Source organism: Dipodomys spectabilis, unplaced genomic scaffold (assembly GCF_019054845.1).
Source record: "Dipodomys spectabilis isolate Male_0828 unplaced genomic scaffold, ASM1905484v1 ptg000096l, whole genome shotgun sequence".
NCBI lineage: Eukaryota > Metazoa > Chordata > Mammalia > Rodentia > Heteromyidae > Dipodomys > Dipodomys spectabilis.
In genome coordinates this window covers 15,302,900-15,424,795 of record NW_024870773.1, presented here as the reverse complement: position 1 = coordinate 15,424,795, position 121,896 = coordinate 15,302,900, and the positions used below count along the sequence as shown (strand labels likewise).

The 121,896-nt window shown below is 36.4% G+C and overlaps 1 protein-coding gene across 3 annotated transcripts; it reads right to left on the bottom strand.

Moving 5' to 3' along the window:
- Positions 1-4,560: 4,560 nt before the first annotated feature.
- On the bottom strand, positions 4,561-69,478 carry Mindy3 (MINDY lysine 48 deubiquitinase 3). 3 transcript variants are annotated; one of them, XR_006148370.1, is made up of 16 exons: positions 69,176-69,478; positions 60,403-60,482; positions 55,924-55,984; positions 53,778-53,951; positions 50,717-50,768; positions 49,702-49,816; positions 47,374-47,447; positions 46,270-46,349; positions 39,128-39,198; positions 33,024-33,104; positions 22,302-22,374; positions 16,070-16,142; positions 13,165-13,252; positions 8,215-8,286; positions 6,970-7,105; positions 5,381-5,470 (listed from the first exon to the last, which is right to left on the bottom strand). XR_006148370.1 is itself a non-coding variant. In XM_042685980.1 (15 exons), exons 1-15 carry the CDS (start codon positions 69,267-69,269, stop codon positions 5,321-5,323), a joined length of 1,338 nt encoding a protein of 445 aa, XP_042541914.1. In that variant the 5' UTR covers positions 69,270-69,477; the 3' UTR covers positions 4,561-5,320. The 3 variants fall into 3 exon arrangements, 2 of the variants coding, with proteins under 2 accessions (XP_042541914.1, XP_042541915.1); XM_042685980.1 differs by lacking the exon at positions 6,970-7,105 and having other exon boundaries at positions 4,561-5,470; positions 69,176-69,477; XM_042685981.1 differs by lacking the exon at positions 5,381-5,470 and having other exon boundaries at positions 6,966-7,105.
- Positions 69,479-121,896: the final 52,418 nt, after the last annotated feature.

The window sequence follows — 121,896 nt, the reverse complement described above, 5'->3', positions numbered from 1 at the left end:
CATTTAAGAAAGGTTTGGGAACTCTGCCATGTGGGAAAATATAATACTGGCAGTCTTAAAAATCATTAGTGTGTAAGTAAATTAGACTATATCAGAAATACAGTAAATAAAGCAAACAGTATTTTATTTCCTTTTTCCACAGCACTGTGATTGTTGACATGGCATCTTTCTCCCATTAAAATATATGGGTTAGTAGTCAAAATGTTTTAATGCCATGAGACAGCTGGAAACTGCTCACATTTTCTTTTTCCACTCAAAATATTTGTCTGGTATTAGTTGGTTTAATATGGACCATCAGCAAGTGACAAGAAGAGGAGGAAATGACAGGGCAGGAGATGTGTTGATGGCGCTAGCATTCTTCAGTAGAGTTTTAGTGTTACTTTGGACTTGGAAGCAGAAAAAGTATTTATACCCTCAGCCTTATACTCAGATCAAAATACCTTCACGGCAAGAACTCTGTCCAGCTTAGAATACAGAGAGCTATATAACCTGAAATAATGAATACTATCGTATATAGTAACGGGCAATGTATACCTTTCTCTTCAATTAAATCAACACTGTAAACTGCATATTGTAATGGTAAGCTATATTGTGTGGTTACAGTTGAGAACATACTGTAAGGTCAGCAAAGTATATTCAATATCTACATTATACATTTTTCATGGGAATAAAGGAAAAAAACCCAGTTTGTGTACAAAATGACGGAAGACTGGATGACTGTTGTTCAACTCTGGGCTGGTGAATTTGGTGTGGCTGGAAACATATCACCTATGTACGGCAACACTTCCTCTCAGGAAAAGGCAGATGCCTCAATATGTATTTGATTGCTTTGTTTAAAACCTTATTTGATGCAATGTTCTTGTGAATTAAGATGAATACTGCAAGGCACTCATGGGTTCATGCTGTAATCCAAGCTACTCAGGAGACTGAAATCTGAAGATCACTGTTTGAAGTCAGCCTAGGCAGGAAAGTCTGTGATACTGTCATCTCCAATTAACAACCAAGAAAAAGCTGGATGTGGAGCTGTGACTCAAGTGGTGGAGCAGCCTTGCGCAAAACAGCTCAGGGACAGAGGCCAGGCCCTGAGTTCAAGCTCCAAGACTGGCACACACAAAAAAGTTAAGCTTTATTTGCAACTTGGTCATATGTAAGACTTAGTATTTAATTGCTAAGTGCACACTGGGACAAGTGGTCAGTCTGTATTCATTGTGCTGTGTTTTGCTAAGCTGTTGATTATTTTTGCAAGTGGCTAACACTAACTTCTCAGGGCTTGTGGGTACCATAGTTCAGAGGGGTTCAGGGGACAGGTATGAGGGTTGATCCAAGTTTCTTCCCATCTTTAAATTTGGTTGTCTTTTACTTTTGGATAATAGTTCTTGTAAGTTCTAAAGTTGTTTATATATACTATACACACATATATGTGCTTGTTTGTATGACATGTATATATTTAATGCAGATATCTTGTCTCATTCTTAGTACTGCTTTCTCTCCACCCTCCCCTCTCCTCCATATTTTTTTGAGATAGAATCTTGGGGACTTTGTTCCCTAGGCTAGTCTGGAAATGCGATCCACCCAATTTCAGACTTCCACACATTAAGGATGTGGGCGCTGTCACTGAACTCAGCTGTGGTTGAGGAGGGGTCATAAATGTGTCTAGGCTCACCTCAGACCACATTCCTCCTGATTTCTGCCTTCCAAGTAGCTAGAATTACAAGTTGCAAAGGTGTGCAGCCTGTTTTTGGATCAAGTCTTGTTTTTGATTCCACTGCTTTTTCCCACAATCTAGTTTTAGGACATTTCATCACTCCCCCAACAAAACTACACCACTAGCAGCAATTCCCAGTCCTGCTATTCTACTCCAACTCCACCTTAGTTCCTGGTAACTGTTAATCCATTTTCTATGGTTTACCTTATCTGAAAGGTCCACATAAATACAATGATAAATGTAGTCATTCTTTTTTTTTTTTTTTTGTAGGTCATGGGGCTTGAACTCTGAGCCTGTCCACTGTCCCTGAGCTCTTCAACTTAATACAAGTGCTCTACCACTTGAGCCACAGCACCACTTCCAGTTTTCTGATGGTTAATCGAAGAGTCTCATGCATGTTCCTGCTCAGGATGCCTTTGAATCATGAGCCTCAGATCTCAGCCTCCTAAGTAGCTAGGATTATAAGCATGAGCCACTAGTACCCGGATGTAGTCTTTCTCTTTTTATGCCAATCCTGGGGCTTATGCTCAGGGTCTAGGCACTGTCCCTTAGTTTTTTTTTGCTCAAGGCTGGTGTTCTACCACTTGAATCATACCTCCATTTCTGGCTTTTTGGTGGTTAATTGGAGATAAGAGTCTCAGACTTATCTGCTCTGACTAACTTTGAGTAATGATCCTCAGATCTAGCCTCCTGAGTAGCTAGGATTATATGTGTGAGCCATGGGTGAGTATTTGGTCTAAAAGTAGTCTTTTTTGAGTAGCCTCATTCAGCATCATGTTTTCAAGGCTATCTATATTCCAACATCAGCCATTTGTTTTGATAATTAAAATTCAACTATATTTAAATTTGCATTCTATCTGTGGATGAACATCTAGGTTGTTCCCATTGTTTGCTATTATAAATGACAGGTTCTTGTTTCTCTTAGAAAAGCAGGAGTGGGGATGCTGAGTTATCTCTGTGCGTAACTCCCTTCTCAAGTGTTCTGCCACTTTATATCCACACAGCCACGTGTGATGATTCTCACATCTGCACATCTTCCTCCATGCTGTCTGTTATGTTTTTTTTTTCAATGAGCATGAAGTGGTATCTTGGTTTTTATTTCCATAGTTCTACTAAGGCTGACAAACCTTTTCACATATTTATTGCTAGTGTCTGCCACATTTTGGGGCTGGTTCTGAGCCATGATCTTTCACCTATACCTTCCACATGGTTGGGATTAGGGCAATTTGCTACCATGTCAGCTTGTCAGTTGAGATGGAGGTCTTTTCACCAAGTTTGGCCTTAATCCAGGATTTACAGTCCTTGCCTCCCATGTAGCTGAGTTTATAGGCTTGAGATATTATATCAATCTGGCATTTTACCTTCTTTGATTATGTCATTTTAGGCAGTTTTAAATCTTGAGAAAGTCTAATATCCTTTTTGTCTTCCAACCTTTTCTGTTGTGATGTGATTATCTGATGTGGGCAACAATGCCCATCTGATGTTTGTATTTTTAAATCCTATGAAAAACCTGCCCAACCCAAAGTCATGGAAATGTATTCCTGTTGTCTTATGTGAATTTCACCCTTTTAACTCTTAGAAGTATTTAACTCTTAGATTACTCAGTATCTACTTTTTGTAGGTGTGAAAGGTCCAGATGCATCCTTTTGCAGGTGTTTGTCTCAGTATTTTATCTCCTTTTATTTACTTTGGGTTTTGCCATTCTTGAAATGAAAGGCCAGCCTTCAAATTTCCAAAATTCCGAATTGTCTAATGTAGTTAAAGCTATACGTTTCATCTTAAGCAATAAGTATGTTGATTCTCACTGCAATTCCTTTTTGTCGTTTGATTTTTTGAAAGTGCGCTAACTTCCCGACTTTTAGGATGCTCGATCTTCCATCGTACTGCCAGTTCTGTGTGCGATGACTACGGATGACTGTCAGTGGTGGTGGTGGTGGTGGTGGTACATCCACCTGGGAAAACGAGACCACGCTATGTATGTCTTAGTCATGCCTGTCCACTGAAGGTCTCAGCTGAGCTTCCGGAATGGGAAGGAACAAGCTGTCCCGCTGTGGTGCCATTGAACCATTTGAGTGACTACATTTGTGAGAATGTTACCTTCACATAAATAAGCCTGTAAAGACGATTTTATGCCAACAAGCTTTGGGATGGTCTGTTGTTGTACAGCAATAGTAACAGAACTATACATACTATTTTATAGGTAGATGTTTATGAGATCTACCATAAACATCTAAATTCCATAAGAGAATCGCATGAGAATTTACAATTTATGGAGCTAGTTAATTCTGACATAATGCACTTCATGTGCTTTCAGAAGCAGACAAGATTAGGCCAAAAAGACTGACTTTTTTACAGCCTGCATTTCAATAGTATACTCTTGGAACAGAATGTCAGCAAAATTACACATAAAATCTGGCCATTTTTTTGTCCATGCTCCAATCTACTTATGTGTTTGTAAAAGGAAAAAAATAAAGCCCCAAACAAACATTCACACATGAAATATACTTCTCTGAAATGTGCAAGATCACACTGAAGAACTGCTTCCCAAGAGAAGGAAAGCAGGCCCTTCCAGCTCCCCACATTTCAATTGCTTGGCATGAGCAAAGTGCTCTTCAGAGGACAGGGGATGAGGCTTCTATAGCTTAGCTCTTAGCTCACAGTCAACCCAGCTGCCACCCAGGACTTGTGCTGACAGCGCAGAGTTAGCAGAGCTTTAGTGAAGCTTAAAGCTTGGTCTCTCAGGGAAGGTCTTTTCTGAGCCCATGAAGAATTTTTACATACTCTTCTCAGGGTTGCTAGGCAGAAAGGGTTAAAAGCATTTACTTATTTTAAGCTACTAATGTATGAATGCAAAGTTAAAGCTAAACAAAAAAAGTCTTTATTTAGGCTAGTAGCTAGGATCATAATAAATAATGCGATATACTAAGGTAATAACAGATGTTCTCATGCAGTCAGGTATACAAGAGAGCTGGCTTATGGGGCCATTGGAACACAGTGGGAAAAGTGTACTTAGCAATACAGCCAAAGTTAACAGTGTTAAGACTATCAAACATTCTTTTTTTCTATCATTTTAAAAAATACATCCCCTCTCCACCTGTGAGTAAGCGGGAAGTTCCTAGTTTGTAAACATGCCAGGGTTCTATCAGCTGTTCAAGGACCAGGGTTGGTAATTTGGTACTCATCAGTATTTAAAACAGATTTTAGAAAACAAGTAACAAAATCAATTCCTGCGTTTCACTGTGGAGGCTAACAACAGAATGGGCCCAAAGGAAAGAAAACCTAGAACAGAAGGTTATATAAGTAGTGAATTTAATTCTTTTGTGCTATTGTATTATGTTCGTAATTTGAGAGATGACCAATTATCTGTCTGCAAGTAATGAATTCTGATTAAAGCTTAATTTTGCTAACAAATTTCATAGAAAGGGTTAAAATAGGATAACCTTTAACATAAAGCTTTAAAAACGAATAATTTAAACATATTTTAAACACCAAAATGTGTTTTGCTATTTACAGTTAATCAGTGATACCAGTGTTTAGTTTAATTTAGCCATGTGCCGGTCATGAACCCCTCTGTTGTCATCTGTTATCAGTCTTCCTCATAAATATGTAGGCAAATCAGTTTAGGGAAGGCGAGCGATCTGTGGTCCAGAGTAATTCAATGCATGGCCATTTGGTTTGGAGACAGCGCTTGATAGGGGTGTCATCGGTCTGTAGCATCGTATCTTCAAACCCCATGACCACTGCAGTCCCTTCCACATACATTACCTGTGGGGGGAAAGCCACACCAGTCAGGCCACAATCTGAGCAAGTTCTTATGTGGGGTACAAACAATTTTTACAGGCTGTAAGCTATGACATGCTTTTTCATGTACAGCTTCATATCTACATTTGTTTTTAAAGAAATTATAAGCAGGAAATATCTGCAAATTAAGGTGAGAATAAAACTATAAATGATTTAATTGCTAGCTAACCAGTAAGCTTTAGAATTCAAGATCAGGATCCATTACAACGTGCACTCCAGTCACAGAGCATATACAAATTGATTCTGATCAGGAAAGCAGTGTTACACGACTCAATCTACACATCATGCTTTCGTTCTACCTACTGTGGGCACTGGGATACCCCGCTCCCTCAGGAGATGGAAAGCCACAGGGAAATACAGCTACACCCTCTGAAAACAACTATTTTCTCCCGTTGGTTGAAATGGGTATCCAAAGCTGAAGACAATGAAAAAACTGCTATTAAATATTTCTAAAGTTCAGTTCATGATTATACTTTATTCTGCAAATTTTTCATGAAGAAAAATCTTTAAAAAGATGCCAGGATAGAAGCAAAAATCAAGTCAAAGTAATCAGTACTTTACATGGGTTGGCAATTAGATACCAGAAAAAAAATTCTTTTAAGGAAAACAAAGTAAAATACTTGGAAGTAGTTATAACCCTACAACCAACAAACACCCTTACTCATTATGAAGAGCTTCCATGGTATTCATTAAAAACCATAATTGCAACTCTTGGGTACTTTCAAAGGAATGAACAAATAGATCAGTTTCTTGCACAGTATGTATCATTACTGTTATGTATTCAGTATGGCTGACTGAGATGACTGTATCATGTTCCAATAAAAAGGCCATTAAGGTATTTAAGGAGTTCAAAGAATAACTTAATCAGCCTTAAAGAACAGTTTCTTTAACAGCACACTAAATATAGAAATAGAGTGTATTTTTTTTTTATTACTACTAGGTCATATTCTCATTTTTAGGAAGTTTAAGAGATACTCCTTCATGTGAAATACATTTTTTTGCATCTTTGGTTAATGTATTTATTACTTTGGTTAATGTGTTTATTTCTAATGTGGATTAAATATCTATTAAAACTTAGACTCACATTTTTCACTTCTCCATGCAAAAGTGATTCTTGTTGAAAAGCTGTCTCCATGGCCCAGAACTCCAGATGCTCACAGCATTGGAGCAGAAACCTGGGCGCTGCTCTGACTGACCCCTGGTGGCCTCATCTAGCTTTCTCTGCCTGGTGGCTCAGGCTCAGCATCCACTTGCTGCTTCCCTCGATGTTTTCAATAGGTCTTCACCATTAACTCTTAACATATCTAGCTCCTGAACAACTTCATGACATTCTATTTCTGCAAGTTAATGACAAACATGCTTTGCTTTTGAGTTATAGTCATCTGTCATGTTAATTCTATTCGATTTCTGATCTTTGTGTTAGTATGTCAGATGCCTGTGACAAGCATGATTTGGAAACTTACTATCCACAGGTAGCGTGGCCAAGCAGACCAAGGACAGGACTGGGAATCAGGAACTCAGTTCCAATCCCTGCTCTGTCAATGACTTGCTGTGTGACTCTGGGTGAGTCACTTAATCTCCCTGTCTCAGAGGCCTCATCTGTAAAATATGGATAATATTTGACTGACTACCTTGTAGGGACTGTGTAAATGAATAACTGTTGAATGATTACAAAGTACCTATTACAACAGCTCTGTAAAACTTCTAGGTCTAGATGAAGCACTCATTAATACACATTAAGAAACAACATGCAAATGTTCTGACAATTTATATTCTGATAGCAATAAATTGCATTTTTGTGAAAATATGTTGAACATAATAAAACCTCTCAGATTTTCTAATTTGTACTAAAATTGTACTTCTAATTTACATTATAAAGTATTTTCTGTCGCCATTTCCAGTTTAGATATTTAGGAAATCAGCAAGTAGAGTTCAAATTGAAAAGGAATGTTTGGCATTATTCCAATATTAATTGTATATCCACTATGACTGATATCTGATCAAATGCACATAGAACAGACATACCACATGTGTGCACAAGATTGGTATTTAACCTGGTGGTACACTGGAAAGATGCACCCACATGCTTTTGCCTATGGTTTTACAAATGTCAGTAGCATACTGAGTAAAAAGCCTACTGGGCAAGACCATGAGTTTGAACTGGACTTTTAAGTTTCTATTCCAATTCTGCCATTCCGGGCTGCTTGACTTCGGAACATTACTTACCTGTGCTCAGTTCCCTTCTCTGTCCAGTGAGATACACAGGCACAGGCAATATTTACTTGATAAGATGGTATAAAACTTAAGATTAGGGAAAGACTTAATACAATTCTAGGTAGATGCTTAATAAATACTAGCCATTATGATTATTTTAATCCCTTAAAGTATTAAAAAATCTCTCTCTGAATGTAAGTAACAGTGATGGCTTTCACTGGCTAAACCATAAATACTGATTTAGAAATGCACACAAGGCAGGGTAACACTATACATGCACATGTAGTTCTGTCAAGAAACTATTGTTCAAAGCCCACTTCAGAGCCAGATTAGTCAAACTGAATATGGTTAATTCTAGAATATGTTGTGGTATAGAGATTCTTGGAATAATTTCATGGGTAGCAACTGTAGGGGAATGAGACATTGTTAATACTCACTCGTATATGTATTTCATCAACCGAGTTGAAGGCAAATTACTATGTGAATTCTCATACCTTTTCATTATAATTTGATTGCTTCAGTCCATTGTAGTGGTAGACAGTAAATGATTCTGGACCACTGGAGCCCTAATATAAACAAAGTGCTATTAAAACTTTGTTTCAGGCAATGGCTAATTAGCAGTAAAGACAAATGCAAGTTCCTGACATCTTCATTCTTTCACTGGGAATCATTTAAAACAACACAAAACAGAAAACCTAAAAGCAGAGAGGCTGCTTTTAGAAAGAGACTGGGAAGTAGGGGTGTGCTTATTTTCATGACAATCTCTTCTGCATACATTTATGTTTTCTGCTATATGCCTTTTTAAAAATTTTATTTCATTTTTAATTTTTTGTTGGTCATGGGGCTTGAACTCTGGGCTTGGGCGCTGTCCCTCAGCTCTTCAGCTCAAGGCCAGTGCTCTACCTCTTGAGCCACGGCTCTATTTCCAGTTTTCTAGTGGCTTTTTGGAGATAAGAGTCTCATGGACTTTCCTGAGCAGGCTGGCTTTGAACCGTGATTCTCAGATCTCAGCCTCCTGAGTAGCTAGGATTTCAGGTGTGAGTCACCAGTGCCTGGTTGCCTTTAATTTTTTAAAGGATAAACTTCTTTAGAAATCTCCTAAAACACACCTTTGTCTTTTCTCTTTGTAAATAACTTATTCTTCATAAATATATGGTATTTTTATCAAAACAATACTTTTAATCTAGCCCACAATATTGATCGAAGACTTTTCATCACAAGTGCCATTTGGATAGTTAACATTTAATCAGTGCAAGGAGCACTGAGAGATAGTACACAGTGCTGAAAGAGACTTTCAACAAACAGACAACATTCCATGAAGAAATCATATCCTAAAAATCACTACCAGACTAAATTTGCACAACAGATCAAGTTCTTCTCTCTTAACCTAGCATTCAAGTCTGTGGATTTGAACGTGCCTGGCTGCCAGTCATTACCCTCAGGACCTACAGAGTCTTCAGTACCTATCCCCTTTACCTTCTGATGTATGCAGGGACAGACATGTGACCCAAGCAGGGTTAGAGTTCCTCCTTATTATTCCAACTGGAACTAAGGGAAGAGAGCTGTTGGCACCTGTGGCTCTGGCTCCTAGAGAAAGGAAGATGAGAGACCCTGGGCAGTGCTCATGACCTCTGCGCCAGTCTCTGACATTCCACGTTCCTACAGCCACCTTCCCTTAATGGGGCTTGCTTCTTCAATTTCTTTGAGCTGTCTTTCCCATTTAAGGTTGTGTGGTATTATTTACAAGCAAGACTACTAGAATAAAACACAACCTACTTTACCTTTTCAGTCTTATCTCTAACTACTCAACTTTCCGAATTCTGTTTTAGACAAACATGACTCATTTTCCCACGAAAAGATTTTTTTTTGTTGGCCTTCTGCACATTTGTGAGCTTTTTTATTCCTAAAATGAACTCCTCTAGCTCCTCCCCCTCGTTTTTAAAGATCTGCTTCAAGCTAGCATTTTCTGGAAAGCTTTTCCCGAACACACACTAGTTGGATTCTATACTATTTTGGCAGTTCTATAAATAAAAGCTGCCAGAATAATTGGAGAATAGATCATATACTACTTTGTATTATCTTTTCTAATGTTACTGGAAGACTTTAAATTTTTAACTCCTTTAATTTTCCATGTTTTATGTTCCTGACTAAAATCTAAGCCTCCATATTTTTGTACCTTACTCAACATACCAAATAGAAAAACTAGAGTATGTGATCATTTAATTGTATATACATGAGTCAATGCAATTAGTCCCTAGAAGTGTAATTTGGCTGTTGCGTCTCTGAATTTGAATTAAGCATTTTACTATAATTGAATACAATTTATATTTTGTAGCTACAATTATTTACAATGGCATAAAATACAGAAACACTGGCAACAAGGTAGTGTGATATGGAGAAGTGCTTAGACTGGCATTACAAAGAACCCTGTTGGATAGGTTCGCGAATCCTATTCCTTGTTGCCAAATGGGAAAAATAATAGTACTTAATTTATATTAAGGCACAGAGTGCCTGGTGCATATTACATGTCTGATAAATAGGAGCTGCCTCTCGTCCCACTCTAAACAAACTGTCCTGGAAAGTTTACAGCGATTCCCACTTTCCCCCCTGTGTGGGCTTCTACTCACAATGCTCTTCCCATGCAGCTAGCTATAGTATTTATAAAGATTACTGTAGTCTCCTGCTGCCATTCCAGTTTCAGATGTGTGACTTTATTTCATTTGTTTCTGGCTAAGGAGCTGCTTACTGAGTTACCATTATTATGTTAGGTATGAAGTAGAAGTCATATGATTGGTATGGGAAAGACCTGTGACTTGAAGTCTCAGTTCTTTCAAGAAGTGAAGAGGTAGGGATGGAACAAGTCTTCCATTGAAGTAGCTGTTCTCAAACTTCATTTTCTATCAGAATCACCTTCAAAGTTTTTGACTTATTAGTTGTGGGGCATGGCTTGAGAATCTGCATTTGTAACAAGTTTTTTTTTTTTTTTTTTTTTAAGAAAGTTCATTTTAAGAACGTACTGCTCTAAGGGAAGGAGGATCAGGGCCACGTGCTTGGGGTGAGGAAAGTACATGAACTAAATAGGAGTGCTGAGACAGACCAGCTCAGATGGAGAGTATGTCCAAAATAGCAGGGAAATCAGCCCAACTAAACAAACTAAGGGGAACAAATAGTACAACCAAATGAAAATGTCTTGTTTCATGAAAAATTAGGAGGGGAATAGAGCTCTCTTTTATTACCTCAAGGAAGAGTACAATTAAAATGTAAATTCCTTGAGCTAGTAAGTTGTAATGATTATAAGCAGCATTTATTTATACTAAGTTACATATAAATCCATAATTTCAAAAAGAATCCAATCAGAAAGCTCCTTTTAACATCTTACAAAGCTGAATTAAAAACTCAGAAAATTTCATTATAATTAAGAAATCAGTATCTGTAGCAAATATTCAACAGCAGCCTTCTGGAAATACTAAAATATGATTGCTTCTAAGTTTTTAAGTGCAGCCAGGTTGGGGCTGGTTGCTCACACCTGTAATCCTAGCTTCAGAAGGCCGAGATCGAAGGATCATGGTTTGAAACTAGCCAGGGAAGGAAAGTCAGTTCATGAGACTCTTATCTCTAATAAATTACTCAGAAAAGCCAGAAGTAGTGCTGTGGCTCAAGTGGTAGAGTGCTAGCCTTGAGCACAAAAAAGCTCAGGGACAGTGCCTAGGGCCTGAGACAAGCCTGAAGGCCAGCAAAACACTAACAACAAAAACAACAGCCAGGGGCCCGGTGGCATGCCTGTATTCCTAGCTATTCAGGAGGCTGAGATCTGAGGATCACTGTTCAAAGCAGCCCTGACAGAAAGGTCCATGAGACTCTTATCTCCAGTTAACCTCCAGAAAACTGGAAGTGGCGCTGTGGCTCAAGGGTAGAGCACTTGTCCTGAGCTGAAGAGTGCAGGGACAGGGCCTAGGCCCAGAGTTCAAGACCAACGACCGACAAATAAAACAAAAAAATAAACAAAAAAACCTAACAACAACAAAAGTAAATTAAGTGCTATAATTTATAAAGCTTTGTCAAGAAAGCTAAAACATGATTATAGATTCCAGAAAGGAACTAAAAAAAAAAAAAGGAAGAGAACCTTAAGTAGTTGGAATGTAACAGACAAAAATTACAACCCAACAGTGTCTTTCCAATAATTTCAGAACACAAATTATTTTTTCCACTAAACATATACAAGTTTGAAAAGGTCTACTTGGCTTATAGTTTGGTATTCTGAGTGACTTTTTGAACTTTTGTCACTTTATTCACAGTACCCATAACAGGTTTAGAAAATGAGTTCTTGTTAAAGATAATTTAACGGACACATCAAATTAACAATTATATCTCCAAACTAAATAATTATCTTGAAGTATTCCTTCAACTTTAAATAATAAGTTTTCTACTTATCAACATATTTATAACAGTCAGAACAGCATTTCCATTGGAACAAAGAACTTCAATTTAAACTATGCTGATAACCAATGAAATGCCAAAATACAACTAGGATGTATGATTCAGTTCAATAGTAAAATGTTTCACTTAGATAAAAAATGAAGACAAATGAACACAGAAATGGCTGGGTAGTAATACAGATGTAACTAGCATAGGTTCCTAATAATGCCCCGGAAGGAAGTGGTACAGCTCTACGCCAAAACCCAAACCCAAACCCAAGCTTTTCTATCAGGCAGCTGAAATGGTACACAGCTAGGAACTCTTACCACCTATAAATCAATCACCTTTATGTTTTTTCCTACTATTTAAAAACTTTGAAAAATATATATGCAAATCCATTAACAGTTACTGAAAAAATAAAGGGATAGAAGTAAGTAGTAAAAGGGAATCTCTTTTTTTTTTTTCGGTCCTGGGGCTTAAACTCGGGGCCCAGCACTGTCCCTGAGCTTTTTTTTTTCAATGTTAGTGCTCTACCACTTGAGCTACAGCTCCACTTCTGGCTTTTAAGGTAGATAATTGGAGATAAGAGTCTCATGGATTTTCCTTCTTTGAACCACAATCCTCAGATTTCAGCCTCCTGAGTAGCTAGAATTACCTGTGTGAGCCACTGGCACCTGGCATTCTTCCAACTTTTATTCCTATTTCCAACAGTATTTTATACAACTATATACGCTATTCTCTCCTGAATCAATCTCCCTACAAAGCACTGAACAGCTCTACTGATACCTTCAGTACACTGCTGCACCTGTACTAATACCCTCAGAGCACTGCACTACTGTATGGATATACATATAACCTGTGATCTCATTACATGGAAAAGTATACACATGTGTGTATATGTGTGTGTATACATGTATGTATATATGACACCTTCTCAGCGTCATATAGACATGTCAAGACATTTTAAAGGAGCTGAGAAATAGCAAACAATCACAGATAATAATAATGGATTTCCTTGACTATGTTACCTGATCAGGAAAAAATTCTTGAAGAAATGGTCCCAATAATATGATTCCTAATCCTTCTGGATCTAATTTATTCTTCATGAGATTTATACTATGGAGAGAAAAGAAGAAAAACAGTGGATACCTAAATGGAGAAAAACAAACCTTTTTTTCTTTCAGAATTAAATTACTGGTACTGCAACACATTCAACCGCCAACAATTCTAAGAGCTGTTCTTTTTAGAACCTTAATGACAAATACACAGGAATGACATTTAATTTGCCAAAACTTGGTTATTTTTAAACCAGAGTAATCTGTTACTATTTAAAATTTAAATTATGACGATGACTTTGGAATATTGCTCCTTATTAGGTAAAGTCATTTAAAAATCATGGCTTAGAAAACTCAGGCTCGTAACTTCCCAAAGGAACATTCTCTCTGTTTCATAGGTATGCTTGAATTTAACCATCAAATGAGGCATTTAACTTACAACCATGTTTACTTCAGGCCCAAGGAGAAAATAAACATGCCAAAGGGATACATTACATAATCTAAAACACCTCTTATTAAAAACCTGACTTCAGTAACTAAATGAGATAAATACTTCAAATTATTTGACCTTGTAACTTGAAGGTTAAAGAGGAGATACAACTCTGGAGCTTGAGAACAGTGAGTCTCAGTAAGTGGCACATTTTATTGGTGCAGCAGCAGCTACAGTGAGATAGCTCAGTGCAGGGCCCACCATAGGTGTAGCTGAGACTGATCAAAGCATTTTCATGGCAGACAAGTGCGTGGCAGATTGAAATGAAAATGTCTGTTCAGGAAGGTTTTCTTCTCCATGTTATCTTAAACTAAAAAAGCTGAGTTAAATTTGGCTTATGCAACAAGAAAAACATTGTGTCTGGGGACTCTAAGGGGTTCTGGTTAACCAGTTTCCCAAGGGACCTCCTCTCTCTTCTGGCCACTGGAGTCCAAGAGGACTTTAGACACATCCTATGACTCCTAGGACTTACAGTCAGCAGCTCGGAGGACTGCCTGCCCAGGAAGTTTTCCACCTGAAGACCATTCTCCGTGTTAGGGGACAAGTTTCCCGTTATTGCACCTGTATTCAGTTGGGGTCACTTACCAGGTGGTTCTTTCATAAAGGTGTCTAACCCTCCTTGTTAGGGTAAGTGTTCATCTGAGGGTTATAGAAGTTGCACCTGTGCTAAAGCAGCCTCATCTGGAGACCCCAGCTGCATGCACCCAGTATCTGCTCCATGAGAGGCCTGCCTATGGGGGCATATGGCTATCATGGATGACTCCTACATCATGAAATGTCCAGTGTACTACACCAAGGATAGACCCTTTAGTAGGTCTGGGCAAGGCTAGAAGGTTATGTCATAAGACAAAAGAAGGCAAAGCAAATTATATTTCTATACTTAACTCATTTCTTAATATGGCCTAGTTAATGAATCGTATTTTACAAATGCAGACCAAAGCACAATCTTTAAACTACTTTTAGAAAAGTAAGTTGAATCAACTGTACTAACAATATTCTAACACATGTTATGTATTCTGATGGAAGAAGGAAAATCATTAAGGTATACAACTCCTAATAGACAAATATGAAAAACAAACAAAAAAGTAACTTTTTCTTTTTTCCTCACCTAAGAATCATCAGTAACTAAAATTATTTGAGTTTTATTCAATTTGTCAAATTAAAAAAGATGGTCTCTACTTGGAAAAGAAAGTAATTACTATCTTACCACTTACTACACTAATTCAACTCTTTCTGAATTTTTCCTCTTTCAGCTAGAAACAATAAGTATGTCTAACTATGAAAATGGATAAAAATAAAGCTCTAGGAAGACAAAGACATATTAACTCATATATTATAAATATTCTGGACTTCCAAAAGAGTACAGCTGGGTTTCAAAACAGAATAGAACCAGGTTCTAAAGAGTGTATATTAGTGTTCCATGTTGCTTTTGCTGAATCTTTTGCTGAATCTTTATGACACTTTATAAGCTAAAAAAAAGAAAAAAAAACTATGGCAAAAGAAAAAGTTAGCACAGACTAAATGATCTTTTTTTCCATTTCAATACTTAGATTTTTATCAATAAAAGGGATATTTTCTCATAAATAACAACTATCCTAAATCAATGAAGTTAAAAATGTAATAACATATATAATAGTGAAGAATGACAAGACAGTAAGGAAATACTTTAAAGAAGTCCATATACTGTAATATATACATAATCACATATAAACGGTTCCAATCAGTTAACTAGAAATGTTCCATATCTTTAGTGACCTTCATTTAACATGAAAAGTCAGAGGCTTGCTGGTTCAGTAGACAGGACAACCATAATATCTACACTGTACAGAACTGTTGTTATGTTAAAAGAAGCTACACATAATATAGATATGTGTGTAATCATATATATGTTAAATCAGATATCAGATATGTGTGTATATACATGTATACAATGTAAAACATTGTATGTTAGTCTGCAGAGAAATTTAAAATTTACAGGAAAAACTTAATTTCTTAGTATTATTAAAGGCACGACAATGAGTGCAGCTCATATTAAATATGCTTCTCATACTGGATTCCTTTGATTTCTTCTCAAACCTTTGTGTAGGGCCTGAACTCAGCTTCTTGAATGCTTACTTGCTTGTGGCTGGCACTTGAACCATGCCTCTATCTGGCTATTTGCTGGTTCACTGAAGATGAAATCTCACAGACTTTACTGTCTGGGCTGGCTTTTAACCTCAAACCTCTACTGTAGATCGCAGCTTCCTGATTACAGGTGTGAGCCACCAGTGTCTAGCGTATTATTTTGATCATGCAAACTCAGAATTTAAAATAAGGTAGAAATGTATCTTTTTTTACACTTAGTGGAATCTTTTTGTGCTGTAAAAGTAACATTTCCATTTATCTTACTATTCAGGGTCTGAAACGAGGTCCAAAGCCTTCATCACATCTTCTAGAAGTGAATCAGATATGAATCCATTATCTGGAATAAAGAAGAAATTTATTCTAAAATTTCACTTCAAAATGCTGTTCTTAATGACCAGATTCAGAGTTAGGGGTTGGATTCACATAAAAGACTAAATAGATTTACTCTTGCTGTTCTTTTCTAGCTCTCTCTGCTTTCTCTCTGCTCTAGCTCTTTCTTCTCTTTCCCAGCTCTCTCTCATTCCCAGGCCTTTCCCAGCCACGTGGAGTGCCAACCTTGCCTGGTCCCAGCAGGTCTACTGAATAAACCTACCCCTTACCTGAATACTACATGCGTGCTGGTGCTGTTCTTACTCAGCTACCTCTTTTTTAAAAAACCTAACATAAATGGTGCCGTGAAGACTAAATAGATTTAGAGGAATTGTATTACTTTTGGTACAATGTCTATTAACAGATACTCTTAAGTCAGTTTTCTTATGTAATATGCTATGACTGAGAATTTTCACACAATAAAGTTAACCATATAGCTGATAACTCTAATGAACTTTAAAGCCAAATTATCTCTTCCTTAAGCAGTCTTACCAATCTATCAAATAGGTACAAGTTTTTTTAGGTTTTGAGAAGTTATACCAATTTACTAATTAAGTAAATATTTCAATAAATGAAGTGATTCTTTCAATTACCATTAAGAAATGCAGTTTTGAAAACATTTCTCTACCAACAAATTCCATTGTCACAATGTTATTTAGCTTCCTGGAGGAATGTAATTGACAACATGGGGGCAGGAACACACATCCTACAATGGGCCTGTGATTTACGTAAGAGTACAATCCATGCTGATGGAAGCCTTGTGGGAGAAATGAGAGTACTTTTAAGCAAGCAAGTTCTTTATTCCCTTAAATGGATGGTGTCCCCTACCCATTTTCATGTTCCTGAAGATAGGCTCCATTTTAAGGCAACATTCAGCACAATGTCTTTTCCAGTGATTTAGACTATTTTTTAAAATCCTGCCATGGAGAACAAGATGTCCAAAGCTTGGCTCCTATAATCAAACTGCAGAATAAAGTGTGCACTTGTGCATTTAAGCTGAGCAACTGTACACAAGTGGAAAGGAAGTTAGGATTGCACAAAGGTCCCCATCTATTTGTCAACGCTGTAGGTAGTTTTAAAACCGAACACAAGGTTACAAATATAAGGCTACAAATCACTTAAGATAATGTGCAATTTTCTAAAGGAAGAGTTAGGTTAGGCAAATTCTAAAATGCTGAGCTAACTCCAAACTTTTCTTTTTTACTGGTCCTGGGGCTTGAACTCTGGGGCTGGGTGCTGTCCCTGAGGTTTTGTTCATGACTAGTGTTCTACTACTTGAGCCACAGTACCACTTTTTGGCTTTTTCTGTGATGAATTAGAGATCAATTGAGGCTCAAACTGCAATCCTCAGATCTCATCCTCCTGAGTAGCTAGGGGCTTTCAAACTTTACATTTCATTGTTACTTTACAAAAACTACTATGAGATGCATACCTTACTACAAAGCTCAAATTAAAATAAAAAATAAACTATGGACTTTCTCAAAAGCGAATGTGTAATGCTCAGCCTTGGCCTGACTCTCTTTAGGCTCTTAGAACACAGATTAGTTGAATGCCATTTCCTAATTTGGGATTCATTACTAAACTTAATAATTATAAGTGGTATGTCAAAATACCATTCAAATTAAAATTTTAGTTGTATACCAAATGAAAATTAACAGCTCAAAAATTTTTTTTGACTGTGTAAAGTACACTCAACATCAACAGAAATAGCAAGTGCCTACATTCCTGAAGAATCTGAAAAGGCCATTACTCTATTTGCTCAGGTAGAATTAGTGATTACCAAATACAGATTCCATTAAGAACTGCAGTTGAAAATAAACAGCTTTACAAACTAAAAGTGCCTATTTATGGAAGCATCTGTGAAGTAAATTGGTAGTGAAGGTGGGCTTGATTTCCTAGTGGAGTATCTGGAATCTAGACTTTGTTATTACAGTAACTCAAGCTGTCACAAAGTTTTCTTAAAAAGCAATGATGATTGCTTGTCTACCTCCTACATGAGTTCATGGCAAGGTTTTGACAAATTATGTTTTAACAGATTATTTCCATGCATATACCATAATCATTTTTAGACACGTTCTCATTTATAGAAAGGCTTATATTTTGAAAGATCAATAATAAGCCACTTTTTTAGATAGTAGAAGATGAGATAATGTTCTCAGAGGCATATATATGTATATGTATGTGTCTATGTATATACATATATACTATATGTGTGTTCATGTACATATATACATGTACATAAATGTGTGGGTGTATATGTGTGTGTGTGTGTGTGTGTGTGGCCTGCACAAGTTTTAATTTTAATTCATGTGTCCAAGGCATAGAACGAAAAATGCTATCTCATGTCTGCCCAACTGTCAGATTCATGAGTAGCCAATAGTAATGGGAGCTGAAGTGGCATAGGGAAGGAGAAAAAGATTCCAAAAAACCCTGTTTTTTACTTCTCTTTAGATCAATTATCTGCAAGTATTAGGATGAGGGTGACATAGGTTGACTATCCCCACACCAGCCTTTTGCTGAACAGAAACTAGCTACTCAGAAGCTTGTAAGAATCGTTTTACATATTAAAGCTCTGAGAAGACTTGGTTTACTCATATCTCAAAATAAAGGCATGCTATGTTTGTGGGGGGAAAAAATCATACTAGTTAGGTGAGCAAATTAGTTTGTAAGCGACTGAAAAGTAAAAATAAAAAATAAGCTTTCTTGTTCATCCTCATACTTCTTACAGCTATGCCACAAAGTGCTATTCAGATGGGAAATTAAATTTTGTCTTTATGACAATTTTTAAGTCATGTCTATATAGAACTATCTCTTCTGAAATAGATGAACAAGTTTTGTTTGCTTTTCTTTTTCTTTCTTCTGTTCAGGTGCCAGTCCATGGCCTGGGGCTTTAAGTCAGGTCCTGGGCGCTGTCCCTGAGTTTTTGTGTTCAAGGTTAATGCTGGATCACTTGAGCTACAGCTCCACGTCCAGCTTTTCGATGGTTAATCTGAACTAAATCTCATGGACTTTCCTGCCCGGGCTGGCTTTGAACTGCAATCCTCAGAGCACAGCCTGTTGAGTAGCTAGGATAACAAGAGTGAGCCACTGGCACTGGTTTCCTTTGCTTTAAAAATTCATTATATAGTCTTGCTAAGTTGATAGACATAAAAGTTTGTAGATAAAAATTTAGTCAATTTTCTTTCTCTAAAAGAAACACAGCAAGTCTTTTTTCATATTGCATCTCTCAGGATCCAACTCAAATATTGATGATTAGAAACTGATTTAGTACTGGTAATGCAAGACATTCTAATTTTTCTTGGTAAATTAGCAAAATAAAATTGAATAAATCATTGATTTAAGAATTTTCAAAAAGGATATATATTTATACAAGTCTCCTACTTATGACAAATGTCTACTTAAAAGCCTTATTAGTTTCAGTGTCTTCTTTTATTGAGTCCTTCTGAGCATCTCCTTGTATGATCTTTTTGAACAAACTCATTCACTCATAGTTTCCATTTTGGTTCTAGAACTTTCATTAAAAATAGGACTATATAAAAAAAAGCATACAAAGTTCTATTTATGGTTTTGGAATATTTAGGGTTGCTATACTGGGAGTCTTGTGATACCTCTGAATCATTTCAAATCAAAATAAAAAAAGTCTATATTTTGAAAACTTGTCAAAAACTTTGGGAAGATGCCACTTTATCCATCATGCCACTCCATATTGCATGCTATTACTCATTCTATTCTGCAAGGAATTTCTCTCTCATAATGTAACTAATATCAGTAAAGGGAAACATGTCCCCTATATACCCTAAAACAGGTGATAAGTGAATATATATGGCAGTACTCTCTACTGTGATGTGATTTTTTTTTTCAATTTGTGATATTTGTTATTTATAAAATAAAAACTTCTAAAAGGGGGCTGAACGGGGCTACATACAAGCAGAAAACAATGTGTGCCTTAATCTTTCAGTAGGTATGCCATAGGAAACTGTTCAACTCATTCTCTAAAACTGCAAGCCTCATTATTCCCCAAACTCCTGCTTCCTGTTTTTCTACTCAGGCCAAGTGCTTTACGGGCTTTTTCCTGTTATACATTGCCATTTCCAGCTCATGTTCACAGACTCATCACCTTTTTTTCATTTAGTTTCCATTTACCAATGGGATCTTTCTCGAGTTTTCATTACTAAATTCAGTTTATATTTCTTTGAATCTTGTATTGTACTTTGAATTTTATGTTAAATTTTATTTAAAATTATTACTTCTAAAACCATGGTTTGTTAAGTTCGACACTTATCTCAACATATATTAAAAACATTCAGGGTCAATAATTACTCATTTCTTATCTTCCTCAAAGAATTCAAAGTAGTAAGAGAGAGGTTATAGGCTGCCACCTTTCAGAAGTTAATGCAGTATGGGTGCTGGCTTACTCTAAGGCTTTTCTCAGTAGTTTGAAAATGTGAGGATATTAGTCTTTTACTTTCTTTTTTTCCCAGAGCTGAGAACCGAACTCAGGGCCTTGCGCTTGCCAGGCAGGCGCTCTTCCACTGAGCTAACCCCCCAGCCCTAGTCTTTTACTTTCTTATCTAAATAATCAGTAAAACACTACCAATTGTTTAAAGCTATAATTAATTCCAAGAGGAAATAAACTATTATGTTTTGTTAGTTAAGAAAAGATAATGAGGCAAAGATGACAACTCAATCAAACACATCAGTAAGATCAAGAGCAACAGTTAACTTCAGGGATGGAGAGAAGACAACTCAAGATTATAAAGATCTACTCAGACTATAAAATGCCACAGAAAAAAGTGCTTTCTATAACATTAATCATTTAATATGTATGATGACTTTAAGAAATACACTTATTCTCTTTTCACAGCTAAGAAAGCAAATTTATACCAAACTCACTTAAATTGCTAATAAGTGGGGTGACGAAAGATGTAATCCTAGAATCTGCAGGATTCATATTTTCAGGGTAAAGGAGATCCCAATGGTAAAAGGTTTAAAGTAAAGTGAATTCACAAAGAACAATTTACTCAAGAGCTGACAAGGACTTCAGCTATAGTACATAAAACTTAAGTGTGTAGTGTTACCTAAGTGCATGAATACAGGGGTGGTCAAGTTCACCAAGCTTATGGTGACCTAGTGGCCATTTCAATGATTTTTTGTTGTTGGTGGTGGTGGTCATGGGGGTTGAAATCAGGGTCTGGGTGCTGTCCCTGAGTTTTTTTCACTCAAGGTAACTGTTCTACCTCTTTGAGCCATAGTAACACTTCCAATTTTCTGGTAATTAATTGGAAATAAGAGTCTTAGGAACTTTCCTGCCTGGGATGGCACTGAACTGTGATTCTCAGATCTGTCTTCTGAGTAACTAAGACTATAGGTATGAGCTACTGCCACCCAGCTATGTCAATGATCTAAATTAAGTGTGAACTTTGCAAAGCTATAGATAAGCTTGGTTTCAAAGGAGAATAATAAAGCTGATATTCTTTCACATCCTTATCCTGGCCTAATCACAAAGAAATATTCTACATCTCTTTATTATTTAAGATTCACTTGGATGAGTGAAGAAAAAAGAATATTTGACATTTTTTTTAAAAGCAGTGCTGGGCTCAGTGGCCTTGTATGCATGAGGCCCTGGGTTTGATTTCTTAGCTGGAAGCGGCACTGTGGCTCAAGTGGTGACAGCGTGCAAGCCCAGAGTTCAGGCCCAACAACTGACCAAAAAAAAAAGCAGTGCTGGGGTTTGAACTCAGGGTCTCATGACTATTAGTTAGGAACTCTTTCTGAGTCATATTTCCCAATTTGATTCTTGAGCTCTGAAATTTATTATTAAACAGGGAAAATACTACCTTCTGGAGAAAGTCTTTGAAAAGTCACCCTAACTCAAGACCCTAAGAAACAAATACCTTATTAACATGGAAGAACCCTACTAGCACTTAGGTGTTCTTTTTTTTTGGGGGGTGGGGGAGGGACTGAGTTCCATTTCTATTTCTATTATTTCCTTGAAAAATTTTTAAGAAATGCAACCTACATTTTATTCAACAATATAGTTAAACTTTCTGAATAAAACATAGGGGAGCGTCAATATATTTCCAATATATAGATATATAAAACAGAATTAATTAAAAAAATCTTTTACCTTCTGGATCATAAGTTTGAAAAATTCTCCTAGCTTGTTCTGAAGGAGCCTCAGGGGCAACTAAAGCCATGTCCTGGAAAGATAAAATGCATGCTGTCAACAAGCTACAGACAGACGGCTGTAGAAACAAAACACACGAGGATGAATGAAGAAATGATGGCCTGTGGAGACAAGACTGAGCTGCATCTGTATCACAAGACTGTGACCAGGGAAGTCACAAACTCTAGGTCTTAATTTTACATCTGAAAAAATGAGAATACTTCAACTACAAAAAGTCACGGTGAGAATTACAAGTGTTTTATACTGATACTTGAAAAGCTTAACACTGCATAGATAATTGCTATAAAAATGCAATTCCCCCAAAACAAATGGTTTATACGTTCATTTTATATTTCTGGATACATAAAAAGTAATATAGCTTAAAATATATCCTGGCTTTAAAGCAGTTTTCAAAACTTTTGAAAACGGGAGATTTTGTAGGGAGAATGCAGTTATATAGATGAAAACCATCACGTCAGTAGGCACAACTGAGGCATGATCTGAATGGAAATATCTGGGACATTAAGTTTAATTCCTGAAAAACAATGCTCATTTCAGTAAGCATGATTGAGCAATACACCTAACTTCAAGTTCTACGTGTCTAGAATTTTAAGTCTTCTAGACTCAAAAAAAGGTCTGAAGGTGGAATTTCTTTTCCTGATTAAAAAATTCCCTATCATGACTAATTTATCACAGAGACTATTACTTTTCATTCAAATTCTAAAACACAAAAATTCAATGTTTTCTTCTGATTTTTTTTTTTTTAGTAAGGTTTATTTCTCATATCCTATAGTCAATACAAAATCCTGTTTGGAAGTCCTAGGCCTTTTGTATTTGGATGGGCATCTCTGTCTTCAGTTTCTACCATCATTGTTGTTAATTTTTATTGTAAAGGCCTTCAATTCTTAGTTTAGTTTATTCCCAGTTTTAATCTTTTTGAAGCTATTGAAAATGGGACTTTTCTTCATTTCTTTATCAGCTTATTATTATTGGTATACTGACATGCGACTGAATTTTTAATGTTGATTTTGTATCCTGGTACTTGGCCAGGACCTATCAGATGTAAGAGTTTGGGATGGTGGTGTTAAAATTCTTTAAGAATAGGCAATATGCTGAGAAAGACTTACAGACTAGAACATATTTGCAATTCTATCAGTTAAGGGGTTAATGTTCAAAATATGTAAGAGGCTCAAATAGTAAAAAATAAAATCCCAATTTTTAAAAAATGAGCAAGATACCACAGTAGATATTTCTCAAAAACATACAATGGCACAAAGGTACATAAAAAATTCTCAGTATTATAAATCATTTAGGAAAACAAGAAGTAAAGCCACAATCATCTCATACCCATCAGAATTGGTTTTACCAAAAAGACAAGGATTAACAAATGTTGGAAAGGAGGGATAATTAAAGAGAGTCTTTGTATGCTGTTAGGAACAAATATAGGTTAGTCCTACAATGAAAGAAAATGGAAGGGAAGTTCTTTGAAAAGTTAAAAAGAGAATTACAGTAAGATCCAACAATCCCACTTTTGGATACTTAAAAAATTTGGGATCAAGCTAGGCGTCAATGGCTCACACCTGTAATCCTAGTTATTCAAAAGGCTGAAATCTGAGGATTGCAGTTTGAAGCCACCCTGAGTAGGAAAGTTCATGAGACTTATCTCTAATAAACCATTTTTTTCAAAAGAAAACAAAAGCCAGAAGGTGAGTTGTGGCTCAAGTAGAAGAACCTTGAGCAAAAGAAGTTCAGCATCAGCACCAGCACCAGGACTGGCACAAAACAACAACAAAAATTTGGGATCAAAAGATGTCTGAATTCCCATGTTCAATGCAGCACTATTCATGTAGCCAAGTTAGGGACCAAGATAAATATCCTTCTACAGATGAATGGATAAAGAAAATGTGGAATATACAGATAATGGAATACTACTCGGTCTTAGAAATGAAGGAAATCCTGTCACTTGCAACAACATGGATAAAGCTGAAGAACATTATATGCTAAGTGAAGTCAGGCACTGAGAGAAAATATTCTTGTTCTCATTTTATGTGAAATTTAAAACAACCAAAACTTGTAGAGTACAATTATAGTTATAGAGGTCAGGATGGGGTGGATTCTCAATTGAATTCTGAATTTGCTATGCAAATATTAAATAAACTTAACATTAATATTTTATAATCCGAAGGCAAAATATTTCAATGAGAAGTATTGTAACTTCTATTTTTATCTTATTATATGTAAAGGGAACAAATTATAAAAGATGAAGTAAAATAGACATTCTATGAAATAACTAAGTATGAAGAACTGAACAACGGTAGAACTGAACAAGGGATAAAAAGGAGTCTACCCCCCAAAGAGTTTCTATTTCACAGACTACTAGAGAAATTCCATAGTGTAACTGTCTACACACCTATAGTTTATTTCTTTTATCTTATCTTTACCACCACCCCAAGCCTATCAGGTAGTAGAGAAAGGTTTAGATTATGACCTTAAATGCATAAATTGATTAAAGAGGAAAATATATTATTAGTGATTAGCATTAAAACTAAAATGAAGTATAAACATTTCACACTCCCCCACAACTATTAAATTATAATTAAGCAATCAGATGCCAATGACTGATTCTCCTATTCAAGTAAGCAAGATTACTTGTGCTTTCATTATCCTTAGTTGTATCATTTCCAAGAAAATTTCAGCATATGAAACTTTCTTGGGTACCACAGAAGGAAAACATCTTAAACATAAGAGCAAAATATTTAAATACTGCTTAGTAGTTAAGCTCAGACTCACCATCAAATTTATCTATATTCTAAAAGCAATTCTCTACATTAGTCTGACACACTCAGGTGTGCTGGTCACAGGAATATTAAACAATTTATTTTCAGCCAGGTTACAGGGACTGCTGAACAATATAGCTTTAAAAATATCTAACCTCACCCCATCTTCAGTTAATTAGCAAAGTGCTGTAGAAGAGAGGAAATAAAAACCAACAAGCTGCAATGGGACGATCTAATAACCTACATTCATGAATCACGTATCTCTTACATGTACTCTCTGTGTTATCACTATAATCATCCACTAATTACCATAAGCCCTTCAAAATGTTGTAATTGTAGCTAAAAAGTCTAAACATGTTCTGAAATGTAAGGCCTATGTTGGGTAGTCATTAATTCATTACTGAGAAGGTCTTTTATTCATTATACCTTTCATCACTATCAAGATCATCAGCTTTCATGAATAATCAAAGACTTTCCAAGAACCTTACTTAAGTTCAGGAATGATTGCACATATAAGTGTGATTATGGAGTGCTATGAACAGACCCACCCCCTAAAAAAAGACAAAAGTAAACGTTTCTCTGGTCAGATTTCACTTTAAAATCACTTCATCTGTTTTATACTGACTCCGTCCATGAGCTACACTTTACAGATGTTTAGGGAACTATTAATAAATAGACTTTATCAAATGTTCTCAACATATATCATTATATTTAGGGAAGCTCCCTATTTTCTTATTTTTTTCCTATTCTTTTCCAAACAATGTACAAAAGCCTCAGGCTATGTTCCACTATCTCTATAGCAGCTCACTGTTAAAGTAGCACTAATTTGTTTGTCCTGTATAAGCCAAGGTACCAGGAGAGGAAACAATCTTTTAAAGTTCTTGCTTCAAAATAATATAAGCTCAAAATGCACAAATGGAAATACGGTAATAGGATAAAATGCTTTGGATGGATATGAACTACTCTTACCATACGATTAAGAGTGGTTTATTAATGACAAGTCTTTTCATGAATTTGCTTTTCATTCATGCCTTAGATATTCATGTTTAGCCTTCCATATCAAGACAGATACTCATATAGGAAAGATGACTTAGGAATAAATGCAGTTAATTTAAATTGCTGATATCTGACCCCCTCGCCAGTCTTTTCTTCCATTTTACTTTCCTAGCACAATTAGAAATGGTTTATATAGTAAAAACCAGTTACTATGTCCTAAATGTAACTTCTACATATCACATCTTGTTTTTTTGCTTTACCTTTTCCCCAAACTGGTAATATAACTCATGCTTTAAACTTCTGTAAGCTGAATCATGACTTTTCATTCATTTGTCAGTTCTCTTGTGCCAATTTCTCCACTTTCTAGTCTCTACTCTTTAGCAAAATGATTATTTTTTTGTTTTCCTAAGAGAAGGAAGCAGTTGAAATCACAGCGCAGGAATCAAGAGAGTTAGTTTGAACCTGGTCTTTGTATTCATTAGTTTAAAGATGTGAATTGTTATTGGTAACAAACAGTAAAATATAGAAGAAAGTGGTATTTATCTCAAGGAATAATTACAAGTTAAATGGGGAATGAATGTAAGATACTTAACGATGTACACAATGCTCAGTCAATTACTATATTTTAAATTATCAATAAATATTAATGATTAATATACTGTATTTCAATAGTATTTTATTACAATGTCAAATATTTGCTAAATGGGTATTGTAGGTAAACAGATCAATCAGGTACTGTCAATAAGAAGACAAGAACAGTAACAAGATGAAAGTAGAAGAATCAGCAATGCAAAAGATGTCAATTGCAGACCATAGATGCCTACTGGCATTTTTATAAACCATGAGTGCATAATAAGTATTATTTGAGACAGAGCATGCATATGCACACACATACCAACAACCAAACTTAAGACGTACAATGTATGAATACCTCTATGTGCTATCACTGAAAGTTAATTTTCTTTAAACAATGACTTAGATTATACTATAAGGAAAAATGAATGTATCAGGTGCCAGACTTAGGTCTGTAATCCCAGATACTCAGGAGGCTGATCTGAGGATTGTGGTTCAAAGTCAGCCGAGACAGGAAAAGTACAGACTCTTACCTCCAATTAACCACTCAAAAACCAGAAGTAGTGCTGAACCTCAACGTGGTAGAGCACTAGCGCTAAGCAAAAGAAGCTCAGGGACAGAGCCCAGGGCCAAAGTTTAAGCCCAGGACTGGCAAAAAAAAAAGAAAAAGAAATACTAAGGACCGAGGGTTTCTTCTAAGAATCAGAATAACTTCACTGACATGACTAAAAAAATAACTAAAAACAAACAAAAAAACAAACCAAATACCAAAAAACTCAGAGTACAAAATCTAGTTATACAGCTATAGCTGCATGAGCACATATAAGATTGTAAAAAGAATATAAAAAGCAATATATGTTGCCTTTAAAGAGGCAAAAACGTTTACATGTTTTTAAAGATTTTGCTTAAAAATAATGAAGCATGAAAAGTTACAAACATGATCGTAACTCCAAATCATCAAGATTAGCCCAAAGTGTGTTAAGCAGGTAGAAAAATTTGTGTCTAAAAAGACAAACATTTGTATACTGAAATAATTGAAAGTGGATGGTAGAATTGTACTCAAACTTTCTCAGTATTTAACATGACTACCTCGTTTATCATTTTTTTGTTATTCTTATTTTAGAAGACATGTGTGAAGTCACACAAGTTATGATTTATTAAAACTGATTTATTAATCTCTCAAATTTATTACTCCTGCATCGTAAATAAGGCATGAAATCTAAGTGTATACACAAACACTAAAATTAATGTAAGGTAGATGGGGTGACTAAACATTAATATATGAGAGAAAACTGCTGTAAAATGTCTATGAAGTGATTATTTAAATTCCACAAGGTTTGCCAATAATTAAAGATGCAAAAAGATGAATTGTCTTAGTGAAGATAAAAGCTACAGAAGAGCGTTATAATATTCTGAAACACTATTGATAAGTAGAGAAAAGCACAATCATTAAAGCAGAACTGTGCAGTTTTCAAACACATAACTGAAGGCATCTACCATCTAATTGCAGCGGTGTTCCGTGTGTTACGCCAGGTAACACACAAAGCACTTGCTCTACAGAGCTGATTCTGCCCCAGACGCCCAGTAACAGACACCACTGTAAGTTCTTACCCTGTTGGCTCACCCAACAGTGAAATGCCTTGTTTCTTCTTCTCATTAAATTCAATGTCTTTTTGTATTTCATGTTTAGATCATAATGTGTTTTCATGTGTTCTTACAAGAGAGGAAAAGTGCTTTATCATTGAAAAGGTTAAAGGTGATGCTAGGCACACACAGTGTCCTTTATAACCACTGCTAGAGGATAAAAAAGGATGTAAGACTCATCCCTACTTCAAAAGGAAATCTGAAATGGATTACCAAGGAAATTAGTCACTGATATTTAGAAGATGAAACTAGATGCCACATAGACAGGTTCCAATGATTTCTATATGGGGTCAACAGCTGTCACCCCCCACTGAGATTCAAATACATGGTCACAACTAAAGACAAACATGTCTGCTATAATACATAGTTCTATGTATATATTAAATGTTATGAAATTATACATCAATTGTGTATATATACATACATTCATAAATTGTTTCATATAGATTATTTTATAATATATAATTTCTCAAGACCCATGCCCAGAGCATGCTGCTTCTCAATACACCCACCTAAAGGTTTTATTCTGCCATAACTCAGATAAGCTGTCTGGAGATTGCTCCACCCAACCTAAGAAGAATTAAGTTTCCTTCTTTGAAGAGATCTATTTAGTTACTGAATTTCACCTCAATCACAGCTTCTTTTAGAAGGTTCTGTGGGAATTTTGCTGCTTAATGACTTTGGAGTTCCTGTAAGGTTCCTGCAATTAGGTTCTGTTATGTTTTCCCCTTATCGTAACTATGAATTGACAGTGGATACCTTGTGTGCATTTCTCAAGCACCTAAGGTACTATGTGAAAGAATACAATGCAAGTTTTGTTGTTTTACAGTCTGATGTTTAGTTTATAAGATCACTTTGAGGGAGAAAATTCAGATGATGTATAAAAGATGGGATAGGTTAAATTTAAAAACTTCAGAAAATACTTCATAAAAGTTGAAAATGTCTAATAAAAGATCAACCTGAAATTTTACAGCCTACTCATAAAAGAAACTATTAAATTGATTTTCAAATAAATTGATTTTCAAATAAACTGACTTGTGAAAAAAATCTCTTCCACTCTCATGAATGTATTTAGCAATTAAAAAATATCTTAGAAAGAATGTTACAATAAAATTGAAAAGCTAAGCGTGGGCTACCTTTAGACATCTCAAATATGAAGCAATAATGATTAAGGAAATGGTTGAGCACATGAGTGTACTCTTTAAAAAAAATCAACTGTTCATCTCAAAAAAACAAACTCAAAACAGTTAAAAGGTTATTTCACTGAAGAAAAGCCATTTTTTTCTTTATCCATCCTCAAATCATGAAAGTAAATCTTAAATAGAAAATATGACTTTGCCGGGTGCCGGTGACTGTAGCTACTCAGGAGGCTGAGATCTGAGGATCGTGGTTCAAAGCCAGCCTGGGCAGGAAAGTCCATGAGACTCTTATCTCAAATAAACCACTCAGAAAACTGGAAGTGGCACTGTGGCTCAAGTGGTAGAGCACTAGCCTTGAGCTGAAGAGCTTGGGACAGCGCTCAGGCCCAGAGTTCAAGCTCCATGACTGACATTAAAAAAAAGAAAGAAAGAAAGAAAATATGACATGTAGAAAAAATGGACCTATGAAAGCTGTGGGCAGGGAGGGGAGGGACAAACTGGGGGAAAGGAAAAGAAAGGGTGACACTGTCCACAAAAAGAAATGTACTACCACCAGACTTAGAAAAGATGGCCCCTCAGTCAAACACCTTAGTAGTAACAATAAAATTACTTAAAAAAAGAAAATAATTTGACAATGCTCATTTATAAATACTCATCACAGCTGTTTTATAGAATATTGGTGTTAGTGATGAGCTCTTCTATGTTATTATATGCTATAATTGTATTAAGAACTATTTCTTGTAAGCTCCGAGACTACATTAGTTTATGTTCCATTGCTGTAAAATACTCGAGGCTGGGAATTGGTAAACAAAAAGGGTTTGTTTGGCTGACAGTTTTGAACAGAAAGTCCAAGCTTAGATAGCTGTGGTGGGGCTTTTTTTTTTCGTTTGCTTTGCAACATGGTGGAGTGGGAAAAGAAACTGCTGCATACAAACACTTCTGCATCAGCAAGTGATGTGGCCTCAATTTATTATGACCTCTCCTTTCCTTTAAAAGCAGGGTTTGAACACAGGGCCTCATGCATGCTTGCTTGCTGATTCTCCACCATTTGGTGATGGAGTTTGGATAAATGGATTCTGACTGCTCTTGCTAGTGCTATATTTCAATTAAAAAAATAAACAGTAGTTACATGAAGTACCACACAGAGTAACAGATCTTCTCCCTTCATTACTTCTGGAGGGAAATACAAGAAGGAAGCAATGTCAGCGCAGCCACAGTGCAGTTCTACCTGTCTTTCATCTCCAGCTCCACTTTCATGAAAAGTACAAGTAGTGAATAATCTGTTTTAACCATTGGTGAGAAGATTTAACAATGGCAAAACTCCTAAGTACACAACTTTCTATGGCTCTGTGGTAACCATTAGCAGCAAGTACTACAGTAGATATTTCTATACCTCAGCTAACAAGTTCAACACTTCACCAAGTTCTGACATTTTACCTCAGGAATCAGCCTCTCAAATTCATGTACTCTGCTGGACCAAGTTAAACTTCCTGCTTACCTGGCATATGACAAGTCTTACTTAGATGTATTTCATAGATTATCCTGCATATCTGCGTTTGATTTTCACCAAGCTGGTCTCACTCTTCTCAGGATAAAGAGCAACGTAGAGGGCCTACTTTCATAGCCTCACTTCCTACCTCACTCCCTAATTCTGGGGCCTCCCACTCTTTTCTTTCAGTTTCTTCTTACCATATTCCTTACCTGGCCATTTGTTTCTTCCACTTGCCATGGAGCAAATGCTCTCCCCTCACCCTTCCACCAGTTTTATCCTATTGATGCCTCTTCAGTGCTCATTTTAGATACTGACTGTTCAAGGAAACATTCCAAATTTACAAATCTAAGATAAAGTTTTTCTGGCATCCATCACACTTGTAATTTTGTCTGGTAGCCTCCCTCCAAATTGAATGTCTCATCTACCTTTGCTCACCATTGCATTCTCAACATGTGACATAGGCTACTCACAAACTATGTCTTGTCAACATTTCATAAGTGGCTATGAATAAATGAAGTCTTTGGCAACACTTTATCAATACAGTGCATGATTCCATTGCTTTTCACAGGCATTTCACAACACTAAATTATAGGTTGTCTAGAAAAATCTGAACATTGCTTTTTAACTTAACTGTAACCAAAGAAGTCAGCACATGATATACATATCAAGTTTTATGGAATAGTCTTATATTTTTATAGAAACTATAAAAATAGTTTATAGTTTATTTATAAAAAGCTGTCTGTTTCAGTCTATGGAACACATAACCAAGTAAAAACACTCACCAAAACCAACAAAACTCAAAACAGCAACAAAAAAACCCATGGACAAAAGTGTTGTTTAAGTGTAGAAATATTAAAGAATAACCAGAGAATGAGTGGATCTTGTCACAATTCCAAGAACAGCAAAATATCCAGTGGTTTCTACATGGCAAAATACAGCCATACTACTTTATATTTACAAGCATGTAAAGTTAGACCTAATAAATGTTACTATCACTCTAATTTACTATGTACATAATCTTCCAGTTTTGTTTTTATTTTAAAAAGAAAATCTACCTGATCTCAAAGAAAAAAATGATCTGCAAACGAGTTTACTAGTACCATGTTTAAACAATCCAAATCTAGTGTCTGAAAAAGAAATCAACTACGCACTTAAAAGTTTCAGAAAGAGTCATGAGATGTGTTTGAAGAGGATTTCAATATCACTGGGAATCAAATGTGGAAAATTCATGCATAAACTTTATTCATTCAACCAATGAATCCTCTACCCACGGGGCTAGACTATATAGCAAATCCTGAGAACGCAAGGTCTGTATCAACAGAATTGTTAGTAGTATCAAATTAAACCTGTCTAAATATGCAATAACAATACAAAAGATTCCTAAGATTTGTAATAATCTGAAACTTTACCACTAAATCTCTATTAAACACCCTATGAATATATGTATTTCCTGACATGTCTGTCTGTAATTTCAGGGATAGAAATAAAGACAGATTTAATTTCTTGTGTGATTACATGGCATAGACAAAATTTATGTTTTGTCAGGCTTATGCCTGTGTTTATCTCTCATGGACGCTGTCTCTAATAAAACATTTCATTGCATTTGTCTGGAATCTATAAATAAGATGAATGAGACACAGTTCTGTCTGTCCTAGACTAGGCTTTTTTCCTACACTGATGCACGCAAAACAGTATTTTACTATTAGATTTTGAGCTATTTTCTAAGAAGATATAAATAAAAATTTTATATCCTTCTTAGATAAAAACAAGTAAAAACTTAATTCAATTGTTTCTTAAAGCAATAACAAAAGTCATTTCTAAAAAGAGTCAAAAGCAAGAGCTCTAAAGCTGGAAAAGGTAAAGCAGTTATAAATAAATCATAGGAAGTCTTAGTGAAATGAGTCCAAAATTAATATAACAATGTGTTCAGTATTAATTTTTGGAGTAATATATTTATTAGTGGTAACAGATAATCCTTCACAAAAACAAAACTAAAGATGAACTTGTAATATTTATTTGTCCAATGTCATACTCTGTAAGAACAGTCCTGCAACAAGCATACCTTAGCAAAAAATACGGTGAGGTGAGTTTCACTGCCAACAATCCAAATAGGGAATTTTGGAGATTTCAAGTAGGAACCAACCTAGAACAAACATAGCAAAATATAACAAAGGAAACTGTTTAGCACCTGATAAGTGTATGCTCACAATTATTTGAAGTATAACCTATATAGTACAATCTATATACCCTATATATACCTAGTCACATTTAAATGTAATAATGTACTATGAGAATGCTGAGTGTATAAAGGAAGTGTCTCAGGTATATATTTTACCTTTACATCAGAACAATAATAATGAAAGTTCAACACTGCAAGATATAGCTAGCTTAGTCCTAAGGGTCACTCTCAAATTTTCTTGAAGTTCCTACGTGCAATGAGCGCTTCAGAATTTCAACTTAATTCCTCAAACCTAAGCCATACATTTTATAATTTACAAGGAAAATAATTATACATTAACAAGCTTTATGAATACATGAAGGGAAAAAGACATAAGAACATAGTTTTCCTCAAAGAATCTATGATACCATGATGATGTCTCCAAAAAAACAATCTAAAAGCAGTAAGGTTAAAAATTCTACAGCTTAACTCATCATGGTAGGTTATTTCAATGTACAATATAGTCTCTTTAAAATGTTTTAAAAACCATACTTATGTTTGTCTTCAAATGTACATACCCACATGCCACCTTGAAAGGCAATGATGTACTGTGAGAATGCTTCACAGGTAAAAGAGGATATTTTTGAGGGAGGCAGTGCTGGGGTTTGAACTCATGCCCTTATACTTGTTGGGTTGATGCTCTACCATTTGAACCATGCCTCCTGTCCTAGTATTTGCTGAATTTTTTGATATAGTGGCTTTCAGACTTTTCTGTCTGAGCTGGCCTTGAACCACTATTGTTCAGCTCTTAGTCTTCTGAGTAGTTAAGATTACAGATCTAGGCCAACAGCATGTAGGTGGTAAGACTATATACTGAGGAATAAGTAAATGCAAAACTCCAGAAGTATTTTGTAATAATAAAAATAAGTTAAGAGGGCACAAATATTGTAGCCATTTTGAAAAATAGATGTAACAGTTTCTCAAATATTTAAACAAAGTATTACCGTGTGTGTGTGTGTGTGTGTGTGTGTGTGTGTGTGTGTGTGTGTGTGTGTGTGTGTGTGTGTGTGTGTGTGTGTGTGTGTGTGTGTGTGTGTGTGTGTGTGTATTTACTTTAGGGTATGCACTGCTGAGAAGTAGGTAGGACATAAATAAATACAAGAAAATTGGAATAACTTCCTGAATCTAGAAATCAGTAACAAGAGAAACCACAGAAAATATTCTATGACATGGAGATAGAATAATTCACATTAAAATTATCAGTGGATCTGAAGAAACAGGAGAGGAAATAAAGTTGCTAGAAGCAAATATGAATAAAACCACAAATATCAGCACTTTGGGTCACAACACAGACAGTGCTGACAGGAAAGTTTATAGCCATAAAAAGACAACATTAAAAAATAAGAAAAAGGGCTGGGAAGGTGGCTCAGTGTTAGAGCACTTGCCTTGCATGCATGAGGCCCTGGGTTGGATTCCTCAGCACCACATAAGCAGGAAAAAAAAAAAGCCGGAAGTGGCGCTGTGGCTCAAGTGGCAGAGTGCTAGCCTTGAGCTGAAGAGCTGAGGGACAGCGCCCAGGCCCAGAGTTCAGGCCCCACGACCGGACCCAAAAACAAACAAACAAAAAAAAGGAAAATTACAAATAATATGGTGCACCTCAGGCTCTTAGAAAACCATGAACAAACCAAACCTAAAAGCAGTAAATGAAAATAATAAAAAGCACAAAAAACTTAAAACCCCTCAGAATTATAGACTAATTTTCCTGATGGAAATAGACGCAAGAATTCTTGATAAAATACCCAGTATCCATGAACTGAACTCAAGAGGACACTAGAAAGATGACACATCATGATCAAGTTGGGTTCATCCCAGGGATGAAAGGATACAGCAAAATAGGTAAATTAGGTAACATAATACAGCACTTAAACAGAATCAAAGACAAAAAAAAGGTCATATAATCATTTCAGTAGATGTAAAAAAACAAAAACAAAAACCTAGGAAATTCAACACCCTTTCATGATAAAAAGCCCTGAAGTAACAAGGAATATAAAGAATATATCTCAACATATTTAAGCCTAGATACAGTAAATGCATATCATCCTAACCAGAAAAAAAACCTGAAACCATTTCCTTTAAGGTCAGGAACAATAGTATTCTCCTCATTATATTCAATATACTCCCAAGAATTCTTAAAAATAAGGAAAAAGAAGGAAATAATAGGAACAAATACAGGAAGCAGTCAACTCTATTTGCAGATTATATAGTTCTATACTTAAAAGGATCCTAAAAGGCAGTCCTAGGCAAAAAGTCCACAGAGACTCCATCTTCAATTAATCAACAAAAAGCTGGATTGGTGGGATGGCTCAACGAAGCATAGGAATGTAAAATGGATTATGTCTGGGGGTATCAGAAGGAACGAGGGCAAAAAGAGAGGGTATGGATGTGGGTAGATACAGTCTTAAGTATTTTTTTGTTAGTTGTGGGGCTTGAACTCAGGCCTGGGCACTGTCCCTGAGCCTCTTTGTGTTCAAGGTTAGTGACCTACCACTTGAGCCACAATGCCACTTCCAGTTTTTGAATGGTTAATTGGAGATAAGAGTCTCACACTTTTCTGCCTGAGATGGCTTTGAACCATGATCCTCAGATCTCAGCCTCCTGAGTAGCTAGGATTATAGGCATGAGCTACTGGTGCCTGGCATAGTCTTAAATATTTTATACACAAAACTGAACAATGAACTTGTTCTAAGAAGGGAAGGGATACCAGAAGGGATGGTTTAACTTGGATACACTGTATGCATAAATGGAGACATCACAGAGAAATCCCTGTGTACAACAAAGAGATACTAATTAAAGTTACAAAACAGTTTATTTACTTAAAAATATGTTTATAAAAAAGCATGCTTGTCCACAGGAGCATAACTGGATAAATTTATAAGACTGACACATTATATAAAAGAACATCATTTAATTATGAAAAGGAACAAAGTACTAATAAATGTTAAAACAAGGATGAACACTGAAAATATTGCTAAGTTAAAGAAGTCATAAACGCTGGGCATTGGAGTTTCACGCCTGTAATGCTAGCTACTCAGGAAGCTGAAATCTGAGAATCACGTTTCAAAGCCAGCCTGGGCAGGAAAGTCTGTAAGACTCTTATCTCCAATAAACCACCAGAAAAACGGAAGTGGCACTATGGCTCAAGTGGTAGAGTGCTCACCTTGAGCTGAAGAGCTGAGGGACAGCACCCAGGCCCAGAGTTCAAGCCTCACGATCAAAAAAAAAAAAAAAAAAAGTCATATGTATTACATGATTTCATTTACATAAAATATCCAGGAGAGACAAAGCCATAGCAAGAGAAAAAAGAACAGTGGTGGCTGGGGTGGGAACCAGAAGTGAAGTTAAAGGTTACAACTTCTTTATAGCCTGAGACACACTCTGAAACTAGATAGGGATGGTTCCAGCCTGATAGCATACTAACACCTGCTAAAGTAATTATTATTATTATTATTTTTTGGTTGTGTAGGTCATGGAACCTGAACTCTGGGCCTGGGCACTGTCCCTCAGCTCTTCAGCTCAAGGCTAGTGCTCTACCACTTGAGCCACAGCGCCACTTCCAGCCTTTTCTGCTTATGTGGTACTGAGGAATCGAACCCAGGGCCTCATGCATGCAAGGCAAAAACTCTACCACTGAGCCACCATCCCAGCCCTACAGTGCATTCTTTGAAGTGGTGAATTTTATGACATGTGAGTTATGTCTATCTTTGAAAAAAATGCAGTCAAAAGTACCTTAAGTCACATTCTTCTTTGTCAAGCTGTGTGTTGTGGATAAATGGGAATAGAGAGACTTCATCACTGAATATATATGGTTAAAATGATATGTGAATGTTAATTTCATCTTTAAAAAATAACTTGTTAAACTATCAAAAATGGAGAAATGTATAAATGTACAAAATAAACATAAGCATAATTACTTCTGCTAACCCATTTCTCTAAGCATCTAGTGAAAAGTAAAAGCACAGAGATCATGAGAACTCAGATACACATCAACATAACATCGTGTAATGTAATTTCTCTTTTTAAAGTGCCAACTTGGCTTAGAGGTCTTGGCTAGAAACTAGTCAGTTTTCTTTAAAGAAGATACCTGATTAAATTCACAACTCAGTTACCTTCCTTATGAGTCTTTCACACACCAAACCATTAGGGACCCTACCCTTCCATGCCCCAAGGCCACAGACATTATCCAAATTAGACAGTTCACAAGGATCCCCAGAAGCCTTGTTAACCCTATCAAACCTGCCATATATAGGTATGCTGCTCCAGCTTGCTGGCCTCCTGTCCCCCAATGTAGCCCTATACCACCCTGTCAAGAAGCCCTCTATCTTTTACAGTACATTTTGTTGGGCTATTAAAAGAGCTTTTCAGTGTATATTCCTTTAGAGGAAACAGGGTATCACAGTCGTTATTTTTATGAAATAATGTGAAAAAAGAGTAAGCATTCCATATCTAGGCAGACAGAATATCAAGTACCAACACTCAATGATATTTGATGTTATATGTTATATGTTTGGGAAAATGATAGGATACCAGTGTGGCTACAGAACAAAAATAAAGAGAGAAATGAAACTGAAAGATAGGATCAAGATCCTGAGGCTCTAACAAGCTATATGGTATATATTCCAAAACATGCGATCTCTACAACCTAGCCTCCTAGAACACAGGTGGGTGTGTGTGCCTATATGCCCATTTCCCTTCATGACAGATGAATGTGTGTGCTAAGGGAGAGGAAGGATCTGGATCTCTGGTTGCCAACTGTCTTGGGAGTAGCTTTGGGCTGTATAATTAAAATGACTGGAAAAGAAGAAGTTGCTATCATTTACCCAAATTAACCAGTGAGGGCAAGATGAGCCCTATCTGATTATCATACCCACCTCACTCTAAATGCTCTCAGGAAGAGGAATGCCATCTGTCAAACTAACATACATGCACGTGTACAACACAGCAAGAGAACAAGAAACTTAATCTGCTTAAAAATAATCATCACCATTAGAACGAACCACTACTATGGCACCACCATTCTAAAATTTAAAAAAAGAAGTTTAGTCAAGCACCGGTGGCTCATGCCTGTAATCCTAGCTACTCAGAAGGCTGAGATCTGAGGATCGTGGTTCAAAGCCAGCCCAGGCAGGAAAGTCCATGAGACTCTTATCTCCAATAAACCACTCAGAAAACCAGAAGTGGCACAGTGGCTCAAGTGGTAGAGCTCTAGCCTTGAGCTGAAGAGCTGAGGGACAGTGCTCAGGCCCAGAGTTCAAGCCTCATGACTGATCAAAAAAAAAAAAAAAAAAAACCAAAAAAATTAGATCTACTTTTTCCTAAGATTTTTTCTAAGAGTTTGACATCTGAATACAAATAATGTGCATTTAAAATTACTTGAAATACTCAATGTTTATTTCAGATTGCACAGAAAGTCTAAGTATATTGCACTAAATGAAGGCTTCATAGCAGTTCCTAACCCTTGCACATGTGTAAAAAGAGTTTAGTGTTGTAAAATGCTTGGGATTTTATTTTATTTTTTTAGTGTAAAATCATTTTTTTCAGATGGAAAAGATAAAAGTCAGAATTTCAGGCATTTGGAAAATTCTCTTTTGTTGCCTGATAAAGTATTTCCAGTTGTTTTGGTGAGGCATACTCTTCATTAATGAAACAGTATCTCACTTTTCTTCAGCCTACAAAATAATGTATTAATAATTAATCATAGATTGCTTTGATTTATATATGTTCTAGATTCTACTATATTCATCTCACAGGAGAGACAGAATGATCAAGAATAATCAGGCAGTTTAACTCTTTAATAACCCTGTCAGTTTAGGGTAGGAAGTAAGGAAGGAACTGAAGAGATTAGTATTACAATTTTAAGTAAAAATGTGTCATCACAGGAACAAAAATAGCATGCATAACACTGGGTATGTGATTATAAAACATTCAAAGAACCTTAAAAATGGACTCACCTTACAGTATCTTAAAGCTTCCATTAATGTTAAAAACCCTACAGCTGCTTGTTCATGTATACCAAGAAGTTCTGCAAAAAATAAAACAAATGGCAAAGTTAGCATTATGTTACTATATATTAATCTGAAAAGTACATGCAGATGTATAATAATATATACTCAACATACTAATATACTTATACATATATTTGTATCATAAGCAAAATTCCTTTTATTCAAAACTACACTTTAAAATGTACCATATATTAAAAGGTCACATCACTATACTACTCATTACCAAATACCTTTAGTGGCTAGGCATGGGTTTGCATGATTATAATAAAGAATTATTTTTCTGAATCCAAAGATTTATTGGCAAAATAAAGTAGACTTAGATTGATTTGACTCTAAAAAACAAGTGGGTATGTTAATCACAAATAGAAAACATATCCCTGGGTAGCAGTGACCCTGATAGATGGTACTTATTAATGGACATCTCATACTACCCTCTCTGTAAATGAACCCAGACACTATGCTTAGACTGGAGACATAATGATAAATAGTAAACAGTTTCTGCTTATAAAGCTAAGAGTTGACAGAGAAAGAAAAATGAAAAAAATTTGCGTGCTGTCTACAAGTACGTACACACACACACACACACACACACACACACACACACACACACACACACACACACACACACACACACACACACACACACACACACACACACACACACAGAGAGTTAGGATAGGATAGTAGTTGCTAACAGTGTTAGGGAAAGTTTACAGATGTTGTAACTTTTGAGTTCAGTCCTGAAGCATATGCAGTAATTTTCCAAGTCAAAGAAGACAGAATTGAAAGCAAAGGAAACAGCAGAGGTATGGAAATCAATGTACTCAAGATGAAATATTTGCTAAAGCTTCCTGTGCTTTTTCGGTTTTGTTTGGTGCTGTTTCTTGTTTTCTGAGAAGGAGCATACAATATTGCCTTCACTGGACTCAATGAAGACCTAGTAAACAATCCTCTAAACTCAGCCTCTCCAGTACATGGGACTAAAGGTGTGTGACACCATACCTGTTTCCTTAAACACATCTAGCCTGAGGACTCTGATAATAATTAACTTAAAAGTATGGTCTGTAGTTGGATAGACAGAGATCATAACTTTGCTTTTCCAAATTTGGGTATGTTTGTGACTTCTAAATTGTAATAAACGGGAAGGTAGGTTCAGAACACAGGAAAGGCAAGCCGGGGCTGGATATGGATGGGAATCACAGGTAGAGAGCACTCACAGAGGTAGACAAAACAGAACAGTCTGTACAGAGAAAAGGGAAGAGATTATTCCCTATTGGGTTATAACTCACAATATATCTTTTCATAGATGAGAGCCATTACCTAATGTACAGTAAGCAGTCATATGATAATATGTATTTAGGTCCATAAATAAGTCTAAAATTCCTTTTTCCTCATTAAAAACCACATTTACTATAAATATAATATATACATAATTTTGCATCCTTTTAACCACCTGGTCATAACTCATACATTATCTTACCAATCAATACAATAACATGAAACTACATCTCTGTTCTGAACAGATATATACAAAACAATCCAAGTACTGACAGATTAGTGTTTGGGGTTTGCAAATTCAAAATTAATAGAGGAGCAAATGCGGTGGCTTATGCCTGTAATTTCAGCTACTTGGGAGGTGGAGACGGGGGGATTGCAGTTTGAGGCCAGACCTGGCAAAAAAGTGAGACCCTATCTCCAAGAGAAGTAGATTGTTATAGTGTATGCATGTAATTCCAGCTTACAAAGTAGGTAGGATGGCAGTCTAAGCTTAGCCAAGCAAGAAGTGTAAGGTTCCATCTGAAGAATGACAAATGAAAAAGCTTGGGGGGCAAAGCACTTGCCTGGTAAGCAGAAGACTCTGGCTTCAAGCCCCAGAACTACCAAAGAGTGCAAAATAAGCAGAAGGCAAAAAGAAAGAGCTTGTATTGTCACTAGCTTCTTATAGGTAAGGATGAGCGAGACCAATGATCCTTATATTGGGGTTTATTCTTTGGGTCCAGAAGACCCTTTTGGATACTGTCTGAGATCAAGATGCTTCCCTCTTACTCTCTCATAAGTGCAGTTTTACACAGGCCAAATGCATTACACCACAGCAGACTGATTTCATAAACATACAAAATCCAGTAGTCTACTAATAAGCTAGAGATTAAGGAGAACTGAAAAAATGCTAAATAATGTCAATCTCTAATTTTGTTTAGTTTTTCATTTACAATGCTATTTATATTAAAAAGTAAATAGCCATGTAAGTTCCACCTTTTAATTTCTAAAATCAATTATCACCACCTAGTGTTATGATTAGATACTACATCTGTTTCCTTGAATTTTAACTTGTGTAGCATAGTATGTTTGCAAGATATTAAAAACAGCTTATTAGCTTTTCATAAATTTTGGGTTATAAATTATTCAGATTCAGTTAGCAATCACATGCTTAACTGAGATTGGGAGGATCATGGCTCTAGGATGATCTGGGCAAAGAACTTCCATGTGAGCTCTTTCAACAGAAAAAGCTGAATGTGGCAGGGCACACCTGTCATACCAGTATTGCAGGGACACGTGGGTAAACAGGAGGACTACAGTCCAGATTAAACAAGACAAACAAGCAAGACCCTATAAAATAACCATGGCAAAGACAGGCACTTGTAGCTACCACCTACTACTTGGGAGGGTGAAATTAAGAGGATCAGAGTTTGAGGCCTTAAACTCTGATAAGCTCATGAGACACCACTCTCCCCTTCTATTCTCTTAAGCTAGATGGGAGGGTGAGACTAGAAGAACTGTGGTACTAGGGCAGAAAAGTTCTCAAGGTTCTGTCTCCACAGAAGGGAAGCTGGACTTGGTGGTGCATGCCTATGATGCTAATGACCGGAAGGCTAACAGGAGGTATGAATCATGGGCCAGGGTGTGGCCGGGTGAGAAGTGAGGCCCTGTCTTGACTGGGTAGACCTGTCCATCAGAAGACTCATTCAGTTCCTGCTTGACTTTCAGGGCTATGAGATATCAGATAACCAGACAGCATGAGAGAAATTAAAAACTTCTTTGGCCAACTTTAGTATCTAGTTTATCTTTATTGATTCTATTGGTTCTATATATAACACTCCTAGAAACACATGTGTATTAAAGGATGGCTAGATGAAGCTAAACAACAAGTTCACTCACATACTTATTTTAGGGAAAGAGGGCATTTAACATTTACTGTTGGTGATTTTCAAGTGCAGAATACCAATAGACACCATATTTCAAAAGAAAACTCTTAATCCTATTATGTGTGTGTGTGTGTGTGTGTGTGTGTGTGTGTGTGTGTACGCATGCCAGCCAGCACTGGAGCTTGAACTTCGGGCCTGTGCAGAATACCAATAGACACCATATTTCAAAAGAAAACTCTTAATCCTATTATGTGTGTGTGTGTGTGTGTGTGTGTGTGTGTGCGCACGCGCGCGCGCGCGCGCGCACATGCATGCATGCCAGCCAGCACTGGAGCTTGAACTTCGGGCCTGGATACTGGAGCTTGAACTTAGGGCCTGGATACTGTCCTGGAGCTTGAACTTAGGGCCTGGATACTGTCCGTTTTTTGCATATTTCAAAAGAAAACTCTTAATCCTATTATGTGTGTGTGTGTGTGTGTGTGTGTGTGTGTGTGTGTGTGTGTGTGTGCATGCCAGCCAGCACTGGAGCTTGAACTTCGGGTCTGGATACTGGAGCTTGAACTTAGGGCCTGGATACTGTCCTGGAGCTTGAACTTAGGGCCTGGATACTGTCCGTTTTTTGCTCAAAGCTGGAGCTCTACCACTGGAGCCACAGCTCCACTTAGCAGCTATTTGTGGTCAATTACAGATAATAATTTCATGGGCTTTCCTGTACAGGATAGCCCTCCTACTGACACAAACAAAACAAAACAAACAGAAGTACTTAGTATATTTTTTTCAATATTACATAACTTCCGTTATATTGCTAGAACAGCAATCCAATAAATGCTGACAAATGTATAGATTTTTATTTAAGCTTACATAGCTGAAAATACAAGCAAGTTCAAAGTGAATATTGCTAATGACTGAAGGAAAATACAAGAAATATACCTTGTCTGTTTTCTTTCTGTTCCAAGGTAATTATTTGCTTGGTTTTGGTCTTTATACTTAATCCACAGCAAAATACAGTCTTGACAGGCAATATTTCAGAAAACATAAACCATGAATTTGTATATATTAAGAACCTCAAACTTGATAATTGATTGAAATGTTATTTAAAGGAAGTAATACACTGATTGTAAGAAAAAGAACCTATGGGGACTACAAGAGGCTGAAGAGAAGCCTAGATAGAGACAGAAGAATTCTGGCTGGGGAGTAGGATAGGTTGAAATAAAGTATAGAACGTGTAGAAAAATTAACCATAATAACTAGTAGCATGTGCCAGAGAAATGTACAAAAAACCAAGTAGAGTTAGAGCAACAGAACACAGGAGGAAGCAAGGACAGAGGCCAAGTGGGAAGGGGTAGGCCCTTCAACCAGAGTTCAGCAAGGGCCAGCAAGTTCAGCTATTCCTTCTAAATCACCTCAAGTTCTTAATCTCAGGGCCCAGAAGCCATTGGGAGAGGAGAAAGAGGTGGGGTTTGGGGGGAGACCATAAAGCCCACATATTACTGAACAGACTGGGCTACTTTTAGCTTGCAGGTGCAAATGCTTTGAACTATGAATCAGAATAGGTTTCAAAGGAGTAGGATAACCTGAATTATAGGAAGCAAATTAAGGTAACCTGCTAGTTTCTTTCCCCATGAATTTCATTCTTTAAAATTTGAGAGGGAAAGAGGGAATAGGTTACATTTAGCAAAAGGAAAGAAATGTAAGTATCATCTGATGTGAAAGAAAAATTGTATTGTCAAAGCTCTATAGATCATGATAATGACAATTTGCCTTGTGAAGGTTAAAATGTGTTTGTGACTTTAACTAAATATCACTATTCCACAATACTGTGAAATATATGAAATTTATGTAATCACCTAATCTCAATTTTAAAAAAAGAAGAAAAGTGAGAGAAGGGGTATGTTAGGAGCGATGGGTGACAATGTTATTAGACACTTTGTACTCATAACCACTTAAAGATAGTAAAAAATTTAAAAAAAAATGGCTTTTATCCAAAAGTAGCAAAACTAAGCTCTCACCGTCATCAGTACATGAATGTGTTACCTAATGAGAAGGGGAGTAAAAATAGTTCTGACATTTCTGAAACAATAAAATGAAGAAATAGATCATACTAATGTGCTTTTTAAAGTCTGGATTTTCACATAAAAAAAAATATATATATATATAATTTTTCAGGTAATTAAGTATATTGATTTCTAAAGCTTGACAAAATTTTATACTTAAAGTTCAGAGTCATCTAAATGGAATAAAAAAGTACTAGTTTCTCAATCATAATATTTGGTTTTGTTTGATGACTATTTTATCTACTTAAGAATTATTAAAAAATAGAGAGTAAATTTGCCAATGAACTCTGAGAACTGTGGAACTGCATGCATGTCTTTTCTCACACCTAAGTTAAGTTAGCAAATAAATTTAGACAGATTCCAATACAAACTGTGGACAGTTTTGGTCACAGTTAATCAGCTTTTCTTAACAGAATGTGTTTTCATTTGATGCCTCTGACAATGAAAGAAGTTATATGAAAGAAATATAGTAAGACACCTTATTTACAAATTTGTTACAATGTGGTTTTTAACCAACTGTAGTACAGAAAAGGTAATTTAAAAAAATCTCAAAAAGGCCAGGCGCTGGTGGCTCACGCCTGTAATCCTAGCTACTCAGGAGGCTGAGATCTGAGGATCGCGGTTCAAAGCCAGCCCGGGCAGGAGAGACCGTGAGACTCCTATCTCCAATAAACCACCAGAAAACCGGAAGTGGCTCTGTAGCTCAAGTGGTAGAGCGCTCGCCTTGAGCTGAAGAGCTGAGGGACAGCGCCCAGGCCCAGAGTTCAAGCCCCACGACCGACACACACACACAAAAAAATCTCAAAAAGCAAAAATTTTAAAACCCTGCTTGGTTGATGCTGAGTTCTAAGCTTTATGTTTATCATTCATTGTGTTTAAATCATTGTGTCATCTGCTGAGTTGGTTCCCTGAGCTTAATTTTTTGAAAATGATTCTCCAAAAGCAAATGGTATCCAAAAAGTTAATGTGTTTAAGAGATAAAGTGAAAACTTTAGATTTGGTGAAGTCAGTTTGTCTTTAGCTAAAGTTGGGTGGCATTATGGGTAAAGTGAATCAAGCATCTACAGTACAATACTGAACATTCATTCACCGTGTTTCCTCAGTGGAAGTCTCCTTGAATCACTGACATGGATACCCAGAGCAAGAGGGTCTATTGTAATTGAAGCCAGACAGAAAAGTGGCAATGGAAGTCTCAGTAGTTTAGAAGTCTCAGATAAAATCAATGCCAAGCATTTGAAAAAGAAAATATGCTTATTAAAAGTAACATACACGGGCTGGGAAGTTGGCTCAGTGGTAGAGCGCTTGCCTTGCATGCATGAGGCCCTGGGTTCGATTCCTCAGCACCACATAAGCAAAAAGAAAAAAGCCGGAAGTGGCGCTGTGGCTCAAGTGGTAGAGCGCTAGCCTTGAGCTGAAGAGCTGAGGGACAGCGCCCAGGCCCAGAGTTCAGGCCCCACAACTGGACCCCCCCCCCCCCCAAAAAAAAGTAACACAGACAAAAAAATCCTCTAGATTCTCATAGCAAATACTTTAAATTTCAAAGCTTTGTACTTTTTCCTTAATTTTAAGGAACAAATATTGTACCTTGGTAAATACTGAGATTACTTTTTCTAAAGAAGTTAGCCCTACAGTTCCACTATCATACTAGAGAGAACAAAGCCCTGAGAAAGGATATAACTCGACTGAAGTCATGTACTTAGGATGGGAACTCAAGATTATCTGGCTCCAAAATCTATACCCTTATTGTTATGGGGCCTCAGAAACTGTAAAGAGTTCTTCTATGAGAAAGTACTTACCTTCACCCCTAAGTAAGGTAAGAGCCATGAAATGGATGAAAATCAATACATTCCACTGAAAGAGTACTCACATAAGAAATAAAGAATATACTTACGCATTCCTGAGCATTCTCTATCACCATCCCATACATTAGAAACAGCATGTCCTGTTAGTAGGAGGTTAATCAAACTTTGGCTAGAAATAAAATTTAAAAGAAATTAATACATGAATAAAAATAATACCAAAGGAGCAAAGTCCTGGCTTTTTATATTAAATTAAGGAAAACCTTAAATTTCCCATTTTATAAACCCAGCCTTGTTAAAGACATCACAATACATATTATCACATGGTATCTGTTATTAAATACATACAGATACACACTTAACTCTAAGATACCATACTTAAGTGGATAAAAAATGATATATAGAGCCTGGTTCTGGTAGCTCACACCTGTAGTCCTAGCTACTCAGGAGGCTGAGATCTAAGGATCATGGTTCAAAGCTAGCCTGGCCAGAAAGTCAGTGAGAATCTATAATCTCCAATTCACTGTCAGAAAACCAGAAATGGTACTATGGCTCAAATGGAAGCGTATCAGCCTTGAGCACAAAGGAGTTCAGGAATAGCACCCAGGCCCTGAGTTCAAGCCTATACCCAAACAAACAAACAAAAAAATTATATATAGACTGATAATTAATATTCCTATCTTTAACATGTAATTATTAATATATACAGATTTTGATGGAAGATATATGAATTTTAACCACTGACGCAAAGAGGTCTAAAAAAAGGGGTTCATGTGTAAAAGTGGATTAACTGTTACTCTTAGAATAATTTTGGTTAACCTAAGCTAAAAAAGCTAAAAAGCTTAAGAGGTAAAATGGGGATTTGTTTCTCCCAATCAAAAAAAAAATTCTAAGAACACCCTATTTCTAGGCAAAAATGAGATTTAAAAACATCTCATAAATGAGACATAAAATAGAATTTGTGTGAATACCTTCCCACAAACATCTTAAAACAAAATGTTCTGACACTAAATAGTGCATACATTAACCTAAACTGAAAGTTAGCATGGCACACATAAAGCAAGCAATCTGTAAAGCACAAGACTTACAATCCATGGATGTTAAGTGTGAGCAGTCCTGATTAGCAAGATTACCTGACTCAATCATCTACCAGTCAATTGATACAGAAGCCCCCAGGAGGAGATTTAGTTCCTTACCTGCCATGCCCATATACAGGATCTATCAATGGTTCACTCGTATCTTCAATTTCATTTTTTATATTTTCAATGCCCTAAAGAAACCAGTAATTCGTTGACTTAATTTAAAAACTAAAATATGAATTATGGTCAGTTTAGTATGAATTAATAAAGTGCAATCTTTAAAGTAACATTTTTTTCAAAGAATTATCCAGACTTGAAGAGGGAGTGCATTTGAGATGAAAACTGTAATAAGTAGCTTTCTAAGAGTATCTTTTATTTGCTCTCATAGGCTGTATATAAAGAAAATGAATGGACTTGTATGTAACATATCTAATGCTGGTCAAAGGGGAAAAATAAAACTTAACCTTGAAGGGAATGGAGAATATTTAACAAAATGGCAACGTTCATTAAAAATTAGGCTAAATTAAATTAAAACCTAATATAACTATTAAGGCTACTAAGTGATTTTTACATTAGGTCATTTAGACAACTTACTAATACTTATATAGATGCATGGCTTCCAACAGACATAAATTTAAGTATATGAAAGTACAGCTGGGACATAAGAAAATGTAAATCTGTTTGTTTTCTCTCAAATATTGATAATTCAAATGTATACCAACAAAATAAAATGGAAATTAAGAATAAGAAGTTTCTTATTTTCTTGAAAATCAGATTTTTTGATACTTTTTAATCTCTCAAAAAGACAAATGCCAAAATAAAGTTCTAGACACTGGGCAAGGACAAGAAAATTCAGGATTCTAACTTCATCAGCTCCAAGTGATATGAGGTGACATTAATTTGCTATTTACATAATTCTCACCACTACTTCCATCACCTTATAGACCACTTCTAAGAACTAAATAGATAATTAACAGTCAAAATACTCAAAGACAGCAGGGGAAACAAATAGATATGTGATTTTGTGCCTGCCACCCTACAAACAATCAAGGAGGCTACAGTGAAGTCAAAACAAATAACAGAAACAAATGACACAATCCCCTTCAAAGAGCACTCAGAAAAATGACTAACATAATGATGTACTGGTTGAAAAGGAGAACAAGCAAGAAATATCAAATGTGTTGGGCATAAAACACCGGAGAATGAACAATGAAGTGCTCATAAGCAACCAGTCATGTTGGCACCACCTCAGCTACTCCCAACACCTATTCAACTGTTTCTGGTTCTTTCTTTTATTTATCTTTATGTTGTACACCCAGTAATTGTCTAACTTTTCCTATTTAACTTTCTAGATATCTTCCCTTTTTTCACTGTCTTAAATTAGGATTCACCTATAATACTTTTCTAATTTCCCTAAACCTAGACTTATATTTCATACATATATCAAGTCTCTTAATTATAAATTCTGATCCCAATTTAAGGCATCTCGTACCAACAAGATCCTAGCCCTTCCTTGCTGAAAATTTTACTGGTTCCAATTTTGAATAAAAACTTAAGTATTTCTGCATAATACATAAGACCTTTCAAAGAGACATTTTTCCATAGTTGACTAATCTTCCACTATTTTCCTTCTGGAATATTATGCTGCATTTGTACATAATTTATTTCTCAAATATATGTTATACTTCCAATCCCTTATACCTCTAGACTTGCTTCTTCACTGCTTAAAAAAAAATTCCTTATGCAAATTTTGGCTCATCTTTCAAGTCCCCAAATCCATCAAACTGTCCAATAAACATTAAGTGATAAAAGATTGATTTCAGACATGGTATATCTAGTAGAAAATTCAACGGGGACTAATAAGCTACCAGAAGTATGAGACTGGCATTTGAGAGAAAGGCTAGCATACATACTAGAACTAGCCACTCCATATGTGGAGAATGAACTATCCATAAAGCAACTGCACACAGGACCAAGCACATGAAATGTTTGTAATACTAAAATTCAGAAGGGGAGAGTAAAGACAAGAAGATAACTTGTACAGAAAGTATTGAAAAAAAAAAAACAACAAATGACAACAACAAAAAGAATTGTAAGATGTTATAGGAAGAACACTAACACAGTGGTTTATCAGATTAAGTCAAGAAAATATTCCAGAAGCATGTGAACAGGTCAAGTATCAGACATTGCTAAAATTAAAAACAAAATTCAAAAGAACTGACAACATCTCATAATTGGAACATTACCGATTACCTCTTCAGTCCAGAAGAATAGAGGTAAAAGTAAGTCTGAAAATGCTTAGTAAGTGAATGAAGAGGAAATGAGTTAATTTCTTATTAACAGTCTAAGATTTAGAAACAGCAGTGGGAAATGGGCTATTCATCACAGCAGGAAAACAGTACTAAAATAATAAATGGCAGAAAAGAAGCATCTTCTTAAACAAACCTTGGTCAGTAACACAGAATACAGAAAAAGCAATACTCCAAATTTGTTTCCCCACATTGAATACTGATCCAAGACAGCATCTTTTAATTCGGATAAACTTCTAAATGATCTTTTACTGGAGAGGAAAAAGAGAAGTAAGTATTAGTATCATGGTGAGATTTGTGACATTTATAAATGGGAGAAATTTAGATTGTCTCATACATTAAAAACATACAAACAGTACATTTTTATTACATTTCAGGTTTCTGAATACTAATTAAGCCATTCCAAAAACAAAAAAAAGCCACTGCTGACAACTACCACTACATACAATGTATACTACAAAGACAGACAGTTTACTTGACAAGGAATCTCTTCATCTCTTAGGTGCAACACTTCTCATCAATATTATTGAAGAATGTATCTAGAAAATAGAGTGGTCCTCTTTAGAGAGGTATTTAATAACCATGAAAATGCTTCTGAAGCCTGAAGATTATTTGACAAATGTCTAAGCACTAGTCCTATGGTATACATTTGTGGCTTTAAAAATAAAAGTGTTAACTTTCAAAATATGTGCCACCTACACGTTCTATCAATATAACCATCCTTACCTTTTGTTCTGTAATAAAAAATAAAATAAAAACCTGGGCATTTTTGATTAAAATATTATAGAACGCATACTTTGGCAAATAAGTAATTCTAGTATTTACCTCACTAAAATAACTTATGTTCATTCAGGGCAGAAAGACATAAAGCTAAAATAATTTTCTTTCATTGTTAATGATGGAAGGATTTAATGTTTTTTAAAAACTATACTTTTATAGTTAATTTAGGGCATTTCATAATTTAATTTGCATATATAACTCATCTTGTAATTTGAAAGCAAATTAATCCTCAAGCAAGGTATTTAAATTGCACACTTAAGTAGTACAGTAGTCTATAAAATAAAATCTAGGAACCTTTCCATAGAATGAACAAACTTAAAATGGCAATGTGTCCACAAGTTAAGTATTTTAAATGTTCTGATGTTACTTACTGAATTAATGCATGAAATCGCTCAAAGCCAAGCTCTTCGACAGCCAAGGCAGCTATACATAAAAGACACTTTTCAGCACTACACACGGCAAATAAATGACACAAGATACACAGCAGGCTGTAAATACTGTCAAGCAATCAAAATTTCCCTATTTCTTTACTCCTTACAATTCTCAGTGTATTTTAAACTATACAATAACATCAACTTACATTTCAGAATCTTACTGTGGTCATAACTAAAATGGATGTCATACTGAGAATGTGGAAGTCATTACATAAAAGTATTTCCTTTTGATTCAGCTATGCTAGGGAAGTCTGTAAATGAGGGAAACTTAGCACCGTGCTTCACACGTCACTTTCACGTGTCCTGCGCCTTTTTCAACTAATCTAAGTAAAATCATCATCGCCAATCTGCCTCTTACTTCATATAAATTTTTAGGTTTAATGCTTTATTACCAAACAAAGCACTGAAATTAATTACACAGGTTCACCAACAGCTTTAAGTTTGTTTCCTTATTTTTTTTTTTTGGTATAACAATTGAGTTTTCAGTAACTTATTTAGATGTCAATGAAGTATAAGAAAATGAAAGCATTTTAATCAAAAGAATGTTGGTAAGCACTTTACTGAGAGCCAGAACCTTCTGTAAGTGCTGTGACAGTTTGGTATCACTGAATCATCACACCATCTCTCAGATCTCCTTCTCCCAGGACAGGGATGTGAGGCACAGACAGGACCCCTCCTAGCAGCAATAAGCACCAGCACTGACACTCAAATTCGGTCTTTACAAATAGCTGCATCAAAATGTCTGCTTTGTCACAATTTCTTTGAACAATTTCTTACATTTTTATAATGCCAGTCTTACTGCTTTCAAATAAAAAATACCTATTCCTGAATTAAGGAAACGGATTCATTATAGATGCAAAATCCAATTCTCTTAAAATTTAAAATGGTAGCATTAGATTAGCTGTTCAAAGCCTAGTTTTAATTCTCCATTGCTTCAAATTACTTTGTAGTATCTTGGCAAAGTCCAAATAGACTAAATAATCTTCAGATTATATGGGAAACAAACTGAAATTGAACCCGAGTATTCATTACTGCAAACAAGTATGCATTACCGACCAGCCAAAAATATACACACCACATAAGCCAATGAAATTAATGTTTGTACACAATGTACTATTAATGAGAGGAAAACACACTTAAGATTTTAAGATAAAAGTAAAAAGTCTACCTAATCTTTTCCAAATTAAACCCTTTTGTAATTCTTGATTATCCCAATAATTTTATTAGTAATACGATCAAAATAGAGATAAAGAGAGTAATTTAGATAACAGAGGCAAGCAAAAGAAAAAGCTTGGCAGGCAGGAATGGTGGAAAATAAAACACAAGAAAAAGAATGTAGCTAGGAATAAAGGAAAGAACAGGTAAAATAGATTGTTCTATGAAACAAAGATTTTAGTGCATGTTCAGTTCATTTGCCAATATCTGATAAACTCTCAAATTTTTAGTTACCAAAATGTTTAAAGATATGCAAAATTAGAAGCATTTTAAATGTAGTTTTAGTTTGTGCCAACTTTTAAGATGAGGCACAAAATAGAATGGGATATATTTTTTTGTAGAAGAATTCATATATCCATCTAAATTAATCCATCTAAAACATATATCCATCTAAATTAGTTACTGAAGTAGCAGATCAGGCATAATGAGGCTATTCAATCTGAAACAGTGTAACTATCAGTATCTGAATAGCATCTTCCACAATAAGTACTCCATACAGTATTAACATCCTGATAAAAAATATTATATAAAAAGATCATACTATAGTTTTTCACATATTTAATGCTGACTACACACATATATTTTACTGTACCTTTTAAAGAGTTCAGTGATTCTTCTCTCAAAATTTCTATGTCCAAAATGCATCCTTAATGTTTTAAAACCAATCTTAAATAAACTGTTTTATTATCATTTTTGTAAATGCTTTCCACTTAACTTCAAGTGTCATTATCAGCAGTAACAATGTTAAATTCTTTTTGAAAGGCAATTCTTCAAAGGCTTGAAGATAAAACATCACCCAACTGTTTAAATCTTTAAAACTGTTTCTTGCTAATGTGCTCCTAGAACCTGCCCAACTCAAGACATTTTAACTGCAGAAGATTAGAAAGATGACAAGGACAACACAGGACATTTCTACCCTAAGAGGCAAGGGTACCTGGTAAGATAAATCCTATATGGAAAGCAGGGTACATATCAAAAGCAATTGAAATTGGTTTTCTAAATGTCAGGTATCTAATAAAGAAGAAAAATTTCTATACAGATGGTATTAGTGGAATGTACTCATGGCAAAGTAAGTCAGTAAGCACTTGGGATATCTGAAAATCACCTGTGAGCAAGATTACTCATCAGAAGATGAAAAGCAATTCTTAACTAGTCTCTGTAGCACTGAAGTCTCCCTTTCACTTGTTCACTGTGGCCAATCACGTAAGAATTTTTAAAAACTAGAAGCTGCAGCTGTTTCTTCTATGAATGAGAATAGCTATCATTTTAGCTTTTTAAAGAAAAAACTTAAATCAAGATATAGAAAACACAAGTATGATTACCTTAAAATAATCCATATACATAACAATGTCCAAAATTGAGGGTTAAAAAAAAAACGGAATGTCAATAAGAAAAATGTCTCTATCTTTAGAAAGCAACTAAAGGTATTTCAGAAATTTAATGAAGTCATAAGCCCCATTTATTTACAATAACTGGGAAAAAAATAAGACACCTACATAGTATACAGATGTTCTTTAAACTTTCTAAACAACAGTGCCAAATCTGTGGGGAGATGGTTATCAACAAGATGTATTTCTTTTCTCTCTTTTTTTTTTTGAAAAAAAAATTTCAGTACTTAAAATCAATAAAAGGAAAACAGAAAATATTAAGATTTATTAGTTAAGTTTAGGCTTAGTGATACATTATGTATGAAAGTTAAAAATATTTTCTCTTCTAATTTTTCAATACTTAATAAAACAAAAGCACAAGAAAATACTTAGTTCAGGAAAAGAATGTATCTTACAAGAATGTTCCACTTGGCAACTAGACTCTGCAGGAGTCCCAGAAATACTAGCAGTTTCCTCAGCTGTCCTTCCTCTTAACCATGAAACGAAGCAGTATGATCCAGAGTTGTCACAAGAAGCACTTTCTAAAATATCGCATAAGGTATGACAAAGGAGCTCCTTCTGCTCTTCCTCTAAAAACAACCAAAGTACAAGTTATAATGGTTTTCTTTGACAAGAAAAAATAAAAATCCCGTCACAAACAGTATTAAGAACATATTCATTTTATAACAAAAATCAAGCATTTTAAAAATGGAGAATCTATATAATCTACAGACTGCAGACAATACTTTGGAAAAACAATGTGCTGTGTGATACTAAAACAATGTGATTAACTAAAGTATCACCACTATGGGAAAATACATGATGTTTGGAATAGCCTCATGGAGATGATCTCTGTTAGGCTGCACACAGAGCTGTTAAGTTCTGCTGATTGCAGAACTAAGCACCAGATCAAGACCCACTGAGACCCCTTCCCCCCTACTAAATTCTGTCAGACCATCCTGCCCCAATGGAATGAGAATACTGTCAGCACACATGAGACCACATTCATAACATCAGCAGAATCCTCAGGATGTGCTGCAGAACATAAAAGCTGCTGTGAATATATTGCGGTAATCTGAGCATCAAGATTTTGTTGCAAATGGCAGAAAATATATGAGATTCACCTCCCCCCTTTTCTAGCAGTGTTAACTCCCCAGAGGCAATGTCATTTTCAGAAACCTTCAAATACTTTCTATAGGATGTAAATATATTTTCACATTCTCTCTATATCTATTTACATTCTCTAAAAAGCTAAATCATACAACATGGTCTCTATCTCTTCCAATGGATTACAAATTCTTCAAAGGCAGGGTCTGTGCATTTATTAACTTTAACATAGTCAAAGTCAACTATCTTTTGAATAGTTCCATCAATAAATTTTGTATTTAACAAATTATATACAATAACAAGAATACAGCCATAATACTTTAATTCTTTAAATTCAAAATCATTAGGTTCTGTTTGTCATGGTTTGGAAAGCTGCTACAGCCTTAAATAAAAAACTACATTGAATGTATCTAACCTTTTTGGAAATTATTGTGAGGTTCATATGGAATTAAGTAAATGAAAGAAAAGATCTTTGTGCCAGGTTAGAGTAATACAAACATTTGTCATTATCAGGTAGCACACCATATATTCCCAAATAAATCATAATATAGTTTCATTTGAAAACTGATTCAGAATTATTTGTAGTACTTGCATTAAGCAAGATATTATAAGATGTTGAATGCAAAGGTATTTTGATATCTTTGCCAGCACTAAGACAAACATATATATATATATACACACACACACACATATGTATGTATATATCTATATTACTATTCTCTACATGTGACATCATCCAGAAATTTTGAGAACTGTATGTATGCTTTAGCAGAGCACCCAAAGTTTTTTTTCCCTTAGTTTCATTACCTTGACTTATATCTTTTAGTGATCAGGAAAATCAATATGGAAATAAGTATTTAAAAATTTTGAGTCACTATGAAATTTCACATTTAAAAATAAATCTCAGGGGGCTGGGAAGTTGGCTCAGTGGTAGAGCGCTTGCCTTGTATGCCTGAGGCCCTGGGTTCGATTCCTCAGCACCACATAAGCAAAAAGAAAAAAGCCGGAAGTGGCGCTGTGGCTCAAGTGGTAGAGCGCTAGCCTTGAGCTGAAGAGCTGAGGGACAGCACCCAGGCCCAGAGTTCAGGCCCCACGACCGGATTGAAAAAAAAAAAATAAATAAATAAATAAATAAATCTCAGGGGAAAAAAATCCCACAATATTTTTTTTTTCAGTGCTGGGAGCAAACCCAGTCTTGTGATTGTGGGGCAAAAGCCCTATCACTGAGCTATAATATAACCCTTGTTTTATAAGACAGTAACTTACTCAATAGCCCAGACTGGTCTCGAACTTTCAATCCTCCTGCCTCTGCTCCTGAGTGTACAGTACTGCACCACTATGTTTGGCATTCAGTTTACTTTTAGACAGTTAATTTTAATTGAATTATTGACAATGAATGACGCAGAGACATCTTTAAACACAGACGATGAACAAGTTTTAAAAGAGCTGGCATACCTGAGCAATCCCGCCATGATGACTTCTCAGAAGAAAACAGAAGCTTCTTCAAAAGAAATGCCTTTACACAATTAAAGCAATAATGAGAATGCATTATAAACATAATTCATGTAATTGCAAAATGGGAAATACTAACTTGAAACGCCTTTCTGATCTTTTGAATAATTCCATAACATTTCAAATTATTTCTCTTCATAGTCAATAGTTAACTATGCAGTAATTAATTAACTTGGACTTTAAGTTTATGAATTTTATTATATGTCAATAGAGTTATCCATCCCCAATACAAATTTTCTAACAAGTAGAAAAAAAATGATTCAAACTATAGTCACATAAGTAGAAATTACAAATGCTACTACTCTATTTACAAAGTGAATGTCATATAAAACAGGAGTAAGTCTAAATTTCTCAGATTTCTAGGGCTAGTTACACTTAAATACAGAAACAGTTCTTCCCTATTAGCTCTGATCTGTGAAAGAAAATTTTCAATAGTAAGAGTTTAAGGAGTTTATACTTTCCTGGTTTAAAAAACATATGGCCTAAAAGAAAAACAAAATGACTCTAATGTTTCCCTTCTGTAAATAAATTATGTGACATCAGTTACTTGACAGAAAGGAGTTGAGTGCAATATAGTTTTTCCCTTCTCAAAGGGCAATTCATCTGAATTGCTTTGTTTAAAACAGAAGACCTTGGGCTCCACTATTAAAATCTGAATCTGCAGAAGGCATATCCAAGATAAAGAAGTTTGATGACTCTTTAGGTGTATTTGACAACAGAATTTGAGCAGAAAAGGGGGCTACGTTAAGACAAGTAGAAGTAGGTTTAGAACTTGGTTCACTACTTTATTAATGATGGTGCAAACTACAAAGGGTACAGTGTTCAGTATGAGAAAATTTATGTGAGGTACTTTGCATATATCTAGAAACTCATGAGCAATTGAAGATTTCAACAAACTAACTAACTGCTACCAACATAAAATGGAGCAGTGTAACTAAGTACCTAAAAAATTTTTGTGGTAGGACAAGGACACCTAATATTCCAACATGAATACAATCAATATTGGTATTCTGATTTATAGTATAACCTTCTAGTCTTTTATTTTTTATGTGAGAATCATAATGGCTATATTGTTTCTCATGTTTTCCCATAGGAATTCATAATCATAACTGCTATATCAGTATTTGTCTATGAACCTATCAAAATTTATATAATAATTGCACATTTAAATTATGCTACTGGATACCGAGTTGTAATTTTTTTATTACTATAAATATGAGCTTTTTTGAATACAATGCTTTTCACATGAAGGATTTCTTCTGGAAAGATTTACAGAAGTACAATTTTTGCATTGTTATGATTCAACATGTAATGTAAAACTATTTCCCAGAATTAAAGTACAAATGTGTACAAGATAGTATAGCTAGTATCAGCCCACCGGTACATTCTCTGTTAACTATACTTTTATATTTAAATTTTTTTAAAAGAAATAGGATAGTACTTTGCTTACTCTTTGGGAGTTCTAGAGGGAGTGCTTTGATTCGTTTGTTTTCTAGCATCATTCCACCTGTTACATCTGCATAGTTAAACATTTTTCAGTGACAAACTGCCATCTTAAGTGAAGGTGACATTATACTGTAATGTCTTCTATACTTACTTATAATGAACACACAATACTGATTAACCTTTATTTGTATGGTTTTGGTTTTAATAATGTGAGGGATTACTTTATGTTGTCTCTCTACCTACTTTATATTCTCACACAATGAAAATTCAAATTATAAGATTTGTGTGCCTCTTATAAATAAATTATTAGGCTGGGAAGGTGGCTCAGTGGTAGAGCGCTTGCCTTGCATGCCAGAGGCCCTGAGTTCGATTCCTCAGCACCACATAAGCCAAAAAAGCCGGAAGTGGCATTGTGGCTCAAGTGGTAGAGCGCTAGCCTTGAGCTGAAGAGCTGAGGGACAGCTCCCAGGCCCAGAGTTCAGACTCCACGACTGGACCCAAAATAAATAAATAAATAATTATTTCAATGGTCCATGATGATAGGCTTAGGATTTTAAAAATTAATTCATTTTTATTATCTTTAGAAGTAGTTGTACAAAGGAGTTGTCAGTTAACAAGGCAGTTTATGAGAACAATGTATCTTGATCAATGTCACTCCTTTCAACATTATCACCCATCCCTCCCCTACACACCTCTTCCTTCACACCATTTTTAAGTACACTGAATTTTAAACTCTTATGATTTCGTAAGTTCAGATTTAACTATTCATAGGCTTTCATGGAAATCCCTAAGGTATTATCATTGACAAAGAGGGTTTTGTTTCTAAAATCTAATTTATGCATTTTAAAGTATGAGCAAAGAAATAGTTTCAATTAAGCTAAGTTTTATTTTCCAGTTGTAAACATATCTCTCCCTTACCTATGTTTTATTGCAAATCTAGGGAATCTTTTTTGCCACTGCTTCTTTTTGCAAATTAAATTCAGGCATTACAGAATAGGAAGAATGTGTGGCACTTACCAGACAAAAAATTTTAAGTTTACTGAAGTATACATGATATTTTGAGTAAACCTGTCTTTTGAGTGCTTTTTTGTTAAAAATGTCTTAGTAAGCTAGGCACAGGTGGATCATGCTTGTAATCCTTGCTACTGATGTGGATGAAATCTCAGGATTGCAGTTCAAAGCCTACTCAGACAGAAAACTTCCTGGGACTCTTATGTCCAACTAATCACCAAAAAGCCAAAGTCAAGGTATGGCTCAAGTGGTAGAGCAGTAGCACCAAAACAAACAAAAATTTTTAAAAAATGAAGTTAAAAATGAAAGGGTGACATTGTCCAAAAAGAAATTTACTCATTACCTGACTTATGAAACTGTAACCTTTCTCTATCACTTTTAATAACAATAAAAATATTTTTAAATGAAAAAAATAAAAATAAGATCTAACTTATACATAGAGAATCTTCAATTTGGACAAGATTTCCTCTTGATGATCACTTTTTTCCCAGTTTCTCAGTGCAACAGCTACAATTAACTTCTAGTAAATCAGTAATTCTAATGCATACTCCAGACATTCAATTTTTCTTAATTTTACTACTGCAAAAAGTCAACATATTTATTCTTTAAAGAAAGTAATGATCTTGAACATATTTTGGCATTAAGCATTAGAGGAGATTTTGTTTTTGTTTAATAATATTTAAGTCTATGGAGAATAGTATTTGCGGGAAAAATGTGCCTTGTAGCTAGCATTTTAAGACATTCTTTATGCCTAGTTGATAATCACATTAAATATCTCTTTTCTTTTTTTTTGGGTCCGGTCGTGGGGCCTGAACTCTGGGCCTGGGTGCTGTCCCTCAGCTCTTCAGCTCAAGGCTAGCACTCTACCACTTGAGCCACAGAGCCAATTCCGAGTTCTTTTTGTCGCTTATGTGGTGCTGAGGAATCGAACCCAGGGCCTCTTGCATGCAAGGCAAGCGCTCTACCACTGAGCCATCTTCCCAACTCTAAATATCTATTTTCAAAACATGATTAAGACATAAATTGCGTAACTAAAACATATAAATTAGTTTATTTTATAATACTAACATTACACTGCTGTTCAGACTGAAAACATTTACACAATAAACTGAAAATTCTTGATTTTTAAAAATAGTATAATTAACGTAATTTTATAGATCAGTCTGAAATTCAAATATATCTAGATTAAAAATCAAATTAAAAGATTTTTTTTTTTTGTCAATTATTAGGGCTTGAACTCTGGGCCTGAGCCAGGATGTCCCTCAGCTCTTCTGCTCAAGGCTAGTGCTCTACTACTTGAGCCACAACACCACTTCTGGTTTTCTGGTGGTTAAATGGAGATAAGAGTTTCACAGCTTTTCCTGACCAGGCTGGCTTTGAACCTCGATCCTCAGAGCTTAGCCTCCTGAGTAGCTAGGAGTACATGCATGAGCAACCAGCGTCCAGCTAAAAGATGATTTTAAGACATTAAAAAATCAAATTAAAGAATTCGGATAAGCCCCAGCTTCTATGCAAAAAGAAAAAAATAGTTATGAAATTCTGTTTGAAATCAGTTGCTACTCATTTCATCTAGAACGGACAAAACCATTGCCCCAAATAGTATATATTGTCAAATGATTTTAACTCTGAAAAAGTTTCAGGCCATGAAAATACAAACTCATCTTTTAAGAAACATCATTTTTGTGCAAAGAACAAATCAAAATGGTGAAATTACTTTGTATCTATATGGTATATAGTCAATAGGATACATTACAGGCCAAGATGAGTAACTCCTAATCTTACAAAAGTCAGGGAACATTTACTATCTTTTCTCCTAAAAATATAGTTAAAATGCTATTGACTCATAAGCAAAAGTTAAAAGCTCATCAGGTCTTGTATACACAGTATAAAAATTAGAAAACAAAAGCCAAGGATGAATCATTTGACTAAGTCTCTCTAAGGAGCCGATAAAGTAGTCGATGTTACCTGAACGGGTGCAATAACAGCACAGGGGCCACCTTCAAACTGTTCTAATGCAGTTGCCTCTGATTCACTAAACACAAACCCTAAAAATGAAAGCAAGACCAAAGATTAAAAATATAATTCAAATAACAACTAAGACAATTTTTCACTTGTTTTTTCATTTAATTTGCTGATATTTCTCACAACAGTAAATACCTATAAATCATCAGACACAGTGTTTCTTTTGAGATCAACGAATCCTCTGGAAAAGCTATGGAGCCAATGCCCCTCCTCCCGAATATGCATGCACACAATTCTGTACCTAAGAGATCATGGTAGAAAATAAAGTAGACTTGAATGAAAGGACACTAAGTCTATAATTTTTTTTTTTTGGTTGGTCATAGGGTTTGAATTGATCTCAGTCTCCTGAGTAGCTAGGATTACAGGTGTGAGCCACTAGCGCCCAGCTTAAGTCTATAATTTATTTCATAATACTGGTGATTGATATGAAGGCCTCAGGCAATATTAAGCATGTACGCTACACCACTGAAATACATTACCAGTTCCTAAATCTGACTTTCTAATAATTTAGTTTGCTCTAGGGAAGACTAAAGTACTTATAAGACACTTTCCAAACAATTTTTTTTCTTTTTCTTTTTTAATTTTTATTTATTTTTTATTGTGAAAATACTGTACAGAGGGGTTACAATTAGATGGGTAAGATAATGAGTACATTTCCTAACAAGCATTGTAGCCTCCTCCTTTGTTTCCCCTTCCTATCCCTTCCCAGCCTCCCCCTGCCCTCCCAAACAATTTTTTAAATCACCTGGATCTTTAAATCACACTCTGTACATTAAAAAGTAAAGGGCATCAGAGATGGTTAAGAGTGCTCACGATGGCTCTAATTTACTTCAAATACTTCCAACCAGCATTAACTGATAGCAGCTATAAGTTTCTCAGAGGGCCTTGAGGGAGATGTCAGGAGAATCCAGTTTTAATCTAGAAACTTTGGAGCAATCATTTCACCTCATTAGACCTTATGCTTAAAAGTGTCACTTTTTATCTTAGTATGCTAGAAATCTATCGAACTTTATCAAAGGCTAACATCCAGTAAACTCAGACACCAAATATTTAATGAACATCAGATGTTATTCCAATAATCTGGGATAACATTCATGAATGTTGAAATCTTTGGTCTGAGCAAACTGACAGTCCTACCAAAGACAAACAGATAACAAAAACAAATGAATCTAAAAAGAATGAAGAGGGTGCTGTCATTTCAGAAGGCAGTGACTTTTCCTACGTCATAAGGACCTTGAGGCTAATCTTGATGAAATTTAGGTAAAGACAATACTAAAGAGATAATATGTCTATGAGCATGGATTCAGGGAAATTCAATGCAGCTGAAGGGTAGGATGGAAGAGAGGGCAAATGGGAAAGAGAGATGACATTGTCCCTTCCACTTGGGTTCTTCTTGTTCTACCTTTCCCTTCTCAATTTTTCAGTCTCCTCACCAGCTCTATTCAAATCCTGGTGATCTCTACCCAGGTCCCGGCATTAGGATATATAATATTTTTCTTTTGATGTATTTTCTTTGGGTAATTTTGTTTGCTCTGAATTTCCATTATTGATTATAACCAGTTAATTCCCAGATTAGAACCCCAAACACAAAGCACCTAAATTCTTTCTAGTGGTTCTGTATGATCTGGCTTCTGCCTCTCTCTTTGCCATTTTCCTCCTTTAGCTTTCAGTCATGCTGAACTTCTTCAAGGTCTTCAAATATTCCTACCCAGGCCTCACAGTGTAGTTGTGTGCCACCAGGCCTTATTTGTTTCTTAACCTTTATGCATAATGTTCCTTTGGCTTCAACACCTGGCTAACCCTATCTTCAAAAAATAAAAAATTCTGACATCTTTCAGGTTTTACCCTAAGATTAGGTCCTCTTGGTACAAGGCACCGAAAGCTCATAAGCATGTTTGTCTGTATTCCATCTCTTGTCCATCTATTGTTTGAAGGCCTTTATCTCTCACTTAGAGTGCTGTTGCAAGTTTCAACTGTGTCTTCTAATTCTTTACCTCCTGTTTGTTTTTTGGGAGGAGGGGAGGTAGTGGGGTATTGGGGCTGGAACTTAGGGTCTTGTGTTAGCTACTCGGTACTCTACTGTTTGCACCATACACTCAATCCTTTTTTCCTTTATTTTCTGAATAAGGTCTTGAAATTTTGTCCAATCTGCCTGGATTATTATCCTATTTTTTGCTTTCCATGTAGCTGGGATAACAGGTACATGCAACTACACATAGCTTTTACTTGGTTGAGATAGACTCTTGCAAACTTTTTTTTTTTCCTCAGCTAGTCTTGAACCACAATTTGTGAGTCACTGTGCTTAACACCCAGCTTCTTTAATGACTAGCTATTCACAGAATTCCCCAGAAGAATTCTTTAGAAACAGAAATCAGATTTTATCACAACCTGCTCAATATTGTAATGGTCTAATTCAAATAGAATAAGATCCAAACTCCTTTTCTTAGTCTGAAGACACTACAGGATCTTCTGATCCAAATGAACCCTAGTCTATCCATACTTTCATTAGCTCCAATAACCCTATGTCCTTAGAACATCCCAGTCTTTTCCTGGAATGTCTATGCTTGCTCTGGATTGACTATCCTCCTATTCTGTTTACGTGACTAAATCACGATCATTTGTTGGGGTTCAAGTTAAATGTTAAATCATTATGGAGATATTTCCTGACACATCTATGTTAAATCCTTAGATAGCTCCTGACAAGTCTATCAAAGTAGTCATGCCTATCATCTTCCTGTACATCCATACTGTATTATTTACCTCACAGGCAGGCAGGCATCTTGTCTATTTTATTGGCTTCTGTTTACCAGCACTATGTTGCACACTCATTGCTAGATTAATGCTTATTGAAATTTCAGAAGGGAAGACAAGGAGAGTCTTTTGTTTCAAAGAATGCCAAGTTCAGTTTCAAAAATGTAAGACAACCATTTAGCAACATCTACAAGTGGAAGGGAGGTAGGGGCCTAGAGCTTCAGCAGGACTTAGAAGTGAAGAGAGCAACGTGGAGCTAGTGTATCAGTTAAAAATGAATGAGATTGTGCACACTGAAGATAATGAAGTTTGAGTGAGCAGAAGCCGAGTCAGTAACAGACTGGTGGAGATTAGAAAACAATACACAACTTTGAGTTTGACAGCATCTCAATGTTTAAAAATACTTCTGATAAGATCAGTGTTTAGAGTAAGAAATGTGACTTTTGATATTAAATAATAAAATTATTCAATGACAAGATTATGATAAGCCAGTGGGCCAACAATTTGGAAATGACCAGAGCATGTTCTTATAAATTAAAGAATGGGGAGGAGATCCATTTAAGGTACAAGACAGACCAATAAAGGGAAAAGTTCTCTGATGCAGTCTTATATTATTACATACTACAACCAGCTTTACTGGCTGAGCATTGGCATACTATCAAAAGAACACTCAAAGTTGTTTGGATACATATTTCTTTTTTGCAGTACTAAGGTTTTGTGCTTGCTAGACTGGAGATCTACAACTTAGGCCACATTCCAGCCTTTTGTGCTTCAGATGCTTTACAGATAAAGTCTTGTGGTTTTGCCTGTGCCAGTCTCAGACTGCAATTCTACTAATGCCATGAACTCCTTTGCAATTTTCCAATACCTTACTTTCATATGTTACTACTTATATTCATTCTGAAACAGTTTGACAATTATTGCCTCTCTAATATTCAATGTAAACTCACAGCTAAAAAAAGACCTGGCTTGACTTTAAGTCAACTGATCTTGGTGGAGTCAAAAATTGAATTGGGCCCTACTTTCCTCAAGTTAAAAAAAAAATAGGGTAGCTATACCTGTCCTTTGCTATCTTTTAGGGTCACTGTAAGAATTAAGATTTTTTGAACACATAGCATATGTGTGTGTGTGCATGACAGGCATATTTAAGTCTTTGAATTAAAGAAAACCACTAAGGAATTAATTTTGTCAAATGTACTTATAAATTATGAATTAAAAAAACTCATTAGGCCAGTTATAATTTAGGTATGTTAGAAAATAAAAAGAAAAGCTGGGCGCTGGTGGCTCACGCCTGTAATCTTAGCTACTCAGGAGGCTGAGATCTGAGGATCGCGGTTCAAAGCCAGCCCAGGCAGGAGAGACTGTGAGACTCCTATCTCCAATAAACTACCAGAAAACCGGAAGTGGCGCTGTAGCTCAAGTCGTAGAGTGCTCACCTTGAGCTGAAGAGCTGAGGGACAGCGCCCAGGCCCAGAGTTCAAGCCCCACGACCGACAAAAAAAAAAAAAGAAAAGAAAAAGAAACTATACTTAAGAGAAATAAAAAGCTTCTGAGAATAATAAAACTGAAATTATATGACCCACAGTATTATTATCACTTGGAAAGAAGAATGATACTGATAGCATTTTACTTGATATGTTAAACCACACTATAGTAAGTGCCAAAACTTTCAAACTTTGACCCAAATGAATGCATTTTAATGCTTTTTTTTTTTTTTTTTTTGTCAGTCGTGGGGCTTGAACTCTGGGCCTGGGCACTGTCCCTGAGCTCAAGGCTCTACCACTTGAGCTACAGCGACACTTTCAGTTTTCTGGTGGTTTATTGGAGATAAAAGTCTCATAGACTTTCTTGCATGGGCTGGCTTTGAACCGTGATCCTAAGATCTCAGCCTCCTGAGTAGCTAGGATTACATGTGTGAGCCACCAGTGCCCGGCAAATACTTGTTTTTTAATGGACATCACAGTTCCCCTAATTATTACATATCATTTTTTACCTCATTTAAACAAGATTACTCTCATCCTTAATAGTCTTTCCATAATCTCCACCCAAAGAAAACCACCACACTGACCTTCTACATATAGCAAAAATGAGTTTCTCCCTTTCTGAGTAATCTTTAAGTAAGACAAAATAGCTTGAAGGGGAAAAATGGTTTCTGAGTTTCCACGGTACACACCAGGGACAGGCAACCTATGGCCCTCAGATGCTTTCATAAGCAAAGTCCTATAAAAACCACCCTTTATACTTACTTAAATATACATAATTAGAACAATAAGACAAAAGGGGGAAATTAAACCAAAAGAAAAAAAAAAAAACACCAGAATAGAGAGCACTGAGTGCAAAGGCCTCTTTACAGAAAGACTGCCAACCCTCAGCTACACAATCAATACTGAAGAGACTCAATTCCTGGGTAGGTTAGATGCTTCCATTTATAGGCTATATATTACTTCTGTTAGATCTAGAAGACTTCTGTTTTGGTTTTGTTGGGATGTGGTCGATTTAACTACTATCATCTCTACTACTATTACTCTCCTGGTATAAACAACCACTGTTCCCCTGGAATTCTGCAGCTGCAACCATAACATATCTTAGCTCATCTTAGTGTCACTTTATCCACTGCAGTCTATCTTCAAACTTGGCAGCCCAATCTTTTTGTTTGGTGGGTCAGGGGGCCTGAACTCTGGGCCTGGGCGCTGTCACTCAGTTCTTCAGCTCAAGGCGAGCACTCTACTGCTTGAGCCACAGTGCTGCTTCCGGCTTTTTCTACTTATATGGTGTGGAGGAACTGAACCCAGGGCTTCATGCACGCAAGGCAAACACTGTATCAGCCCCCAAATCTATCTTTCAGCAATTTGTGAGATCCTGTGTCTACCTTGCTTCAAACCTTCCTTTTCACTTAGAATAAAAGTCCTGACAATGCCCTAGTACAGCTTAGGCCATATTATTTCCTACATCAAATTCATTATACGCCCCCCCGCCCCCTTCTCTTCCTCCTTTCAAGCCTCACTAGCTTCCTTCCTGCTCTTTCAGCAGCAGAATAGGCTTCTGTCAGATATCTGTTTGACTAGCTTAGTGACTCCAAGTGTTTGTTTAAACCTCATCTTAACACTAGGCCTATCCAGGTGACTCCCATCCCACTCCTTATCCCTTTACCTTCTAACTACTGCCCATGAATAATGTATGCTGCTTGCTATGTTTGTTGTTTGTCTCCCCTCCCATCCTAACAAGCTTCAACTACAAGGATCTGGAACTGGGGTAGTCTGTAGGAAGAGAAAAAAAGTGGTGCTGACAAACCAAAGAAACATAGAAAAAAAAATGTTTTCCTTTAAAAAGTACTGTAGGCAAATGTGAAGGAAAACAGGGAGTAAAGAAAAAAAATCCAAGTTTGTTTTTTTTTTAAAGCCTCCATCCAGCCTTTAAGTGCAGGGTGTCTTCAAATAAAAACTGGCCAAAAATAACGAGCAAAGAACCTACTCCACATTTTTTTAAATAAAAGGGAGAATTATCTAAAAATAGCAAACCAATTAAAACAACTATATGCCATACCTGTAGCTTATTGTTTTAACAGTCGTATCAAAATTATTTAAGCTGGCCAATATAGCTTTCTAAATAGATATATACATTAAACACTTTACACCTGTATCTTGCTTTCAACTGGCCAAGACTGCAGTTGTAAATTCAAAGTACAATTATGGACTACAAAATGAAGCCAGAGTTGATATCACATTACAAAATGACTGCCAGAATAACAATTTAGCAAAGACCTCTAAGAATTAAAGAATACAACAGTAAATAAACCCCAACCTGTAACAGATCATTCAAGGTATCTATCTATCTATCTATCTATCTATCTATCTATCTATCTATCTAATCCATCTGGTTGCTTTAAAATTTTGACCAACGTAAGATCTTGAAGAATTTACACAATAAAACTGCACCTTGTGGAGAGAACAAACTTTTAGGTTGATATGGTCCTCACTGAACTAACCCATAATCTTGTTAAGGAACTTGCACCTGACTAAAAAGTGGTGACAACAAGCAGAGCATTCTAAAGTTCTATTTAGAATAATAGTTAAACATTTTCTTCTAATTGTCCTGGCAAAGCCACAGGACTCTATGGCTAACCTTTACAATTTAAATCCTTTGTAAGTTAGTGTCACAGTAACTATTTGCTGTGTTTATATCAAATATAAAAACAATATTACTTTTTTTACATTGTTACACACTTAATAAAGGTTGACTGATTACAAGGGAAGAAACATTTTTCTTACTCATCTCCAGTTTTGTGTAGTTTACAACTGTTCATTATTAAATAAATCAAAGTGGGCAGTTTTAAAATCTGCAAATGCAGGCATTTAAGATATTAGAAAATAGTTAATTGACATAACTGAATGAGTAAAAACAGCCAAACTAAAGACATGTAAGATTTTAAAGCTCATATAAACTAGGAAATAATGAACACAGAGCTATATTAAGAGTTGGGAGACTCAGAAGTCACTCCTAACAATTTGTGCAAGTTTGGCCCAGTCATTTTTTTAACCTTGACGTCTGGTTTTCATCTGGAAAACAAAGAGTGACCAAATAAGTCACTGTTCTTATTTTACCAGCTTTAAAAGATATGTGTAAAAGGGAAGAAAGGCTTACATCCTAAATGTCTGTAACAATACACCCATTTTGAAATACAGACTTTTACTATGTAAAAAAAAAAGTCACCCAAATCTTTTGGCTCCAGGTGTTTTGTATGTGTATAGCCACTTGGGACTAAACTTTCCTAGTCACCTTAAGTAATACATTGAGTTTTAATATCACAACTTAAGAATTACGGATAGGGCTGGGAATGTGGCTTAGTGGTAGAGTGCTTGCCTCGAATGCATGTAGCCCTGGGTTCGATTCCTCAATACCACATACACTGAAAAAGCCGGAAGTGATGCTTTGGCTCAACTGGTAGAATGTGAGCCTTAAGCAGAAGAAGCTCAGGGTCAGTGCTCAGGCTCAGCCAGGGTAACAGAAGCTCCAGTGGCGCAGTTGGTCAGTGCAGGGTACTCACAAAAATTAAGGATAATTGCTAATAGCCAAGCCCCCAGTGCGGATCCCTGATACACTGCAGGAATGGAATAAATGGTTATCTTCGAGTAATTATTATTTGTATTAGCAATAAACTTCTTATATATACAAAAAAAATACTGTGTAGGTAGCACAGGAAGTGCTGTGATCCATAATATGCCCTTTTTTAACTGTAACAGCTCCAGATACAATCTTTCAACTGAAGATACTTTGGGCCACCAGAATGACCTGTAGCGAGCAAACCGTGGTTTTTTGTTTTGTTTTGACTGAGTACCACGCCCAGCCACATGATCAAGCCACAAACAACAAAACTGCTTTTTGGCATCAGCCAGTCTGATCTTTCCAAAAGGAATTTAAAAAAATAAATAAATAAAATAAAATAAAACCACTCCCTTCTTCTCTCTGCCAGATAACAGCAAACACGGCTCACAGAAAAGCCCCGCTTGGGGTGTGTGTGTGGGGGGGGGGGGAAGTGTTGGGAGGAGGGCGAGGGGGGTGGGGGGGTGTCAAGATCTGGAGGGTCACAGAAGCCGTGGAGAAACTGACACCTGCGCAGGGTGGGCTGGAGGTGGGGGCGTCCCCGCGCGCGCGCGCCGCCGGGCCGGGCCGGGCCGGGGCCCACCACCCTCTTCCCGGCTCCCCAGCTGGAAGGCGGGGCAGCCGCTGGGCGAGAGGCGGAGGTGGGGGTCAACGTCTCCACTGAGGCCAGCTGCAGCCGCGGCCCCCCCTCCGGCGTCCTCCCACCCCCCAACGCCGGGGCGGGCTGGGCGTTCCGAGAGCCTCGGGCTGGCTGGACGCTGCGCCGGGCCCCGGACGGAGCACGGGCGTCACCGGGCGGGGATCCCGGGGACCGCGGCGGGCCGGGGTGGGGGGCGCTGGGCCGGGGGACGGCGGGGCCCGGTACCTTGCGTCCAGCGGCAGAAGATGGTGTCGGCGAGGCCCGGGCTGCCCTTGGTGCCCCACACCAGCTCCAGCAGCTCTTTGGTCAGTTCGGACATGGTGGGGAACCGGCGGGCGGATCTTTGCTTTCAGGACTCCGGCCCCGACACATAAGGAAGGGGGGCCGAACTTCGGAGGCCCAAGCTGCGCGGTGGCGGCGAAGGCGACGGGACGTTAAGACCGAGACCAAGTGCGGAGGGCGCCCCGGGCAGCGACCACGCCTGTCATGCCCGCCCAGGGCCCTGAGAGCTCTTCCCTGCCGGAAGTGAACGTACTTCCGGTTATTCAGCTCCACCCCCTCCCCACATACACACACCGCGGGCCCCGGAATCCCCTCCCCGGAAGCGGAAGTGAGGGGTGGGAAAAGGGCTAGGAGAGGGTTCTGCGGCCTTTTGGGCAGTCTGAGCCCTTTAGTGCTGCTTTTGGATCAGGGGGACGTCCCGGAGGGCAGACAGGTTTGTCTCCCTCTGCTGCACCTCCTTTCCAGAAGGAGCTAAAAGCTCTGAGGCCCGAGCTGCAGTGCCTCAAATACATGCCCATTCCTGAGTCTTTGTAGTATTAATTATGCAGAACTATAAAGCAGTGGTTGGGGCAGCTCAGAGGTAATGTCCTTGTCTGTATGGAGAGCTGTGCATAAATTGGAAGCCATCCTCCGCTGAGCCTTGGTATCAACTCACATGAAGTCAAAGCAACTAGTGCTTGGAAACATGAGGAATATGGCGTCTTCCATTAGCCATCCTTCTACCAGGTATAACACACATTACACACCTATGTGCAGATAGCAACACAAAACAAAGAATCTGTAAGTGAAACAGCATTTTCATTCCCAGTCCTTGAAATGGTAGGGTAGGGTCTGTGGCTGCTAACACCTATTAAGAGAGACTAGGTTTTATTCATGGACTTCACATTTTGTTAAATTTAATTTGTGAAAAGACTTGGTAAAGTTTGAAAAGAAAGGAACTTACTTTGCTTTGTATTTTAAAACGAAAGAGCAAAATCTGTCTTTTTAAGCTTATGTTTTTTTGTTTGGGTAGTGTTTCTTGGAAACTTCTTTACCTTAGGATTCAATATTGCCTAGTTGTTAGAAGGCCATTCCCTGGTTCATACAGATTCTGACTCTTAGCTTCTGCAGGTACTAGCAAATTGTCCACTCTCTACCTTTATTGTTTTCTTGCTAAGATAGGACATACTTTTCACATAGGAATAGAAGGAAATAAAGGAATATAAGGAAAGGTTAATGCATGTAAAGGATTCATGAAAATAGAGGTATTCATTTAACTTGGGAAATTTTGTAGGAATTTGATGGAGTACTAAAATTTTCTGACATTTTAAGTTTTAGGCATTTTAATACAATAGTAGTAAATGAAACAAGATGCAAACCCAGAAATTTCTGATTCAGGATCTAGCATGAAGCAAGGTTTAAAAAGGTAGTTTTAATTCCAGAGCCTATGCCCTTAATATCTATGCTCACTCTCACCTGGTTTTTATTAAGTGTTCCTTTGAGCAAGAAAGGAACTTATGAAACATTTTTGTGTCACATGATAAGATCATATTTCTTTTTTATAATGATAACTGCCAGGAAGAAAAGTGGATACGATGATCTAAGGTATGAGAATCTGGAAATGGCTGGCACAGGAGTTAGCTGTAATAGTCATGAAGAAATGCCTATGGCTTGAATTAAAGCACTAGTACTGGTGATTTCAAGAAGCAGTAATTTCCACACATTTTAGAATTAGAATGGGTTCAACTTGATGAATTACTTGGTAACTATATACATATGTATGTATATATACATACACACACACACACACACACACACACACACACACACACACATAGAGATAGAGAATATTTACACAAAACTAGGATTAAATGCAACTGGCATCTCTTTACACATGAATGAGAATGAGTTGAGCCTGCTCCACTGCAGGTATGGACACAGGACTTTGTGAATAGGAATTTGGCTTCTGAAATCTAACATTCTGAAGCCACCACATAAAAACTGGAGGTTAGAACAGGCTCCCATGCCTCTGAAAGGAAGTCAGAGGGTTGGGGGTGGGGGTGAGGGTATGATCACTATGTGATACAACAGCAATAAAGAAAACATAGAAAAGTATACATGGGAAGAAAATGGGGTGGCAGCTTATTTTCATAATAAATTATCACAAATGTTGTAGCATAAACAACAGAAATTAATCCTACAGTATTATAGGTCTGATGTGTGAGAGGGATCTAACCAGGCTAAAGTCAATAATATATCAGCAGGACTGTAGGCTTTGGGAAGGATCCACTTACTATTCTTTTCCAGCTGTAAAGGGTAACTTGTATTCCTTGATGTATTATACTCATTATTGTAACATTCCTTGTTATTATTACTATTATTATTATTATCAATATTATTGCCAATCCTGGGATTTGACCTGTGGGCCTGGGTACTGTTCCTGAGCTCTTGTGTTCAAGGCTAGCATTCTACCACTTGAGCCCCAGCTTTTAGGCACAATCCCCATATCTCAGCCTCCTGAGTAGCTATGATTACAGACTTGGGAAAATTTATTTACTTACTTATTTGTGTGTGTGTATGTGTGTATGCATGCATGTGTTGGCCCTTGGGCTTGAACTCATGGCATCACTATCCCTGAGCGTTTTCACTCAAGGCTCACACTCTACCAATTGATCCATAGCTCATTCCTGGCTTTTTGGTGATTAGTTAGACATAAGAGTGTCCTGGTCTTTCCTTAGATCTTAACCTCCTGAGTAGATAGGATTACAGGTGTGAGCCATGAGCACCCGATTTCTCCTTGTTCTTTTGACCTAGTTTCATGGACTGAATGTTGGTGTCTCCCCCAAATTTGTAAATTGATATCCTAACTGGCAAGAAAATGGTATTAGGAGATGAGGTCTTTGGAAGGTGATGAGATCAAGAGGTGGAGTCCTCAGATGGGGTTTAGTGCCCTTAGACAAGATGGCTCAGTCTTTCCTTCTACCGAGTGACCATGTAAGAAAGTCCCATTCTTCAGTTTCAAAGGAGCCACTAGCAGCCTACAAAATCTGCCAGTACCTTGATTGTGGACTTTGCAGTCTTGGCAACTATGCAAAATAAGTTTCTGTTGGTTTCTAAGCCACCCAGTTTGTGGTAGTTTGTTACAGAGCCCTAAACTGACTAAGACATCTAGAAAAGTGAATTGAAACCTTCTAACATATTGCTCTGACCTTTCCTTCTCTTTCTGTTTTCAACTTTTAATAATTCATGTGACTACACTGAGTCCACTGGCCTACTCTAGGATGCTCTTATGTTAAGGTCAGCTGATAAGCATTCTGCCCCATTATTATGACAGATATGGGTGTGTCACCTTTAAGAGGAGGGGCCTTATGTGAGTGGGAATCCCAGCCTATATTCACTCTCATTTTTGTTTCTTAGCCACGAGCGGAGCAGTGTTGCTTCATGTTCTTGCAATGATGTGATACCTTACCCAATGCATGAAAGCAAGAGGGCCAGTTGATAATGGTCTGGAAGCTCTCAAATTGTAAACCAAATTACGTACTTTCTCTTTATAAGTTGATTTATCAGCTATATGTTGGGGCAACAAAAAGCTAACACAGAGCAGTCCAAATTGGTTGGCTTGATATTGATGTTGGAATGCTGGCTTTAAAAAAATGAAAATGTGTCTGATCATAACCTCCTAGGTTTGTTCAGTCAGGGTGATGATCACAGGCATGGTGGTTGAATACCAGGAAGACTGAGGGATAAATGACCTTGGCTCCTGGACCTTTTTGTGCCAAACATTTATAGCTTTGAAAAACAGCCTTGGTAGCCAGGTGCCGATGGGTCATCCCTCTAATCCTAGCTACTCAGGAGACTAAGATCTGAGGATTGTGGTTCGAAGCCAGCCCAGGCAGGAAACTCCATGAGACTTTTATCTCCAATAAACTACTCAGAAAAGCCAGAAGTGGCCTGTGACTCAAGTGGTAGAGCTCTAGCCTTGAGCAAAAGAAGTTCAGGGAAAGTGCCTAGGCCCAGAATTCAAGCTCCAGGACTAGCACAAAGAGAGAGAGAGAGAGAGAGAGAGACAGACAGACAGACAGGCAGGCAGGCAGACAGACAGACAGACAGACAGACAGACAGGCAGGCAGGCAGACAGGCAGACAGGCAGACAGAGACAGACATACAGAGACGAGAAAAGGCCTTAGATGAGAGTGAAGCCTTGAAAGACAGACAGACAGACAAGTCTGCCTTACATTTGTGTGCATAAAATTCCAAAGATGCTTCCATTTGCTTCAATTTCTATTTTAGTTTTTAATATGTATTGGTGAATTTTCTGTCATTCTCACAAAATACCTGAGATAAACAAGAGGGGGGAAAATATTTGGGCTCTTCAGAGGTTTTGGTCCATGATTACCTGGCTCCATTGTTTATAGTACTGTGTCATATCATGGCAGGAACACATAGGCAGAGCATGGTAAATAACCACAAAGTTGTGTTGATCATGATGGCCAGGAAGCAGAAGGAGAGAGAGAGGGAGGAAGGGTGAGGACCAAGTATACCATTTAAGGGCAGTCTCCCAATGGCCTGCTTCCTTCATGGAAGTCCTACCTCCTACTTTCAACTACCTTCCAATAGCTCACTATCCATTGAAGGATTAATCCATTCATAAGACCAGAGCACTCACAATTCAAACATTTACCTCACAATCTAGACACGGAGGCCCACTTCTTCAAAACCTGAATCTTTGGGGACATTTAAGATCCAAAACCACTATGATGTTATCGAAATTTTCTAACTATGAAAAAATGAAGAGAATAGTTAAATAAACATGTCACCTGGATTTAATAATTATGTGTTTCATCTATTTTTGGTAAAATACAAAATGCAAATTGTAGATTTCATAACAGCTTAATCTTATTTAAGTATGCATTTCTAAAAACTTAAAACACTTCTTTATAATCACATTCCTTATTAGATCTGAAAAAGCAATAATAATTCTCTACAATAAGTTAATACCTTTCTTCAGTTCCATTTCCATTAGGTCTCAGTACCTTTTAAAGTTAATTTCCTCAGGCCATGATTTTCCTCAGGCCAGACTTGCTGATACCATATGGCAATTTCTCCGTGTCTAGTGGTTTAGACTTTTATCTAAATTTTTGCCTGAGTCTATTATTCCATTGGGAATTACAAAATGGTCATCTTCTGTTTATTGGTCATTCTCTTTTTTCTTGAATTGAATAGTTATGCATTGTTTTTCAAATGTTCAAGTACTTTCTTATATGGTTTTTTTAGTGCTATAAAAGTATCATATAAGATTCATAGCAGTTTTGATATGTAATATTTCATAATCACCATTCAGGTTATATATCTAATAATTCCTATTTTTCTTCTTAACTGCTTACTTTGAAGTAGGTTTTTAACCCTTTAAACATTACAGGGAGGTGTTTACTGTAAGCTTGCAGCTTAATTATGTTTTATTCAGAGAACACAGATAATATTATCTTGATATATGTGTATTTGTGAAGGCTTGCTTTTAGGCTCAGTTCATAGTCTTTGTAAAATTTTCATGTGTGCCTGAGAATATTTCTCTCTAGGTGTACATATTACCAAAATATTGAGTACAATTCACTATTGCCTTCCTACACCACCAGCAATATCATTTGAAAAAAGATATTGCTAAATCACCACTATTAAGATAGATTTATCGACATATTCTTGTGTCAAGCATTGCCTTAAATATTGTTACATTATATATTAGATGTCTGCATGTTTGAGTTGTTACATCGCCAAATCATGCTTTTCATTTGTAAGGTATACTAGAAAAAGTGGTTGTACACCTCCGATATTTGTTCTCCCTGTTTGTATAATTCCCTCCAATCCTCATGTTTAAATAAACCTTAACTATAGATTCATTTTCTATAAACTAATCTTAATTATGTATTTTATTAGGTTCCTACAATGATTAGCCCTTAATTCTGCTGTGCAGAATGCCAAAGAGTCAAAGCAACAATCAATGTAATTGATGTAATCAAATCAAATACCTTGTACCATCTTAGTGTGCCATTCATTCAGTGGTCAATGACCTGTGTCCTAGTCTTTGATTAATTACCACAACACAGAAGGCATCTCTAAAATGTTATTTCTGGTAACCCAGAACTACAAAGAGATTCCATGGCAGACCTATGGCTAAAAGTCATTATATTTAATGGCTTTTGTAAAAGAAGAAACCAGTAGGTACTGAGGACATTCCTTGAGTTTTAATTTCTTGTAAATACTTAATATTGTGTTGTTTTCAGATTTCAGTTCTGCCATTCTATCAACAGGTGGTGCCATTGTATTGTAGTTTGAAATTTGTGAAAGAAGAAAATGCTTCTTTTGCATATAGAAGCATCTCTTTTGTGGAGGCTTCAGTCAATGTTTTTGCACCTTAAGAAAGTTGGATTTTATAGTGTAAAAGTGTATGTGGTACTGGTGGCTCACATCTGTAATCCCAGCTACTCAGGAAGCTGATATGTGAAGATTGTGGTTCCAAGCCAGCCCAGGTAGGAAAGTCTATAAGATTCTTATCTCCCATTAATCAGCAAAAAGCTAGAAGTAGAGCTGTGGTTCAAGTGGTAGGGCAAAAAAGCTCAAGGGCAGTGTCCAGGTTATAAGTTAAAGCCCTAAGAGTGACACCAAAGAAAGTGCATGTGGTAAAATCATATCATAGAATAAATTGAGTGGATACTTCTAATGCATATTCAAAAATCTAGAAATTACAAGACATTTATGTGCTATTTTATCCACAAAGCAATTAACAAACAACATAGTATTTATGATAGACAGGCATGTGTACAGATAGCTATGGAATATTTGCTTTGATTTAATATTTTAGGTCATGAAAATTCTTGTTTTAGAATTTTGAAGACATTATTGCGTATTAGCAAAAACCCAACCAAATCAAACAAACAAAAAATAAAACAAACCAAAATACAATCCTCTTCATTTCTGTTCCAAGAGTATCAAGATAATACCCAATGCCTACTTATGTGTCTTCTTTTACAAATGCTATTAAATGTAACACTGACCATCACTCTGCTAAGAGATGGCTTTGGAGTTAAATGTTACCAGAAATAGCACTGTGGAGATACATCTAATGTCATGTCCAGTTACGTGGGGATAGCTCAGTGTAGGTGTGACCACATACGTCCTGCTGCAAAGAGAATGAAGAGAGAATGATACCAGGCTCTTTGGCTTTCCTCGATCTGCGCTCTGCCTTGGATCCACATGGAAACTGGTTGTCAGGGTCACAGCACGATTACAGGAGATGGTAATAAGAAGTTGGCCCAAGTCACAGACAGAGATTAGTTTGAGGCTTCTTGAGAAGAATTGCAGAAACAGCTGACTCTCCCAAACTGATTATCCCTGTGTTCTTGATGTAAAAGGGCTAAACAAAAACACCGCCAGGTACCGGTAGTTCACACCTGTAATCCTAGCTACTCAGGAGGCTGAGATCTGTGGATGGTAGTTCAAAGCCAGCCCCAGCAGTAGAAGTCCCCATGAGACTCTATAATCTCCAATTAACTTCCAGAACACCAGAAGTGGTGCTGTGTCTTAAGTGGTAGAGCATTAGCCGTGAGCACAAAGAGGCTCAGGGGCAGCACCTGGCCCTGAGCTCAAGCCCCACAATTCACACACACACACACACACACACACACACACACACACACACACACACACACACACTGTAAGTAATACTTTAGCAATACTATAACTGTAAGCAACACTAACACAAAGGAATAAAACATTTAGACATATCACTGTCAATTATGCAAATAATTGGACAGCACATGGAATATTCAACTTCAAAGTAGATGAACAAGTTTTATTGGAAACAGAAACCAGGGTTAGTGCTTATATATGAGACAGGGGTGGTGGAAGTAACAACATACTAGATATACTTTGTTTTTAAGTAAAATTGATGGCATGCTTAAAATTCTTGTTCTCTAATGTAAGTTGAGTTGACAACTCTCATTTAATAGCATATTCCTATGATTCACAGGCAAAATGATTTAATCTCGGATTAATTCTTGTTTACAACTCTGTAAAAAAATAAGATAAATCACGAACAGTAATCCTATTTCCCAACAACCCTATTTCCCAAGTAAGTCTTCAAATGTGTTGAAATTAAATATTATGACCCAGATGAAAAAATCAATTGGCTCTAAGTTATGTGGTCCTTTTGTGGCACAATGTGGACTGACAGATTAAATTTGACTATAATTAACTGTGGTTGCTCCATGGCAGAGAAAGTGAGAGAGAAAGGGCAGTGCATAAAACAGTACAAATGCTAATTGTACTTAAGTATGATAATAGAAGTTGCATTCCTTTCTTGCCCCCTGAATTGCACCCACATATTTTTCTAACTTCCTTAGGGTTAAATTTGGTAGGCGGGAACTCTTTAACTTTCAGGTTCAGCAACTGGGTGAATAGGAGTGGGAAATATACTTTGTTACTATTCATGCTTCTAAAGTTTATCTGTAGTTTCTAAGTCATTCTGTGAGAGACAGTTGAATATATGTTTGTCCACTTACCCTTTCTGTATCTGAAAGTAAATAGTGATTATTTAATGAGGAAAGAGTTTTTACTTTCTTTAAGCAGTTTTTGAGTGAGATTAGGAGAGATCAGGAAGAATGATGGGAGGGGTGACATTGGACTCATAACTTGGCAATTTAAATTTAAAATATTTGGGCCCTGGTGGCTCATGCTTGTAATCCTCGCTACTCAGGAGGCTGAGGTTCGCAGCCCGCTACAGCAGGAAAGTACTTGAGACTCTCATCTCACACACACAAAAAGCCAGAAGTGGAACTGTGGCTCAAGAAGTAGAGTGCTAGGCTTAGGCAAAAATACCCACCGACAGTGCTCAGGCCCTGAGTTCAAGCTCCAGGACCGGCATGTATGAGTGTATGCACACATACACAAATTAATGAGAAAATATTTCTATGTGCTAAATACAGAGAAATTTAAAACCAAACAATTGAAATCCCACCCAAATGCCTAAACATGATATAACATGCCTAGAAATAAAAGAGATGTGCCACAAGCTAAAATACAGACCTTACATATTTGAACTTAAAACAGTCTTTATGATCTTGAGGATAAACTGAATATACTTTAAATGACTTTGAAATAGAAACTTATAAAGTGACTTATGTGAATGAATATTGAGTTGTTCTAATGATCTAGTGCATCTTAGAACAAGATAACTTGTTTCTGTTTCTATTGAACGGTTACATAGTTATGGATGTGTTTTGATAAATGATTGCATAATTTGGAGGCGACTTGGCAACAAAGTCTCAAAAGTCTTGAAAGATGTAACTACTATTTGATCTAGCATATCAAATGCATATCAAGGGCATATCAATGCTTTAAATTTACCTAAATAAATATTTATTAATACATACATTTACTTAATACTTATTTAATAAATATGTAGATATGTATATAAATACATTTATGAGTGTAAGGAATGCACAGACTAGGGATTGCTTACATGAATTAAGGTACATTTATCAAGGTGAAGCTAGTTTTTTTTTTGTTTGTTTGTTTTTTTGGGTCCGGTCATGGGGCCTGAACTCTGGGCCTGGGCGCTGTCCCTCAGCTCTTCAGCTCAAGGCTAGCGCTCTATCACTTGAGCCACAGCGCCACTTCCGGCTTTTTTCTTTTTTTGCTTATGTGGTGCTGAGGAATCGAACCCAGGGCCTCATGCATGCAAGGTAAGCGCTCTACCACTGAGCCACCTTCCCAGCCCCGTGGAGCTAGTTTTTAATGGTAGTTAATGTAAATGAGAAATATTAATATTAAAAGCATTCTTGTATTATTAGCAGTAGTAACAAGGAAAGATAGTGTATGTGTATTCACACGGGTGTATGTGAGTATACGTGCAAAAGCCAACTTGAATTAAACAAAGTGAGAACAAAGGGTATTTACTATAAAAAATGAAGGGATTTCTCAAAGATTCCAAAGCCACTTAGGAGAAATGGCTAAAATGGGTTTAAAAGAGTTGTCAGTGTTTTTTGTCATTTATCTTTTCTTCTGACCTGTTTAATTCCATGATCTATGAGGAGGATTATGGTGATCCCTGATCTCTAACTTCATATGTTACAATCGAGCTGTATAGAAATGACTTGGCACTCTTTAAATTCCAGTTTCAAATTCTTGGAGGGCCTTGGGTTAAGAATATACTAATACACAGTATTTATGCTTAGTGTTTCAAGTACAGCCACTGCTGATGTGCCTGGCAGAGCCTACTCCGGTGACTGCAGAAGTACATCGAGCATGCCCAGGATACAACACACAGGTTCATGTAAACACATTTAAACATATAAAGTGACACAACCTAGCAGTCATCATTTTAAATAAACAGAAAAACAACATCTTCTAAAAACTTGAAAAGCTATTTTGATCTTTAATGTGGTGTATTTGGCCAAGATTTCTTTAACTTCCCTCTTTTCATTCTCCCTTTCTCTTTTCCTCCCACATCCCACCCCATTACTCAAAGCTTGATCCCCTCTCCAGATTATAAACCTTATAGTATATATGCATAATTTACTATATGTATGGGAAAAGTTGAAATACATAAAACAAAGTCTTCATATTGCTTTAGACAAGAAGGTGAGATTGTGCATGATTTAAAAACTTCATTTTCTCATTTGTTTATTTTAGTGTTTAATCTTCTTGATCTTTTGAAATGTCTCATTTTTAAAATAGTCATTGTAAATATTTATGGAGTGCTATGTGATATTTTGCTGCAAGTATACATTGTATAATGTTCCAATCTTAATAAACATATCCATCTCCTCAAACTTTTGTTTCATTCCTTTGTGTGGAGAATATATTCAGAATCCTTTCTTCAAGCTTGTTTGAAATATATGGTTCATTATTGTTATCTACAGTCATTCCGCTGTGCAATTCAACACCAGAACTCAGTTCCCCCAACTTTAAATACGTATGCATTTGCTGTAAAATTGAAAAGATAGACTATGTAGAATAGAAGCACAGAAATACTCATAATGTATAAATGACTCTCATCAGTATTCCTAACATATTATTTTATTTATTTATCCAAAGCACATCAAAGTCTTTAAATCAAAAACTTTGTTTTCTAAGATGCCTTAGCCAACCTGTTTACCTACCCTAGTGATTTCATATATACTTTAAAAAACAAATGAATACACAAATAGAAGATCATTTTGTAGTTTACAAAGCAACTTAAGCAGCACAGCTTGTAAAAATTATGTAACTATGGTTAATATATGTTTTAAGTCCTAGAAAGACTGAGTGTAACTCTCATAATTAAATTGATTTCTAATAAGAATTAACTTCACCATTTTTCAAATTGTGGAAAAAAATATCTTATCTTTAGCAGTAGTTACATGAGTTTTAGTAAAATCCAATGCTGTTATATATAGACACACATGCAGATTATGCTGAGCATGTGCTATGGTATATAATGTATACACTGTGGTATAATGGTGTAATTTTCTGAACTAGAAGATATAGTGGAGTTTTGTTGTTGCTACAGTAAGAAACTTAAATTACCCCCAAAGCTCAGATGTTAAAAGTTTTAGCTCCCAGCTTGATACTCTTGTTAGGTGGAAATGTTAAGAGCTGGGGCCTAGTGCGAGGTCCTCTGGTTATTGGGGACTTGACCTTGGAACTGGAGCTTCTTCCTCTTCCAGGTCGTGAAGGAGGTGGTTTCACTCTGTCTGGAGCTCCTGCTATGCCATGCTACCTCGGCCATAGGTCAAAAAGCAACAAGGACAATCAGCCAGGGACTGAAACTTCCAAATCTGTGTTTCCAAATGAACCTTCTTTTCTTTATAAGATGGAAATCTTGATTGCTTATTACAGTAAGAGAGGGTTGATTGACACACTTGTTAAAAGTTGAATGTAGTCCTTACTTTTTACATGCTTCTTAATATTAAGAGAAACTATGCTGGACTTGGGACTTGAGGTGCTTTGTCTTTGTCCCCAGAAGTTGGCCTTCCCATCTTTCATTTACTTGATGTTAGCTGTTTTGTCTACTCATCTTCCCCAAATCACATTGCCCAAACAATGTTTAAGTAAGATGCAAGAATAATTCTCAGGCAATGCGTGGTTATAATACATACTTGTATTTCTAGCTACCAGGGAGGGAGAAATTTGGGAGGATCACTGTTCGGGGACATTTGTGTCAAAAAGTTAACAATATTTCCATGTCAACCAACAACCTGGCCACGGTGGGATATCTGTCATCTCAGATACATAATTGAAGGATTGTGGTATGAAGACCTTATTAGAAAAATAACATGAACAAAAAGGGGTTGGAGATGAAGCTTACATAGCAGAGCAGGGTCTAGTAATCCTAAGACCCCAAGTTCAAGCCCAAGACTGCAAAATAAATAGATAAATAAACCATTAAATAAAATGAATAATAAATTCTCTAATCTCACCTAGAGCCAATAATAATTTCTTCACTCTAGGCTCTTGACTCTAGCCTTAGAAAACACTCCATCTTCCTCTTGAAAACTTCTGTTGGACATGATTAAAGCCTTTGGCTGAGATTGCTCTGGTAGATTTTCTTCTAAATATGAATCATGACTAATAGAAAATAGAACACTGCTAAAAAGATTTCAGACCCACTAAGAATTCTGATAAAGCCAGGCACCAGTGGGTCATGCCTATAATCCTAGCTACTCAAGAGGTTGAGATCTGAGGATCACAGTTTGAAACCAGCCAGGCAGAAGATCTTATCTCTAATAAAGCACTCAGAAAAAGCTGGAGTGGTGCTGTGGCTTAAGTAGTAGAGCGCCTTGAGCACAAAGAGGCTCAGGGACAGTGTGTAGGCCTGAGTTTCAAGCCCTAGGACTGGCAAAGAAAAAAAAAAACTGAATTATGATGTTACAACAATGAAATGAGATTAACCATAGGAATTAGGTTCTTTTTCAATGTGTGCACACTGCATACAAACTGTAAGATTAAGTCCTTAACACCACAAAATCCCTTATAAGCTAGCTCTCATGACTTGAACTCAGGATATTGTCCCTTAGCTTTTTTTTAAACTAAAGGTTGATACTCTACCAATTGAGCCACAACTTATTTATAGCTTTTGGTGATTAATTGGAGATAAGAATCTCACAGACTTTGCTGCCCAGACTAGCTTCAAACTGCAATCCTCAGATCTCAGCCTCTGGGGTTGCTCAGATTATTGAACTCTTAAGTAGCATGCATAGAAGCTACTTGCCAAGCAAGTGTTCTTATTTGCATGAAATGTGTGTGAATTTGGACTTAGTTGATAGGGTAGAGAAACTGAATTTTATTTGTTAAAACTGTTAGTTAATTTTCCAAAGTTCCAAACTGAATCCTATTTGTTCATTTTTCAAATTCTTCAAAATATCTAACACCTTGGCTGATATATTGGTAAATGAAGATTTAAGTATTCGAATGTATGCTTGACAAAAATGAGCTAGTCACTATATTTTTAAGGTGAGGAGAGGTAATTTTTCAACCTGTAAAATTGTGAAGGGTGTAATTCCATCAAAAATTGCCCAGTCTGCTTTTGGGACTGACTGGCAGGTATTACTAGAATTGCTTAAGACATCTTTTAAATTGTAGAAGATCCATTTTCTAATTACATTAGAAAATAACATATCATTTCTTTGTACAATTCAGTGAGCTTTTGATTTTTTAAGCAGTTTTTCCAAGACTGGAAAAAAGGTAAAGTAATAGATTCCATTGTAACTCCGTGCAAAATAAATTTACAGGAATAGATTCTGTGAGATTCCAAGAAGCTCCTAGGTAGTTGTACTCCTTTGTCATTTGGAATTGTCACCATGTCACTCACTGCATGATGGACAATTGAATGTCATTAACTAAAACCTTTCAGGTGGACAAAGATATTCTTTTCACCTTTGTGCACTGACAGCCGCAGATAAAACAGAACTAGTCTTTGCGTTGTGTTCTTTTGCGTTTCATTAAGGGATATCTTGGGTAGCCTAGGTAGCCTGAACTTGGATTTGCCTAATAGTAATATTAAAGACAAGTTGAAGAAGAATGAGCTCATGATTTCAAGAGAGACAAAAGAGTATAACTGATTCCTCATCTTGATGAAACATTTGCCTAAGAAAATTGCTAAAGTTTCTTGTAGGAGGGAGATATTTGAAGGATGGCAGGGTACAGATTCCAAACAGTCTATGATTAAAACAAAATCAGACATGATGCCTTGTTCACTATTGTTTTGTCTGTGCCAACCATGTTTTCCACACATGAGAGGTGCTCAGAAATACTTTACTTGGATGAACAGAATGATTTGTTTTTGAGAAAAACAAAATATTTTTGCAACAAAACAAAAAAATGGTAAAAATTTACATATGTTGGAAATTGATTTACAGAAGCAATTAAGAAAAAAAACCTGTACCTTAAGGTGCATGGATTTTTAAAATAACATAGATGATAGTATGACCCCTTTAAATTAGTAATATTTTGATTTTCTGCTACATCCTATTAAAAAAGGTTGACTTTTTTTTGGCAATCAGGAAGCTTCTCCACTTTTCTACAGAAAACTCCACATTCTGGGAGAAGATTAGGTGAGTTAAACCTTCAGATAGAGTCTCATGAATCAAACACATGTCTGGTAACAGAAGAAAGAACACAGAGGATGTATGTACACCTGGAGAAAGTAACTGAAAGGGGATTCTTAAATATTTTTGTCTTTTCATTTTAATCAGGAAGTACTCCTACCTTGTCTAGGTTTGGAGATGTTATTTTTTAGACAATCTATTCCACTGACAAGAAATAATGATGATTCATTGTTAGACGGCAGAGATTTGACTTTCTAAATACTTAGTTCTTTGTAGCTAACAGAGATCCAACAGTGACATTTAAAAATTATTCTGTTTCTGAAACTCACCTACTCTTTAAACCAAGAGGACGAAAGTACGTGGAATGGTGAACATCTACATAACTCATGTCAGCCCTGTACCTACTACCAAATCTCAAATGTGTCCCCACATAAATCAGTTCTGAGACCCAAGGAGCTAACTCATTAAAATTTACTTGGTATTCCTGTAACCTTTTCTCAGGAAGCAACAGCAGGTATAAAATGTGCAGGTTTTTTTTAAAGAAATGTGTGTAAGACTTTAATTCTACCTTACAAAAGAAATTTTTCTTTGTGAGTAGCTGGAAAATGGGGCAACAGGAGAGTGAGGAAAACCATGGAATTTTGAAGTGTGACATGGTAGACTATGGTAAATTAGAAATTTGTCCAACTATTGATGGAGGAGCTGCCAGGCTGCGTGAGAATTTTCCAGTGCCTAGGTGATAGTATAGTTTACCAATTTGGCTCCTTGGAAAAATGGCATTAACATTTTTGCTCACTGGGATGGATCAAATTCACCTCTCCCAAATGCAGTATCTACAGTGGTGAATCAGTCTGTAGATGTTTATAATTGGTGTTATACTATTTACAGTTTCAAAATCGAGTATTTCCACAAATCTCATGATATTATCTTGCTTTTTTTTGGCTTGTTTCTTTTTAAAAAAAATTATTGTAGAGTTGATATACAGAGGGTTACAGTTACATGGATCAGAAAATGAGTATAATTCTTTTTGGACCATGTCTCCCCTATGGTCGCTCCCTCCTAGTCTTTTCCTCCCATCCCCACCCATCAGGTATCCAGTTCATTTCCCCACCAATGGCTTCCTAACTACAGAATGAAGTGTCAAACTACTTAGCTTGATGGACATCTGACCAGCTGCACAGAGGTCATTGCTGAATGCTACCACACAGCTAGACCTTATGTCAAGATTTGAATTCTTTCAGGTAAGCCACCACTGCCTTTACAGTCTCCCGATGTTGTACTCACAACCAGGAAGATATCTTTCCTATCTTGAGGGTAGGAGTCATAATTAATCCTTACATGAATATGTAATCTTTCTTATGCACCTGCTACATAGCTGACTGCCATACATATTTGTTAAATTCATAAATATATGCTCAGTTTTATTAAATAGAACATAACTACAAGTTAAGTAGTATACTTGATATGTGCAATTGGCGATCTACAGGAAATATCTCAAAGACAATCTCTTTTCCTTTAGTGTGGTGAAAATTCTACTTTGGGTGAAATGTGACCCCCATTTTGTAGATGATATGTACAATTATTGCTTATTTTATATAAAATATAATATATGGTAAGTGGACATAATATCAGGAGACCTGTAAAAGCCAACTTTTATTTATTTATTTATTTATTTGTCTGTCTGTTGTGGGGCTTGAACTTAGGGCCTTGGGCACTGTCCCTGAGCTCTTTTGTTGAAAGCTAGTGTTCTATCACTTGGAGCCACAACTCTACTTCAGGTTTTTAAGGTGGTTCATTGGAGATAAGAATCTCACAGATTTTCCTTTCTAGACTGGTTTTGAACCTCAACCTCAAGATCTCAACCTCCTGAGTAGCTAGGATTATAAGCATGAGCCAGTAGTCCCCTGGTCAAGCCAACTTTTAGCTGATAAAAAGGAGGAGCCAGAGAAAACCATTTAAATGGAAATTAGATTTTCTTTTGCTACTTTTGAAGACAGACCAGGCATCAAGAAATGTGGGTAGTCTCTAGCAGTCTGAGGTATCTTCTACCAGATCACTCGTAAACAAATGATCACATATCTTAGACTTCGTGTATTCAAATGTTTTTTCTTTCATGCGATTGTTTCTAACATATTTATAAGATTATTTCTTGGTCGCTTTGTATGTCCCTCCCCCACAGTATAACCCCTGCTTTCACTGTATTTCATGTCAGTATAATTTGTGGAGGGGAAGGGGAAAAACAAATCGTTTAAATAGGGATACAGGTGGACCCATTGCAACAATGAGATGTACAAGTCATTATGTTGAAAACTAACTTTACAGCTTTGGTGGGGAGGGGTGGAAGGGTGGGGGAGCGTGGGGAGGATGGGAAGGGATGGGAAGGGGAAACAAAGGAGGAGGCTACAATGCTTAATAAGAAATGTACTCATTACCTTGCCCATGTAATTGTAACCCCTCTGTACAGTATTTTCACAATAAAAAAAAAGAAATGGTCATCTCAGTCCTACACCTGCACGGGAACTGAATTTTGCTAGTAGCTGAGCGAATTTGGACATGGATTCTCCAAGATCTGGCAGACAACAAATAATGCTGCTGTTGATATCTTGATTTCAGTTTCGGGAGATCCAAAGCAGAGAACCCAGTGTCCATATCCTAGACTTCAGACATACCTGATGAACACACAAAATGTGCTCTCTAAAGCCACCAAGTTGAGGGTCACTTGCTTTGCAATAAAAGATAGTACATAGTATGCTATTGCCACAGACAACTGGATATGTTATGTTCTGCTCTGCTTTTGCTTATGTATTTGTTTATTTAAGTTAAAGTTTCTTCCAAATTAAATGTTGTTTGTTAGCTACATTAGGGTGTTTGGTCATTTTTCAAATCAAGTGATGAAAGGTTACTGGATATATTCTACCTCATTCATGATTCTGGGTTCTTGCTGAAATCCAGTCCAGTAGTCAAAGTAGCCTGACCTGACTTACAATAGTAGAGACATCATTGCAACATTTTATGTGTCAAACAGGTGAACATATAGTCTTAAAGTTGGACTATTTCGAGGCCTGTGCAATTAAAAGTACATTTATTTTCTAAAACAGTTTGATTTGATTCTTTCTCAAATATTTATAATTTTTAAAGCTTTTAAAGATTTAAAAATATTTTTGTAATTAAAAAAAACTCTTTCTCTGGGCACCAGTGGCTCATATCTGTAATCCTAAGTACTCAGGAGGCTGGGATCTAAGGATTGTGCTTCAAAGTCAGCCTGGGCAGGAAAGTGAGACTCTTATTTCCAATAAGCTATAAAAAACTGGAAGTGGAGCTGTGGCTCCAGTGATAGAGTGGTTGAGCAATAAAGCTCTGGGACAGCATCCAGGCCTTGAGTTCAAGCCTCAAGACCAGCAGAAAAACAAAACAAAATTTTTCTCTGGTGTATTTAGACAATCTGAAGCACTTAAAGAAATATTTGCTAAATTTTATCTTTTCTAAAGCTTTAATGTTGGTGTGTTTGGATTAACTTATCTGGTAGAAATAAAAACAATGACAACTTTGGTAGTTTTAGAATGGCTATGAGATTTCACATTAATGTAAGGCATGCTTTTATTGAAGCAATAATTTGTGTGTGTGTCGGGGGTGGGGGTGGGGGTCCTGGGGCATGAACTCAGGGCCTGGGCTATTGTGTTCAAGGCTACTGTCTACCACTTCGCCACAACTCCAGCTCAACTTTTCTGGTAGATAACTGGGGAGATAAGGTCTCACAGGCTTTCCAGCCCTCATTGGCTTTGAATCTGCATCCTTAGATCTCAGCTTCTTAAGTAGCTAGACTTACAGGCATTTACTATTGGTGCCTAGCTGGAAGCACTGATATTTTGAAAGGACTCATATACTAGCTCCACTAGCAGCCTGAAAATATAAACATCATTTATCATCAAAACTTTGAATTTAATGACATTTTTTGTTGTTGCTTTTGTTTCTTCAATACTGAGGATTGAACCCTGGACCTTGTACCTGCTAGGCAAGCACACTACCACAGAGCTGCATTCTCCACCCATCTTTAAGACCTTGTATCTTGAGGTATCAGGCAGCAATATAATGGTTACTGTTCATGATTATGGTAAATGAATTGTTTATCAAGAGCTTTAGGATGTGGTGAATTGTGCAAGATCCCATCATACATGGAGTATCTAAATAATTTAGCCAGCAACCCAATCCTACTTCTAACCTAATGACCATGGAGTAGGCTACCAGGCAAATACATGTCTTCAGGCATAAAGAAGGTCAAACTGCAATAGAAAAGCAAGACTGAGAACATTGTATTAGTAAAACTTTCCTAAAGCTATGCACAGTGTGTAGTTGGAATCGACATTTGAGTCGTTTGGGGAACTATACAATGGCAATTTAGCCTTTAGATCTCTTCATACTTTATCCACCTCTCCTTTCCACGGACTAAGTTAGCGATTATGAACAAGAAGACTATCTATTTATTAGCTTTTTACAGCTGCTCATATATTGATAAGAAAGCAGTAAGCACTACACTGCATTGAGGGGCAGGTCTAAATCATGACACCAATGTAGGGTGGAGAATGTTGAGACAAAACCATGGAGGTCACTAAAGCCGGAGGCTTGCCACAGGTAAAGCTCTAGCTCCGTGTGTGGGTGAATTGTCTGCAAAGAGAGGACCAATGGGAGAGAGTAGAGTGGCTCTGGATAGGGATGTGTGCAAATGAGACAAACCCAGCTGGCAGACAGACTCGGCTCTTGCCAGAGAGAGGTTTTAGAGTTGATCTACTAGACAATAGGGAGCTATTCGCTCTTGTTAAACAGGTGGTGCTAATTAATTGAGGGTACTTGGGAGTCAATCAAGTTTTCAGCAACAAGTTGGCGGGGAAGAGTTTTAATTGAATAAGGAGTATTTGCATTGGAGAGCTGTCTCCCAAATGGGGTTAGTAACAGTCACCTGGGGACAATTGTTGGAAGGGAACAAAGCTAAGCGGTTTCTTGGGGGTGCTTATGTTCTCCTCAGTTTGAGATAAAAAGTCTTCCCCCCAGCCACAAGCTCACAGAGTGATCCGTATTGATTTATAACTCTCTTCTAGGGAGTTACAGAGTGTATTTAGTAATGGACATTGTGTTTCTCTCTGGGGAGCTCCAGTTAAATTATTCAGAAAAGCAACCTTGGGGAAGAGAGTAAGAACTTTGGTGAGCTTTATGTAAGCAATTTGGTATCATTTAACAGCCTTAAAAGACTCTCCCAACTTTTTGAGTCTTTTCTTTCAGTAGTTCCTTTCTGAATCATAGTCTCTATAAAAAAGAAACACTTGTACAGGTTAAAATAAAATATACCAAGAAATTATCAAGAAATGTTCGCTCTTTTCCTGTATTATACTTACCTTTCAGATCAATGGTGTCTTTTCCTCCATCTGACCAGTAGAGGGAGCAAAAACTCTTAATATAAATACCTTGTCTTTTGGCAGTCAAAAATAACGTCACCGACTCACCACTCTATTTTTGAATTATTATAGCCGAGAATTTATAAGTAATATACTGGAAATGGGATGCGGTGTGTATTTCTTTCATAATTTATAACTTGGGTCTTATTTCATTGTTTACGATATGCCTTGTTATAAACTGCCCTATGTGACCTTCTTTAACCAGCCCAAATGGACTCCATTTCCAGAATAGGTGTGCCCTTTGCTGGGCTTGTAGTCTTATTTTCATCCTTTTGGTGAACATCAGTGCTTATTATCTGTCTGCATATGACCTGCTTGCTGGAGGCTCAGTTTAGAAACAGCTCTAATGAATCCTTCTCGGATCTTCTGCCTTTCAATTTATGTGGTGTGCGTAGGTTCCTGTTTTACAACCCTTACTACAACTCTTTATTTGAGGTTTATTAGACAAAGAAATGGCTTTCATTATTCTCTTTGTTTATAATGGACCTACCAGATAAAATACAGGCTTCCAGTTAAAAGTTTTAGCTGAACAATAATTTCATATTTTTAGTGTAAGTATATCCCATGAAATATTTGATTCAGACAAGCTTCTACTAAAATGTATCTGGAATTCATAGTTAACTGCACATTTTGTATTTTTGGTTTGCTAAACTTTGAAACTCTGATCATAAACGTGATGATTTCAGAGTCTTTGTCGCTCATGTAGCCATGCTTCAGAGCATCATCTCTGCTCATACATAGTGCTTTCTCTGTTAATTCAAGGGTATCCAAATGTCCTAGGAAACTAAGTTACTATGCGATGTAGGGCTAGGACTTTTGGATGAAATACCTACTTTAAAACATTTGCAATTGTATTACATTACTGTCTAGACAGTGAACTTTTATTAGCTCTAGAAGACAAAATAGTCGTAAGAAGGAACTTTATGCCAAGCAGAAATTCAAGGACTTAAAAATAAAAATTGGAGAGTAAACTGAAAAAATATGTGTCTTAAAATAGGTCTTTGAGTTGTTAAAAAAAATCTCTTGCAAAATGAGTATGAATCCCCCATAAAAAAGAATTTAAAAAGATTTTCAAAAACATACTTTTTTTGAAACAAGATGTGAATTTTATATATATATATATATATATATATATATATATATATATATATATAGTGTCAGTTCTATTCACTATTTAAAACAAATTCATTCTCTTGCCTTGGCCCAAACTTGAAAGAAAAAGTACCATAAAGTACTATTCTATATAAATAAATGCATTTATATGCTTAATTTAAAATGTAAGTATGATTATTGCAAATCAAACCTGGAACATTCAAAGTTGGGTAATACAAAGATCTGAGACCCTACCTGAAGATAAAATAAAGCCAAAAGGGCTGTGGGAGTAGCTCAATTAGTAGCACCCCTGCCCTGCAAGTAAAAGGCACTGGGTTTAAACCCCAGTACTATCAAAAGATCCCAACCAAGCAACAAACACCAACATTTTCAACTATCGCATAACATCTTTAAAAGTAGTGATCCACTCGATGTTGGCAGCACTTCATAAGCTACTGGTGAAAATTGGCACACCAATTCTAGAAAGTACCTTGGTCATGTATACTTTTGGTATATTGTGATGTATGTATCTAATACAGACCTGAAAAAGTTTGTACATGTCACCTACTAGAGTTCTTCCATAATTTCTTGCTAAGAAAATATACAGAAACTCACAGAATGACCTAAATGCAGATCATTTCGTGGAGTTTTGAGAAAAGAAGAGCTCTACATAGTTATTAGTGGCAGCAGTAACCCTCAGAGCTTGCCTTGATGGTGAGCTATATGGGCTCAAGTTTGGCTCTTTTGTTGTTGTTGGTCGTGGGGTTTGAACTAAGTGCCTGGGTGCTGTTTCTGAGCTTTTGTGCTCATGGCTAGCACTCTACCACTTTGAGCCACAGCTTCACTTCCTATTTTCTGGTGGTTAAGTGGGAGATAAGGGTCTCACTGCCTTTCCTGCTTGAGCTGGCTTTGAACCATGATCCTCAGATCTCAACCTCCTGAGTAGTTAAGATTACAGGAATGAGCCACTAGTTCTTGGCTAAGGTTTGCTTTTTTATGTGGGATCATTTTCCTGTGGTTCTGCTATTTGTTTGTTTGTTTTGTTGAATCCTTTGTCCCCTCCCACCTTATCGACCCAGTCCTTCCTTTCTGCAGATGGCTTTATGCGGACTTAATACTTTGTCTCATAGAGCTGCTCTTCTTCTGTTCCTAAGTCCCACTTTCCTCCCCTTTTGCACATGGTTATTAAACAAATGGAAGATTTCAGATTGAGGTCCTATATGTGAATCTAGAATGATTCAGAGGAGGTGAAAAGGACCCATGGGGAAAGTGGACATTTTATTTTAGTGCTTCTACTTGTTCCCCCTCTCCTAGTTCCTTGCGTTCAGGGAGGAAAATAAAAACATGTCTATTTTTTGGTAGCTTACTCTCTGAGAATGAGGTCCACTGCATCCTTTAGTCAACTATCTGTGTCTATCTTATAGATGTTCAAATTTGAAATACATTTCTGTTGTTGGTGATGGTGGTTGGGGTGCTTGAACAAGGGTGCTTCCCTTGTGATCTTTTGCTCAAGGCTAGCACTCTACCACTTTGAGCCACAGCACCACTTCTGGTTTTCTGGCTGTTAATTGGAGATAAGAATCTCATGTACTTTCCTGCCTGGCCTGGCTTCAAACCATGAGCCTCAGATCTCAGCCTTGAGTAGCTAGGATTATAGGTGGAGCCACTGGTGCCCGGCTTAAACACATTTTCAAGAAAAAAAATATTAAAAGCAATCAATCTGTCAATTTAAACAAAATTTGGGACTACTGATAATCTTTTGAACACCCCTTCTCAGAGTCTGACTTGCAAAATTTGGTAATTCTGAAGACCTTAGGTATTCTAACCATTTTTCTTCTAGTTAAATTTATTTAATTATTTCTGCTTCATTGCAACAGGATAATATATTCCTTACAATCATTAAAAATTTAAGGTATCTGGTTTCTACCTGTTCAAAATGAATCCAGATGTTCTCCTATTGAAAAAGTGCCAGCTTTTCTTTTCTTTCTATCATAGATTTAACTTAGGAGAATAAATTTGGAGCAATTCTTCAGGGACTATTGGTCACAGATGGCTGAGTGATGATAAATCCTCAGGTTGGGATGAAGCCCTTCTGGTTTGTAGTGCTTGAACTGATTTTAATAATTTAAAATACTCTGTATCATCCAAGTCAACAAGAGGCATCTCTTAGGTGTTTCTTTGTAAATAAAAATAGACAATCAGTTTATGGCATTGTGGTTTTGTTTTAGTAATGTTATACTATAGCCTTCCCCCCAAAAAATTATTCCTGCCTTCCAAAGTATAAATGGGCTAAATTTCTTCCAGTTGTAAAAACAATCTCTTTACCTGTAGAAAAGTTTTGCTGAGTTTTATGCTGCTTTTCTTATTCATTATTGTCTTTATAACAATAGCATTGTAATTATTAATGTACACATCTGAGCTCCTTAGAGGTGGGATTGCTTATTTTTATATCTCCACTGCTTACCAGAATGGCTCATATTAATAGGTGCTCAATGAAGAATAGAAAAAAGCTTTTTATGGTGGTGCTAGGGATTGAATTTAGGACCTTTCACATGCTAGGCAAGTTCTTTACCAATGAGCTATATAACCAGCCTTGAAGATATCTTTTAAGTTAGGTTTATGTTAAGTAGTATAGATTGTCCTGTAAAGGTCAAAGGCAAGGTTGTGCAAAATTCTTTAGTCATAAAATACTCTTAGATATTTGTCTGATAGGCAAAAGAGATTCAAGCAAAACTTCTGATTCAAGGAAGAATTTGAACATAATTCCTAAGTGTGATTTGTTATATTTGAGAGCTTGAAACATGTTCTTGTTGATTCGTTTTATTAATCAGAGCCCGACCGCATTCTCGATACATTAAATTAGGATAATTCACTGGTCAGTTGGGGGTATTTTATAAAGAGACTAGATAAACAATGAGGCAAGGCATTGGAGACAATCTAAGATGTAGTTCTGTGATTTGGGGTTCAAGTAGAAGGAATGTGACTACTCCAGGAGCATTGGGAAGAGGGGAAATTGGACAGAGATGATTATGTGGGCATTTTCTGGAGAGACAGGAGCACTCTGAGGAGACCCTACTGAACTCCTCTTTATCCCAACAGCCTGGTCTTGCTGTTGGCCAAGGGCAAACCCAAGGAGAGAGCAGAAGAACCTGTCTCTGTTGTCCTTATCGGTTGACCTCCCAAGCCAAAGGGCTGGAGAGTGAATCTGGGAATGGATGAAGAGGGGCACAATATGGTTGCTGATCATAGGGAAGTACTTTCTATGGGGAATGTTCATACTGCTGGACTAGAATCCCAAAGCAGCCAACAAATGCCAACTGTGGCAGGACTTGCCCTCTGTTTCTTTTTCTTCAATTGAAATTAAAGCAATCCTGGCCTTCAGAATCTGCCTTGGATGAATACAATGAGCCCATGAAAACCTTTGATGGCCAGCACAGCATTCGCTCAATTGTGGGCAAACTGGGTATGGCAGATTGCATTGCCTTTGACCCCAGGGCTGCTTTCATATGAGAGTTTGGAACTAAATTGCACTAATGGGATATTTCATCCCATAAGGGAATGTAGTTCTCGATGTGCTGAAATGCTTTTCTCTTGCAACAGTCTTTAAAAAAATAATGTAGAGAGACTTTTTTCCAAGTGGGTGTATTGTGGATTGTCTGCAAAATGCAATTTTTAAAAATGCTATATTATCTTAGTCTACTACCTTCAATTTAAACTTGAGTAAATGGTGCTTTAGTGCTGTAAAAAAATTATGCTCTGCATTGGACTTAAATAGATAACAATTTTCAAATATCTGAATAAAGAGATTATTGATGTCTAAATAAATTTGAAAATAGAAGATTTTATGCACATTGATTTTAGCACACCACAGATAGGAGACATAGATCTGCTACATGAAATTGACACGCTGACAGAGCAAATAAATACCTTTAAAATATGCACAAATAGAAGAGAACACATATGTTTTGTTTCTGACAAACATGCTGAATGGCTTTCAAACAGGAAAAACAATCGATTTAGGCAGCAGTCTCTACATTGAAACTAATAGTTTAAAAATAACTAGATCATGTACAAAAATGATAGAAAGCCAAGGTACCACATCATTACAAATGCCATGTGCCATCCTTGCAAGTATACAAGGTTAAAGTTTGAAAGCTCTGAAGTTCATTGTAAAAAATTAACTGAGTATATCCAGAAAATGAACACATCTTTAAAGGAAAACCTCAGGCAATGAGGGTGAGTGATCATTTTAATAAATCATGTCATAGTTGGGCCAGGTTTTGTTACAGATAGGAATTGTAAGTTTTCCCTAAATGGCAACAAGATAAGGTAAAAATCACACTTGGATTCCATACATAAACAGTCGCATACATTTATAAAAGAGTGAAGAGTTTAACCTTTTAATGAAATCCTTATGGAAACAAATTTTAAAAAAATTAAGATGAGACTTTTGCATATAGGATAATATTCAGAGTCAAGACTCAATTGATCTAATTACATTTTAGAAAGGGAAAATACATTGAAATGGCACATCTGGAGACAGGAAATCTAAGATTGCATCCATAAGGTTTTTCCACTGAGTTGGAGGATGGTTAATAGCTTGGGACCTGTAGCCTGGCTGTCTGCATTTGAATTCCAGCTCTACACCTTTTTAGTAGTCACAAGAGTTGGATAAAATTACCAAGCTTCTCTGAACCTGAGTAATATGGCTATCCTCAAGTAACTACTAAATAGTATCCTACTGGACTTAAAAGTAAATTCTTAGAATAGTCCGTAGTGTATCAGAGTGGCATATAGATATTAGTTATTGCTATTAATTATTGAATTGAGTACCATTCTAGTCATTTACTTTCCTGACTGTATAAGTTACTTAACCTCCATACATTTCATTTTAACCATCACCAAATATGGTGAGTGTCTAACTTAATCTGAAAGCTTTTACGATGATCTTCATGCACCTAACATCGGTTGAGCCTCAACTCAGTACTAAGCACTGTGATAAATGTGAAGAAACACACTGAGTAAAAGAGACATAGCCTCACTGGGTGCTGTTGGTTCATGCCTGCAATCCTCAGAAGGCTGAGATCTTAGGAGAGTGGAATGGTCGTTCAAAGCTCCAGCCTGGGAGACAAATCTGAGAGAATTTTGTTTCTAATTAACCAGCAAGAAGCTGAAAGTGGAGGTGTGGCTCAGAGGTAGAACGCCAACCATGAGCAAAAATGCTAAGGGAGAGCTTGAGGCCCTGAGTTGAAGCTCTAGTACCAACACACACACACACACACACACACACAGAGAGAGAGAGAGAGAGAGAGAGTTTCAGCTATTGTGAAGCTTTAGCCCAAGTGGACACCATGACATTCTTAGGAGTAAAGCTTATGATTCTATATTTGGGTTTGAATGGTGGAAGGGGCCCAATTTCCTAGTTCATGGATGACTCTAGCTCCCAAATGATCTTGGAAATCTTGCATTTCTCCAGGTTGTTATGCACAGCCTGTCTTACTCTTTAAGGCCTGGGGAGCCATACAAAGTTCAAAACTTTAGGTCACCAATCTGGAATCGTGCAGAGAAAAGCCTAAAATGCTAGGATGTCTGAGTGACACATTACCTAGAGAAGGCTATGGGCCGTGTGGTTTCACATATCAATTCTTCCTTCTCCAGTTCTATCCTGGTTCTTAATCAGTGGCACATTGCCATGAATGTACCATACCACGTCCTCCCTGGATGCTCTTGCCAGTGCCTAAGAAAAGGACTTGAAGATGGACAATGCCTACTTCTTTGTCATACTTTCTTTGTAGTCTTGGATCTCTCCTAAGACAACACATTGTGGCTGGTTTGTACGAATGGAAATGCAACTAGCTTGTTTGAGTCATTCTTATTTTTGTCTGTTAACATCAATATCTGGAGCTCTTTGGGGCTGATTATGTTCTGCAACATTCCTGCTCATGTTTCTTTGTGTTATTATGCTACCTTTGATGCTTAGCTATTGTCTAGTTGGTGCTAGATATTGCAGTTACAGAACTGTTTATAGAAATTATTTCAAACATAGGATATCTTCCTCCAGAGAGGGCTTTGCCTGGGCTTTTGCCAGATTCCTTGAGAGCTCTGGCAATCTTTGAGGGTCTCAGAGAAATTTCAGAATCAGAGACTCTCTGAAGCTGGATTTTACTTCCTGGGAGGGGCTGTCGGCTTCCAGTTCTTCCCCAGTTCGGCCTGCAGAGATGCACACATTGAACTCAGCAACATAAAGTGATTTCCCCCTTCCCAGTGTGGATGTCTCATTTTACACTCATTAACAGTCTCTGAAATCAGTATTATTTGTAGCCTTAAAACCAAGGAGGAACTAAAGGGGACAAGTGGGGGGTGGGGGAGGAAATGAAATGTAGACTACTTGAAAAATGTATGCGCCAGGAGCCTGGGACAGGGAAATGCAGGGTAAGATGCCTAGAACCATGAATGAAAGGGAAAGTTTTTAATTCTCTGTTGGTACTCATTAAGTGATGTTAAGAAGCCTTCATCTCTCCAGCCAACTCACTGACCAGTATATACAGAGTATTGCCTCCTAGTATACTTTGTAATCCTGTGGTTGAAAACTTGACATTTCGATCTAGTAATGTGATAGTTATGCCCAGCCCATTTGCTTGCTTTTTTATGCTTGTTTACTTATTATATTTTTAACTGTTATAGTTGTCTGGTACACTCAAAACTTCTTTTATTTTTGGACTGGGAAGGTGGCTCAGTGGTAGAGCGCTTGCCTTGCAAGCCTGAGGCCCTGGGTTCGATTCCTCAGCACCATATAAGCAAAAAAGAAAAAAGCCGGAAAGTGGCGCTGTGGCTCAAGTGGTAGAGTGCTAGCCTTGAGCTGAAGAGCTGAGGGACAGCGCCCAGGCCCAGAGTTCAGGCCCCACAACCAGACCCCCCCCCCCAAAATAAAAAAAAACTTCTTTTATTTTTTTCCCAGTCTGCATCTTTCCATCAATACGTGAGCGTACTTCCTAATTTTCTCCAAATATGTTGTTGTTTGTCCTAGCCCTTAATATACTTTTGCCCCCAAATGAAAACAACAACAACAACAACATAACAACAACAGAGAGAGGGGATATATAGGCACCTACTTTTCAAATCCCCCCTAAGTCAGCCATAAAAAGGGGAAGGGTTCACGACATTGTGCGAAGGTCCAACCACACTGGCCACCTGTATCTGGATTCTCTGTCATCAGAGGTAGTCATTAGTCACACAGATATGTGCTATTGGGAGGATAAGATCTTTTTATGCTTATTTTGGCCTGCTCAATATATGTGCAGGTTACTCTAAAAACACATGGCAGCTAGCTTCCTGCCATGGTGCTTGAGGTGGAGGATGGGTAGCCACTCTTCTGTTCAGAGCTGAAATTATAAAAAATTGGCCACAATCTACTGTCCAAGCCTCTTTCCTGGAAGTTGTAAGTCTTCAGTACACTCTAGAGATTCAAAATTGCCTCATCAGATAGATTCTGCCAGTGCAATTGTTATCAAGAAAAGTTGAAGATTCTTGGTGCTTCCTACTCTTCAATGTTCTCTGAATCCATTGTCTAAGTTTTTTGTTGGTTATAGAGCTCTAGATAAAGGATTGGAAAACTGGCTGGTGGACCAAATCTGGTCAATGACCTGTTTTGGTATAACTTGAAAGCTAAGAATGTTTTGTTGCTGTTTAATGTTTTTACTTCTAAAATGCAAAAAGTCTATTTGTCATGTTTCAAGCCCTACTATAAATTATATAGAGATATATATATGTATATATGTAGTTGTTTAAATAAAAATTAAGTAAAAGTGACTATGCTTTATGTGTCTCCACACATAAAGCACATATTAGTGCCCTATCTGAGTATTAACTTATTTTATTCTTGAAATAAAGTTAGAAGATAGGTATTGATTTTCATACAGGGAACAGTAGACAAAATATGGAAAGTACTGTATAGCATTTGCTATTTATATTTTTTTAGTGAAGTCAAGAAAATTTCTTTTCACCCTAAGTGTATGAAGGATTCTCACAAATCCCTTTTCACTTCCATATAGATCGTTATGGTAAATTATATTAAGGTCTTTGTGCATTTCCCGAACAAATCCTATTAGATTTTGGTATGTTAATTTTATCTTTAAGCCTTTGCAAATTTTAGGAAAGAGTATGTGGAGTTTTGATCAAAATTATACTGATATTAGTGCATATTGAGTGCTGACTTTCTAGTAATACTATTATTATCTTTTCATAGTCACTCTAATTTTGGTAAACATTTTTTTTTTCAGTTAAGAAAAGCATTTTCTTAAGAAAAGCATTCATTTAAAAACTTGATCCAATCCAGCATAGTGTATGGATGTATTTTTCCTTCTCTTGAAGTTCTGTTGGGTACATCTTAGCAATGAGCCATTTCTATCAGAGAATATTATGTTCTTGGAGGGCAAGTACAATATTCATCTTCTTCATATTCCAAGATCCTAGCGTGGTGTCTGTTGGAGTAATTCATTCTATCTACTTGTTGCATAGATGTAGCTAATGTTGCTTAGGGAAGATACATTTTGCTTCTTGTTGACCAGATCTTACCACGAGTGTGTTTCAATATCTCTTCTACCACCAAATGGAAGGATGACAACTAAGCCTGAAAGAAAGGCAAGATTCTGCTTGCAATATGTGATAACCTGGTGAAAACACAGTCATTCTGTTCCAATGTTGGGACCAGTGATGTTTGCTCCCAGTTCTGCCTGTTTTGCTTAAGATTAAGAAACATAGAGCAGCCCATTAGATATGTTGCTATTAGGCCCACCTGTTAGTGGACATATTTGGCAGGTCTTTATTATTTAAGATAATTTCACCATCAGGTCATCAAATTCCAAACATAGGGCCTTATTATTAGTTATCTCTGGAGTCAGGGCACTTTATAGATGACAAAAGTCTGCTACTCGTATTTCTTTTTCTGAGCCAAAGAATCTCTGTAGTCTATGAGTTTAAATCTGATCTTAATATAATATATGCTTCCTGTAGATAGCAAAGATGTTCCTATTCACAGTGGTATCATTACTTTGGATTATGATTTTCAGTGTCACATTTTTAAAAATAAAATGTTTTAATTTTCTTTCATCCGAAGACTGCAAGCTTTATTTTTAGGACTGAAAATTTAATTCCAACAGGATATGTTTAGAACACCCATGTCCTAGCTTTCTGAAAACATTGAGTTTCATCTTATTATGAGAAGTGTAAACAAGTTATAGCTTTGAAACAGGTGCTGGAAGAGTCAGATCTTTGAACTTCCTAGGGATATCTTCCAGCTGCGCACAGCAGATTGCTCACGTGTGATTCCAAATAACACTAAATTAGAACCCAACATCTTTCCACCCCCTCTTGCTCTTTGTTAACTGGCAGGACATTGTGTAAACTCCATTCATGTGCAAAACAAAAAGCCTACCCTTCTCAATTTTGTCAACACAATTCCACAGGAAGCCCTACATGTAAAGAAGCAAACAAAATCTTCAAAAATGTTTGTGGATATAGTAGAACTGTGATTCTAGTCTAATTGTATGTTTAAAAAAAGTTAACATGATTGGAGGATCACGATTAGGATGGCTCCTAACAACTAGCAAAAAGCTAGTGGAGGCATGACTGAAGTGTTAGAGCACCAGCTTTGAGCAAAAAAGCTGAGTGAGTTCATGAGGCTCTGAGTTCAAGCCCCAGTATAGCATGCACATGCACGTGTGTGCACGTGTGTCCCCCCTCCCCCACATATACTCAAACAACAAAAAAAGACACTCTTGTTAAGTCTTGGCTCTAGGGAATAAAGGAATGTGAATCTCTTCTCAAGGTTCAGAATTTGAGATTGTTGTATCCTATTGCAGCTCTATGTCAGTGTTTTGTGTCTAGCATTTTGCATTTCTACCAACAGTGGAGAAATTTTGGCTATTTGGCTAAACTCTTGTTATTACTCATTATATACTTCACTTTATTGTACACATTGATATTGGAGGAGAGGTCCTGTTAACTATTATTACCACAATAAAATTAAATTAAAAAGAAAAAATATCAGGGAGAAGGTGGGTATCCAACACCATGGCCAGAATTACAATTAATATTTGCTTGGTGTAAATCAGTTAAGCATCAGTGTTTCAAATACAGAAATCTGTATGAGTCTTAAATCAATTAAATACAACTTTTGTGTAGCAAGTACATTCCTCCTCCCAATGTGCTGTGTTTGTAAATAATGGAACTGTGAAATGAATACTTAAAGAAATATAGGTCTATTAAAATAATGTACCATTTGCTTAAGTTGACATCATTAGCTGGATCTACTATAAATACAAATCATTCCAAAATTGACTGCAGTGTTCCATAAACTTAATGTGAGGATAATTTGGCAAGAAACCTATTAACAAAATAAAATGGAGGAATACTAAGTAGTTTCATTTATTTTCCCTAAATTAGAATTATAAACCACATAACTTTGCTATGTTTAAGATTTTTTGTAGATATTCTCACATATTTCACATAGGAGTATTTCTATAAATTATATTTGGATGCCATATACATCTTTATGCATGCACACAGGTTTAGATGCCTGAAAATTGGAATATTTTTTAAAAGTTGCTTCTGTACTGAACATAGATTTTTTAAAAATTTCTTTTTTTCTTTTTGTGTTTTCAATTTTATTTAGCTATTAAAAATTCTGTTATCTTTAAGTAGTTGTACAACGGAGATGCCATTTAACAAATCAGTTTATTGAACACAGTGCATTTTTATCAGTGTCACCCCCTCACCATTCCTACTCTCCTACAATTATTCATACAGTACTTGTATTAGGCATTATACATAATCTAGATGTATTTGAAAGTATATTGGAGTATGTGCTTAGGGTGCAAGAAAATACACCTTCTGATAGAAGGCACTAGAATAGCTGCAGACTTTGGTATTCACATGGGTTCCTGGAACCAATTCCCTGTCGATACTGGGAAGTGACTTTTGAAGTTCTTAAATATTTGTGTGTATTTATTGATAGGTATGTAAAAAATTCTTAGTTATATGGAGGCTTTGTTTATTTATTTATTTTTGCTGGAAGTTTATAAGTCTTAAATCTTGGAAACCTTAAGTGGATCATGAGATCTTCTGCTCTGGGACTACAGATTCTGGGTTAGTTCCATTTTGATAAAATTTGTCATTGATAAAAGAGAGTTCAAACTTCTCTAAACCAATTAAAATGTTTTTGCCTGGGGAGGTAAATAAAAACACATGATAGAAGGAACACAGAGTGGAGGGTGGTAATCAGTATACTAGTTCAGTATTGAACAATATTGAACTCAGTAACAATAACACCTAATAAATCATTCTGAAAGGTACATTGGATGTATTTTTTTTTCAAGGACAAATAAAGTATGCCCATGAGTATCAAAAGGATGCTTGTGTTTTTATGGTTTACTTTAGAGAGTATTGGATATTTCTTCTAAAGTAAACTTTAAATTCCTCTAATGTATGAAACATCTACCTCAATACTTGAAGTCTGTCATAATATCTTTTTTTTTTTTTTTTTGGGTCGGTCGTGGGGCTTGAACTCTGGGCCTGGGCGCTGTCCCTCAGCTCTTCAGCTCAAGGCGAGCGCTCTACCACTTGAGCTACAGTGCCACTTCTGGTTTTCTGGTGGTTTATTGGAGATAGGAGTCTCACGGTCTCTCCTGCCCGGGCTGGCTTTGAACCGCGATCCTCAGATCTCAGCCTCCTGAGTAGCTAGGATTACAGGCGTGAGCCACCAGCGCCCGGCTTGTCATAATATCTTTAAGCACAGTAGGAACTGAGTTGTAAAATTGGCTTAGAGACTTATATAAATCTAGTTTGGTTCTTATTTAATTAAAATTCAGTATTAAAATGTATCTATCACAAAAGGCTTTTTAGTGTTTTAAACAAAGTGTAGCTGTTATTAATTTTTATTTTAAAAATATTTGTCCATTCAGTTTTAGACAATGGAACTGTTAAAATACCAGTCTTTACAACAAATTACAAATTAATACTACAGCTTTGTTACTGTCTTTTTTTTTGTCAGCATTTCCCTCATTACCTATAACTTAATGATTATGATACCAGAATTAGAAGATGTGGATTCAGGATATGAGCATAGTAATTTTAAAGAAACTTGTTTGCCTCGCTCACCCCTTAGTCCATCCATTCGTCCATCCATCTATCCATCCATTGATCTATCTATCCATCCGTCCATCCTCATTCTATCTTTCCCTCCAGCATCCATCCATGCATCTATCCTTGCATCCTTGTTCCTTCCTCCCTACCCCCCTCCTTTCCTCCCTTCTTTCCTTCCTCATTTTTTATCCTCTGTGTAGCCATCAACCCATTTATCCATTCATGCTTCCACCAATCTACTACTTTTCCATTCTTTCATCTAACAGTTCATCCACTCATCCAGACACCTACTAACTCAATCATTCACCCCTCTATCAACTCATGTACCCCATCCTTCTGTCTGTCTATTCAATATTTTTAATTTTCTCCCATGTCAGATGATATTGTTATTTTTCCTGGTAAATGACTGTGTTATCAGAAAAGAGAAAACTCCTGAAGATGACCATAATTTTTGGAAGAAAAATACATCAGACAAATGGTTTTAGTTGTTAATTTACTTCCTGTCTGTTGGGAAGCAGACCTATATGAGAATGGGTATTTTCTGTAAGCAAAGACGTAGTATTGTTAAAAGTAACTGATTAAAACTTCGGTAGTATTTTTCTTTAATAAATTTTTGTTACTGTGAAAGTAAGAAAATGTTTGGATACTGTTAAGAATGGAATGTAGAGCATAGCTTTGTAACTTAATTTAGTCATGTCACCACAATACTTTGAATTAGAGATAATGTCTCTTTTTACCAGAGGCAGAGAAAAGGAGAGGCAGAAAGTTTGGCCAACGAGTTCTAAACTATACTTAGGAGAAAACATTATTACTTACTGCATAGTTACATAAATGTCTTGAATCCACACCCTATGTATAAAATTGCAGGTGTACCTCTCATCTTTGACAATAGTGGATATTATAATTTTTAATCTTTTCTAATGTAAATTGAAACTTTTCTCTGTTCACTAATTGAAATTTCTTTTGATTATTTGGTGTTAATTTTTAGTATGTGCTTGGTGGTCACTTGTTTCAATAAACCATGTGTTTGTGCTCTGATATTTGTCGATATCTTATTTGGATATATTAGTTTTTCTTATTGAGTCATATGACTTCATTGTGCTAAAAGAACTCATTTCTGTCATTAATACTGTATAGATATCGAGTTTCTTTATTGCAATTTCACATCTATTTTAACTTAATTCTTAACTTATGTTACTGTATGGTTCCAAAAACCATGTGACCTAAAACTAAAATACTTAATACAAAAAATGCCTTAGTGTAATACCTTGTAGGAACTTGATGTCCATTGGTTTGTCATTAAGATTGCAGAATTCAATGTTAGTCTTTATAGAAACTGCATATATAGAAAAACAAACTGACATGGTGTATTTTATTACAGACACATTAAAACTTATTTGTCAATGTAGTAGGGAACTTAGTTAAATGCTTGCAGAAACAAAGCATTATTTCTTTGTGTCATAACAAGAAGAATCTGAAAGATAGCCAGGAGTTGCTGATTTTCACAAGGAACAATTCCAGTAAAGTGAAAGTGAGATTATTTTGCATTTCATTAATGAGGAGCAAAGGACAGTTAGGTGGTAAAATTCTTTTATGGCATTGAACTTTTGAAAATTTAATAAAATAAATAAAACTGAAAATAAAAGTTCCTTTGTAGCTCTTCCCCTTTGACCTCCTGGAAACGATCAGCTGTGAAGTGAGAGCACATAACTAATGCTGACTTTTGATGATATTTAACAGTGGAATCTTCTTAAGGCATTGCCTTCAATGCCACTTAAATGATAAAGAAGCAAATATGGACAACTCAATATTTTAAGCTCCAGCATTGCCCCCTGTGATTTATCCTCTACATTACATATTATTTGTATTTAGTTTCCTTAGCTGGTCTCCCTAACAGCATTTATTTGAATGTACAAACCTTTCCTTTATTATGTATAGGTGAAAAATTATTTTCTTGGCCAGAGTTGAAGCCACAATTTGGTCTCTTCTGAAAAGTTGAAGAAATGTGTCTAGTCTTGTGAAGTGCTCATAGCACAGCAGAATTCTCTTGCAATGCCACAACAGTTGGTAGATTTGGCTCTGTAATCCCTGGGCCAGGATGTAAGCAAGGACTTAAAGGAAGACACTTAAAGGAACTTAAAGTATCTGAAGAACTTCAGTTAGATTATATCAAGAGAAAATAGTCAATGAGGTTTTTTTAAATTATAGGTTAGCCTACTTCCGCAAACATAGTAGCCCTAAATTAACTTCAAATTACTAAACTCATTCTCCTAGGTGTCTGAGTGCTATTATCTAATAGAGTTCATCATCCAATCCAAGGTATCTTTTTTTTATGTTGTGATAAGTATTGGTTTTTTATGATCAGAGAAGTAGGCATTGGACTTTTGCATTTCTCCTCTATGAGTATCTTTTAGTCTCACTGTGTGTGAATGCCTAGACTGCTGTATAATTTATCATGTCCTAGTGTATGTTAGATCTAGCTTCCCCATATGAGAGAAAACATGCACCATTTGTCTTTATGAGCTTGGCTTACCTCACTTAGCATGATTTGTTCTAGGTCCATTCATTTCCATGCAGATAACCTGGTGTTATTCTTTGTCATGACTATGTGAAATTCCAGTGTGTAGGTACTGCATTGTTTTGATCCAGTCATCTCTTGTTGGGCATCTGGGCTGTTTCAATAACTTGGCTATCGTGATTAGTGCAGTAATGAACATGGATGTGCAATTGTCTGTTAGATATCCTGGTTTGTGATATTCTGGGTAAATGACCATGAGTGGTATGGCTGACTTGTATGTAAGATCTATGTTTAGTTTTTTTTGAGGAATCTCCAGACTGCTATCCAGAGTGATTGTACTAGTTTACATTCCCACTAACAGTATAATAGGATTCCTTTTCTCCATATTCTTGACAACATGTGTTATTGTTTGAATCATGATGTTGGCCAGCTTAACTGGGATGGGATGGAATCTCAGAGTTGTTTTGATTTGTATTTACTTTATGGCCAGAGATAATGGATATTTCCTCGTATGTTTCTTTGCCTTTCTTACTTCTTCTGTGAAGCCTCTCCTTAACTCCTTTGCCCACTTAGTGATTGGTTTAATTGGCGTTGGGAAGGGTTAGTTTCTTGAGCTCTTTGTGAGTAGTTTGGATATTAGGCCTTTGTCTGATGTATCGCTGGTAAAGATCTTCTCCCAGTCTGTTCACTGTCTTTCTAGTTTAGTAACTGTGTCCTTTGCTGTGCAGAAACTTTTTATTTTGATATAATCTTATTTGTCATCTCTCTCTCCTATCTGCTGTGTCCCTGGGACCTTTTCAAAAGAATTTCTGCCTATGCCTATGAGTTGCAGTGTTTCTCCTATTCCTTCTTGCAGTAATTTTAAAGTTTTGGGTCTGATGTTAAGGTCCTTGATACACTTTGAGTTGATATTAGTGCATGGTGATAGAAAGGGATCCACTTTTAGTTTTCTGTATGTGGATGCCCAGTTTTCCAAACTGCCTTTTTTCCACTGTTTATCTTTGATTCCCTTATCAAATACCAGATAATTGTAAGTATATAGTTTTGTTTCTGGGCCTTCTAGTCTGTTCCATTATCTTTGGGTCTATTTTTATGCCAATACCAATCTGTTTTGGTATTACAGCTTTGTAGTAGAACTTGAAGTCTTGGATTGTGATACCACAAGCATTGCTTTTTTTTTTTTTTTTTGCCTGGAAAACTTTGGCTATTGGTCTTTTTGTTGTTCCATGTGAAGTTTTGGATTGTTTTCTCTATCTCTATAAAGAACCTCACTGGAATTTAGATGGGGGTCATGTTAAATTTGTAAGTAATTTTTGGCAATATGGACATTTTTATAATATTGATTCTACCTATCCATGAACATGGAAGGTCTTTCCATTTCCCAGTATCATCTTTGAACTTACCTCTCAACATTGCTTTTTCCAATATGATGTGTTTCATGGAATTGTAAGAAATTTCTGATTTCCTCCTTTATTTCTTCAGTGACCCATGTGTTGTTCAGCAGTATGTTGTTTGGTCTCCACGTGTTTTAAGTGTTATCTGTAGTATCTTTTGTGTTTGAGATCTATTTTAATTCCATAGTGTTCAGATAGAGTGCAAGGAATTATCTAGACTCTTTTGCATTTGTTCAGGCTTGTGAGTGTCCTGGGATATGATTAACTTTGTAGAAGATTCCGTGAACTTCTGAGGAGAATGTGAATCACATGGCTATTGGGTGAAATACTCTGTAGATGTTTATTAAGTCCATTTGGGTTATGGTGTCATGTAATACAGAGGCTTCTTTGCTGATTTTTTTTTCTGTTGATCTGTCCTTTGATGACAGTAGAGTGTTAAAGTCTCACTATTGTTGTGTTGGGGTCTATTATGTTCTGTAAGTCTAAGCATTTGTTGTATTTAAACAATCCATTGTTTGGTGCATGTATATTAACTACTGTGATTTCTTCTTTAGAATCATTCTCTTTATTGATACACAATGATCTTCATTGTCTCTTTGTACTGATTTTATGAGAAGTCTATTTTATCAGAAAATACTCCAGCCTTCTTGCAGGAGCTAGTTACGTGAAAGGTCTTTTTCTATTCCTTCACTCAGAATTTGTGTTTATCTTTGACTGTGAAATGGGTTTCTTGGAGACAGCAAATGGTCGGATCTTATTTTTTGACCCAATCTGCTGATCTGTCTTTTGGTTGGGGTGTTGAGCCCATTGATGTTTAATGTTATTGTGGAGAAATATGTTTCCTGTCACTTCATTTTTCTGTAGTGTGTCTTTCCTTTTCTTGTGTTTACTAAACTAGTCTTCTAGTGATTTTTATTCAATGCTGCATTTCTTTGACTTTGTTTTCTTTAGATAGTATGCTTCCCTTTAGTCTCCTTTGTAGTATTGCTTTAGTGTTTGTGAATTCATTTCATTTTTGTTTGCTGTGAAAGATTTTAGTTTCTCCATCAATTGTGATTATTAGCTTTGCTGAATACCACAGTTTAGGTTGGCAATTGTCATTCAGAAATTGAATTATACCACCCGACATTCTCCATGCATTCAGAGTTTGTGTAGAGAAATCTGTAGTAATTCTAATCTTCTTTCCACTATAATAAAGTTTGTTCTTTGATTTTGCTGCATTTAAAATTAATTCCTTGTTTCTTAAGTCTAAAGTCTTCATAATGATGTGTCTAGAAGTATTTCTTCTTAGATTCTAGCTGCTAGTAATTCTATGTGCCTCTGGAAGGTGAGATTCTCTCTCTCTCAAGATTGGGGAAATACGTTAAAGAGGTTTTCATGCCTTTAATTTTGCATTCTTCTCTCTCTTGTATCCTGAGTATATATAGATTTGATGTTTCGGCTGACTCTACCAATTCTTGAATGTCCCTTTGGTATGTTCTTTTTTTGGAGAATATCAGATTTTATTCATTTATTTATTTATTTTTAAATATAATTTTATTGTCAAGATGATATACAGAGGGTTACAGTTGTATGCATAAGGTCATGAGTACATTTTGTACATTTTTTGTCAAACATTTTACACCATCCCTCATTTTTCTCCCACTTTCCCTCTGCAAATCCCTCCCTCCCCCCAAGTTGTAAAGTTCATTTCCAACATATTGTCTTGTGAGTATTGCTGTTGCAATGATTTACCCTTTGTCCTTTGTCTCACCATTTTGTTGTTTGCCTTCCCTTTCCCAAATCAGATAAATGTATATACAAGGACAGTGTACCCAAATCAAGTACAGTCACAATAGAGGGTAAATCAAAGGAAAAAAATGAAAGAAAAAAGAAATAACTTCACACAGTACATTAAAAACAACAAAGAAAAACTCTCCTTTCCTTATCTTGGAGTTCATTTTGATTAGTATCATTTTAAATGTTCATATGTACATAGCTATTGAGCTATTGTGAGCCTCTACTAGAACTATACTAGACATATACTAATTATTACAAATGAGGAAACCAATGGAACCTATGTTTCTTTGGGTCTGGCTTACTTGATATCATTTCCAAGGTTTTCCATTTCCTTACAAATGGGGCCATGCCATTCTTTCTGATGGAAACAGAATTCTATTGTGAATATATACCACATTTTCTTAACCCATTCATCTACTGAGTGGCATCTGGGTTGGTTCATATCTTAGCTATGGTAAATAATGCTGAAATGAACATGATTGTGCTGGTAGCTTTAATATGGCCTTGTGTGGTTATTTGCCATGTTCTGAGGGTTTTCCCCCCGTGCCTTTGGTTATTTTTGTTCTAATTTCTCTGCTTTATTCTCAACTCCTGATACTGTTTTCTACTTTATTTATTCTATTGTCTATGCTTTCAACTGTGCTTCTCAATAGGGAGATAGAGCCTTTCATATTTCCTAGCTCTTCATTGATGTCAGTTCTCATGGTATCAATTTAGTCTTTCATTTCCTTCAATGAAGCTTGTAAAATTTCTGTCTTCTTGTTAATGTCTTGGATCTTCTGCTTTTTCTTCTTCAAGTCCTCCCTGAATTCTGTTGTTTTCAGATCGGCTCCTTTATTTATTCAGCCAGTTCTCTAATAATTGCTTCAGTGGTTCTTTCAAGTCTTCTCTTCTTTGCTCTCACTAGAGTTCTCTGAGTTGTTGGTTTGTGAGAGTGGCATATTGTCTTGATTGTTCATGAATATTGTCATCTTCTGCTGTGATTCAAGCATTTGGGTTCAGGTTTTGTAAGGGCCATGTAGATTAGGTACTAGATTCACTGATAATGGGCTGTGGTTTTCTTCTGGGTGCTGTGCCATTGGTTTTCCCTGGAGAGGAGAGGCATAGTCAGGCTTTTGAGTCAAGAGTCGAGCTGAGTGCTGTCTCCAGCGCTGTGTCTGAGGGTGTTATACACAGGAACCTACGAAGGCTTTGGTGCTGGTTAGGCCTGAACGATGGCGTTATGTGCTGTTGGATGAATCCCATATAAGGATGTTCAGGTGGGATTTAGCTGGGTGTAGATCTCCAATGCTATGGGTAAAGCATGGTAAAGCACAGATGGGCTTGTGGGGGCCAACTATATGCAGAATGAAGTTGCTACGGGTAGAGGCATTCTATGTAGGGATGCCCCAGAGGGCTTTAGGGGTTGTCTGGGTGCAACACTCGCTGTGCTTGGGGCTTCTCATGTGGAAGTGCCTCATCATTTCTGGGGACTAGCTGAGGCAGATTGCCCTTCCCCGACTTCACTCTGTGATCCTAGTGCTGTAGGCCAGCAGCATCCCTATAGACGTGCAATGGTGCGATTTTGGGCCTGGCTGGGTATAGACTCCTGTGTGTGTCCAGTGGCATCTTTCTCAGGTATGCATGGGAAGGCTCAGTTGGGTGGCAACCTTTGGCGAGCACTGGCAGTGTGACTTTTGGTGGCTAATTGTAGACATAAGTCTAATGGACTTTCCTGCCTTTTTTCCTGCCTTTGAATTGCAATCCCCAGATCTCTGCCTCCTGAGTATCTAGGATTACAGGCATGAATCATTGGCTCTTGATATCACTTGACTTACTCACTCAGAGCTGGTGCTTTACCACGTGAGGCCCATGTGCACTTCAAACTGTTTTTGCTGGCTAATTTGAAATAAGAGCCTCAAAGACTTTTTTTTGCCTCAACTGGCTTCAAACTTTAATCCTCTGATCTCAGCCTCCTGAGTAGCTGGGATTAAAAGCAGGAGACCACAGGGTTGTCAGACTGTATGACTCTTTTAATCAGATATTTTGATTTCTACTTTCTTTCTTTAATTGATCAATACTTTATTTTTATGAGTTGTCTCTTCTTTTTGCTTGTTTCTTATAATTGTTCTTTCTATTATGTTAGTGAAACTACTTATATATAAAGGCCACTTGCTTTTTTTCTGTCATTGATTGCCTTTTGACTTTTATTTATAATCTACCTACCTGCTATACTTTGGTTTAACATATGTGATTAATTGTTTCATATTTTTCTTTGTTTTGTAGGTTGTATACTTTGGAAAGACTTTTTTCACTCCAAGATTATATAAACTTTGCTGTGATTTTTCTTCTACATTATGATCTTTTTTCTTTTTAAATAAAGCTCCTTGTTTACTATCATCCTTGAGATCTTGAATGTTTGAAATTGCCTATTACTTTTTAAAAACAGATTTATTTACATAGGATTCACATTCCATGTAATTAATTCACAGCAATGTACAGACGACTCACTTTAACATATTCAGAGTTGTGGAACAGCACAATCAAGTTTACAACATTTTCCTTATCCTCAAAAGACACCCCAAATCCCTAAGATATGAGCATCAATTCCCTCAGCTAGTCCAACCTCAGGAAATCACTAACCTACTTTGTTTTGCAAGTTTTACTTATTTTATATATTTCATAAATATGCAATCAAACCTACTTGTGTGGTACTTTGTGACTGTTTTTTTCCACTTAGCATAATGCTTTTTGTGTTCCTGCAGATTGTAGAGTGAATTTTTGTTGCCTAAAATCATTCCACTGTCTGGATATACCATACTTAATTTACCCATTCATTGATTGATGGACATTTGGGTTATTTCAGGGATTTAGTTTTGTTTTGTTTTTGAATTTGATGCTATGAATATTTATGTCTAATTTTTTTCTGAATATTTTTGTTTTCCTGGGTAAGTTCCTCAAAGTAGAATTTCTGAGCTTATGATTACTTTGTGCATAGCTTTTTGAGGAAATGCTGAAGTTTTATTTCTTGAATATTTTTATTATCTTTATGTAATTGTACAAAGGAGTTGCCATTCAAACAAAGCAGTTTGTGAATATAATGCATCTTGATCTATGTCAGCCTTTTCACATTCTCATCCACTTTTCCCACCCCATCCCTTTCCTCACTTTTTAAAATTTTTAGGTTATGTTTTGAATTTGTTTTGCCATTTAATAAAGCAGTGTATGTACACAATACATCTTGATCTGTGTCATCCCCTCAACATTTTGACCCACCCATTCCCTTATTTTCCTCAATGAATTATTGACTGCATTCTGATCCCTTTTTCCCTTCATTTGTCTGTTCCCTTCTCCTTGGTTCTAATCCCCTCTTGCAAATACCCATTTCCTGGTATTTATTTTGTTGGGTTTTGACTTAATCTTTCTAAAGAATTATACTATCTGAACTCTCCATAGAGTCTATTATACTTTAGTTAATTCACTTGGAACTGCTTGCATACCACCCAATTTGTTTAGTTACAGATTTACAAGAACATTCTAGCTGCCAAAATGAAGGAAACCATTTGTTTCTTTGGATCTGGGTTACTTCTCTTAATATATATATATATATATATATATATATATATATATTTCCAAGTCTTTCCATTTCCTTATGAATGGTACAATATTATTCTTTCTGATGGATGAGTAGAGTTCTACTGTGCATATATACTACATTTTCTTGATCCATTTATCCATTGAGAGGCATCTGTGGCTGATGCCATATCTTGGTCATGGTAAATAGTGCTACAATGAACATGGTTGTGTTGGTGGCTTTACTGTGGGCTTCTTCCCCTCACCTTAAAAAAAATCTCTATTGGGGTTAGAACTCAGTGTCAGGTTAGCCTGGTGCCAATAATCTACCATTGAGACACTCCTTCAATAATTTTTGTGCTGGCTGTTTTTTGAGATGGGATCTCTCTTTCTATCTAGGTATGAGTCTGGATTGCAATATGTCTATTTAAGTTTTCCTGTTGTAGCTGAAATGATAGCTGCAGATACCAAGCTTCTTTCTCTTGAGATAAAGTTTCATGGACTTTTCTGCCTAATCAAGTCTCAAATCATGATCCTTTTGACCTCAGCCTCCCAGGTAGTTAGGATGAGAGATGCATGCCACTGGGCCTAGCTGTTGGCTGAGAAGCAATCTTGTGAACTTTTCTGTTCTAGCTGTCCTCAGACTGCCATCCTCTCATTGTTTGCTTCCCAGGTAGCTACAATTATAAGCACGAGATACTGATGCTTGGTTTGGGCCGTTTATTGTTTTTAAGTGATTAAATCACTTTGTATTCTGGCGAGCAGTGTACAAGAAGTCTGACTTCTTCACATCCTTTCCACTACTCATCATCTTTATTGAAAATTTGCTATAGCCATCCAGTTGTGCATGAAATGGGATCTCATTATAGGGTTTGATCTAAATTTCTCTTTTGGTTAATAATTTTGGACAGTAGTTCAGACAAGTGATTTCTAAAAAAGTTCAATTTTTAGATTGTCTTTTCAGTATGTTGATTGGATCCTTTGGAATGCAAAAGTTTTAAAATTTAATATGTTATATACCTATTTTTATTTTGATTACTTGTACCTTTGGTGCCACATCAAAGGAAGTTCTGGATACTGATGGCTCATGTCTGGAGTCCCACATATTCAGAAAGTTGAGATCTGAATACTGTAGTTCAAGGCTAGCCTGAGCAGAAAATCTGACAAACTCTTATTACTAATTAACAAGTAAAATGCTATTAGTGAAGGTATGGCCCAAGTAGTAAGGCACCAACTATGAGCAAGCAAGATGTACAAGAATGAGACCCTGATTTCAAACCCATTATTGATATTTGGCAACCACTAAATACCTAACAATCCCTTAATGTACAACATCCTTCAATACATAAGAAATGATCTAATAGTTGAATATCAAGATGTTTCCTGAATATTGAAAATAAATAGAATGGCGTACATTTTCATGACCTTTGGAACATATTTGTGTTTCAGTTTGGCACAAGTTTAAGACTTTTGACTAGTGACTTATTTTTTTTTAATCTAGGCATGTTATTAAAGTTTACCCTAAATATTAGCTAATGTTTTGTATTTCCTAGAGGTTCTGTGATCTTTTTTTAATTGGGAAAGTCTTTACTTTCATGAAGCTTAGCTTAGAACTGAGAAACATTAAATGCCAATATTGAAAATAACACTAAGAAGAAACAAGAGTTTATTGAGCATAGATTGAAGCCCCCTAATAAATTCAAGAAAAACTCATAATTTAATTCAGCATTGAGTTGTAAAAATAAAAGATTAAAATTCTACACATTAAAAAATAATCTTCTCATTAATATTTTAGTTTGTCTTTTAAGGGACTATTTTTCTAAAAAGTAGTACATTTATTCTAGAAAATCTGGGCAATACAAAAATGTATAAAAGAAAGAAAATTAAAATCACACATAATCTTGTCACATAGCAAAAGTGTTTTAACAAATTGTTTCATACATATATAAATCAATGTTTTTATGCATTTGTGAGCATTCTTTTTTAAAAAAAACCTGTTCATATTTATTGTACTTTTATATCTCCACATTGGAGTATACATTGAGACACAATTTTAATAATGTTTAAAAATTTTTATAACCTCAGTCTTTAATTTTCAACAATATCTTGTACAGATAATCTGTATTTTTAACTAATACCTTATTTTGTAGAGAAGAATGGCACAAAGACCTTTGAAATACATATTTCTTTGTAGCTAAATTTATTTTCTTAGGATAATTTCTTAGAAGTTTAATCATTGGGAAAATATGAATACTTTTTCAATTACTAAATTTCTATGGAAAAAGTCATAGATTCATTTATGTTTAACAAAGTCAAAGAAAAGGAGAGAGGAAAAAAAAGTAAGTTTTATTGACATCTTTCAAAATGCAACCTCCTTTTCCCCTTCCAGAAGCCAGCTCAGTTACTGTATTTTTCCATAAATACATTTTGCATTTTGGGAGATTTAAAGCCACAGGAGGTGGAGCCTGGGTGGAGGAAGGTGGTCTTTGATGGCTATATCTTGTCTTTGGTGTCAGTGTCTTGTCTTGGGCCTCTTTAATTCTCTATGTTTCTTGTCCACCGTGAAGACAACAATGCCTTTTCCTGTACATATCCTCACCATTTCCTTTAGCCTCACCACAGGTTCCAAAGTAGTGGGACTACACATTCATGGAATGAAATCTCTGAAGCCATGGGCCATCATAATAATAATAAATGATTTGGGGCAGGTATTTTGTCATAGTGATGATAAGACTGATAACAGAAACTGGCACCAGAAAGGTGGGTTGTTGTTGCTGTAACTTGAAAGGACTGTGTAGTTCTTGAGCCTTTGGAAATGGTATGTGGGAAGAATTTCAAAGTGTTTTTAGATGTGGGCTTAAGAAACCCTGCAGTGATATGAGCATTAGTGGGTAATTCTAGTCAGGGCTCAGAAAACCCGAATTTCAACAGGTACAAGAGCAGTAAACCTTGCTCTCATGAAGTTTCATAGGGAAATAAGGACTCAATTGGCAAGGGGACTAGAGGCTATCATATTTATTACTATCCTGGCCATGAAATTGTCTACATTTTATCCATATCCTGAGACTTTGTGGGAAACTGAGTTTAAAAATAAATCTGGTGGTGGAAATGTGTAGACAGCACTTAGGTTGTAGTATGGTTAGTGTCTGCATTTAGCCAAGTTTACAGTAAAAATTGGGAGCAAGGAGAAAAGCAGAAAGATTTTAAAAGTTTGCAGTTGTGTAAAAACAGCAGTGTAAAGTTGGGGAAGGCATAATTTATGAAGATAATTAGAGCCATTAATGGAAAGCCAACTATTTTGCACCTGGAAATAAGCAAGGTGCTTTGAGGATGCATAGAAGTTGGCCAAACTCTATCCATCACCTGCCTTAGTATGGGGCCTTTTGCATTTTAGATGCTTTCAAAATATCCTGGTAGTTATGAGGCACTTTGCAAATAGTTGCTCTGTTTTGCAGTTAAGTTTAATGTCATTTTGAGATGTGAAGATACAGGTCTTATTAATGTTAGAAGCATGAAAACATACCTGATTGGCTTTTCTCCTGGTTCTCTTTTGTGGTAGTTGGTGCTATTATTATTGTAATTGTTGCTACTGGTATGAAGTTGCACAAAGTTTACAACTTTCTGTGTCAGGTTATGAGTACAATGCTTCTTAGTCAATATCACCCTTCCTTCCTTCATCTCTTGGCTCTTACTGGTGTGTGTGTATGTGTGTGTGTGTGTGTGTGTGTGTGTGTGTGTGTGTGTGTGTGTGTGTGTGTGCGCGCCTACATGTGGTGAGAGGAGGAGAGAGAGAAACAGAGAGAAAGACCCAAAGAGATATGTTCCAAATTCTGAGAAATAGGTTTTAAATAATCTCACCTTCTCTTCCATTTTCTTAGCAGACAGCAATTTTTAAAAAATCATGTATTTATTTACAACACACTGGAATTTTATTTACCTTAGTTTGGAATTGAAAAAAAAAGATGGATGAAATTATAAAAACAATGTAAAACTATTTAGAATTGGCTAAGGGTTTAATTTGATTCATCATGATTATGATAAAATTTTAACTATATCCACAGAGAGAAGATTGGCTGATAAATTATTGTTTACAAACCTAGTTCCTGAACTTCAAAGGTTTCAAAATTAATCCTACATGCAAAACCTTCCTGTCAAATGCAAACCTAAAGAATTAAATAATTACACTCTAAAATCAAAATCATACTTCATTATGTTAATATGATAGGAAAAATAGACACTAGACCATTTCAGGATATAAATGGATGGAAAGAAACACTTTAAAAGGCTTTAGTTTTAATATTAACTATATCACTTCCAATTAGAAAAATATTGATACATTTTGCATTAGTACAAAAGTAAAGAGTATTTCTTCACTAATAATAATAAATGGTAGCATTTAGCATCTAAATGGTGCAAGCTCTTAAATTACCTTTACTTCTGCTATCTGAGTGCAGCTGAAGAAAATGTAATGCATTTTTTACATGGTATAATTTTATCTTCCTGCTCATACAATGTGAGACGAGTAATAATGATATTCGAATATTAATATAAGAACAAAATATACATATTGATGAATAATAGCCGTGTTTTTCAGACCTCCTTGCCAAGTCATATTAAAATGACAAATAATTGCAATTGCTTCCCAGAGAAATGGTGCAGGATTCTTAGTCAAAAGCACATTAGGGAACAGCCGTGACCATTTGTTATCCTTTGTCAGGAAAACATGGTTCCTAATGAAAGGGAATGAAGAAACACTGATTGAGGATGGTGACACTAACCTTTTACTTGACAAGAGTCATGACATGGGTATTAATAAGAGGATTGGAAGGTAAAGGCAACGCTTTGGTGCTTACCTTGCAATATAATCTCCATTTGCCTTTTGTTTGACTTTTTCCCTTTTTATGAAAAAAATCACTGTATTGATTTTGAGGGCTGGGGCAGTCTGGCTATGAGGGAAGAGTCAATATAGAATGCAGGGAGATGCAGGGAGAAGAGGTATCCTAAAGATAACCCAGGGTTAGTGTTGTGGAAAGGATTCCCCAGGTAACTTGACATGGCATTACTTAAAAGCTGAACAACGCTCAATTCAGAATGGGAATGTCTTTTTAATAAGAAAAAAAGGTTCCACTAACTTTTCCTAAACATTAAACATTATTTTCCCTCCTAATGGTCCTATTTTTTTAAAATGTAGTTTCTGTATATATAATATTAATTTTTGACAAGCAAAAATACTTGTTACAAGCAAACAAGAAGATATGATTTCAGGGAACAATATTCAGGAATGATGATGAGTTCTTCTAGACCCAAGTATATACAGTTTCATTGCATTTCAACCTTCTGATTCTTATTCCAACAATGTTTAAGGCTAGTACTTCCTGTTTCAGAGAAAATAAATATGGATGCATATTTCTATAAGCATGTAAGAAAATAGCCTTGTAGTTTCTCTAGCAGTCCATTAATTATTTATGTGTGTAATATCATGTATTAGGCACTGTGGTACAAGGTACTGTTGTTGACCATTGATTAAAAAGCTAAATGGAGTAGTATCAAAGTGATTTGAGGGAAGAAATGACAATATTTTAATGACAAATTTCCATGTTTGTTATGCATCTACCCTTTTAAAGTTGCATGTTAATCCAATGGAAAGTATGGTCTCTGCTTTATGCTTTATGTAAAACAGAAAAAAACAAAAGATGAGTTAAATTGTTCTGTATTATATACTATTACGTATCTTTTTGTTGTTTTCCCCCAGAAAGGGTTAATTATAATGATTATCCCTCAAAAATAAAAAAGCTAAATATGAACAAATAATGCCAGCTGATGCTTACTGAGACTAGACTGTCACATCAATGCTATTATTGTTGCTATTTTACACATAGGCACCCCTGGGTGTGCACAGGGAAGGCTACTATATCATCCAAGGTCATGTAGCTCCATAGTGCTGAAACCAGGTATTTAACTGAGGACTATTCCAAACACTGCACTTTTTTTCTTTGATGTTTAGCTGCAGAACATAATACAGTAAGAAGGCAAACATGTAACAGGATCTACAGGGGTACAAGGAAGTTGTGTCTAATTGCCTGAGTTGGGATGCAGCATGGAAAGAAGAGAATTGGAGCCAAGAAAAAGAGGAGATACTTGGTAAAGAAAAATTTGGGGGAGATTCTGAGTATTAAGTGATTTATCATATAAGCACCATTGGTAACTGTATTAGAGTATAGGACATTTTGTTTTTTCCTTCCATGTCTGCTATTGTTTGTTTTAGCATTGCTGGTTGCTTCTTCTTCTAAGCTGGATAACTGGACAAAATAAAAATTGGCATTAGGGTAACGAGTAGAAAATTAGACGAGACAATAGAAAGTCATACGTTTTCCTCCAAATTAAGGGAGAAAACATTTCTCCAGGTTAAGAAACATACTCCTTAATGTGAGGGAGGGAAATAGCAGCTTATGAACAACAAATATAATAGAATATAAGAAAAAACTTGAGTGAATGAAGTTGAAACCACCTTGAGTGATTCTGCTGACCATTCTATTTATCCGTATGTACGAGTGAGCCCATGTATGTATATATATGTATGTGCATTCATTAAAACACCCTTTATCCTATTGAGTCCATTTTGGCTATTACTACAGAATGGAAACGTGAATCATAATGAGCAGAAGTTTTTTTTATTTTCCTTCACACTTCTGGAGGCTGAGAAGGCCAAGGACAAGTGCGAGCATTTAGACCTGTGTTCAGTCTTTACCAGGCTAAACGCTGAAAGCCAAACAGGAGTGAATTCCTTTCGTCCACAACTCTGCTGGAAAGCATTTTTGGGGAGAGAGGGAGCAGAATTCAGGTTCTATGACCTGTATATTTGTATACAATGAAATCTACTTATTCTGAATTTAGTTACCTGCAAACTTCAAATATCTTTGAGAGCGCTAAGGATCAGAGGGTGAATTATAAAATGCCGAATTACCCCAAATAATTTTTTTTCAAGGCAGTAAGATATGAGCCCATATGGTCTGAGCAAAATTGGGATCAGTTCCATTCACTCTATTCTGAAGTTAGTATACTATTCTGATGAGACTCCTTAGTTTGTCACAGAGCCAGATATGAGAGCCAGCATTTCCCAGATAACTTTTCTTATTCAAGGATGGGAAAAATGGAGTAAAAAAAGCTAGAAATAGGTACAGTCATCTCAAAAAGAAGTTAAATGAAAGAAGAAATAAACAAGGCATTAAGTAAAGGTTAAGTAATTAAAACTCAGTAGCTTTTCATCTCTCATAGACCCTAGGTATGTTGGAATATACTGCATTATGACAATAGAGGCCCCTATGAAAACATCGAAGTAGTCACAACATATGACTACACAATTGTCATTATAGAGAATTTTTTAAAATCAAAATGGTGCATTGAAAATTGGAAGTAATTTTGACATTTAAAGTTGTTTAATGGGGGTATACCTTAGTGTTCTTAGGATGAATGTATTTATGGGCAACAATTGCTATGTGAATAAGATACAATGGCAGTTTACGTATGAAGAACATTGCAGTGTTTGTCAGGGTAGTACATGTTTGTAATTAACCCTAGCACTTGGAAGACTGAGGCAGATGGTTCTTAAGTTCAAAGACAGCCTGGGCCACATACAGAAACTCTGACCTCAGATAGGACTTGGAGTTCATAGTTTATAACTCCACTTTTTAAGACTCTTTATACTACCCTGCCTACTAGGATCAGAGAGAGAGAGAGAGAGAGAGAGAGAGAGAGAGAGAGAGAGAGAGAGAGAGAGAGAGAGAGAGAGAGAGAGAGCGAGAGAGAGACAGACAGACAGACAGACAGACAGACAGAGATAGAGACAGAGAGACAGAGACAAGACAGAGAGAGACAGAAAGAAACAGACACAGGCAGAGAGACAGAGAAGAGAAGGAGGAGGAGAGAAGTGAAAAGAGAAGAGACGAGAGAAAAAGAAAGGAACAGTGGCTATTTGTTAGTTCTTTTAGCATCAACTCTGATGTTTTTGGGAATCTGTCCCTCCCTTTTCTCAGGATCCATCTGTAGATCTACAGTGAAATATGTGATCTAAGTCAAGCAAGGTGTGACATTTTCCCAACCACATAGTGTTACGCTCAAGAAATGTGAAGTTGACCCAGGAGAAGTATGTCTCAGGATTACTGTGGAGAGTGTGCTGACAATGACTATGCTTCTTTTCTATCTGGTAAACTGAAGAAAGCCGCGGGAGACATTGCCGGTCGCCATTCTGTAATGTGAAGCCCATCTGAGAGGGAGGTCCTAGTGGAGAGGGACCTGGGAGAAGAAGATGGAGAACCGAATCTTGATAATACAGTAGTGGATAAGTGGGTGAACACATCTATTTCCTTTTTTGGCCAATCAGTCTAGTAGTTTTCTTTGGAAATTTGTAGTGGCTACAGTCTTAACCAATGCAATAAATAACATATGCATGTAGCTAAAATTAAGAAGAACTATAACCTTACTGTGGGAAAAGCCTATCAACATGTTGAAATAGAAATGTAAAGTCTTACAACATTCCTGGTAATGTCTTCTGCCATTTACCTTACTCCTGGGAATTTAAAGCTTAGAAGCAAAAGCATTTAGAGGTCTTATATTTCTAAACACTGACGTTGTTTATTGTCTTTTTTTTTTTTAGCAGACAAAAAGGTAGAGAGGAAATGAAAGCCCATGAGTGGGGGGTGGGGGTAATGGCTGAGAAGATGTTCATTGTTGTAGTAGAAGCTGTGGCTGAGTTAGGATTATCACACAGCTTTAAAGTCATGAGTTAAAGCCAAGTCACACAATTTGGAAGAATTCCCACAAAGATACTTTATCGTCAACTTCAGGATGTGGAGAGGCAATGCATTGTGCCATCATTTCTTAAAAAATGAAGACAATCCCCAACCTGTGACTGTGCATAATGACATAGAATTATGGGAGCATACAGAAAAAGGTGCATAGGCTTTGTTTATAGGCTGGATTATTTGTGGTGAAGTGTTTGATGTCAAGGAATACAGAAGAATAAGATAAGAGAAACTCTCTTCCTTTCTTAATGGTATCTCCTATATATAGAGAGATTGAGATATTTCTATGTATCTATATATAGAGAGATGTATGACAATTACATATAAGCATACACACACATATATAAGCACATGTATAATGATGCTTGGAAATATATAGAATTATATAGAGAGTATATATTTGTATATAAGTTATTTCTTAAAAAAATTTTTTTGTGGGTTGTGGGACTTGAACTCTGGGGCCTGGGCGCTGTCCCTGCGCTCTTCAGCTCAAGGCAAGCGCTCTACTGCTTGAGCCACAGTGCCACTTCTGGTTTTCTAGTGGTTTATTGGAGATAAGAGTCTCACAGACTTTCCTGCCTGGGCTGGCTTTGAACTGCGATCCTCAGATCTCAGCCTTCTGAGTAGCCAGAATTACTGGCGTGAGCCACTGGCACCCAGCATTTCTTAAAATTTAATTTTATTGCCAAGATGATATACAGAGAGGTTACAGTTACATAAATAAGGTAATGAGTGCATTTCTTGTTGAACATTGTTACCCTCTCCTCATTTTTATCCTACTTTCCCTTCCCCCCACACTCCCCAAGATATAAAGTTCATTTCCAACATATTGTCTTGTGAATATCACTGTTGGATTTGGTTCACCCTTTATCCTTTGTCTCACCATTTTGTTATTCCCCTTCTCTTCCCCAAATTAGATAAATGCATATTCAAGATACAGAATTATATAGAGAGTATATATGTACAAATTAGTTATTTCATCTATGTTTAAAGAAATAAAATATAAAAAGGAAGTTTAGGTCAACTTTACTTTTACTGTTGTTTCCCATTTATTTGTTTGTTTGTTTATTGTTAGGCTTCCGTCTTTTCCAGTTTTGTTTTAGGGTTCAGTGTCACCAGGGTAACCTACTGTCATTTTTTTAATAAGCATTTTTAGGGAGAGAGAATTTAATGAAGTTTTACTTGTCTTGAATAACCATAAATATCATTTGAGTGTCACCATTGTGGCTTATTACTTAGCTAAGTAAGATGATCAAATGTAGGATATTAGATCCCAAAATCAAGTTGTATGCATCTCCTTATCGGGATTTTATAGATAAGCAAAACCTTGAAAGCCAGGAATTCCCAATAAATAATTTCATTTCTTTCATATTGATTTT

Excerpts from the sequence above, each read along its gene's own strand:
- Mindy3 (XM_042685980.1), bottom strand. The coding sequence starts at position 69,269 with ATGTCCGAACTGACCAAAGAGCTGCTGGAGCTGGTGTGGGGCACCAAG. Across the intron at positions 16,143-22,301 it reads TCAAACTTATGATCCAGAAG|ATAATGGATTCATATCTGAT; the intron begins GTAAAAGATTTT and ends TCTTTATTCCAG. Across the intron at positions 5,471-8,214 it reads AATCAAATTATAATGAAAAG|GTAATGTATGTGGAAGGGAC; the intron begins GTATGAGAATTC and ends TTCCCCCCACAG.